Genomic DNA, 110,784 nt, shown 5'->3' with positions numbered 1-110,784 from the left:
TTACGGCAGCTGTTGAAACCAGTTCACCTCAGTAGTGCGTTGCGAAAAAAACAATGGAAAAAAATATTGAACAAAGAGTTTGCATCAAATTTTGTTTTTCGAACGAAATTTCGTGTGCAGAATCGTTGCGAATGCTACAAAAGGCTTATGGGGAATCAGTTTTATCGAAAACTCAAGTTTATGAGTGGTACAAAGCCTTTCAGGACTGTCGTACGACCGTCGAAGACATGCCGCGTTCTGGACGACCTTCGACCTCTACCACCGACGAAAACATTGAAAAGGCAAAGGAAATCGTGTTCAAAAATCCTCATGTGAGTGTTAGAGAGATAGCACGAGAGCTAGGCATCGGTCGTGAGATGGCTCGTTTGATTTTGGTGGACAATTTGTGTATGCGACGTGTCAACGCCCGGCTTGTTCCGATTCACCTCAATTTGTTCAACATTATCAACGATTTTAAGGCCAAACATTCAATAAATACCATCGAACAGCCACCGTATTCACCTGATCTTGCACCGTGTGACTTTTTCCTGTTTCCCAACCTCAAATTACCACTCAGAGGAACGCGTTTTGAATCCATAGAAGACGTAAAACAGAATTCGCAGAGGGAACTCAAAGCCATACCGGAAAGCGCCTATAAAATAATTTTGATGATTGGAAGAAACGTTGGCATTTGTGTATCGCTTCTAATGGAGCATATTTTGAAGGAGATAAAATAAATATTGATGAAGATTAAGAATTTTGCGTTTTATTTAAAATTTCCGGAAACTTTTCGGTCACAATGTATATCCAAAAAAATATTTTTGAAGATTGTCGATGATAGATATCTCGTAATATCCGAAAGAGCTATAATTCAACTAATTCAATTATTTGTATTTAAAATTTAGTTGTTATATATTGCCATGTACTCCTTTGCTATTTTAAATAGATTTTTTGTCATATATGTCCTTAAAAAAATTTAAAAAAGTATTTATTTTTTTTTTTGTGTATTAAATATTAAATAACAAATATGATAACACTTGTTTGCTATAACTATTATTGCTTCATACATGCAATTAGAAAGATATCGCAAAATTTATAAAATCGATTTTATATAGATATTATATTTTTTTTAATATATTTTTTATTTTTATTATTTATTTTTTATTTTTATTTTTGTTTTTTATTCTTATTTTTATTTTATATATTTTATTTTTATTTTAATTTGTATCGAAATTTTATTATTTCATTATTCAGTTTTAACAAATCCACAGTGAAGTAAGTATATTAAAATTACTCTAAGCAATGCCTGTTGTGCTTCTATCATTAAGCACCCTGTTAAGTCCTTTTTAAAGCAGTTTTATCGGCCCGCATTTTATTACCTAAATAAGGCCGCAAATAATTCCCAAAAGTGTAACCGACAATGTTTGATTACTGGCGCGTCAGTCGTAGTCGTTCGCAATATTAAACCGTAGCAGTTAAGGATGTTTACACACCCACACGCTTCCAAATTAAGGAAAAAGGTTAGTTGAAACTGTGCTTATATGTCGGAATGTGAAATGTTCACCTATCTTATATCCTTCCCGAATTCTTTACCTTAAAGTTACAATGAAATTATTGACTTTAACTTTTTGACCTTTTTTGCCAATTGAATTTTTTTCATGTCATTACAAAGGATATACACAATAATGTTGATTTAAATGCAAAATTTTACAATTTTCTCTTGCGTACTTGAAACTACTAGGAAAAAAATTGTATAGTGAACTTATAAAAAATTGGTTCCATTGATCTCTTTATGTAAGAGTAAAGAATGCTGCAAAAGACCGAGGACAGCTTCAAGAGTCAATGAAAAAAGTAACTCTTATTTAAAGTTAACGAAAGAATACCTTTGCATTTGCTTCTTTGAAAGGTCATACGTTTGCAAAAAGATTCCAAAAATAAATTCAAAAATAAAAAAAGAGTACTTTTTTTTTAAGGAATTCTCTTATTTTACTTCAATTTATTTTCTGCATTTTTTGCATGCAATTACAGCGTTTTTTTCGCCTCAAACAAAAAATAAAGAATCTTTTTCGATCTCGTTTCCATTTTATTTATTTTAACTTTTATTTTATTAAATTTATTTTATTTTACGGATGTATAAGGACACCAATTTTAAAACACTTGCGGTACTTTTAAAAAGGTCAGCAATTTATTTTTTCAGAATAGCACAAGATCTTCGGAAACAAACTTGGGTTACATCAAATAAAACAGGATATTAGTTTTCAGTTAAAATGAAAATGTATAGTATTTCTACTTATTTGATATATAATATTGTGTTTTATTGAATTTTTTAAATACTTTGATATGCATAGTAAATTAATTTAACCCTTAAACCCAAGATAATATTACTCATATACATAAATCGTATCATGACAATAGCATGATTTCGTTGGTTGGTTGCATTGGCAGGCCATTAGATAGCTGCCATGTACCTCAATTAGCAATTTTGCGCCATTTTGCCACCACATTCCTTGCAAAAACCCTTAGTATTTAAGAGTAGAGACTAAATCCATCTCGTCAAATTTAGAAAATGTAATAGGTCTCTCGTCTTCACCGATGAACAGTTTGATAAACTGTTCAAGAAGTATCTTCCTAAAAATCTATTTCTTCTGAACGCCGAAGCTGAACTCCGTTCACATTGAAAATGTATAATGGTTTCTTTTTCCAGCGGGTTTCCACAACTTCTTCAGTGAGGATAGATAAAGAATATGCAGTTTCTCTGCGTAGGTTACTAAACACCCATGACCAGAGAGAACTGCAGTAAACCTTGTAATGTAGACGGGTCTCTTTTGATGAGTTCAGAGTATCTAATTTCATTATAGGTAGGCCATGTTAACTTTAAAGTTGCACATGACTGACCAGAGACATGACCAATATACACCAATGACCAGAGACAACTGCAGCAAGCCTTGCTGTGTTTACGCGGTCTCTTTTGATGAGTTCAGAGGATCTAATTCATTATAGGTGGGTCATGTTAACCTGGAAGTTGCAAATGTCTGACCAGAGACATGATCAATGATCAGACATTGCTGCAGTAAGCCTTGCAGTGTTCACGCGGTCTCTCTTGATGAGTTCATACAATATCTCAGAGGATCTAATTTCATTATAGGTGGGCCATGTTAACCTGGAAGTTGCACATGACTTAAGTGTTTTCCATCTATTATTGGCAAGTTGAAGTAAGTAGAGATAAATACTTCTCTAAATGGCCTGTAGCGTAATATACACCGGTACCATCAGAAACACATCCAAGGAAGCACCACAGCGGACTAAACTTCCTATGTCCAGAAACCCAGATAAGGGTGAAGGGATAGCATTATTTAATAAATATAGTTAATAATCTTAGTAAATCATAAAATAAATTAAGCAATTTATTTCCAATAAAATGCATAGTCAAAACTGCTGAGTTGTTATTTGTTGATAATAATCCAGAGAAAAAGAAAATAAAATCCTGTTTCATCAAAAAAATCGTGTTCAATCAAAAAATTCCTGTTTCATGTAAGAACCAGCATAGCACATAACACCCAATTCAGGAGGATGATCAAAATATTTTTTCATATCATTGTTTTGTAAATTGGAACGAGATAGTATTAATTCAGTTTGCACATATTGCTATGTCAATTTCCCTGAAGGTTATTTGACTGTTATCCTGTCACTGCCACAAAGAGTAAAATAAATAACGTTTTTCAGAAAAATAAAAAAAATATTACAGAAAAACAAGAAGAAGCAGAAATTTTGTCGAAAAGAAGTGCTCAGAAAAAACTTAATTACATTTTTCTGTTTGCTTTTCCACAACATTTATAATTTTTTCATTTCATAACTCTCAGTTGCCACGAAAACCATCCACTTTAATTATTATCCTTTTGAATTTACCATACAATGCCAGACATTTTCATATTATTTTTCTTTACATACTTTTTTTTTGTTTTTTTTTTTGTATTATTTCAACTACAAGTGCTGACATCCTTGCGTACACACCGAACTGTACTCCTTGAGAGGAGTTCATAATTTTCTCATTTTACTTCTTACTTATAATTTTCTTACTTCATAAGAGTACTATTCTTCTGTTAATTTTAATTCATTTACCCAACATTCTTATATTAAATTATACGTATAAGTTTGTTGGTACCCCTTATCTGATCGAACTAACACAGCTGTTATCCTTGAAAACGTAGCTTTATTTATAGCGTTTTTAATTGACTGATCTGGATTCAATCTAGATTTCCTTTCGTTCTGTTAAATTTTATTACCCAATCGAACGTCTTTCGATGAAATCGCAATTTACCTGCCATGTATTTTAAAACTGGCAATAAGTATATCTAGAATGTTGTAAATTAATCTCAAGTTTAATACATTTCGCTACAAATTAACCAATGGAAAATGAAAATTACACTAATGCTGTTTTCGATTGGTAAATCTGGATTTAATCTAGATTTACTCTAAATCTATCAAATTCTGTTATCCAATCGAACATTTTTAGAGTTATCTTATATTTTTGTAGTAGTATTAGTAGACATTTGTATATTTCAGAAATACATATATCAAATCAAATCATAGCTCACCTGTCAAATCATCTAAAACATCTGTTAATTTCAGAGTCTAATCTCGAGTGTTATACATTAATCTCGAGTGTTATATAGACTTACCAAACGAAAATGAAAATTACACTAAAAGTGCATATTAATTAAAAAAGTTACTCTAAATTTACCAATCGCACACGATATTAGCTTATAGCTTTATTTGGTTGTTTCACTTGCACTTGAATGGACAAATCGTGCTTTACATAGTGCTTCGTACGTTGATCACTACGGTACTTTTTGGGATCCTTCTAGCCTACATCTAAAAAAGCACTTATTCGGGTTGCCAGAAGAATCCATAACCAAACATATACAATATATTGTATATATAATATATTATATTATTTTGTAACATTTAATTTTATTATATTTTTTTCTACTTGATTAATAATCAATTTTACATTTTCACAATTTTGTTTTTATTTACAGAATCGACTTGCCGTTATACTAAGAGCGCTTGGACTGAATGTGATGCCAAAACCAATATGCGTTCCCGGACACTTACATTGAAGAAGGGCGAAGCCAATTGTTTACCCACCCGAACTATGCAAAAGAAATGCAAGAAAAGTAAGCCAAATACAATAAAATTGTAAATTTTATTTATAATTATTTTTAAAAAACTATATATCAAGTTAACACCCGCGGTCTTAATTATTAAATCGCCTGATGGCTACTCAACGGGCTTGATTCTGTATTATTTCAAATCTATTATTAACATATATAAACAATATATAATAAACGCGCATATATAAGTAAAGTATATATACAAAAGTTATATATTAACTTAAATAGCGAGGTTTCGAAAGTATTGAACAACAAAAATTATTTTTATATTATTTTAATGAATTGAATTTTTGACTGACCATACGGCTATTTCGAGTATTGCCAAATACCCATCATAAGTCGTCTTGGAAATAAATTTTGTATTTCATTATTCGTAAATAATTTTTTGAGACTACAAGTACCAGGAATCTAGCTCGTGCCCTGTCAAATTTAAAGGTTAGAGTCAGCGCTCCTTAATCAACTGACCTAAAGCCGTACTTAAGCTTATGTTCGCACATTTTTCTAGAGTTTAGTTAGTTATCTGTGAAAGTATTATTAGCAAATATTTTTGTTAACAAATAATGAAATAATTATATTATTTAACTATTAAGTCATCACCGGCGACTATACAATCCATCTAGGACCTCAGCCTATTTAACAACAGTCTACCATTCTTCTCTGATTTTTACATTTTTTTTGCAATTTCTTATATTCTTTATTTCTAAGTCCTGCTGCACACTGTCTTTCCATCGTTTACTTGGTTGCACTCTTCTTCTGCTGGTTCCTACTTCGTTCTCATAAATCTTAAGTGGTGCTCTCATATCCGGCATTCTTATCACATATCTAACCCATCTTAATCGCTGGTTTTTCATCGATTTGTTGATTGTATCACCTTCAGTTAGGCGTTTGCGTCTGTGGTTGTGTCTTATGCAATACATCCTGTTTTCTTTCATGGGGCCAAACATTTTTCTAAATGTTTTCCTTTCCAACACTGCTATCTTGCCTGCTTCAGTTTCAGTTAATCTCTATGTCTCGCAGCCATATGTACCTTTTTGTACAATATGTACTGTTTTGTTTTCCGCAAAATATTATTAATTGTAATTAGTCGTTTTAATCCATAATTAAATATACATTAATCCATTTAATCCATTATTAAATAATAGAAATTAATAAATAACATATTTATTTATGTTAAGCATATGTTAAATGTATATAAAAATATTTTATCTTCATTTTTTTGTTTGTTGAGTCCTATAAAAATTCTTTATTTAATACTTGTCAATTCATGGCTATAACGCTTTATCATTTAGTTCATCTTAATTTAATATATTTTGAGAAAATAATCCTTAATAATTTCTCATTGAATAGTTTCAAAACAAACCTAACTCAACTCAAACAATTTATCTTCTGAACATTATTTCTCATCCACACTTTAATATCCTTGCAGTTTATCTATTCATCATAATCTTACTTTATCTACTTTGTCACTCTTGTGACTTTGTTCAAAAAAAAGGGATTTAATTACTGCTTCAAGGTAAAAATTATACAAGAAATTCACAGACACATGAAGTGTATTCAAGTCTACATGAATGTGTATACTCAGTTCATACCTTTTTTGGGATATATTATCCTTTGTTGTCAACGCAGTTAAATAGGATCTAATGATGAACAAATGCATAAAATACCAAGAATAAAAAGTGATATAAAGACAAGCATCGAACCATAAAGAAATGGTAAACATGAAAATATTAAAATTTATGATGGTATTTTCCTGATGAATGACTTGGCATAGTCTTCACTCATATAAATGTGAGTATGCATAGTCAGTTGCACATATACAATATGAAGGCATGATACTACATATATAGTATGAGTATATTTGATATTATACACACTTTTAAAATATCTAAGCAGCTTTTATAAACGAATTTTTAAAGGAAATTAAAAGTAGCCTCAAGGTAATAAATTTGGTTTTCAATAGAGAAATACGTCAACTAACGTTAAAACAAAATCTATCTACAGTTGGTATATATGTCATATGTGTGTACACACATGCTTGAGAATATTTGTATTGCGGTAGATATAAGAACTTTTAAAATGTACTCATATTTTTGAAACTTAAAAATATCTTAAAAAATAATAACATAAAATGTCATTTTATAAAAACTTATGAGATGCTTCCGTGAAGTAAAGAGAAAAGTTTTTAATAAAAGGCGTGTGCTGCACTTGCTTGCCATTCTTGTATCCTTCAACCTGTCATTGTTAGTATATGCTTTTGTGTTCCCTCAGATGTCATACTCGCATATGTGAAAATTAAATTGTATGAGTTTTTAATAATATATGAACATTTCCTAATTTTTACAAAAATAACACAAATAAAAATTTTTCTACATTTTGGCAAAAATTATTGCAAATTCATACATGAGAGAACACAGAATTTAATAGATTTTATTTCTGCAAAAATTCTTATGAAACTACTTTGGCAACTGTACCAAGTTCTATAGTTTTTTTTCGTAACTATTGTTAACTTTACGAATCTGTGATGACCTGCTCTATGTCATTTAATGGAGAATTTTCAGAAAAGTAAACCTGACTTGCTTGACAACAAACTCTTAAACTTAAATTTTGATAAAATCTAAATAAATTTAATATCATAGGAAATATTTTCTACTAAAACAAATATTTTTATCAATAAAAAATAAATTTATAAAATTTAATATATCTTTGCACCCTTACTTTTTTTACTGGCATAAAAATGATCACTCAAAGTAAGCAAATTATTTGATGGGTTTTCGAATAACAAAGAAAGAAATAAAGGACAAACACAAATAAAGCCTGGCACTTGCAGTCCAAACAAATTATATACGGACTATAAACTAATTAAATAAAATTCGATTATTCCCAAAGACCACTGATGAAGAGTACTTGGCAATACTCGAAACAGCGTTGTATGGTCAGCCAAATTTCAATAAAATTAAAAAAAATAAATTTTTGTGTTTGTCCTTTATTTCTTTCTTTGTTATTCGAAAACCCTTCTAAAAATTTAATAAAGCTTCTTTGTCACTATACAAAGTAAGTCTAGCTTAACAGCAACACTAATACTTTATTCAAATTATTTGATAGTATTCCAAGTGCTCCCAGGTGCACAATAGCTCAAGCTGATCGCAGTACATATAGGGCTTAGCCTAACCCATAAACCTTTACCAACTATTTCCACCATTCCAAGTGCTCAAAAAGTATATATGGTATATTTATTTATCATTAAAAATATCTTATTTAATTTAATCTACAAGAGTTGTAAAAGTCATTGTACAAGAGTTAAAGACAATTAAAATAATATTTAACTACACTTAACAGTCAGCCGCTGTAATCCAGAGTTTAAACTTGTTGTGCCACTTGATGCAATGCGACGTTGCATCTCAACTGAACCGTTCGGAACTATATTTTGCCTTCATTTCCGTTTGGATGCGCACACTAATTGCTGTCACCAACACTATTTTCGTTCAATCCTTGGTAAAAAAAAAAAATCCAACTTCCTTCAATACTTTTAAATTCTTCTATATCAACCAAGGAAAACTGTAGGCGTTTCCAACCCACACATCAAGAATAACTCGACTTTGTGGCAACGTTGGACTTGCACATAAAATTAAATATAGCTGTTTACACAGCATTGCATTTTTCACTGTACATACTCGTACAAACAGACAGACATGATTTTCTGCAAACGTATTACCGACAAGCCTGCATTTTTTCTCACACGCAAATACCAACACACAAGTGACTTTAAGCATTAAAGTGACTTTAAGCAAACTTTTACTTAGTTTATTTAATTCATTTAAATATGAAAGGAAATGCGCCATTTTGTGCGGATATTTACTGAATATGACATTGTTCTTGGCTTCTTTATAATAATTCTACTTTTTTTTATATAACTTTATCTCATTTTTATTTGACTGCACTACGAAACGGAAACGGAAAATATGTGGTTTAAAAGTGAGAGCAAAATAATTATTTAACGTGAACAATTAACTTTCAAAAATTAAAATAAAAAATATTTTTAAATCAAACTTGTTACATTTATATTTACATATATGCTATATAAATATATACCTTCATATGAATGTTGTACGTGCACTTATACTTCATCTATCTGCTTCAACAAGAGGCAAAAGTCAAGTGACTACAGTGTTGTGTACTACCCAGCATATTTAATCAAATTAATTAGAGCAAAAATTCGAGAAATTCGAAAATTAAACAGAAAAAATAAAAATTGTTTAAAAATGAGGTTATTTCCTTTAATGAAATTGATATTACTTTACCTTAATTAGCACAATTTCATTTGCGCAAAATGGTTCCACATGGCGTATGAGTGACGTAAAAAATAATTTTGTAAAATGCTACAAAGTTATATATTAAAGAAAAAAAATAATTACTTTAAATATGCTAATAAAAATCATTATTAGGATATTAAAGTATTTGAAAATAGTAATAAGGAGCTGCAGTTATTTTTTAAAAAATAGAAATAAGACCTCGTTTCCGAGAAACAAACGTTATAAGAATAACACTTTGAATAATTGTACGGGAGGAAAAATTTATTTTAAAAAAGAAATTTTATTTTATTTGAAAAATTATAAATAAATTTTATTTAATTTTAAAAATAAATTTTATTTATTACTAGCGAACCCGACAGACTTCGTTCTGTCAAAAAGATTTGGAATGTGGCAGTTTTTTGTTCCTGTCTATTTTATAGTCGGGGCAAAAAATATCCTGAACAGAACAGTCACTCTGGTGTATGGGGTTCAGCTCGGGTGACCAAAGTATCTTCTCTTCCAACAACTTTGGCCACCCTCGTAATTAGTAATAATTCGATTTTTTTTTCGCCGAAAAAACCATCCTTGTACTTCAACGAACATTTAAAAAACAGAATTGACCAAATTGGTCCAGGCGTTGTTGAGTTATGCGCTTACAAACACATTTTGCGATTCATTTTTATATATATGGTAAGATGTATTAAATTTCATTATATTTTAGAAGTAAATTAATCCTTCAAAGTTCAAACCTGAACACCCTTTTAAAGAAATTTACTTTTTATCGTTTTAAATTTTAATTTTTTAAGGGTGTTCACAGTTTAATACAACTAAGACGAATATGTTCAATAGAATTGAAATATATCAGACAATAATAAGAAGAAGGAGGATAAATAGGAAGATAAATTATCGTTTTTCTTCAAATCAATTTTTCGAATAATAGTGAACTAAACAACAAAAATTCATTTTATATTATTTTAATTAATTAAATTTTTGGCTGGCTGTACAGCTGTTTCGAGTACTGCTAAATACCCACCAACAGTGGTTTTGGAAACAATTCTTGTATTTAATTATTCGTAAATAATTTTTTTTGAGACTGCAAGTACCAGGAATCCAACTCATGCCCTGCCAAATTTGAAGCTTAGAGTCAACAGGCCTTAACCAACTAACCGAAAGCCATACTTGTCTTTTATGTTTGCGAATTTTTCTGTAGTTTTATTAATTTGCTGTGAAGGTTTTATTAACAAATTCACTTGCTGTGTTTATATTAGAACTAAATCATAAATCAGCTGTAGAATAATTATAAATATGAAAATGCAATAAAGCAATTTCATCTTCCACTTTATGGGTTTGAGACGAACAACTTAAGTTAAAATATATTTGTTGATTTCTCAGTATTGAGCTTCAATAATAGGACAATAAAAAACAACGATCTATAAAATCTGTTATACGTCTTTCAAGAAATACAGTGTTACGTTTTTATCAAGGTACCATTAAGTAACTCAAACATTGTACATTTAAGTCTCGAATCTCAGTCTAAATCACAATCCGTTAGCTTAAGCAAATATTATACTTCATTTTTTTTCATAATGAGTTATGGATATAATAATCAACTACCTTTGATCAAGTAAATAACTATAGATATATAATTGTGATAAAGTTTCATTAAGGTTCCAAAAGTATTCAAAATTTTCATTAAATTCCCATAGTATCATAATAAAAAGAGTCCATTTATAAAGAATTATTATAGCCTTAAATTTACACATTTTCTTGTCCTTTTTTTCTACAATTATTATTATTATTTTTATTATTATTATTACACTCTGTGATATGCAAATTTATTTCAATAGCAATTTTATTTCAATTCAGCGAAATTCCAGAGAACTCAATGAAACGAATATTGCTCATTACTGTGAGATATTCAAGTGAAATGTGATAAAAATTTAACTTCATTAATCTGCACAATTTGACGTATATTTTCGATACAACGTTCCCGCCTTTTTACATTTGTTCATTTAAAAGAAATTAAATTCTGTAAGAAATATTCATTTAAAGGCAATCTCTTGAGAAAATCCATTGTAGTAAATAATTTAATGGAAATTTAAAACTTTTGCTCATAGCAACAATGATTTCTCGCATATAAAGCACATTAAAAACGCATCGAAAAATATGAATAAGTCGAGATATTTTTTTAAGGGACATCACGATTCCGTACCATTAAGTTCGTAAACAGATTGAAGTTCTGCAAGAAATTTCGGTATATAAAATTACTGTTTAACACTACATGTATCCGGATGGCATTTCCAGTAACATAGAAAACCACTCTCTATTATAAATCATAATTAAAAAGTTAGTAATTATTTATTCCTTTTTGATTTCATATAGACAATTTTAAATATATTTCAACAATAATCAACAGGTTTAGGTTATTAACGTATCCTTTCACATTCTTTTTAGTATATATTTAATAAGTAAAATATTTTATTTTTCTTTGTGGTACAATGCTTTATGCTCCGTCAGACCTATCCTAAAGTTCCCTAATATATTTATATGTAGTATACAGACTAAAACACCTTTTCTTTGGCGAGAGGGGGCGAAACCGCTTTCGCAATATTTCGACGAGGCTGTCTTTTATGTTGGCATTTCAAGCCATGGTCTTTTGATTTTCGATTTGCATCAGAGCTCAACCACTCCAGAACTTATTTCTGATTTTCCTTTCTAGGTCTAATTTCTATCTTGGTTACCAGAGAAATGTAGATTAAGGGAGAGAGATGTAAAGTGTGGGAGACCGTTACAAAGTGTGGTAGAGAGATGCAGATTATGTGAGATGTATGTAGAGCGTAAGAAAAAGATGTAAAGTGTGGGAGAGAAACGCAGTTTCAGGGAGAGAGATGCAGAGGTATAGAGTGTGGGGGACAGATACAGATTGTGGTAGAGAAATCCAAATTGTGGGAGATGTAGAGTGTGGGAGAGAAATACAGAGTGTGGTAGAGAGATGCAGATTGAGGGAAAAAGATGTAGAATATAGGGTGTGGAAAACAGACACAGAGTGTGGTAGCGAGATGTGGAGTGTTACAAAGAGAAAAATAATATGAGAGATATAGAATTAGCAGGAGATAAAACTAGAAAAAGAGACGAATTTTATAAAAACAAAATAGTATTCAAATTTACTACCAAGACGATAAAGATATTTATTGAAACTTTATTGATCTATAAACTCCTCTAAGTACTTCTCTTTAACTTTAATACAATCAATATTTGTCGATGTATCTACAGTTTGTTCATTAGCTTCCATTGTTAAAAATTTTATTTGTTTTAAAAGTACATAATATGCCCGAACAATTCGAATCTATTATTCTAATCTATTCTACCTAAATACTTCTAAACTTGTAAGGTAGCACAGTACAATGTTACCACTTACAGAAAAAGAAAATAGTCTTAGAGGTTTTATGCGGAACCTTCAATTACAAATTCCAAGTATTTTTTCCAGAATATGTACCCATATTCTTATGCCGATGATTGAAGCTATACTTTTGTAGAGGCTGTGACTAATAAAAGACATGTTTATGAAATTTTAGAAAATCTGTAGATTTTATAGCTTAAAAAGATTTTCCAGTCCCTTTAGTTTGAATTATCATTGCTAAATTCAGACCAGTGATTCGCATAGAGCACACATAATTGGAAAGGAAACAAAATTGTATGGCAAAGCATCAAAGGTTATTTAAAATCTGTTTTTATTTTCTGAAATATAAAATAATATTTATGAATAGCATTTTTAAAATGCATAAAATCTACCAAATTTGGTAAATACATTTATTCAAATATTTCACTTATTAATTGAATATGTATACGCAAAAAAGGATATAAAAGGATACGTAAATAAACGTAAAATATGTGCATTCCCGTTTATGGCCAAATGAAATTTCACGCTTTTGCACTAATTTCCGCACCAGAAATTTTGAACTATTAAACGCATGCTGAGCGGTTGTGGGTCACCGGTTGTCGGGTTGTCGGATGGTCGGGTTGTCGGATGGTTGGATGGTCGGGTTGTGGATTGTGGGCATGTAAAATTATTTTATTAAATTTAAAAGTTACTCAAGTTTGCTCGTACATAAAATAATTAACTTTATTTAATTAAATGCAGAAATGTTTTTAATTTTTTTATTTAGAATTATTTTTTTTTTTTTCTGTTTTGTTTTGTTAATGCCATAACACATATTTTCATATTTTTTTCTCTGTAATTTAATTTTTATGAAATTTGTTTTGTCAGCGTGTCGTTATGAAAAAGGATCTTGGTCTGAGTGCAACAGCAACGGTCAAATGACACGACAGGATAAATTGAAATCAACAGGCAACGCTGCTGACTCCAGCTGTGTAGCTGTGCGGGACGTAAACAAGAAATGTAATCCTGGCGGTGCTAACAAACAGGCTGGCAAAGCCAATAAGGAACGCAAAAACAAGGATAAAGGTGAGTTCAACGAATTTGTATAACGAGTTTTAGAAAATTTTTGAAATATTACTTGTTGGCCTTTGACTTCAACCATTTAATTTAATTAATTTTGTTACAAATTAAGTTTATCCTGTTTTGGCTAATTAAAATTCCAAAAATGCTGAGTAGTTTTATTAAGGATTAAATATGATATAATCTAATATAATTTTGTATACGATGCAACATTTGTGGAATTTTTATTTAGAGATTCATTTACATATATACAAAGTAAGCTAATTTTTATCAAAAATTTTAGTAAATTTAATATCATAAGCCTTCTGCTTTAAAACTCAACAAACTAACCTTTCTTTTAGTTTCGATGATAAATATCATCAGTCGTTTATCATATATCAATTATGATCATTAAAAATTTCATGTTTGATTTTCACTACTAGTTATTAATGAAGATATGATGTTAATGATGATGTAAGTTTAATTATTTTCAGTTATTAGCTCTGAACTTTCACGTTTAATATCTTAAGTATTTGATTACTTTCAATTTTCTATTACAATTTTCTTTAATTATCTAAAAATGTTTGATATCATGTTTCCACAGCAGCTAAAACTATTTATGTTATAATACATTCACACTGTCTCATTTGCGCACTTGCTTATTTATATTAATGTGTGAACGTTCACATTATATTGAGCTCATTTATGCAGCTGATAAAACTTTTATAAACTGCACTTTATAATATATCACACAAAAAAATTAAATATATTATTATTATATTAAGTCATTTATAATTATTTTATATATCAATTCAATTAACACAATAATAATATTACATATTCAATTAATAAAAACAAAAATTTTATTAAATAATTTCTTCCTCAGTGCCTTTGTTTACAGCTCAGCTGTTGCTTGTTTACATTTTATATACAAAACATATGACAAAGATTTCAAATTTTGATAATTTCCCTTATGGGAAAGGTCTATATTCGACATCTCAAACGAGTTGTTTTATTTATATTTAGCTCATTTATATAAAGCCCCTTATATGGTAAATTATTCTCATAAGTGTCCTTAATGAACAAAACTGCCTAAATGAGACCAGTGGAAACGTGGCATGAGAGAAAAAGTGATGTGAGTTACTGAATATATAATTTCAAAAGCATAACTGATTTAGATTTCTTCAAATTTTTGGCATAACCATGATTATGGTAATAAGAGGTGTAACAAAAATTATTATAAACCAAAAAAGATTTTTTTTAAAATGTAAGCTAAAGAAATATAGGAAAAAAATGTTTTGAAATGTAATATATTAGTACAATAAGTCAAAAAGTGTAACAACAAGTTGAGCTAATTGATCCTTAGTCAACTTCATCATATTTTACTTAATGACAGCTTAAGAATATAAAATTGCATAGAATTTAACGTACCCACTTGCATCTCAGTTTTTTGAAAGATCTCATAGCGCTATATTTCTCTCAAGACGAATCTACCTTCTGACATTCTTCCTCCCCTATTCTCAATTTACAAAATATGCTACAAATTATCATAAAATATTATTAAAAAAAAAAAATTTTTTCTGTTTTTCAGCAAACCGTCGTACTCAAGCTTCTCCAGCCTAAACTATGTTCGTCGATTTAGGCGATCAATGGATGGTGTAGCAGTTATCAACGAATTAGTTATAAATAAAATGCATTAGATTAAGAAATTGAAATAATTTTTAATAAAGTTTACAAACTCAAAAAGATCAAATTATCAACAACATTTAAAACAAAATGAAAATATAAATTTTATGTAAGGAATTATTTGAATCACAAAAATTTTTACTACAACTTAATGAACTTAGTATTAAGCTTATAATGTAAATTTAAGAGAAAAACATTTTAAAATTTATAAAAACTTGATTTTATTTAAATAAATAATTTTTTTTTAAATCCTATTAATTTTCTATCCACAGGTCATTTACACAACGCATCATTTAATGCGACCAGATATGAGTAAATTAGTATTACCAACGAACTTAGGTTTGCTTAAAAATAGCTCAGCTAATCAAATAAATAACTAATTCTGGAATGATCTAAAGTATTATTAAATTAAAACTTTAATTTCTGTATTTTTTATGAACTTACTTTAAAGTGTGTGTCCTATAACTTCTAAAACTCTTGTATTTTTTTGAGAGACACTATATATCACTAACGATGCAGTTCAATATATCTCTAATCTGGGTTCCCGATTATCGGTGGTTTTGGTGGTAAAAATTTATATTCAATATCCTGTTTCAGTCAAAAAAGATTATTAAAATTATTTTTGCATTTGACTTAACTGAAAGTGCTATTATGGTTGTAGTGGTTTTTTATGTTGGGGTTTATTTCGAATTGAACACTCCGTATTGGTAATGGATAAGTTAATTTAACACTCCGTATTGGTAATGGATAAGTTTATTTATTTCTTATACTTAGTTATTATAAAATATTCTTAAAGTTAAGATTTGTGTTTTTACGTTTTATTCACGTGCTGCTTTGTCTTTATCCAAACTACTACTGGCGGGAACTGCGGCTATTGTTGTCTCCTTTGTGCCTTGTTGACAGTTCTTTTTATTATATTTTTTGGTGCTGCCACAGTACTCCCCCCTAAGTGATGGAGTCACTGAATTTGGTTGGAAAGCGAACGTTGCGTCCTGATTTTGTCAGGTTAGCTGTTGTATTTGGTCGCACAGACTGGTCGCCATTAACGTTGTTTGGAGTGTGGTATACCATTGATTTGTTGTGGATGTCAATGTCTGTATCGGGACATATGAAAGCAGCTTTAAGACGATCTATGCTAACTGTTTGTTCTTTGTTTTCGATCAGTATTCTAAACGTCTTGTCATTTCGCTCTAGTATTTGGTAAGGACCATCGTAAGGTTGCGTCAATGGTGGTTTTACCTTGTCATTTCGTATAAATACATGCGTGGCTGAGCTTAGAGCCGGTTGGATGTGGTAGCCTCGGTCTATATGATGCGATACCAACGTTGCCTTGACGCTCTGCATTTGTTCTCTTAGCTTGGTTATGAAATCGTGTTGATTTATATTTCTGTGGCTAGGGTTGCTTACTATTTCGCCCGGTAAACGTAGAGTTTGGCCATATAGCATTTCAGCAGCAGAAGCTCCAATGTCTGGTTTAAAAGTCGTGCGTAGACCTAACAATACTATTGGTAAAACTTCTGTCCAAGAAGTTGTTTGGTGGCACATTAAGGCTGCTTTTAATGTGCGGTGAAATCGTTCCACCATTCCGTTACTTTGAGGATGGTAACTCGTAGTTCGTAAGTGTTTGCAACCGATAACTTCAGCTAGTTGGTTGAACAATGAAGATTCAAATTGTCTTCCTTGGTCTGTTGTGATACGTAAGGGTACGCCAAAACGTGCGATCCATTGAGTAATCAGTGCGTTTGCGATGGTTTCCGCTGTTTGATCTGGGATCGGAATTGCTTCTGGCCATCGGCTGAAACGGTCGATGATGGTTAATATATATGTGCAGTTGTTTGATGGTGGTAGCGGGCCGACGATATCTATGTTTATATGTTCGAATCTGTGTTCAGCGAGTTCATATTGACAAATAGGTGAACGGTTGTGACGTTGCACTTTAGAACGTTGGCATGGGATACATTGTCGGGTCCAGTTTCTGATATCAGCATTTATAGAAGGCCAGAAAAATTTTTCAGCTATCATTTTTGTTGTGCCCCGAATGCTGGGATGAGACAACCCATGCGTAGCTTTAAAGATATGTAGCCGGTATTTCTCCGGAATGTAAGGACGAATTCGCCCAGTTGAAACTTCGCAATAAATTTTATCCGATATTGTTGGTAAAGATAAAAGTTTGATTTCGATGGAATTGTTGTTTTTGATATCTTGTAGTTGTGGGCAACATCGTTGTAATCCAATTATACAATCGTAGTCGATTTTTGGGATGCTAATACTATCTATCCGCGAGAGAAAATCTGCTGGGATGTTGTCTTTTCCGCTGACATGAACGATATTCGTTGTAAATTGACCTATATAATCAAGCTGACGGACTTGACGTGGTGAAGCCTTGTCGGACTTTTGCTGGAATGCGAACGTGATTGGCTTGTGGTCAGTTATTAATACGAATTCACGACCTTCTAACATATGTCGAAAATGTTTTATGCCCTGATATGCGGCTAACAACTCACGATCGTATGTGCTGTATCGTTTTTGTGTATCTGTTAATCGTTTAGAGAAAAAACCGAGTGGTTGGAACGTGCTGTCTGTCACTTGATGAAGAACTGCGCCGAGAGCTTTATCCGAGGCGTCTACTTGTAATGCAAGCGTAGCAGTTTTTGACGGATGAACAAGTAGTGTCGAGTTTGTTAGTTCATCTTTACATTTTTGGAAGATTGTTTTGTTCACTTCGGTCCAGCATAACGGTGTGTTGTCGTTCTTCTTGTTTCCTTTTATCATTTGTTGAAGTGCAGTTTGAGAATCTACAGCGTTTGGTACGAACCTGCGATAAAAGTTAAGTAATGCTAGAAATCTTCTTAATTCTTTTGTTTTTGTTGGAAGCGGGTACTCGCTGATGCTCTTCACTCGATCTGGTAGAGGTTGAATGCCCTTTTCACTGATGAGATAACCAAGAAATTTTACTGTGTTTTGAGCAAAAACGCATTTTGATACGTTTATTATTAAACCATGTTTTCTGAATCGTTCGAATACTTGTTGCAAGTGTTGCCTGTGCTCTTCCTCGTTTGCTGATGCAATAATGACGTCGTCAATATAGGCAAAGGCGAATTCGAGATCTCGTAATACTTCGTGAATGAAGCGTTGAAATGTTTGACCTGCATTGCAAAGTCCGAATGTCATGTTAGTAAATTCAAATAATCCAAATGGAGTTATGATCGCCGTTTTTGGAATATCCCCCGGTTCAACTGGTATCTGGTGATATGCCTTAATCAGGTCGATGGTTGAAAAAACTTTTTGGTTATATAACATGTGTGCAAAATCATGTATGTGAGGAACTGGGTAACGATCTGGGATGGTGATTGCATTTAAGCGACGGTAATCTCCGCAAGGTCTCCAACTACCGTCTGGTTTTTTTACCATATGTAAGGGGCTAGCCCAATTGCTGCTTGATGGACGGCATATTCCGGCTGTGACTAAGTTTTGGAATTCTTCTTTTGCTGCTGCTAGCTTGTCTGGAGGTAACCTACGTGGTCTCTCACATATTGGTGGACCTTTTGTTAATATGTGGTGAGTGACTTTGGTCACCTGGCGATTTGTCGGTGTTGGTTTAGTGATGTCGATGTATTCTTTTAGTAGATCTGCAATTTTGCAAGATGTGTTCACAGTTGATATTTTTTGCGCATTTACCTTACGTTCACTTGCGGCTGAGAAAATCTTTGTTGATGTGTCGATCAATCGTTTCATTTTTATGTCTACTATTAATCCGAAATGATTTAAAAAATCTGCACCGATGATTGAAGTGTTTACATCTGCGATAATAAATGGCCATGTGAAATTTCTTCGTAAGCCAAGAGCTAGAGTTATCTCTATTTCTCCAAATGTTTTGATCATAGAACCATTTGCTGCGTAGAGTATTCTTTCGTTCTTATTGTTTGTATTTGAATTTTTTTGTTTGGCGGCAATAAGTGAAACATCTGCACCCGTGTCTATTAGGAATGATTTTTTTGTCTTATTGTCATAGACGAACAGTCTTGTAGATGTTTCGTTTACAACTTCCTCTGCCGCCGTAGACGAAGTCGGTTTTAGTTTTTTGTGCCATATGTGCATGGCTGCTTGCAATTTTTTGCATTTGACCCATATGTTCTATGATACCAACAATTTGTACTGGTCTTTTCTTCACTATCGTCATGACATTGCCGGTTTCTGGATGTTGAACGTGAACGTTGATTTGTTCTTGAGCGGTGTTCGGTTGATAATTTCGAGACCATTTTCGTCAGTCTGGTCACTTCTCGTTGAAGTTGTTCGATTTGTGCATCACGTTGAATATGAGCTGCTGCAGGGACGTTAGCTGCATTGACGTAAGTTCCTTGCATTGTTGAGTTTATACTTATTGTTTCGGTTATGTTGTCTGCCAATTCCGCCATCTTAGGTAGTTCCACTTGAATTGTGGCTAGACATGTCTGTACTTCTACAGGAAGACGTTGTAACCATAACCCTTTCAGTAATTGTTCGTCTTGTTTGCTTCCACTAATACGTTGCAATTCGCTTAAAAGATGGGATGGCTTTTTATCCCCAAGCTGTAGACCACTAACTAATTTTTGTATGCGTTTTTGTTCACTATCCGCAAAGTTTTTTATTATTGCTTGCTTGATAGCTTCGTACTTCTGAGTTGCTGGTGGATTCTGTATTGTGTTATAAATTTGTTCTAACAGCGATGCATCCAATGCTGCGATAACTGTGCCAAACTTTTGAGTATCGCCCTTTATGTTGTTGACTTGGAACCAGTAGTCCAACTGAATAAACCAAAGGTCAATGTTGTTTTTTATTAATGTTGGCATCGGCAGCTTTATTGCAGTGATTGTTGCGTTTTCATTGATTGGGTTAGTGTCTTCGGTTATCTTTTGCTCTTGAGTAGCCATTTTTTATATTCGGCGTCGGCTTGGTCACCAATGTAGTGGTTTTTTATGTTGGGGTTTATTTCGAATTGAACACTCCGTATTGGTAATGGATAAGTTAATTTAACACTCCGTATTGGTAATGGATAAGTTTATTTATTTCTTATACTTAGTTATTATAAAATATTCTTAAAGTTAAGATTTGTGTTTTTACGTTTTATTCACGTGCTGCTTTGTCTTTATCCAAACTACTACTGGCGGGAACTGCGGCTATTGTTGTCTCCTTTGTGCCTTGTTGACAGTTCTTTTTATTATATTTTTTGGTGCTGCCACATGGTCTTAGGGCTTCAGGAAACTTTGTTTAAGTCGATTCAAACTATTTCAATAAATCTTTGTCCTTTTAAGATAATTGTGGTTCTTTACTTGTTAAGCTGTACTTCTTCAAGGTGTAGGCTTCTGCTGTCATAACTAAGGTAATACAGTTTTTACTTTTAAAATCATTCTAGCTACTGTAAATCAACTTTTAAACTATTTAAACTATTTGAAAGTTTAAATATATATTTTAAATCACACATTTTGTGGTTGATCTGTCACAATTGAGCACTAATACAAGACAGCAACATAGAGATCAACATATACTGAATGCTCCTATTAATACTTCATATAAAGAAAATTTATATACATTTTTTAAACAATTCCAAAGAAATTCTGTTTTTACCGTTGGGTCACTGATACAGAATAGTCTTAATTGATTCTTCTTGAAAGAAAATTTCTAAACACTCTCAAAGTAATATATTTAAGCAGTTTTTCCGTTGGGTTATTTAAGCAATACATATTTGTCTGCTTAAGTTGTCTTTGAAGAAGGAAAATTTATAAATAATTTAAAAGTAAAATTTTAATCATTTATTTCCGTTGGGTTACTTAAACAAATTATTTTGTCCACGTAATTTATTCCTTTTTAATAAACTTTAGTGACCACTTCCAAAACTAAAACTTTCATGGAATTTTTCTGCTAAATCACTTTAACAGAATTGAAATCAGAATTATCAAAAAACAAAAATAAAGAAAAATTATCAATGCGATATTTTTAAGCAGTTTTTGCTGTTGGGTTATCTAAATACTATAGATGTATCTTTTTAATTGATTTATCGTTAAAAAAATTGATTATCACTTTCACAGCAAAACTTTGAATTAGTTTTTTCCACAAGATTTAAGAAACAGATTATCTTGTCTACTTAATTGATATTTGTAGAAAATATAGTAAACACTGCAAAAATAAAATATTATGCAGTTTTTCCCGTTGGGCCACTCAATCGCTTATTTATGTGCTGCCAAAGGAAACTTGTTGACAATATTCCCATTACTTTAACAGAATATTTTTGTGTATAAAAAATATTTCCAAAGTTACATCAAAGGAGTTTAAAGATAAATTAACATTGTATATTTGTATATATAATTGAGTCTTCAGAAAAAAATGGTAAATATATCCAAAGTACAATTTTTATGCAGCTTTTCCCGTTGGGGTACCTTGGCTAAATAGTTTAAAAAAGAACTATTTACTTAATTATTTATATGTAGGTACATAAAACTCTTTCGAATCAGCTTCTTTGAAGGGAAAACGGAAAAAATAGGAAATTACAATATTGGACTTAATGAACACACACGGCAAACCTATTTCTAATATAAAAACCAGTATAGTTCATTTTATCTACATATGTATGTACATATATTAAAATTAAATAAAAGTTTGTTATGGTGTTATAAGGTGATCCCGAAGTGCACGCGTGAATTTAGATGCTTTAACTGGAAACCTTCCTATGTATGAAACTGAAGAGACTAGATGTTTATCCAATGCTGAATAACGATTGGTTCTTTTAAAACAAATAAAAGTTTTAACAATGAAACTTAATAAAGAAACTGAAAATATATCGACAAATCTTGATTGTATTAAAGTTAAAGACGAGTACTTAGAGGAGTTTATAGATCAATAAAGTTTTAATAAATGTTTTTCTTTTCTTGAAAACAAATTTGAATACTATTTTTTTTTTTTTTGGATTTTTATAAAAATGGTTTCTTTTTCTTTAGCTTTACCTCCTGCTGAGTTTGTATTTCTGACACTATTTTTCTCTCTGTTACACTCCACATCTCTACCGCACTCTATATCTCTCTCCCACATCCTATATTACTCTTCCACATCTTTGCATCTCTTTATCACACTGCATTTCTCCCCCATACTCTAGATTTCTCTTTTACATTCTATATATATTTCCTTTAATCTGCATCTCTGTACCACACTCTGCATATCTCTCCCATATTCTACATCTCTCTCACACTCTACATCTCTCCTACATTCTATATATAACTCCATAATCTGCATATCTCTAACACACTATGCTTTTCTCTCCCATACTCTACATCTCCCTTTCAAACTCTACACCTCTCTCCCATACCTTACATTTATCTCCCATATTCCACATCTCTCTCTTTCTCACTTTATTTTTTTTTCTCACTTTACATTTTTTCCTATCTCTTTCGCCCTTTATATATCTCTCTCCAGTTCAATTTAAATACTATCGTTTACATCGCTACCATTTTAATTATGAATTTTTTATTCCACTCAATCGTTTAATGTGGTTAAATAGGTTTATATATAACTCTACTTACGATTCAGATTTAAAAAAAGGCAAATTGTTGAGTCGTAGGATGTGAACCTTCACTAGTCCACGAGAAGACTTTCCGAATAAATTGTGATATTCTGTCTGGGACAGTGAATAATATTTGATCGTCTGCTCATATCCTTTTAATAATTTTATAATAAATTATTTTTATCCAATACTATTAGCTTTGTTTAAAATAATGGCCCGCCTTAAATACAGCATCTCAGGCAAACTAAAGTGTCCGATTTAAGTCTGTGATTGATGACTTTGAACCCGACAAATTTTAATTCGCCAATAGATTGAGCTATTAACTAAGTTGTAGAAAAAAAAAAAGAAAATGCTTAATAAGTTCCACCACAAAATATCCCAAAGAACCAGTTAACTCATTCATGTTCATGTTGAGTCTTTTCCGAGTTAGTACATCTGGACACTTTACTCTTTGATAGCTGGGATGGTTTCTGCAGAGTCATACCCTTTTCACTGACTAATTTATGTATTCCTTAAAAGCTTCGTGATTCGTGATGAATGATCTAAGATCTGCGTACCGCTCTGTGGGGCTAGAGATTATTCTGAGATTAGATAGTGCTAAGAGGGGGCAGCCTGTCGGTTTTTGCGAATAACTTCGAGGCTCCGTCCCTTATGTATTTTTTGACCTGGTCTATTCTAAGGTCTCTTAGCATGTCATTTGTGCGGATGTATCAAGGCACTTTGAATAGTCTTCGGAGAGCCAGAATTTGAGCAACTTGCAGCTTCTGGATAGTAGAGTTGGCAGCTTTACTATATGCGACACACTCGTAGAGTAGTGCTGCTCTGATTATCTGGCTGTAGATCAGTTTTCTGTTCTTCGCACTAAGGTTATTGTGTTGAAAATTGGTTGTGAGCAGTGCAGTGTTTCTGCGCCACAACTTCTCGTTGGACTGTATTGTTTTAAAAAGTGAATTATGAATTTTTCTTAAGCGCTATTTGCCATCCTTGTTTTTAATATAAAAGACAAAAAACTTTTCTTTTTAATTTATTCTGTATTCTATTCTATACAGTTTATAGTTATTTTAAATAAAGATTTAAAAAAAAAATACGTTTCAAATTTAAAATTAAATTAAAAAATTTGTTAACAAAAGTAAAAATTCAATGAATATCTTTGGGTTATAATTATAAATATAGGCGTAAAACTTAATTAAATTCAAAATTAGCCCTGTAATTCTAATATTTCTAGAAATGTTTATCTTAAATTAGGAGAATATAAATTTACATAAAAAATTATGTAGACAAATTCTTACTTAAAGCAAAAAATTAATTATACTTTTTTATTTCCGAAATCGGAAAATGTGTTTGGCTAACCTATTTGCCAGATTGCAAATTTCAAACTAATGTCTGCAGCTAATGTCTTGAGTTGAAATTACGAGATCGTAGTGCTGCAGCATCAAAGCCACTACCATTTGAGTAGTTGTTAGCACCATGGATATTACCACCATAATTAACACCAGAATAGCTATGACCAGCATAACTATCACCGCCAAAATTACTGCTATCGAAGTTGCCGCCGTAGTTTCCATTGTTGCTAGATTGTTGATAATTATTTCCACCACGACCAGACATACCAGACGATGATAGGAAGTCATTGCCACTCCGACCAGACATACTCATCGATGATGGGTAGTTACTGCCACCACGAACAGACATACTCATCGATGATTGGTAATCACTACCACCACGACCAGACATTCCCGACATTGGCTGAAAATCATCGTCACCACGTCCAGACATACCAATAGATGATTGATAATTATTTCCACCACGACCGGACATACCAAACGGTAATGGATAATCGCCACCGTCGCGACCAGACATTCCCATGGATGATGGGTAGTCATTACCACCGCGACCAGAATTCATACGAGTGGATGATTGGTAATCACCATTACTGTGACCCGATATACGAGTAGATGAGGGGTAATCACCATTGCTATGACTGGGCATACGAATGGATGAGGGGTAATCACTATTACTGCGACTCGGCATACCAATAGATGATATGAAGTCATTACGACCGCGTCTGGGCATATCAAACGATGGTGAATAATTGTTCTCACCACGACTAGCCACTATACCACCATTATATGCATTATTTGAGTTTCCCTTGATATTATTTGCACTCATAATTTTTTCAAATATATCATTACCAAGTCCAATCCGTTCACCACGGTTGCCACGATCAGCACGATTTCGAGACTTGCCGCCCTTGCCACCATCACCAGCATCTTCACCATGAAGAGCCAAGTGTTCCAAATCTGGATTCACCGGTTGATTGGCTTCACGCAATACATCGATCAAACCACTTGCACATTTCGCATTCTTACGGGTAAAAAATGCATACGACGTACCAGTGCAGTGTTTTCGACCAGTTCGACCAATGCGATGTATATAGTCCTCTGCCGATTGCGGAAAATCAAAATTTATAACATGATTAATGCCATCAACATCCAAACCCCGTGCAGCTACATCTGTTGCAACTAATATATTTGATCGGCCGCAACGAAAATCACCTAATACCTTATCGCGGTCCACTTGGGATTTATCGCCATGTATGGCGCCAACATGAACCCCAAAACCGTTAATAAAACGTGCTAATTCGTCCACCTTTTTCTTGGTTGAAACAAAGATAATTATTTTACCAGGAGCGTGTGCTTGATCATATATATGTGAGAGCAGTTCTTTTAACTTAACACCCTTATCCGATTCATCACACACGTCTACTAACTGGCGAATATTGTGATTAGCAGCGAGCTCAAGCGAACCAATATTTATCTGTAAATAATATTTTTTATAATAAAATATTTAATTACATACTATAATTAATAATTACTCACTTGGATATAGTCGCCAAGAAAATCTTCAGCAAGTTGGCGCACTTCTTTTGGCCAAGTAGCACTCCACATCAAAATTTGACGATCTGGGCGTATTTGACCCAAAATTTTACGAATTTGTGGCTCAAAACCCATATCTAACATACGATCAGCTTCATCTAATACCAAATAAGTGCAGCGACGCAAATTTGTGTTACCGCTGGCAAGAAAATCAATAAGGCGACCAGGTGTGGCAATGACTATTTGAACACCTCGTTCCAAATCATTTGCCTGTTTTCCTTTCGGTGCGCCACCAAAAATACATGTGTTGCGAACAAATGAATTGGAGCCAAAATCAGTAGCTACCGTTTGAATTTGCTGCGCCAGTTCGCGAGTTGGTGCCAAGACCAAGGCTATTGGTCCTTCACCGGGCTGTAACGGTGTTTGATTATTGATATGAACAATAGCCGGTAATATAAAAGCCAATGTTTTCCCCGAACCAGTCATAGCGATTCCAACTAAATTGGAACCACTCATAGCAATCGGCCACGCTTGTGCTTGTATAGGAGTAGGTTCGGTATATCTTTGCCGACGAATTTCATTCATACAGTAATCTGGAAAACAAGCTTCATCGAAGAACGGTATTGGATTAGGAGCTAAACCACGTACAGTTATTTGGTTGGCGGCGCGATATTCTTCAACGGCGTTAGCTGAACGACTACGCGTACGAGGGTGCTCCTCATAAAAGTTTTTCTCGAACGGTGGAAGCTTCATGTCTAACCAATTTATTGTACGCAAATCTAAGTAAATAAATACAATGTTAAAATCAATTAAATCTGACTGATAAATGCATGTAATTTTTAATTCTTAAATTCCACTATTATTTAGAATATAAATTCAGCAAATAAAAATAAATTATTTGATCCAATAATTCAATACAAATTAAAATGGAATTTAGCTTCATCTAAATTTTGTTAGGACTTACTTGAGAAACTTCCTTTAGTGCGGTTCTTTTTGCCACCTTTACTTATACGACCAAGACGAACGCTTTCGCGCGCCTTTCCTTTAGACTTTCGTGGAGACATATTATTCATAAGATGTCTGCAAATTAACAAAAAAATTTATTTTTGGTAAACGCACAAAAAAATTATACAGCGAAATATAGTTGACATTAACACTTATGCGTTATTGACATATTTTCTATTTATATGTTGCACAATATATTAGTTTTACTAACCTGTACTACGGTACGTATTAACTTATTGTTTTTTTGGATTAATAACATAAATATTAAAACATTAAGCGGTTTTAAAAATTTGTATACAAATCCTTATCGAAGCCGAAATACATCAGAAATTTTTATATGTTTGACATACGGTAGAAAATGTTTCGGAAATAGGGAAATTTTTAGAGTTGCCATTTCGATTTGTTTAAAAAATATGATATGTAATCAACTTATAACTGTTATCATTCGCGTTTTAAAATCAAACTTTAAACATAATAATTACGGACGTGTGCTATTTAGGTTAAGTTGAGTTCTAAATGAGGGAAATTCTAAGTTGTGCCGATAATGTAGTGATGTGTCGATAGGTGCTGATAAATGGCAAAATGTGTGCAGTGCAAAAAATCTCAAGAAAAGTCCCATTTGGTTTAGCATCAACTTAGCTAACTCGCACACGTCCTAAATTTGCTTTATATTATATTCATCAAATATAACACTTATATTTTGCTTTTTATTATAAAACGCACAAATAACTATTATTTTTGCCTTAAAAATATAAAAATCAGGAATAACTTATTCTTGAAAATAATATATAATTCACACCGCCCTCCCGAATATTTTTTAAAACGAAGCTAAAAAATACATTTTTCATTCAATGTTCTTGTTTTGTAATGTCATACAAAATGTATTTTTAATACATGTACACTGAATATCAATAAATCAACTCATTTAAAGCGAAAAATATCGAATGCAACCCTTAAAAATAAACATTTCGCAAGTGAAACTACCAAAATTGGAAATGTATGTTGTGTTTTATATGTAAAATATATGTAAACAAACAGGTAAGCTGTAAACAAAGGCACTGAGGAAATAAGTGTTTAATGAAATATTTAATATATCATATATACTTTTAATTTTTTTGTGTGATATATTATTAAATTTAACCACGGTAATGTTCAGTAATGTTTAAGCATTGAATGAGTACCTAAATGAAATTCTGTGAACATGCTTTAATGAAGTAAATCAATTATAATAAAATATAAAATTTAAATATATAATATATATATAAAAAATATTGAGGATAAAGCATTTTATGTCGAGTAATGTCGACTCATTTTTACTCGAGTAATTGTCCAATGTTTTGTTGTTTATCTTCCTAATTTGAACTCATCATCCATAAACTTTTACAAGGCTCTACTAACAAAAATAATAAAAAGCTAAATTAGATGAGAGAAATGAAATAAAGAAAAAACATTGTAGCACACAATAATATGGCGTTTACATTGGCCAAAAATGGCTCATTTTGAATGAGCCATTTGAAAGTGTTTACATTTGTTCTATTTCATTTGATCTCATTTCAACAGCTGATTTTTCAACTTGCATGTTGATTTGATTTTTGGCCTGTGCCAAAAAAATGTTGCATGAAGGTTAAATATGCCATCAAACCTTACATTAGAAACTTAAAACATATTTTTAACTTCGATTAATTACTTTTTGGGAAGTAAAAGTTCTAAAAAGCAGTGCATCGTTTTCAAGAAAATGCAACCACCAAACATTTGTTTACCTTTTTTTGTAAATATGTTAAAAACAGCTTTTTCAAACTGTCAAAATGCCATGAAGAGCTTTCATTTAGGGTATGTTCAATGGATTCCTTTGCATTTGGAACGTATGTGGAATGCATTCGAACGTCATACAGAATGTGAGAAAATTGCTCATTTTTGTGCTTGAAATTTTATATGCAAGAATGAGCCATTCGATACTCATTTTCGATTTTTGACCAAAATGAGCCATTTTCGGCCAATGTAAACGCCGTATAAGTTTGATAAATTCTTTAGTATTCGGTGGAAAACAGCTGTTTCACAAAATTAAAATTGAACTTGAAATGCTCAAAAAGAATCACAAATTATATCATGTAAACAGAAATTAAAAACTTAATGTATATAAAATATAATATGTAATATATATTATTTTTATTTCTTATTTGTATTTATATATTTTTTTATTTAGCACAAAGCAAATAAGAGATTTCATATTATATATATGTTCTTATGTATCTTCACGGCCGTGTGCGTGTAAACTGAGGTAAATAGTAAATTATGTCGGTATGGCAGCGACTGTTGGTATTTACAAGAATTTCGAGTAATGTAAATTAGATAAAAATTAGGTAAATTGTTACCATTGTGAAAATTTTATAAGATGTTTAGTAAATAAATTTGAAAACTTTTAACCAAAAATAATAAATAAGTGCAATAACTAATTATTTACATAAATGCAGTGCAAAAAATCCCTAGGAATCTTCTATTTATTTTACATAAATTTACTCGAACTCGAACACGGCCTATAAATTAAAATTTTCTTCATAGAAAAACTTTGCATGCTATGTATAAATCCAATTTCTAATAAAAATTTTACATGGCAACACTGTTTTCAAACTCATATGTGTTTGGCAGAAGCGAAACGTCAAAATTTAGTCGGCACGATTTTATTTGTTGATTTATTTTGACTTCAGTTATTTTTTCTGTTAATTATTGCTATAAATTATTTTAGTAAATCATTAAAAATTTTATAGATCTTATAATTTGTTACTTTATATTTACCTAAAATCGTTACAACAAGATGTCTATAGAAGAATTGGATAGCTCTGAACTGGGTACAATGGAATATTGGGAAACCAGCTATAGTCGCGAAATCTATAATTACAACAGAAATGGAGATGTTGGTGAAATATGGTTTGATGAGGACTCACAAAATCGTATAATTACTTGGATATTAAAGCAAGATTCAATAGAAGAAGACGATCGCATAATTGATTTGGGTTGTGGCAACGGCATGCTACTTATAGAACTAGCACAAGAAGGTTATAACAACTTATTGGGAGTAGATTACTCCCCAAAAGCTGTTCAATTAGCCAATAGTATAAAAAATGACAGAAAATTAAATATACAATATGCAGTAGCCGATCTGACAAATCTAGAAGAAATGAAAAAACTTGGTATATTTAAAATTGTCCATGATAAAGGTACTTACGATGCGATAAGTTTGTGTCCTGATAACTCAAAGCAGAAACGAGATTTATATATAAATTCTGTGCTAAATATTATGGATGAGAAGAGTTTATTTATAATTACATCGTGTAATTGGACTGAAGACGAATTAATTTTAAGTTTTGTTGATAAATTTCTCAAAAAATGTACAATACCAACACCGTCATTTAAATTTGGCGGGAAAGTTGGCAACGTTGTTACATCAATGGTTTTTACAAAAAAATAAATAATATATTTTATATAAAACTGCATTCTGTTTTAAATGTGTGTTCATTCTTTGGTATTGTACTAAAGGTTGAAGGTTATGTATTTTTTTAAAGCATATGTTGTAAAATAGAAAATTCACCAAACCCTTTTTTTAATGATATCAGTGCCACAGTTATAAACATTAATCTTAAAATGGGTTTTTTATATATTTTTATCTGGCTGTAAGTCCCTTCTTGTTAAATAATTAAACGTTTAATATTTTTTATCATACTCTATATTTCGACTCTCCTTGAGAGTCATCACCAGGATTACGATACGTCATCCTCTTTGTTCTAAAAAAAAATATTAAACGTTTAATTATTAACAAAAAGAGATCTATAGCCAGATTAAAAATATAAAAAATCCTTGTAATAAACAGGTAGAAAAATAAATTTAAAACATTTTGTATTAATCTTAAGGACTATAATATCGTGTTAGCGCAGTGCGACAGATAGATTTGCTAGTGGAAGTTAGTTTGGTTGGAAAAGGTTACTGGACGCGGTAAAAGACGATACACACATATTAAAATCAATTAAATAATTACAAACAAAATTTAATAATATATAGCCATATTTTTGAGAGTCCTTATAACATGTGTAGATATAAGAATTACAGATCTAAATAAGTCTTGTGACTATATATTATAGTCGTTCACCAAAATAGAAACTTTGAAATGGTCTTAATATTAGTTACTTTTAATGGAGCGCTATTTATAAAAAAAAAAGTCTCAACTGTATAATTAAATAAAAAGTATTAAGTTCTTGCTTTAAAACTACTGTAAAAATTTCTTTACGTTAAAATATATTTATTTAATATGATAATAATTTGTTACCGGGTTAATTGGTCAAATTTTAATATAAATAAAAAGACACTAATTTATTATTTATACTTTTTCAAAAAATGCGGTTTCATATATTTATTTCGATTTATTTGCGAACTATCTTCGATAGTCATCTTCAGGGGAACCTTACACAAAATATAGGATGTTCACATCTTTTATAGGGCGGATTAATGACAAGAAATCATACATATATAGCAATAATAAGATGACTGACACAAAGAAAAAACAACAATAATTGTTTTTTTGTTGTTTTTCCTCTGTTGTCATCCTTATTAGTTGTATTTCTGTATGATTTTTCTTTCCAATCCGCTAAATAAATCGAGAACGATCCTGATGATGTTGTTTTTAGTTTTCCCGTTGACAGATGACTATCGAAGATAGCTCGAAATAATCCGGAAATGAAATATAAACGTATTTTTAATAATTAAATATAAATAGTTGTACTTCTATTCTAGTGATTAAAATTTGACCAATTAGCCCGGTAACAAATTATTATAATAATAATTTTTGGTCATAAATATAAGTATTTATTTAATATGTATTTAATTCTCTAGCACATAATTTCAGTGATAATAAAAGTTTTTATCTTATATATGTGTATAATATATAATACATGCACTACTATATTTGAATCGAACGCATTTCGGCAAGACTCAAGTTCCTCTTACGGCTATTTGTCAGTCATTTTTGCTTATATATGATTCAAAATATACTTACTTTGAATTATTATCAGTTCGCACTACAACGTTTAAGAAGTATTTTTGCAATCGAACTCAAATATTATAATGGCTTTCAATGTGTTTAAACTTCGTTATCAATTTTTTTCAATGTAACTTTAAATTTGAAGATTTATTTTTTTCCTGACACAAGTAATTGTTTTATGATTTTAAATCAATAATTCAGCATATAAAATTTTTATTTACTTGACATTAATTTCATATGATACACAAATTGTAATTCCAACAATCATATATAATTTATCTGTACTAAAAGGAAAATATTTTCCACAAATATTTTAAAAATTTATCAAAAATTGTAAAATATTTGGAAAATTTGGTAGCACTGTTTTTAATGACATTTAAAGATAATTTTTTCTTTGAATTTTGTCATCGTGGCTACTTTCTTTGTTGTTGCTTCATTACAAGCTGCTTATGTTGACAGCTGCGCATTTAAAAATATATTGTACTCTTTCTAACGAATTAACATTAAACGAAGATAGCAACTTTCAATGCATAGTTGAGATACCATTGACAAGGTTTCAAGTTGATATTCAAATTTAATGCTGTCAAACCGATTATAAAGTTCGCGACGGGCGGAGGTGCGTTTAGGTTAAAACAAGAAAATAGTTTCTTGGGGAAAAAAATCATATTTTTCTTTGAAAAATAATAAAAATTTGCAAGTGCAAATTGATTAAGTGATTCCAAACAAATTTCTAAAATACTGAGGATACACCCGCTTTATTAAAAAAAAATATGAGTGCAGCAAATGTAGCAACTGTTCCGGGTACTGGTTCTGTGCCGAGCAATAAGGAAGGTGCGCCAGCGGCGATTCCAGCACCGATACGTAAAGGCATCGTTAAACAAGTAAGTGCAAAAATGAATACCAGTTTAATTAATTGAATTAAATATAATTGATTTAAATACCCTAAAATTCCAACACATTTTTCATTGAAGTACAAAAGAAACGCGTGCACCTAAATTCGTTGATGTGCGAGCGGGACAAAATAATTGCGTTTAAAGTACGTATGACACGTCAAGAAACACGAACAGGCAAAATGAAAGTTGCACGAAGGTGCCAACTTGGCAGATTAAAAGTCATTCGTTTTCGTCTTGCCGGAGCCGCAACAAAAATAAGTACATAATTAAATAGGAAAGAAGTTTTTAACAAATGTAAATTAAATTATTTGCATAATGTCAAAGAATTCAAGTGCGATGCCATATTGATTTGAACATATATCAAATATGTGCTTTAATGAATATATTTTGATACATAAAGAGAGAGTAGAATTCATATATGTCAATAGTAAATGCAATGTATGGTTCCACTAAAATTTGTATGTAGTATGCGGCATTTGCATGGCCATTCTGAATAGCATGCCTATTGGATAGTAACGTATTATTTGACTTAATAGGCTGGTCTAATAGGTGGTCTGGTTCTTACCTAAATACAGTTTTGTACCTGTTTTTTTCACAGGTAAATTTTGCGTCTTTAGTTGTGAAACGAACTGCTATAAACTCTTATTTTTATAGAATTATGTATGAAAAATACTATATACCATTGCAGTTAATGCTTAAAAGTATTTAATATATTTTAAAATGTTAAATACTTTTAATATATGATAATGAATGTGCATAAGGGGCGACAACATCTTTAACTGAAACTATATGGCGCGAAGAATTTATTTTTAAACAACTTTGCTTATTACTACAACTTTTTTTTATTGTTTATATTTAAAAACAACATTTTTCTTATACTTTTATATAAAACTATAATAGTTTTTTTTTTTTATTATAATCGTCTATCTTATACTTGTCCCATGCCCTTTACTATACAAAAAATAAATCCGATATGTATTTAAATATTTTAAATAAAAATATAAATTTTTATGAAAATAAATTTTTAACTAATATTAAATTTAGTAATGAACAAAAAAATACACTTTCACTGCATTTCGCATTATGCCAAGAATGAATAAGTAAGTTTCTTGCCGTTGTTGACCACTGTGGCAAATGCTTCAATCAAAAGGCATAAGTTCCACAATACTGTTGATATCTTTGCGATTTACTCTTATGTTTTGAATGCCAATGGGCAAACCTCTTCACTTTCACCTTTCATTAAATTTTAACTTACAAATATTAAATACGAAAATCAGGTTTTGTATATAAACTTCACATATAACGCCAGCTAAAGTGAAGGTATTACATTTTGCTTTTCAATAAGTACAGAGTATAAAATATAAACGATTTTAAAATAGTATAAAATCACTATTTGTAATGTTTTCGGTTGTAATAAATAAAAATAAAAATTATTATTTATTAAATTTACTCATTTAGATGGTAAATTGTACTATATTTTACGTGCCAATTAAATTTGAACTATGTACTCTTCAGATATGCTTCCATCAATAATGCTGATCATAGATTCGTTACCGCACAAATATTTTTATTAGACTAGCGCATAAAAAAATTAATTTTTTTATATTAAAAATGTTTAAAGAAATGCTTTCGCTAGAAATTTTTTAAACATAACAATTTTGTTGCGTTTGTATTAACTGTATTTGCAGTTTCCATTAGGGTAGAGTATATTCATTCAATGGTATCAGAACTGCTCATTATTTAAGCTCTAGTGGATTTTGATGCAGTCGCACAACTTAGACTAACCTATAGCATTCTTCATGGATATATCGACACCTATTACATTGGCGCTAATATCAGTGAGATCGAATGTAAATATGAACTTACAATTATTCAAAAGAATGTAAATTCATGAAGATCTGTGTAAAAAGAACTGTCCTACCTCCTGTTCTCATTGAGCTTAGGATATAGCAGTATATGCTCAACAGTTATTGGTCACGCATAAATTATCAATTTCCAATGTGTACTATAACTGCAGCTTAACCTTCATAATGTCAACCATCTGTTTTTTTTTTTTTTTTGCCCAAACGCACACAAATCTGAGTTCAAGCTTCCTTGGAAACTGCTCCATAGGAGTGACTATGTTTCTATAACTCAATCTTGGTTGACTTCAATTTAATTGCCACCAATCCCCCGATTCATTCCCACTTCTACATGATCCCCTTCACTCTCACACAAGCAATAACCATCTACATCTTAACCTATGTATTCTAATTACTTTCATGTTACCCTAGTCTGCGGGTTACAATAGCCTACCCTAAAGTGAGTAGGCGGCGATTGTTTGTCTATACAAACAATTAGTGCTCTTATTAGTGCTCTTAGCTATCATTTCAAGTCTTGCCTTTTTTTAGTATGTATATATGAGCATTAACAGATTGCATAAAAGAAGTGTGGAATTTACTTAGTTATTTGCTTTGGGCACATTGGATTGGTTTTTTAAGAAAAAAAAAAAAAAGAATGTGAATGCATCTATGGGTTTTATGAGACTTCAAAGCATGTACACTGTTTTATAAAGCAAAAAAATATTTAGGTGAGCATCTTATATCGGATTAAGTAATTAGACTCTGTAAACTATGTTCAATACTAAAATTGATCGAGAAAATCAAGTGGAACTAATATCCTTTCTTTAAAAGGAGGAACCATTACACAACTTAATAATTGGGTTAATCATCATAAAATTGCCATAAAAGTAGTCGAACATATCAATTTTAAAAATTAACAAAACTGTATGGAACGTGTCATGAATACTAATTTTAAACTCGGGAATTGGTATAGCGTGACCAAGAACATGTGAATGTAATAACACTTTTAGTATTTGAATTTACGAAGTAATTTGTACATGAATTTTTTATTCTAGAAAAATAGAGATTTTGGTAGAGACTTAACACTTTGGTTTAATGGATAGCTTTCGTTCTCTCTGGAGAAATGACCTTCTTTAAAATAATATGCTATCAAATATTTTTTCATTAACCATTGATACAGTTTCAATACACCTTATTTATTTATTTAATACAGTTACTTTTCCAGTCAGTAATTCAAATAGCGCGCATATATACGACGTTTTTATAACATAAAAATGATAGTTTTTAGTGTTATTGATGTTATTGAACAATCTCTCATTATTTGGACATTTCGGTAATCTAGAGTATTCCTAAAACATGATTTATCAATATATTCAGAGTATACTGTAGCTTAAATTTTCATTAAAAATATTGGTTCTTACTGTAAAAACTGTTCCAAACTGTCAAAAAGTTCCAAACTATAAAATCAAAATGAACTATCTCATGACAAATCAGAGCTTTATTTGCTAAAGAGTTGGGATTTTTTTTTGCATTTTCATACATAATTTTAAATCTATATCAAAAGTAAATTTCGTCTGAAGTTATTATTTGATAAAATCCGGATATGAACTGTACTTCACGTATATATATGACAATGTATAGATGTAGTTTATGTAGAAAAATATTTGTTATCTGTTTAGTAGTTGATAAGGTACTTAATGTAGTTCAGAACGAAATATATCTTATCAGTTTAATGTAATAAATATAGAAAAGATTTACTTAACAAATAGAAAGAAATTTCATTTCAATGATTTGAGTTAATGTAATTTCACACAAAACAATTTTTCTACCTCAAATTATAATCCTTATTTCTCAGTTCCTAAACATTTCCCGCCAACAAACTGGAAGTGATATTTACTATATACTATCTAAATTTTTCAGAAATGTAATAAAAGACCGATAACCAATAAAATGTCAGCAAAACACTAAGTACTGAAGCATCTTCCAATCAAATAATAAAAAAAAAAAATAATAAATGGGTATTGAATTACATAGCATACATATCTACATTATTTATATTAAGCACTCTAGCTTTATGTAAAGTTTCTTTATTATTTTCATAAAAAAATCTTTATTCCTAATTAGTTCTTTATTCTATATGTTAGGTTAGGTTGAATTGGTGGTGTTGAACACCAAAGTCCAGTTTGAACCAACCAAAATAGTTTTTCATTTGATCTATTTTCATATTTAATGCAATCAAACAGTTCCTGACGTCTCAAATAGTTCTGAAAAGGTTCACTATTCTTTATCTCGTATTACTTTCAATCATTCGTCATTCATGGACATACCTTCTTTGGATCTATAACAAAAACTGCGTTCTTTTTTTTTGCCACTTAATTTGAAACGTATTTAATAAATTATCTATTAGTGTGCAAACACCTCTTAATTTCAACATATTAGGTAAATAAATTATATATAATTAACTTAATTGCATGTTTAGATTTATTGAGTTATATATTACATGCCATTTTTTTTTAACCATACGAGCAAAATAGATCACTTATATATTCATATCTAATAAATATTCTTGGAAGCAAAATTGATCTTTAAACGCTAGCTGTGTGCTGTCCACTAAGACCTTCTACTTTTTTTCGTTGGTACTTTAGATTTACGAAATATGATCAATATTTTTCAGTGGTATCATAAGTGACCATTATTTATTTATTTGTTTTTTTTTTTTTGGTTCACAAGGTCGCCACTTCAACCTAAACCTTGATCAGACAGGTCCAGAACTCACATATTAGTTGATTACACTGATTTAATGGAAAAATAAATAAATCAGAAAAAAATATATGTAAGAAAAAGTAATAAATAAAAAAATATAAAAAAAAAATATTTAAATAAAAAAAATAAATAAATAAGAAATATAAGCAAATAAAAAAAAATATATAAATAATAAAAGAAATGAATAGATAAAATAAATGATTAAGAAATATAAATAAATATGAAAAATAAATAAATAAAATGAAGAAAACAAATAGAATAAATAAATATAATAAAATGAAGAAAACAAATAGAAAAATAAATAAAATAAATGAAGAACAAACAAATAGAAAAATAAATAAATAGAAAAATAAATAAATAAGCAAAAAAAATAAGAAAAATAAATAATAAGCAAAAAAAATAAATAGAAATAAATAAATAAGAAAATTAAATGAATAAGAAAAATAAATAAGTAAGAAAAATATATAAATAAGAAAAATATATAAAAAAATAAGAAAAGTATATAAGTAAATAAGAAAAAGATATAAATAATAAAAAAAAAATAAATAAATAAAATAAATAGAAATAAATAAATAAGATAATTAAATGAATAAGAAAAATAAATAAATAAGAAAAATATATAAATAAGAAAAATATATAAAAAAAATAAGAAAAGTAAATAAGAAAAAGATATAAATAATAAAAAAAATAAATAGATGAAATAAATAATAAAAAAATGTAAGTAAGAAATATAAATTAATAGGAAAAATAAATAAAAATAAACAAGTAGAATAAAATAAATGAATAAGAAAAATAAATACATAGAAATATATAAATAAGAAAATAGAATAAGAAAGAGATATAAATAAGAAAAATAAATAAATAGGTAAAATAAATAAATAGGTAAAATAAATAAATAAGAAATATAAATAAATTAGAAAAATAAATAAATAAAACAAACAAATAGAAAAAAAAAAATAAATAATTAAATAAAACAAACAAATAGAAAAAAAATAAATAAATAAAACGACCAAATAGAAAAAAAAATAAATAAATAACAAATAAATTAACAAATAGAAAAAATGAATAAATAAAAAATATATACATTTAAGAAAAATAAATAAATAAGACAAAATAAATGCGTATGAAAAATAAATAAGGAAGAATAATAAATAATACTAAAGAAAATAATAACAAAGAAAAAATAAAAAAGATTTTACATAACATAGTGCCAAAAAAAATGTTTATATGCCCTATCCCAAAACATTAAACAATACTTATAAATATATAAAATTGGGAACCCCAATTTTGGATAAATAAAAAATAGAAAAATTTTTATTTTTTGCCATCTAAACTTTTTGTATTAAAATAGACTTCAACATCAATTAAAAAATAATGATAATTTTTTCAGTATTTTATGGGCGTCTTATCACATTAAAAGTCGAAAAAGTTAAAACAATAGAAAAAAATCGTTTACATCTGTAGATTTTTGCATTATAACATAGCACCTAAATTAATAAAGTCACCTCGACGCCTTGTACCTTAAAACATTCGTACTAGTTTCAGCTTTTATCTGATATAGAAAAAATCATAGAAAATGTAGGTCTAGCTTTGAGAAATTTTTGGCTGTAAGCTAATGTTATTAATTTTTGTTAATATGTAACAAACGTTTTTGTTTTACACTTTTAAGCTATTACATTTTAAAGAACTTTAATTTTTTATAACTATTTATTATTTGATTTAAAATTATACTGATAAAATAATTTGTTATTTTATTTTGTCATATATTCTTCATATATGTAATCCTTCGTACACTATCTGTATTCTATTACAATTATTTCAAAAATACCTATAAAGTTTAGTTTAACTAACCTCTCAGAAAAGAACAAAATATAGTATTTTTTAATATCATAAGCAATTTAGAAGAGTTAAGAAAAAATAGGGTTCTGTACTCCGCCTATATTTTATGCAAATAACTAACTCTAACTAAACGTTTTACGAATGAAGGGGTTTGTAGGTATATCTCTCGTTAAGGATTTGCTAATATCTAACGTGGGCAGAAACTCTCAGCTTTATAAAAAGTTTTATAATATTTTTCTTCTTCTCTATTTAACTATATATACAATTACTCTAATTAACTATATATACATTAGTGTTGTACATATTAATATTATTTTCTGATATATAATTTTTTAATTTAATTTTAATAAATTTTTTGTCCTTATTTTTTAAAAGTTCTTGTTTTTTTAATCTAGTACTTTACCAAAGGTATTTTAACCTTCATTTGACAAGTTAACATACATTAGGTTTCCATCAGTTGTCACCTTAAATAATGATTGCAGTGTTTTAAATCACTGGGAGTCTAGAACTCTGTTATCTTCTATTCTATTATTTTTAAAGATTACTTAATTTTAAATAATTTTTTCTTTGAATTTATAAAACATACTTCCGTTTTAATTAAAATATAATCTTTAGTTTTCTTATATTAAAAAGATTAATGCATTTCAAGTTACCACCGGGCAATCAAGAAAAATATTTGCACATGTATTTCTATTTTAAAAAACCATAAAACACTGATATCTGCACAAAATATCAATAAATTTATTCAATTCATAGATAATTTTAACGAATTTTTTACTTTTTTAGTTCATATTTTTCGAGCTCTCATAGATTGAAGAACGTCAGCATATCTATCTGCAGTCTAAAATTAATTCTATTGCTGATAAAAATTATCAGTAGAAATGTTTTTATATAAAAAAAATCAAAAAAAAACACCAACAGCCAGCCACATGCTGTACAAATTGATTTCTATGCGTCCCCCTCTCTCTTCCCCACTTATTAACTACCGACATTTTTAAATGCAACTTGTTGATATGTATTTTATTTCGAAAAGAAGAAAACAGAAAGAAGTTGAAACGTGTCAACGACTTCTCGAACCTGTTGATTGTGGCTGATATCAAAAAATAGGTTACAGTTCGGTTCAGATATTTATGGTAAAAAAAAAAAAAATTAATAACATTTAAATAAATTTGGAATTTTAAAATTTTTTTAAATATTATTAAATAATTATATGTCCTCCCAACTACACTAATTTCCCTTAAAAATGTAATAGATCTGTACAGTTTTATTTATTTGTGTAGTAGGTGTGTGTGTGTGCCCTTTTGTCATGGCTTTTATTCAGGAAATTTATTTATGCCCAAAATAAGGCAATTTTACAGTGAAAACTGGTTTTAAAAATTATTGTGGGCTTACACACTACACTACACTGCATTCTCATTTTCTTTAGAATTTAATTTATTAAAGAAATCTATTGTTGTTGTTGTTGTTGTTGTTGTGACATAGGAAAACATTTTGTATATTGAATTTATTTTATTTTATTTTATTTATCCAACAATTACCCGACCGTCGCTCCCAAATTGTTGTTGCAGTGCAGTAGTGTGTGCTTGCATGTGCTCGTATGCATGTATTTAAATCGTGTTTTCTTAGGTACACTGAGAAAACACTGCTGAGTTGCGTGCTTGAGCCCAAAGCCTCACTATTCTCCGTGTTTTCTTCAATGTAATTTGTGCTGTGTGTGCAACTGATTATATTTCGCTTCCATCAATTAACCGTTTATTGTTGTTATTTTGCTAGTTTATCATTTATCATTTGGCACTTACTCGTACATTTATTTTTGGGTAATTATTTTCTTGAATGTACCTTTTTAACCTTTTTGTCTGTAATTATTTTTTTTTGTGTTTTTATTTTACACTTGCATAATTTTGGTAAAAGCCACGTTAACGTTAACTTCACGCTTTCATTGGATAATTTTTTTCAAGCTGCTTGAGTTTTATTGGTCTTTCTTCCATGGCGATTATGTAAAATTGTTAGCAGCTATAATAACTCATAAAAAATTTTAATATTATTGCAGTTTGTAATTTACAAGATTTGTTATATAGTATTTACAATTAATCAAGACTTGAAAAATTTGGAAACTAAAGCTAAATTAATGAGTGTGAAAAATTGTTTAATAGAAATATGTTATGTTGTATTGTTATCCCTAATCATCTGTTCACCATCCATGAGAAAGTGAAAATTACAACTAAAGTAGTGAATACCACAAGTAGAGTAGTGAATACCACAACTAGAGTAGTGAATACCACAAGTAGAGTAGTGAATACCACAAGTAGAGTAGTGAATACCACAATTAGAGTAGTGAATACCACAAAATCACTATTGGGAGAAAAGACTTAAACCATCATATATTGATGTGTTAAACCAGAATTGTCCAAAGTACGGCCGTGGGCCGTATATTAATGTTTTTGCGGCCCACGACATATTTTTAATCTACTATAATTACTCAAAATTTCTTTTGGTGTGCTGGTAAAACTACATTATTTTATTTGTATGGTAGACCAAATAAATGAATTTAAATTTATAAATTATTAAAACTAAATTAAATATTATAACCGTATTTATAATGTTATAATGTATTTATAACAAATATGAATGTATATATTTGTTTCTGCGACCCTCTAATCTGTAAAGTGATTTGTATTGGCCCGCCATCGCATCTGGTCTGGACCGCAATGTGCTAAACAATTACTTGTCAAATATACTACCTGAACAGATACCAGCTTCGCATTGTGTTCTAATGCTATATCTAAACTCACTACAATTTTCAAAATTCTTAATATATTCTAACTTTTTCACTAACTAACTAACAAATTTTTATTCTTGTCTACGAATAAGAAAATAATACATATTCGATGTCAAACATAAAAATCATACCAAAGTTAAGTCAGTGTATAGGGGTAAATTCTTCCGCCTTGACCAAGGTTGCGTTCAATTAAAATCACACTCATTCTTAATCCACACTTGTTCCCAAAAAAACCCAACCTCTTTCACACTACCTTTATCTAACCATATGTATACTTAGTAGTAAAATCTTACATATTATCTATCTGCCATACATAGATCTGAACAGGTTTACGCTATATTTTAGTATCTACGCTTTGTACAATTAAGTAAGGTTATTATGTTCAAAAGTAATTACATACATATTGTTTATAAATTTTTCCTACTTACAAATATATATATATGTGTTAGTGAAAAAGGTATACCAAAAACTTTTGCAAATTCTAGTTAGTTTAGACGCACTTTCCTAAAAAAAAGACGCACGTCATTCAAATCTACCATGTTTCCATCAGTCTCACTTAGGCAGTTTAACTCATTACGGCCGCTAATGAGGCTAATATACCATACAAAGAGCTTTCATATAAATGCGTTCATTATAAATAAATCAACTAATTTAAGGCGAAAAGTGTGGAATGCAAGCTTTAAAAATAAATTCCTCACAGGGAAACTTACCAAGATTTGAAATATTTATCATTTGTTTTATTTGTGAAATATAAATAAACAAGCTATTTCACATGCATAAATCAACTTATGCCAATGGAAACGAAACTTTAATAAGTCGCAATGTATCTAATATCGTAAAATTATACCATTTGTATAAGAAAATATATATTTTCTCAAAATAATTTCCGATATAAAAATGTAATTATTGATGTTATATTTTATCTCATCCTTTGTCCTTTTTAAATCGTGATCCGGACAGACGGACGCAAGTAGAATATGTAATGTAACCATGTTAAGAAAGGAAATTATCCTCAAAATATCCTTATCAAAGGAAAGATCACCTGTTGACTTAAAATTAATTTCAAAGTAAATTTTTTTTTTCACATTGATGTAAATTGTAAATTATTTTAAACTTAATTTAATATTGTTTAAGTTTATTATTTAAAATTTAACGATTTATAAAATTACTTTATTAAATAAATAAATTAAAAACAAAATATTTCACAATTTAACTAAATTTTTTATAAAGACACTGCCGCCCTCTAGTGTACACAAATTGCTTTTAAAAGTTTTAAATTGTCGAACAGCTGTTCTCGCTCACAGTCGTTCACCATATTGGCTGTCAAACTAGACGGGCACGTGTTCGTTCGTTCTGTCTATTTTGATATTACTTAATTAACCTTATTGTACTTTTGACTATCGTCTGCTCAACGTGTTGGTCTTTTAGTGCATTTAGGAGGAAAACGTATATAAATTTTAATAATATTATTTTCAATAGGTGTTATCCGGTGATACTGTCGTTATCCGCGCTTCTAAAGGTGCACCACCACCAGAAAAGCAAATAACATTTTCTTACGTGGTTGCACCAAAATTGGCACGTCGTCCAGGTTCTGGCGGTGAAGAGTCAAAGGATGAACCATGGGCTTGGGATTCGAGGGAGGCCCTACGTAAAAAGTTAATCGGTGCCGAAGTGACTTTTAGCTATGAAAAACCCCAGAACTCAAATCGAGAATATGGATTTGTTTGGCTTGGAGATAAAGAAACCGGCGAGAATGTCGTTGAGACTATGGTGAAAGAAGGCTTAGTGACTGTACGTCGCGAAGGCCGTCAAACTCCTGAATCACTAAGTCTTATCGAATTAGAAGATCAAGCAAAGAGCGCCGGTCGTGGTAAGTGGTCATTTGCGGCACCAGTTGAAAAAATACGTCACATTAAGTGGACACAAGAGAATCCTGCGCATATGGTCGAAATCTATAATGGCAATCCTGTTAAAGCAATTATCGAACATGTACGTGATGGTTCCACAGTGCGTGCATTTCTACTGCCTGATTTCTATTACATTACCTTAATGATTTCGGGTATACGTTGCCCTGGTGTGAAGTTGGATGCTGAGGGCAAACCCGATCTAAGCGTGAAAATTCCATATGCCGATGAAGCACGTTTCTTTGTAGAATCACGTTTATTGCAAAGAGATGTAGAAATTCGTTTGGAATCCGTCAACAATGCTAACTTTATTGGCACAATTATACATCCCAAAGGAAACATTGCCGAAGCCCTCCTACGTGAAGGTTTAGCCAAATGCGTTGATTGGTCAATGGCAGTCATGAAAGGCGGTGAGTAAGATTTTTATTTTCCCTTCCACAATAATTGCATCACACAATTGAATTAAAGTAAAAATTTTTTTTGTGCTTTTATTCATTTCAAAACGATGCAAGAGTAAGCTGGACAGATTCAAGGTGTTGTTGCATCTTTTAACTTTGCATTAACATTAGTTATCATGTCCACAGTTACTCTCGAATACAAATTTGTTAAATATTTCGTATGCATTCCATTTGGAACATGAGTACCTTTTTGGGAAAACCTTATGTTTGTACTCTTGCTTTTCCAAATGTTGTGCTAAAACAAAGACGGACACCAAGATTTTGGGGTTATCAATTGGCAACAAAATCATTTCACCCCGTCAACATGTATTAGATGATAAATGAAATAAGACATTTTATAGTATGTTTTTATATATATAATAAATTTTTTTGTTTATATAGATATTTTGTTTTTATATATATATTATGTTTCTATATATATTATGTTTTTATATATAGATGTTTTTATATTACATGTTAATATATATATTTTATGTTAATATATATATAATATATTTTATTTTAATATATATATATAATATATTTTATTTTAATATATATATAATATAATTTATGTTAATATATATATAATATATTTTGTTTTAATATATATATATAATATAATTTATGTTAATATATATGTAATATATTTTATATATATAATATATTTTATATACATAATATATTTTATATACATAATATATTTTATATATATAATATAATTTATATATTATGTTTATATATATATATATTATCTGAATATATAGATAATATGTTCATATATATATAATTGTTGTACTTAACTAATATATTCTTTTGTTTTCTTCGTTAGGTGCTGATAAGCTACGTGCTGCTGAACGCATCGCTAAGGAGAAACGCCTACGTTTATGGCATGACTATCAATCAAGGGCTCCAACTTTCAAAGAGAAAGACTTTACTGGAAACGTTGTTGAAGTGTTTAACGGCGATGCCATTAACGTAAAACTGCCAAACGGTCAAATCAAGAAAGTTTTCTTCTCTTCCATAAGGCCACCACGCGATAACCGATCAGTTGTCGGAGCCGATGGTGAAGAAATTGTAAAAGCTCCACCACGTGGCAAAAATTATCGTCCCCTATATGAAATTCCTTCCATGTTCGAAGCACGTGAATTTCTTCGGAAAAAATTAATTGGCAAAAAGGTACAATGTAATCTGGATTATATTGCACCCGCACGCGATAATTTCCCCGAGAAATATTGTTACACTGTACTAATCGGTGGACAAAATGTAGCCGAAGCGCTCATATCTAAAGGTCTGGCCACCTGTGTGCGTTACCGTCAAGATGATGATCAACGTTCCTCTGCTTACGATCAATTGTTGGCTGCAGAAAGTCAAGCTATCAAGGGTTTGAAGGGTATGCATTGCAAGAAGGAGAGTGCGCCATTACGTATCAATGATCTAACTGTAGACCATTCCCGCATCAAAGTTCAATACCTGCCATCGTGGCAACGTGCTTTACGCACTGAGGGCATTGTCGAGTTTGTTGCCAGCGGTTCTCGTTTACGTCTATATGTGCCCAAGGATAGTTGCTTAGTAACATTCCTACTGGCTGGCATATCATGCCCACGTTCGTCACGTCCTGCATTAAATGGTATTCCCGCACAAGAAGGCGAACCCTTCGGTGACGAAGCTTTGGCTTTTACGAGGGATCGTGTGCTACAGCGAGATGTATCCGTGCATATTGATACCACTGATAAGGCCGGCTCCTCTGTCATTGGTTGGTTATGGACAGACACTAACGTTAACCTGTCGGTCGCTTTGGTTGAAGAAGGTCTAGCCGAGGTACACTTTAGCGCTGAAAAATCCGAATATTACCGACAGCTTAAAAACGCAGAAGATCGTGCGAAATCTGCAAAGAAAAACATTTGGGCTAACTATGTTGAACAGGTTGTCGAGGAGAAACCTATAGTTGCGGAAGAAGAAAAAGAGGACAAAGCACCTGTCGAGCGTAAAGTTAATTATGAAAATGTTATTGTTACCGAAATAACTGCAGACTTAACATTCTTTGTGCAAGGAGTTGACAACGGTGGAAAATTGGAAGCTCTAATGGCAAAATTGCATGCAGATCTACAGTCGAACCCGCCAATCACCGGTGCGTACACACCTAAGCGCGGTGATTTGTGTGCTGCTCAATTTTCTGCCGACAAGCAATGGTATCGCGCAAAGGTAGAACGTGTGCAAGGCCAGAGTGCTACCGTTTTGTACGTTGATTATGGCAACAAGGAGGTAAGTGTAGAAAAATGTTGCGTTGCATTTACTAGGCAAGTTCCTTAGATCCGTTTCCGTTTAAAAGCGAAGCGTTTGAGTCATAAACTTGCTAAAGAAATATTGCTTAAAAACTCTTATTAGCGGCGTTATCCATTGTTCAACGTTTGTTATGAACGTAAACTCAGTGGTCATGACACTTTCCACAATAAGTGGCGAATGCAATTGAAGCAATAGGAAGCGTTGAAACAATATTTTTTTGTTTCGCTGCGCTGATGGTTGTGGAGATGTAGGAGTTACAATAGTTGGACGGTAGACTGCTGAGGTTCAAACTGGTTACGTCGTTTCAGTTTTAAAGCAACAAAATTTCCTAATAATTAAAATTGTTTTTTTTCTGTTAACAAAAATATATTAATTCCATTTTATGCTTGCAGGTTGTACCGTTTAACAGGCTTGCTTCGCTACCACCCTCCTTTACAAGTGAAAAACCCTACGCAACCGAATACGCCCTTGCACTCGTTCAATTGCCCTCTGATAACGAAGACAAAGAAGAAGCTTTACGCGCCTTTGCAGAGGATGTTCTCAATCGTAAAGTACAGCTTAATATTGAGCTGAGGCCTGCTACCGGACCAGCACTAGTAACTGTACATGACCCAGCTACTAATGTTGATATTGGTAAACAATTGGTTGCTGATGGCCTGGTACTCGCTGAGAAACGTCGCGAACGCAAACTCAAGGAACTTGTTGAGCAATACAGGAATGCACAACAGGCAGCATTAACCGCCCATTTGGCCATTTGGAAGTACGGCGATATAACTCAAGATGACGCGCCTGAATTTAGCCGCTAAAATGAATTCGCCGTATGTAACAGCGAATTGGTTGTTTGTCTGCCACGTACCCGCCCTTCAGAAAATTTTAAACGTAATAAGTAAAATTTTTATTTACAAAAAAAAATCGTTCAAAAAAGTAAAACAAAACAAAAAAAGGAAAAAACTGCTCATAATTTAAATAAAATCTGCAAAAACAACAAACACAGCGCTACACAAACATATGGACACAAACACTCATCGTCGTTGTTAACCAATTTCTCAAAAAGCTTCCATTACGAAAACACAAAAGAAATAACGTAATATATATATATACATTAATATATATATTTTATAATAACTATATTCTTTTTCAAAATTAAATTTAATAACAAATATTAACTAAACGATTTGATGGAACATAATTTTTGCTGTATTTACAATTTTTTTTCTTCTAATTTTATGGTTTCATAGTGTTCAATTTTTTAACTTTGATTTAGTAAACTATTTGATATATATGTAGTAATATATACATTTCCCAATTTTATATATGTATTTTCTTTTGAATTGAAAACGTTTTTTTTTTTTTTTATATAAAAACAATTCATTTCGCAATGAATTATATGTTTAATATCGATTTATTATATAAAAATAAATGAATTAGAAATTATGTACGGGTAATTTTACAATATATATTATTGTTATTATTAGATAATGTTAGTATAATAACAGAGGTTAAATAATCTGCCCAAATAATAAATTGGTGCATGAGAACAATAAGGCCATTATAATGTTAGCAATAAATGTAGTATAAATTAGTATAGTATAGCACACATTGCATTTAGCTGGCAACCATCTTTATACAGATTCTGAAATGTAATCTTGTAAAATATCATAATCAACTGCTGTTCAAGCAATATCTCAGCACGCCACACAGATGGACATCATTATGTTTAGTAGAACAGTCTCTTCAAACTCAATAAATCCTACAAATAATGGGGAATCAAATTAAATTAAAAAAAAAGAGTAGACGTGAAAATTGCCCAGCAGTCGGTACTGCGGCCAGAAGAGACCTATTGTACCAGTTTCACTATTGATTAAACAAAGCCCCTTAAAGCTTTGTGAATAAAGTCTAGAACTAAATCTGGAGAAGAGTTCTTAATCTGTTCTGGTGACAGAAATTCTTTATGAAACAGGTTTCTTCTGTGCGTTATTAAAGCTGAACAGTCACAAAGAATGTGCATGGTCGTTTCCTCGTCTTCGAGGCATAATCTGCATTCCGAGTTAGCAGATAATTGTAGTTTATGAAGGTGATATTTCAGACCATAATGACCTGTAATGAAAGCTGTTATCAACCTTAAATTGGGGAAATGGGAAATCAAAGTAATTGTCATTAAATGAATAATGCAATACATTAAGAAGTTTTTTAATTTCAATAAAAATAAACTTATATAGGTTAGATTGTATTGAAGTGATGGCCTTGCGTACCAAAGCCAGTTTGAGTACAAGTAACGGGTGATTGTTATATCGCAAATTAAGGTTTTTCTATTTATATGCCAGATTAGAATGATTACGAAGAAAAGTTATAAAGATAAGCACTGTGATCTTTAAAAGATATAACTCACGCGTTCATTTAAAAGAGAACTAACCTGACAAGTCTATAAACTTGGTAATGTCACTAATTTGAAAAGAACACACATAGATTTATAAGTATTAGTCTTATTTAACTCTTGTTTTTCGCAAGAAAACTCAGAATCTAAACAAGAATACTTTTAAAGTAACTTTAACCCACAATATTTACGACTATTTTTAGCTTTGAATTTGAATATGGAATAATAATGGAGAAAATCCAATTAGGAAACTATCTATTGCTTTCTTTACACATAAGTTGGCTTTTAGCAGTAAATAGGGACTCCATTTCCAGCATTTCTTTTGTGCTATTTATTCTACAAGTCCGTATTGTCTTATTAAATGAAGGACGGATATTAAATGGGTAAACGGTATTTAAGGTACGCCAATTAAAAACCATATTATAAGAATCTAAAAAAGTGAACTACATACTACTTTTTTGAAAAAAAACGAATACCAATCCTACCTTAAGAAAAGATTTTAAGAATGGTCATATTTAGATTCTAGAATGAAATCTATCAACATGTTATGATACTTCTAAACATCGCACATATTTACTCATTACCTTTGACCAAAAATACGAAGTCGTGATACAATATACGTATTTATGCATCGCTGAAAAATAAATGTCCAACTTTGGAGTAGTATTTATCATAAAAATATATATATTATTATATATAATAATGCGTATACCGTATAATAGCTTTAAATAAATTTATTTCATAATAGAATGTGGAATAAATATTTTAAATAATATCGATTCCAACAATTAAAAGGCTATCAAAACGCTTGAATAGAATAGTATTAAACCAAAAACTCTAAATTTTGAAGATATTAGGACATTATTCTACAGATGGTTTAAAGAAGACATGAATTGCCATAGAAAGTGTAAGGTATTGTTGTAAATTACATGAATCTACTGATGTGGTTTCTTAAGGGTGTGGCAAACGGTACTTTGTCGTCGAATTTGACGAATGGCTCCCTGACATACTTTCCGCCATTCCTGGACGAAAGTAAAACTTGCTCTGCCAGTTGGTTATCAAATTCGTTGGTATATGCTTCCCTGAAGTAATAAATGATACAATTATTTCTTGAAGACCAAATCATTTAAAGCGCATAATGTTTATTAATATTAATAGTCTAATAAAAGCAAAAATAAAAAACAAAAACAATATTAACTATTTTTTTTTATCCTTCATTTTTTTCTGTTTGGAGTTATAAAGTTCTAGCATATTTATGTCATCAATTAATTCATCAATATTTAGATCTTTCGGTAAAGGAACTTTGTTCTGAAAATTTAATATATTAGTTTTATTTATAAAAAGGAAAATAAATATGACTTACATGGCGTTGTTTTAAGTTAGCAATTTGTTTTTCTACGTCGATTATGTTTTGTTTAATTTGTTCTTCAGACTTCAAACTCGTATCAACATTTGTAATGAATCTATATTAACACAACAAATATTTTAGAATACATAAAATATATTATAGAATTTGTTTTAAAAATATGAAGTTTACTTTTTTAATGTGGCAATTTCTGCATTCTGTTTAGCAATTTCAGCTTCTAGCTCCTTGATTTCACGGTTCCACATAGACACCAACATACCATTTTCGATTTGTTCCTTTTTCTTACAGTGATAATATTCCTTTAAGTGGGTCGGACTAATGTCGTTCAGGTTAGTAACTCTCTGCAGTTCAACGCATTCGTCAATCGATTCTAAAAGACTTTCGGGCAGATCACATATTTCCAAACCAAATTTTTTTAATTCGTTTTCATATTGTTGACCTGAAATACACATAAAACAAAAAAAAAACATAATTTTGTTGATTTTATGAATATTCCAAATAAACTTAAATATGAAACTTACGAAGTTTTGTTAATTCCTGCACCTCCTCCCTCAACTCCAAATCATCTGAAATTACAGAACAAATTCAAATATAACATTTTATTCCACACCCAATAATACAAAAAATCCAATTGCACACACCCATTTCTTTAAAATCACGAAAAAAAATCTAAAAATGTTTAAAATTTGTTTTTGTTTGCGGCCGACAATTATGTTTTGTACTGCAGCGCCTCTGTCGACAAAAAAGACTACTTAAATTAGTGCTACCAATGCACAAAATTTTAAATTATCTAGATTGCAAAGCTAATTGAACTTCGAACTTCTTCGAATTTATAAAACTTCCTAAAGAATGAGTTTTATACTATCAGGATTTCTGCTATCGTTTATAATCAAATACTTTTTAGACTTGGCCAACGTGAGCATGTTAAAGAGGGAGAGTAGTAAAAATGTATTTTCACAAACAACGATTATCGTGCAGCATACTGTGTATATATAGCTTATAACTGATATCCAATTCACGTGAAGAATTGACATTTAACTCCATTGTGTAAAATTATTCTATAGGGAGATGTATGTCAATTTTTCGTTGTAATGTAAGTATTTAATATTAATTCTGAAATTATCGGCGACTGTTATATAAAAATAAATTATTATATTAGAGCAAATTAAAAGTGTAAAAAATAAATACATACATATATTATATAGAATAGAATAGAGTATAGTCCTTTCTAGGAAACATTGATTTATTGTAATAAATATGTGTTATAATTAACACCAATACTGGCTGTTATAAATAATTGCAACTTATATGGCGTTTACACTGGCTCATTTCGACTGAGTAATTTGAAAGTGTTTACATTCATTGTAATTCATTTGTTCTCATTTCAAACAGCTGATTTTTCAAAATCAAAAAAATGTTAGTAATCGTTAAATATAACTTTAAACTACAATATAAACTGAAAACTTATTTTTAGTTTCGTTTGATTTATTTTTGGGAAGTAGAAGTTTCTAAAAGAGGTGCATCGTTTTCAAGGAAATGCAACCGTCAAACATTTGTTTACCTTTTTTTGTAAATATGTCAAAAACAGCTTTCTCAAACAGTCAAAATGCCATGGTTAACATTTATTTAGGGTATGTTCAATGTATTTATTTGCATTTGGAATATATTTGGAGCTCATTCTAATCTCTTTGGAACGCATTTATACAGAATGAGATACAATGGATCTCATTTGCGCTTGAGATTTTGTAAGTAAAAATGAGTCGAAACATTATATTTGCTTATTTCATTTATATGCTTAAAATTGTACATAAAGAAAGTAGAAAATGAATAAGAAAGCAGAAATAATTGTTTTTATGAATAAATCTAAAGTTTATGATGAATTAATTAAGAAATCATGTAGATTATATTACTTACATGAAACCAGGCAGCGATTGGTTGAACTGAAAAGGAAAATAATTCGTTGACAAGTATAACAAATGTCAAAAAGAACTTTTGATGTAAAGAAGGTTTGTTTAGTACTTACATCGTGTATATTTAGTATATATAGTTTTTAATATATTCAAATAGTATGCTTCGTTTTAATGACAGAAGATTTGGTATTGAAATAAATAGTGAAAATATGATCACGCGTTCGTATATATTCATTAACGTTGACTGAATAATGAATAAAAGTTTCAATAGCTTTTATTGTTTACTAATTTATAAAAATTTCTTAAAGGAATATTTAACAATAGGCATCACGTTTTTGAAAGGTATTGGTAGCACTGTTTTTATATCATTTTTTTTTCTTTTTTGTTGTGCTATGCACATTCTAACACATATTATGGAAGAGTTCATTATTTTTATCAATGTAATTAGATAATAAAAGCTTATCAATAAGACAGGTTAACGATGCGACGAGCGGCAGTGATTTTGCAAAATATATCTAAACCAAAAAATGTGAATGAACTGTGCCATAAAGTTTTATGTGCCAATGTACGCAGGGAATTCTCTACCAACTATAGTCACAGGTGGCCCAACGTGCAGGTGGAATGGGCAGCTAAAGAAACTCAGTCTAAAAATAGTGCCCATCAAGTACGAAACTATGTGCCATCAATTGGAGAAGCAGTAGGCTGTTGGAATTGCAAAAAAACAGGCGAAAGGAAACATTATATGCTCTGCGAGGAATGCGGCTTCTTGCAAGATGTTGACATGGAAATTGTAAATAACATGAAATATTATTAGAACTATTCAATTTTAATATTTGAATTATTTTTATAGAATTATTTCGATTTACTTAACTTCCCTAAGAGTTTTGAAATTGAACGACAGAAGCTAACACAACAATTTCGGAAGTTGCAAACTCTAGTGCATCCAGATAAATTCAGCAATAAGTAAGTGGGCGTTAAGTGTGCATAAAAGTTTTTTATTGGTTTTCAAAGTAAAGAAGTTACATTCAATTAAAGTTATATAAATATATTGCGGTAACTTTTAAGAAAGTATTGCTTTAAATCGGTTGTGACATAAAACAAAAGTAGGTGAGTTTATACCGGGGTTTTGAAGGCTTTACTTAAGCCTATTGGCCAATTGCGTTACCATATAATAACTCAAAGCAAATGTGATAGATCCAAAAAATATAAATTAAATTTGTCTAAAGCTATATTAAATTTAAACGAATTGATTAATTAAGTGTAACCGAACCCTTAACACATTCATACTCCCTAAATATTCGAGTTAGATAAAACAGTAAAATAATTAACTTTGATCATGAGAGTAATGACAAACATGCTCTAAAATATTCGCATGTAATTATTGTAGATAAACCTTATTTCAACTTTTCAAAAGTTTTTTTGGGAACTTTGTTAAAAATGGCGATCATAGCAGAGAATTTGAATAATCATAAAATCATAAAAATCTGCAGGTGTTAACGTTCTTTATTTTTCACTTTAAAAGATTTCAATTAACAGCACCAGATCGATCCTTGATTTAAATAATTCAGTAGGTATACAGAATTTTAATTTAACTAAAGTTGACACATATCGTTTTGAGTGACGCTTAAGGTAGCTTTCCACTGGACCAGTTAATATACTTGAGATTCAAGTAATTCAAGCAGTCTCAAGTAAGTTAACTGGTTTAATGATGTTAGTGGAAACATATTATGCAAATATCTATTATTTTAAACTATTATGGTTTAATATTGAATTTGATTTTTAAAGTCAATTATATGAAAACAACCATGCTTCTTAATAGAAGCTATCGTTATAAAGAGGTAATAGAGAGGTGTTTTGAGCAGTAGTTAATTATAACGGCAAAATTTTATTATTTAATAATTAATCGAATTTTTGGTTGACCAAACAGCTGTATCGTATATTGCCAAATACCCATCAGCAGTGGTGTTTTATAAATATTCCTTGTATTTAATAATTCATATATAATTTTTAGCGACCATTAAGTATCAAGAGTTGAACTTGTGCCCTACCAAATTTGAAGCTCAAAGTCAGTGTTAATTATCCAACTGAACCAAAGCCTTACTTGACTTGTATGTTCTAACTTGAAGTTATGTTAATTTTATGTAAAAGTATTATAGTTTTATTTAAGTATACAAAGAAAAATATTTATATTTAAATAATCTATTTAATTCGATGCTTCTTTAAATAAGTATTTATTTTATTTAATTTGTTTTCCATTATATTAATACATTTGAAATGTTCCTTTTATTATGTTGAAGCTATTTGAGCCAGTGCACTTGAGCACTTTTATTCTTTATTAACTCGAGGTATCTTCAAAACCCCTCTTTTAATTAATTTAATTAATTTTCATTTCTTTCTAGAACAACGCGAGAGCAAAACAATTCAGCCGATTGGAGTTCACTTATCAATAAAGCTTATAAGACACTACTAACACCTATTGATCGTGGTCAATATCTACTTAAAATGCAAGGACACGAGATTCCACAAGACAATAGTTCTATCAATAAAGAATTTCTAATGATTATGATGGAAAGAAATGAGGATGTAGAAGCTGCTAACTCTAAACAAGATTTGCAAAAATTATATAAAGAAATTGAAGTTGATCTACAAAATGAAATCACTAAATTGGAAAAATGTTTTGGTTTAGATGATATTAATGGTGCCAAGTCTGTGTTAGTGGAAATGAAATATCTATTAAGTATACAAAACAGTATAAAAAACAAATTGCAAACGTTAGTAGACGAATAATTATCAAACATAAGATATATGTAATTAATATATTTTAATATATTCAATACTAAAAATAACTTCAAATAAGTCATGTAAATTAGGTTATATATTCTTCTAAAAGTAATTTTTGTTTTTTGGCACTGAATGAAAGAATATTTATTATATGAATAAAATAAATTATATTATTTAAACTAAATTAATGTTCATTAAATTTATCTATAGTATTTGTCGTTACTATTTCAATGGCAATTTAACACGATAATGAAGTCATTTTTGTTATGTGATTTAAAGAAAAAGTGCAAATAAATGACGGAAATAAACAAATTGCAATGCCAGCGAGTTGGAAAAACAATAACAACACCACAGCATTTTAGTCGACACATCAGCTGCTCGGCAGTTTGACATAATGCGCGAAATAGAGCGCTTTTTATAGTCGGTTTGTAAATAAGTGAAATTAAAATGTTTATATATCGTGTTTATATATTGAAGTAATTTTATTAATTAATAAGTGAATAAAAATAAGCAAAAAATTAATTAAAATATTTTAGCAATACAAAAAAATTAATTGTGGATAATGATTGTGTTTTGATGTATTGAAGCATATTTTTTGCACTGGAAAATACAGAGGCAGGGTTGTTAATACTACCCCTTGTGGAATTTTATGGTAAGTATATGGAAATATATACAGTTATAAATTATAACAAAGTAAATATATACTTTATAATATATTTATATATGCAATTTTTAATAAAACATTTTTTTTTAAAAATAATTTATTTACTTTGAAATAAATAAACTAAAACAGTTTTGCAAAAACATATTTATAAACGGTTTTAGTTATAACTTTCTTAAAATATTAATAAAATAATAATTAAAATAATCAGCAGTAGGATTCTATATTCCTAACGAATAAAATGTACTCAACTTTTCATCAAATAAAAAAGAATTTATTTGCATTGAATACTTACATCTCAATATTGGGATTTTTTAATCCCTCTTCAACAGCTTAACTCAATTGTCTGGTATATTAGAGTCCCAAATTTAAATTAAATTTTAATTTTAGAAAATCACTAAAATTATTAACATTAAAACAATTATCAAATCACCCAAATTCACTAGCACACGAACTGTTATCAGATGTAAACCATTTACGTCGACTACGAAGATTTTCTACGTCGGATTTGCATACTAGGGACGTGTGCGAATTAGGCTAAGTTGATGCTAAATCAAATGGGAGATTTTTTGGGATTTTTTGCAATGCACACATTTAGCCATTTATCAACACCTATCGAAACATCACTACATTATCGGCACAACTTAGAATTTCCCTCATTTAGAACGCAACTTAGCCTAACTCGCATACGACCTAGAACCCATAATACGTGAATCGTATTGTAAATTCACTGATATTGAATATTTATAGCCAACTACTTATTCATTATTAAGTTAATTTTTAGCGGTGTTTACTACTAAATGTCTCGCATATGTCTTTATATCATTTTTTTAACCATATACATAAGTAATACTGATTGCACTTTTAAAGGTGATACTTACAAATAAAAAATTTGAAAAAAAAAATTGACGCAAATTAAAATCACAGTAAGGTGAAGTTGTTATACCGGTGATCCTAAGGATCCGCTTACACCTATTAGCCCATTGTGCATATAGAAGTCGAGCGTTTGAAAATCACATTCAACTATTCGCAAATCCTAAAATGCTTTCTGATCCTTTTTTTAATTTTATTTGTTATTGCATTGTATTTTTAATCTAAATAATTTCTCTGTTCCTTAAGCATTCTAAGAAGGCACAGGGCATCCTCTACCACATCTTCTATTTATCTACTCAGTTTTTACTAATTTCGTCGTGATTTTATTTTTATAAAATTTATTTAAATTGTATATTTTTGCGACAATATGTCATATTCTTTAATTATATGTGTAAAATTAATTAGATATACATATCAAAGCAATAAATTTATTAAAATGTGTACTGTACATAAACTGAACAAACTCAGCGTTCACATAAGCAGGCAGATAATGAGATGAATAGATTTCTCATTAGTGCCAAATACTCATTAAAATTATATTCTCCTTCTTTTTTTATTTAATTCATTATCGACAGAAAGTAGTACACTAACTTGTAAGCTCATTCGCTATGCGATCGTTAGTTATATACAACTAGCGACTAATATTAGACAACTAATATTAGATAAGTACTGAAAAACTAGGTTATTTTATTGTTAAATCTACTACACAAAATAAAGATCTTAAATTTAATAGTACTCGACTTATGGGCTTGAGGAACTGTTTGGTTATTGGTATAAATACAAAGTTTTAAGCTCGTTTTTTATGTTTTTATTTGTATTAGCTCTAATTGGTTGTAGAAACGGGATGGTCTATATTCTAGAACCACTTGTGTACACAGATCCCAATTAGCGACCATCCCTCCTTATCTAATCGGGTACAACAATAGTAATAGACAACAGAGTTCCTACATGAAGAAACATTTGTAAATCATCAGTGAATCGTCTTTTGTTTATAGTGTGTTATTGATATTGGGGCATCTGTATTCTGACGTCAGAGCGTTTAGTTCCACCTAGAAATTAAAGTTGGCATTTATACAGAGATATTATTTAAGATTGTATTAGTTTAAGACATTGTATTTAAGTTTTTATTTAAGATTGTAGTAGTAGGATATGAACCCAAAAAATTTCATTCTCTTAGTCCATAAGGAAATTGCCAATCCAATATATGTGTGCGTTGTTAAAATGAAAATAAATATAATAGTAAAATTATACATAAACTAACAGTTGTCAGTTATCAATTTATAGATAAACCATCCACAATAATGCGATCAGTTGTCCGTTGAGGTCTATCTGTCTATCCTTTTGTGACATACCTAGAGACATAGACATAAAGTATAGTAGGGCGTCCAGATTTTTTTTACCATTGCATGTGCTTTTAGAGATTTTACGGTGTCTAAACATTTTCCTTTCGAGTGTCACATTTATAATAAACCTTAGTGGACTAAGGGGAATTTAAACATAGATATCTAATACCTAATTTTTTTTTATTAGTATAGTCTTATATGTAGTAGAGATTTCAGACAGCAATGGTTGCGATTTATCTAAATTCTATAATCATAAGTTTAATATCACAGCTAACTTATGGGTACATTAAAATTAATTTTTGTATATTTGTTAAATGATAACACAAATAGTATTAAATATTGTTTATATATATTATAACAGACCTTCTCTATAATACCTTGGATTAGAGGGTGTTATACTGTCTTTTCGTTTTTGATTAAAATATGACACTTTGTAAAATAGTTTAATTAATGTTTGCTAAATGTATTTTCTCACACTATTTCAACGTGCTTTTTATTATCCATTAAAGTGCTTCCCAATAAATATTATTGTTTACATTTGCCGAGAGAAAATTAGTATTAGTTTGTTCATTGCAATAATATTTATATTCTCATTTTCTCAAAAATAAATATCAAAATTAATTGTTTAAATTATACTCATTATCAGGTGTGAAAACAATATTACGCTACATATGGCAATTCCAACTGGAGATCTATTTTGGTTAGATCGGGCTTTGATATTAAATACTATTAGTATATTTGTATTTCAAATAAAGTAAGTTTTAGATACATTTATATATGTTGTATTTAATTAAAATTTGAATATATTTCTGGTATATTAAAAATGAATTTTGGTTGGCGAAACTAATTTTTTAATATATTTTTTTGTTTGAATTAATTAGGTTAGATAGGGATTCCAAAATATCCTGCAAAATATCCGTAGTTTTAGATACATTTATATATGTTGTATTTAATTAAAATTTGAATATATTTCTGGTATATTAAAAATGAATTTTGGTTGGCGAAACTAATTCATCAAATTTAAGATCAAGCAAAGGTCAGGTTAGGTTAATCTAGTTGACTGTAAATCACTCATAGGGCATTCGGTCCCCTTCGAAACCAGATAGAACCTCTATGTATTATAAAGTTTTTTTTGCGATTTTAAGGAGTGGTTGAGTTTTATACCTGCTACTGAGGTACTAGGTATTTTTTAAAGACTTTTTTGAAATATGTTTTAGGCTTAATTTTAGTATGATTCGAACCTAGATCCTGACAGAGTAATTAAATTAAAACAAAAGATATTTGTGGTTTCAGAAGTAGCCGAGTCTGAGTTCTAAAACTACTCGTCTGTATAGGCGATCAAGTACCGCGTAATAGTCACACTCTAGGTATATATAAAATACAAGCTGCCACAAAAACAATAATAGAAATAGTAGCAACAGAAATCGACTGTAGGAGGACTTCGGAATTGTAATGAGTCAATGGACTCAGTGGGACTTTTTTCGCAACTACCGAATTTGCACACAGGGTAAATAGACAGCATTTGATACAGCTACAACTTTGTTAATCCTATCTTTAACAGCATCGCTAGGGATTCGGGGTTAGCACCGGTGCCACCTAACCTAGTACGTTAGTAACCTAAACTTGTAGTAGTTTTACAACTTACAAGTAAAACGAATTATGCCACGTTAGTATATGTATATATATTGATATAATAACTGTAGGACGCAATCAGTATAGAAAATTCAATCCAATCAATCACATATAGTATTTGATTAAAAGTAATATCCATTGATAATCTTTAATAATGTTAAATAAATCAATTAATTGCAAAAGGACATTAGTTAAAAACTTAGAATCCTTTTACCCGCTAATTCCTAGAATGATTTTACTATAATTTCCGACTTTAATACCAACATACAAAGGTTTAATATGAAATCATAAATGTTAGACTTTTACTAATGTCAATTAGTAACTAAAATTGATAAATGACGATAATCAAAGAGTGATAACATCTTAATTGTAGCATTTACGTTAAGTCGTAATGACTGTGTCATTTTTAAGTGTTCATAAAGTTGTAAATATTGTGTATTGCGCTCAGCTCATTCTAGTTTGTTTGGATTTTTGATTAAATGATTTTATTTATAAGAACGAAACTGAATTGTTTAAAAATTTGTTTTTCTTCTGCAATATTCGCTTAGCTTGTTAATAATATATTTCTTTTTAGTAGTTTGCTGACTGTTAACACGGCAAAACGTGCTCCGCGGAATTGGCACAAGCATTGGACAAAAAATTTTAAATAAAAAATATTAACCATAAAAAAAATTATTACATAAATAAAAACAAAAGCTAATTAAATAAAGAGATAATGTGCAAAAAAATAATTTTAACAATTTTATTAATAAATTTTCTGACAGTCTGCAATGTAAGTGCTTTCCCGAATAATTTATCGAAAGGTAAGGCGCGTGATATCAATGATGATTTGGAAGTTAATCCTGATGGAGAGAATCCAATGCCCATCATTGGCATATTGACACAAGAAGTGAGCAACTTAATTCTACGTAAATATCCGGGTCAAAATTATTCGAGTTACATTGCAGCTTCTTATGTGAAATTTGTGGAAGGTGCCGGAGGCCGCGTTGTGCCGATTTGGTGAGTATCTGGTTTCGCAGATAAAATGCGATTGCTAATTAGTAGAATATTTATTATAAATGAATTTTTTATAATTAATTTTGTTTATTAATAAATTTAAAATCGAAATTTTTAATGTTTAACATGTCATTAATAATCAATAAAAATTATATTGGAAAGTTCTTGAGTATATGAGTGGAATGTATTTTTACAAAACAAAATTTATTAATAAATTTTTTAATAGGAAAATAATAAAAAATAAATAATGTTTATTTTTAACATTTTTATTAAAAAAAAGTACATATTGTAATATACTCTTATGGACTAAAAACTAGTATAAGGTTTGAAGTTTTCGATTGAAACGCTTTTGAGATATGTTATTGACTTAATTTTTTTTTTATTGGAGTTGCCTTAACAGTCTAGTTGTATCTTTAAATTCTTTTTTTTTATTAGAAATATTTTTTGACGGAAAATTATGTTCATTACGATAATTTAAATTATATATCTTAAAAGAATATTTATATGTACAACACTTGTATTATGTTAAGTAAGTCATCCTAAATATGGAATAAAAACGATTAATATAAAACGTTTTATTAAGCAGAAGTTTTGTGGCCTATAAGATATAGCAAATTCTTAACGAGAGACATACTAACCTTCATTCCTTTAAATAAGAAGTTTCGTACGATTTTAACCATTTGCTAAAAATATGTTATTCAATCTCCACTGTACTAGGAGTGCAGAGCCCTAAAAGGAGTGAAATTTAACGATTAAAAATATAAAAAATTATTAATTAATTTAATTATTCTACAGCTGATTTATGATTTCATACTAATATAACAAGTGAATTTATTAATGAGCAAGTGAACTTAATTAATTAAAACTAATAAAAAATTTTGTTGTTGTAATTTCACTTCTATTCTATTAAATCTCTCTATTGAAAACAGTAGTTTATATTAAGAGTTTAAGTTTTTTTTTTGAAAATGAATTAAAATTATTTTATAACTTTTTCGGAAATTTTAAATTCAAACCCTACAGACTGATTGTTTGAACAAATCATTTAATATAAATATTTTCAAAAAAGATAATTGCTGATAGATGTTTGAAAGTATTTAGATAGAATAGAACAATGAATGGAATAGAACAAAATGAATATGAATAGAACAAAATTGTGTTTACATATAATAAATGCTGTTAAGTAGCTGTCATGAATCCTTTCCTAAAATTTTGCAGTTCTATCCATTATCTTCAGATTTGAATCGAGGCATGAAATACAAACCCCCTAAGTTTCTTATCCTATATATTAATAATACTTCTCCTATTGCATTCTACAATGGTTATCCATAATATCAATAATTTAGTCATAATATTTTTATTATGTCTATCATAATAGGAATTTATGTTCATAAAAAATTGTGGAATCGTAAAAATAGTTTTTATGTGAGCTAACATTTCTTATAATACTTAACCTTCAACTTTCACACTTGTCATTGCTCAATGCATATAATTGATTTATTATCATTTATTATTTCAAACTGATTGTAACGTTCAATTAAATTAAAATATATTACATACCCAATAGATAATAGTTCGTTTTTTTTCTTTGAAAAATATAGAATCATTGTTTCTTTTTAATAATTTTATCAGTTACTATTGGAAGCCTTTGTTATAAAAAAAACACATAAATATTATCAATCCTAATAAAAAGTGCAAAATTAATCGTATTCATTCAATATATTTTAAATAATTACTTTAGTGTTATAATTTTTTTTAATTCTATGTTGTTAGAAATATTGTTAGTTATTCTCTACATATAGATTTTTAGTTCTTTAGACTGATTTATTTTCACAATTTTTTTCAAAACAAAATTTAATAGACTTTGTGTAATATAAGCCTTGCCTAATGCTAGTAGAGTAGTTGATACTAGAGATAGATGAGATGGCTTCCTCCATTTTAGACTTATCTTCCACTTGCTTCGATCAGTAAGGTTGAAGTTTTGACGCTATATAGGCTTTTCAAGTTAGACTTTGGAGATTTCTATATTTAAGCGAAAACTGATTTAATACTGACTCAATATCAATACTTCAATCAGTAAGTTTCAATATTCACATATAGATTATATGTGACCCAATATATAATCGGTTTGTATATATTGACAGAGGCCCTATGCTCCACTGGGAGATGAGAATGACAGAAGAAGATATTAAAGGATATAATACCATCTAGTGACAAAAATCGAAAAGATTTTTTTCAGTTTCATTTAATACTTTCCCAATTCTAATTAAAATTTTTCTTTTTTTTCTTTGATGTGTATAATCTATTTGAGTTTAGTATTTAAAGTTTAGAAGTTTAGTCCTAGTAGTTTATAATAAATCCCAACAAACATTTATTATCATTTAAATATCATCAGTTTTGATTTCTTAACCATTTGTGGAGCATCATTTGTATTTGACAAAGATCGTTTCCATATAATATTATCATAGGTGATCCATTTCTGTTCTCCTATTTTTATACGATTACAAAAAAGTTTGATTTCATTAGGTTTTTACATATACTTGTTAATGGATATTCGACTGATTTCTCTTTGTTTATTAAAAATTAAAATGATGAAAGAAAGAATGGTGGTTGATCTTTTAAGAATCAACCATGCTTCTACTAAAAAACAGTGATGCCTGTGAGGTTTACATATCTGTTTATAATGAGTTTCTCCAAAGGTTATGTAGCAATACGACAGCTGAATAAAAATTGGACTACTTGTGGACTAATATTCGTGCTTATATACTATTTAAATTATTCGAATAGTTCGAACTGTTCCGGTCTTAAATTTATATTTATAACATATAAACTAATGATCATAGTTGAAGACTATTAAATATTCAAAACCAATTTTAATTAATATATAGTGTTAAATCAAGTTTTTTTAAAGAAAAATTTTATTTAATTGAACTTCGTGTTATAATAATTTCCGCATAGTACCTACACGTGCTGTGCATTAAACATATTTATATATATATTCGTACATGTAATACCTATATTCTCAATTGATATACGAGGGTAGTTTAATCATTTAGTTACTTTTTATATAAAACATATTTTTTTCACAATAACCTGTTTTATTTTTCAACATAGTCTCCTCTTAGCTGAGTATATCACAACAAGATAAGCTATATATATCAGTCCAGCGTTTTCAAATAGTTTTATTTCTGTCAAAAAATAGGTTTCTTCGTGGTCCAGTTTTTATACAATATAATAAGTGATTCATTTCTGATCACGTGTTTCTTAAAGATTGCAAAATAGGTTGATTTGGTTTCATTTTTATACTTTATTTGACTCAAGTCTTTGATTTCTATTGTCGGTGAATATAAACTACTACATATGACGCAACTTACTTAATTTTTTACAATGGTTGAATAATATATAGTAATTGAGCACTTTTGTCTTTACTAAATGCAATGAAGTTCAAAAAGTCACTGAATTATCATACTTTCCCAGTTCTATATTCTATATATATTACCCGAGCTTATATAGCTATGTCATCTACAGAATTTTTTGATAATAAAATAGTGGAAGTTAATTACTGAAAAAAGATTTGAAAAAGTTTTGCTTACAGTTTCAATTTTATAGAAAACTTTATAATGCACTGCTATCATAATTAACGTTAAAGTGAATATTTTACTTAATATGAATTATTGTATAGAGAGGGGTTTTGAATAGAGATAGATAGATACAATAGAGGTTCAACCCAAGGTACCTGCAGTCTGAAAAAATTATTTACGAATGATTAAATACAAGCATTATCTCAAAGACCACTAATGATGGATATTAGGCAATACTTGAAACAGCTGTATGGCCAGACAAAAATTCAGTTAATTAAAATAATTAAAAAAATTTTTGTTGTCGTAGTTCACAAGTGTTCGAAACCTCTCTAGTAAACTTCATAGTAATAGCTTGTAGTAGAAATGGCAAGCCTCCATTCTTAAGTTAGTTTCAAACTATTCATTCATGCTATTTCCGTGTCATGTAAAAAATATCAGATATTATCAGTTGAAATTATTGTCTCCTATACTTTATACAATATTTAAAAAAATCCCCTGCAATATTAGTTAATATATTTTTATATATATGTATATTTTTTTATAGTTGATAAGTTAAAACTGCATTCCTAATCGCGAGTTAATCACTGTCATTTTTCATTTATCGACAGCATAAATAAAATATTTAAATTATTATTCAGAAAACTGTTAAATATTGAAGAAAGGTTTTTTACATCTAAAGAAATACCTTTTCTTAATTACAGATCAACTACATTTATGGTGACTCATTCAGTATTATAATTAATCTTAGGGTTTACGCTAGGTCAACGATCTCAGTAAGTTGGGATTTACTTACGTCGAATAGTCTACTGTGATAATATTAGTATTAATGACATATTAATAAATAACAATATTTAAAAATTTATATTCAGATATCAACAAATCTAAATAGCACACATTGAATGTCTGTAATGTTAATCTGTAATTGTGGTGTTCGGAAATAGTTTATAGATGCAAAAACTATTTATAAATATTATTTGTAATGTATTCACCTACAAATGCGCAAAACGTGTGCATGGGTGAGAGTTGGATAACCGAGCTAACCCATAGACCTGATAGATCCGTAGCGATACCAGATTACAGTTCTTCAAGAAAATGGCGATACAGATTATTTGTATCATTAATGAATTTTAAGAGATAGTTCAAGCCAATACAGAGACGAAGTTCCACCCTTCAAAATTAGTTGCATAAACCAAATTTAATCGAGTTCTTGTGAGAGTTAGACAGAAAAACAGAGACGATGTTTAAAATCACCTTCCTTGTATGTCTACATTCCTCACTGCTGGTGATGTTTAGTACAGGCGGAAGACAATGCCACATAACGCTCAGTTAAGAATTCTAAGAATAAATAAGAAATATATTAATATAAAGGTCAAATTTATAACTTATTTTTAAATTGGTACAATGGATATATCTATAAAAACTTGATTTATATAAATAAGTCAATTAAAAGAATAGCACTACCGCTCTTAGCGTTATTCAGACAGTCTATTTAAAATAGACTGCCTATTTTTAGTTTTTTTAAATATTAAATATTTAAGTCAATTAAAAGAATAGCACTACCGCTTTTAGCGTTGTGGTACCTAATATAACGCCATGCGTATTTAGATAGTCTATTTAAAATGGACTACCTATTTTTAGTTTTTTTAAATATTAAATATTTAAGTCAATTAAAAGAATAGCACTACCGCTCTTAGCGTTGTGGTACCTAATATAACGCCATGCTTATTTAGATAGTCTATTTAAAATAGACTGCTTATTTTTAGTTTTTTTAATTATTAAATATTTAACTTAAACATTAAAACTTGGTTTTAAAATTTTTTGCCAAAACATCCAAGCATTTAATAGGAATATATTTATAGAAATAATTCAGATGTAACCTTTTAATTAATAGTTCACAAAAGATCAAATTAGTTCAGATCATGCAACAACTTTTTCTTAATTTGCGGTTAGGTGTAATTTTATCACCTTTTAGATCAAAGTTAATGATAAATGTACGTATTTCCTATAATGAAAAGTTAGGTACTTAGTGATTAATCCATACTAAACTTAATATAAAGCAATTATTTTAATTGAGTATAATTATTTCACTATTTCGCTCGAAAAGATCTGTTACCAAACAATTTTAGTCAAATTATTCTGACTTATCATGGAAGTGTATGGCACGAGACTGGAGCAGTTTCAATTCCATCAAATACTCAACATAACTTTGCAGTGAATCCAGGCTTGAAAGTTGTTTGTGTATTGTCACTGACCTTTGACCATAATATATATACACCAGAAGATGATCGTGACTTTTCTGTCTGTGCATTTGTAATAACACGAATGATCATTCCAATATAATACCTACCATAAAGAAAATGATTTTTCTTTGAAAGTCTTATATTTAGTTTGTTTATGTGGTAACTTGAGTTTAATTAGCGGATTTGTATTATCTTCGTATGAACTGTTCATCTCGTTGTCTAAATTGATATTAATAACATGATATTAATAACAGCTATCTTCTCATAATTAATGACAAGTAGTTTACCAAGAGTAGGTACCCTTGCCTCCAAAGAGCAGACATATGCAGAGAAAATGAGAGTTTCTATTTTCTCGTTTTGTTGCAACTGTGATAATAAATATTGTGACTCATTCCTATTCTACCCAACCGATCTCCAATAAGTCAGATGCCAGCAAGTACTGCTGTCTGTCTAGAGAATTCTCTTATTTTCTATTTATCACTGTTTGCTTGAGGTTGAAATTTAGCTGCTGTTCAAATCAATCTGGTTTAAACAGTTCGTTTAACCACATTAATAGGAGTAAGCATTAGTTCTGCGGAGTTTTTTGCATGATAGATTTTTTCCTAGAGAATTCATCACCTACTTAGTATCTTTCTATATTTTCAATTTGAAGATTTTAATAGCTCGCTTAACCACATTAATGGGAGTGAGCGTCAGTTCTGTAAGTCTTTTTTTGTATGACAGATTTCTTCCTAAAGAAATCATTACCTATATTGTATCCTTCTAAGTTACGATAACTCGGGACTCAGATCGGAGAAATGTTATGTTGCTAACCTAAAATTCTATAATACCAACTGTGTTTCAGAACTGCTTTTGTAATTTTTCGCTTATAATCTAATATATTTCTTTTCTTTTAAAACTTTTTTTCTTTTCATTTTTAGAATTTATTTTTAACAGATGAGTAGCTGATGATTTCGTATTTAGTTCGTTGAATACTGAAAAGAATATTCGTAAAAGCAAATATATTCGCAAATACTAATAAAGGAAAGAGCTTGTCAAATTTTTGTAAGAAATTAATAAAAGAATTCTAGCATAAAGAATCCTATTGATCTGATTCTGTCAATATTTTTTATTCTTTTCTTTTATGATTGCTGTACATATATGAATATATTCAATGAGCGGCTCAGTTCCTTTATTGAACTTAGAGTTAATATTCCTGCTCCGAAAGTTCAAACACTTTCTACTATATTTCAGATCTATTTACATTACATATAATAAATTTATTTAATTCAATGTTTTCATATGAATATTGAATTAGTTTTAAAATCCTCCTTAAATGGATCTAATTATACGTCGGGTTGTTGCTGTATTAAACTTACTATTCTTGCTGACTACTGACTTCAAAGATTTCCATCAAATATCTTAAATTTTTTTTGTTAAAAAAGGTTATAAAAATTCATCATCAACAATATATTGCTTCTTAATATTTATTAATTAAAATGCTATAATTTTTTTAAATATCACTTAATTTAAAATTTATAATCTTTAAATTATTTGTTTAAGGTGAACTTTGTGATTCCCCCTGTTAAGATTTTGTATTCATGATTTTTATAAATTTTTACAAACTAATTGTTTACTTATTTTTTACATATTTAAATAAAAAATAAAAAAATATAAGATAAACCGAGACAAGAACTGTATTTATCTAATCTTTTTTATAAATATGACGATTTGTTGCTATCTAAATTATCAGGTGTCAGTACTTGACCAGTTTAACAAATTCTTAATATGAATTTACGTATTTCTTGAAATATAGTGTATTTAAGTTTAAAATATTTCCATTAGTACAGGTTTAAAAATTTATTTATGTATTTTAAAAATTATGCTGACTCATGAAAACAGTATTTTGTACATGTTTTATAGCAAATATTTTATAGCAAAAAGTACTATATAGAGTGTAGTATGGAAAAAATGTAAAATAAAAATTACACTGCAATATATGACTGCTTATGCTTTTCTAACTTGCATGTGATAAATTAGTATATTTGATATCTTATAGTACTGGTTCATGTACTGTCGACTGAACACAGATATCAATATTATTATCATATAAGAGCTAATATAAATGTGCCTAGATTTTTATATATAATCGATTGTACCAGTAGTGTTTGTCATTAGATTTTTTCATTTAGATTTTTTCTTTATTAATAATCACAAGTAATTAATTTCTAACTAAACTTTTATTAATTATCTGTTTTAAAAAAACAAATTTTAGATGTTCTATTTAGTCAGCTGTAGATATATAATATGTCTTGGTAATGCAGATGAAAAATGAAAATTTTTTTTGCGTTCTTTTCAAACGCCATCAACATTTTATTTCGTCAGCATTATTTCATTTTAACCATCAAGAAATCACTTTAACCGCAACAAAAAAAAAACTGGAAAAATCGAAAAAAAATATTCAAATGTCGATAAAAATGGGTTAAATTCAAAAAATTTTCAAAATCAAATATTGAAAATGTCATCCTTGCTAAGTAGACTTTCTTTGATTTTCTTTTTAGTCTACTTTTATCGTCATAGATAGCCTAAACCAGGCTCTCACGTATATAAAGTTTTTGTCTATGCAGATAGATTAGTAATAGTGGTTACAGATAAAGATGATCAAGTTGTGTGCACCTTACATAGACCGCATAATTAAAGTTTTAAAACTGTTGTATCAGATAGGGATTGTTACTAAGATTGGTTTTCTAAGGTTGGTTTTTTTCGCATAGTTCAAAAAACCATTAGCTTTTTGGCTATGAAAACGAGTTTGTAGAGTTTGTGGGCTTTGTTATATACGGTTGAGCAGATATACCTCCAGACGATTGTACCGACAATACCATTATTGATTGTACCGACAATAAAGAACAAAAACTTTAAAAACAATCACTATTATTCATTTAGAAAAGTTGTATTAGGTATATTGCCACTAAGTTTTATGTTGCAGGTATTTGCATCCATCAGCATATATAGCCTTTATCATATTTGTCTACTGGACAAAAAGACATAAAGTGTTAGACACCTATTCATATTGGTTAAATTAAAACAATTCTAATACTTTGATATGTCTGTATATTATATGAACCAAAAAACACATGACCAACAGAAAGCGTAGTTCTATTATACCAGACAACACAATCAACGATATTGTCTGGTTTACAGATAGCTCCAATATTGAACAGAGGTCGAGCTAGAAAACCCACAGTTCCAATGTCCTTTTTTTTATAATGTAGATAAAATATTTTCCACAAAGAATTGATTCACGAAACGGAGTGTCAAACATTGATGTGGTTTAATGATTAATATCTATCTGAGGTGAAAGAAATTCCTTCATAAGTGTAGATACGAGAACTTACAATAATTCATCAATAGACGCCTTATCGCGTCTACCACATACTACACAATGCTTTTTTATAGGTAGCAGTTACCAATAGCAATTTGACTAAGAATGTCAAGGTGCATTTGATTCTTATGAAACACTTGCACTTTTTTGTGTCTTAAAACATTTATGGATTTATTTATACTATATTAAGTGATATCACTAATTTTTAATCGGATTCTAATTTAATCATGTATATCAGTGATTGAAAACTGATGTCACATCACACAAATGCATTTTCTTCTATAACTTTTGACTCGCAGTTTGGACAGTAATCATTAGACGAAGTTATATCTAGTTTCTATAATAAATATAACACCACTCAAAAAGCTACTAATTAATCTGTTAAATAACATCAAATTTTTATTAACTAATTTTTGGCAAATCACCACCCGAATACCCCTGCGTCTGTGCACGTGATGTTTATGGGATTTTTATTCTTATCCTTAAATCCTTTAAATTTTACTATTCGATATTGTTGGTGGACTGATGGACTTCTGATATGATTATAATATCAGAGTGTCTACTCTAATGACACTCGGAATAGTCTCATAATTAATGATTTATTTGACTGAGACTGTTCCACATGTAACATTGTTAGATAAGATACAAGTTGTTAAAACAACTTTCTTGTTTTTCTTAATTGGGTGATTTACCGACGGTGGATTCCTTTTTGTGAAAGTATTTTAAATTATTCGTACCAGTTAATAATAATAACAGTGTTATAAGCAACCTTGAGATTCGGGCTTACATATTCAAAAAAAATTGTGTTGAATTGGGGTTTTAGTATGGAATACCTAGGCCGTTTAGTGAAGGTCAACTGACCGACTATGGTATTTAGTCATTAATGTCAATAAATTATCTATAAATTAAAAAAGTATTTGATTTATTTGCTATAATTGTGTAAGTTTTTTTTTCAGTTCTACATTACTTAAAAGAACACCTTAAAAATATTTATTTAGAATATTTTATTTTAGAATATCATTTTAGAACATTATTATTGTAGAGGTTAATTAAAAAAAATGTGACAGAATTAATTCCATTATTCTAACCTTAATCTAAATCTAAATTCTTTCTGGTCATTGGTGTACAGAAACAAACGCAGAGAAACTGCGCATTCCCCATAATCCTCACTGCAGAAGTTGTGCAAACCCGCAGAAAAAAGAAACCATAATACATTTACTTTGTCAATGCTCGTCTTTGGTGTCCAGAAGATATAGGTTCTTAGGATGATACTTCTTAGATAGTTTATCAGTCTGTTTATTGGTGAACACGAAAGGTCTATTAAATTATCTAAATTCGGCGGGATGGATTTAGTCTCTACTCTTCTATACTAGGGTTCTTGCGAGCAATGTGGTAGCAAAACGGCGCAAAATCGCTAAAGTTATCTAATGAAAGTTATCTAATGGTCTGACACTGCAACCAACCAACCAACCATTCTAAAACTATACTAGTATAAATGTATGGCATATATGAATAATATATTTAATTAAATATATTTTTATATATGACTTCTTAATTAGTGCATTCTATAAATAATTGCTTCTATTGATAAAATATAGTGTTAATATTTTCAGACCAGTAATCGTCAATGAATTATTGCTTGGAATGGCATAGTTCCTTATCAAAAATTTGATGACAAAAATAGTGAAACAAGTTGAAGTGCACGTTAATAGTTAAGATCGTGACAGATATTATTGTCAAAATTATTTATAAATTTTGTCAAGTTAAGCTAGACGCTATAATATATAGATGGAGATACATAGGTAAAATTATTTCGGTACCGTGCGTAAACGATAAGAAATTCACGTCACTGAAAAAAAGATTTGATCACAAATTTTTAAAATACTTTATATTTAGATTTTTTTATGTAGTAAAATAGTTCTCCAGATAAATGTTATAAATAACTGATACATAGCATAACACCAATTAATAATTATTATTTTTAATTTGACAGGATTGGTAAAGAACGTGATTACTATGAAGATATTATGTCTAAAATTAATGGGTGAGTACTAATAAATTTATATATTCTTCAATTTTAATTATCTATTCTTTTTAATTTAAGGGTCCTATTGCCCGGAGGTGCTACATATTTTAATAATAGTGATGGTTACTATGATGCTGGTCAACATATCTATAACATAGCAATTGAAATGAATAATAATGGCACTTATATGCCAATTTGGGGTACATGTTTGGGTTATGAACTTTTAGTATACTTATCAGCTAATGGTACTGATCCCAGAACTGGCTGCTCATCACAATCGCAAGCTCTGCCATTAGAGTTTAAGGATGGTAAGATTAAAATCTATACGTTGATATGAGTTTTATTTTTTTTTAAATTATTAGGAATAATAACTTCTTATTGGCTTTTATCAAAAATTTTATTCGTATTAACATATATCTCTCTCAAGAAACAGTTTAGATTTAATGACTTTTTTTGTAACCAAAATAGTCTCTTTATTTAATGTCTGATGCCATATATAACACGATTTTGATATGTTTTTCAAACTATTACTGTTGCTATATATGAGACCATTAATGATAGGTATTTGGCAATACTCGAAACAGCTGTATGGTCAGACAAAAATTCAAAGAATTAATAAACAAAAAATTTTGTTGTTGTAATTCACTATTGTTCAAAACACCTCACTATTAAAAAAATAGTTTGTATTAATAAATACGATTTCTTTCGTTAGAATTGGCTTTGAAAATAAAAGTTAATAAAAATTATAGTATTGTATTCGTCTAGTTTTAAATGAATAATAATACTAATAAATATTACTTATTAAAATTATTATTTTCTGTGGGGATTATTTTCACCAAAGTGAAACGCATGGATTTGAATTGTACTACAGACTAAATTTATTATAAACTTACAAAAGCTTACAAAGTAAATATTTTGTGTGATATAACTTACTTTGTGTAATATACACTATAAATTACAATAGTATAAACATATATATTAATTATATATATATATACAAAATTTTGTGTTCTTCCTTTTCGTTAAATCTCTCTTTCTTACTGTGACAAATTTATATAATGTCTATAAACGTCTACCGTCTCTTCCTAGCTTATTCCTAATACAACTTAAATAATCTTTTTACTATTCTTTATCTATTCGGTTTAATTAATTTTTTAATTTCAGCGTTTTTGCAAGTATATGTCTGGAGCTTTCCACTGCTATTTCTACTACTTTATTCATACCATGAGTACGTTCTAGGCACTTAGCCATGAACTTGAAGCATATTTCACCTGTCAATTTCACTTTTCATAACAAGCTTTAGTGCTTTTGACAGTCTTTGTTGCCATCTCTTTAGTTAACAACTTCATTGTTTATTCCCTCATGTTGTTTTTATTGTACCCGCTGGGACCTGCTTGTGAAGTCTGTTTAAGAGGTGTTTAACGTTAGCGACGAATGGCTCCTCCGCGACATAGACCCGACCGTTCTTGGAACCCTTATTCCCTCATTGAAGTGTTCAGTTATTTCTTTTGTCTCTTTCTCTTTAAATTCTCTGCATATCTAGTTGAAGGGGTTAGGTAATTTTTTTGGCATGTGTGATCAGTTATAAGTGTCCTGTTACTACCACCACAAGTTTTGTTACTTCGATCTTGACTGTGCCCAGTAGGATTTTTTTTTTGCTGCCCGTCGTAAGTTTCCAAAATAATAAGATATTTAATAAAACATTTATTTTTTTATAATTTTAATTTAAAAAAACTTTATATTAATATTTTATTCTATAAAAATTTATTCTATTTCGCTTTAAGGTTACCAAAATAGCCGCCTATTTAAGGAAGCAAGCACTGAAGTGATAAATATTTTTGAAAATTATCCCGTAACTGCTAATTTCCATATCTATTGCTTTACGCAGAAGGTAAGCATTATCTGTTATACCGTAATTCTAAATTTACTACAAATTTTAATTTGCGTGGGTTAAAAACTGTTTTATTTCATCAACAAACATAGACTTATCTAAGCAAAAGCATAATAAATGCGTTTTTATGCAATGATAATAATGTGATGACTGCAATCACATTTAGCAAATATATTTTGTAAGAAATTTTAATTGGTTACGTTGCGAGAAGTAGTCCCGACTTCATGATTAAATAATTGCATATTCACATGCAAGTCCCATGTGTGCCATAAAACCCTAAAATATGGGCCTTTCGGCCATTTTGTTGATGCCACCAAACCACTTGAATAATTTAATTTTGTACAACTTTTCAGACTTTTGCTGACATGAACCTGTTGGATGATTGGAATATTTTGAGTATAAATCATGATTGGAATGGAAGTGAATTCATCTCAACTGTGGAGCACAAAAAGTAAGTAAAACTATGCAGAATTTCACATTCCCCTGTGTAAGTCACTAAATTATTAAAATTTAATTTTTCTTTTGTGCAGATATCCTTTTTATGGTGTACAGTTTCATCCGGAGAAAAATCTTTACGAGTTTGTGCTGAATCGCAACATTACACACATCTCAAAGGCCATCACAACCTCGCAATATTTTGCTGATTTCTTTGTGATGGAGACGCGCAAAAATCACAACAGCTTCGCCAATAAAACCGAAGAAGCTAATGTACTCATCTACAATTACAGTCCGGAGTATACGGGAATGGTGGGCTCTGCATTTATCCAGCAGTATTTGTTCGCTGAGAGAAACGCTGCAGGATTTGGATTGCATTTATCCTTCAGTTTAATTTTACTAAATGTTCTTCTGTTCGTGAGGTTTTAAATTTTTTATGTTGTAAGGATTTTTAGCAAATTTGTTTTTATTCTAAACTTAAGACAGTGAAAGTTTTGCATTATTTTTTCACTTTTGCGTTATTGAATTTTTAATGCAGAAAATAAGTTCCTAAACTGAGATTTCATTTTGTATTTCATTATTTATTATTATAGTAATTTATTTATTATTCTGTTTGCTACTTTACTTAATTTATGTTAAAAATAAAAACTTAATTATATGTTCTTGCCCGTAATGAAAAAAAAGATGTGTAAAAGAAAACCAAAAATAATTTATTGTTCGACTGTTTAGAAATAAACTTATTTTATTTTTTGACATTAAAAATGTTTAGTCTAAATTTATCTAAAGAAATTTTTCCTCACATCATTTTAGTGCAGTTAGTTAGCACTTTTCCTTTATACTCTATTTTTAAGTTTTCCATTTTTCGTTGCTGTTAGCTTGATGTAAGACTAAATGCTAGTATATATATTCTAAGTTGAGCATTGTGTACTTGCTATATTGAAGTTAATATGTTTGCTACGTAATTGATATTCCTTTTTCTAAGTTATATGCAGTAGATAGTTGTAATGTATGACTAAATATATTCAGTAGACTGCCCTGATGGTTCGATGAATGTGTACTAGTCCCACACATACTACCAAGTTCAAATTTCACTGAGAATTAAACTAAAAGCAGACTTTATGCAAAAGAGAAGGATTTTGGGTTGCAGTGTTCATTTCTGAACTCCTTTTTTTTACTGACTTGATAGAACTATCATCAGACCAGTAGTCAGAAAGTAAATTATTTTAAAAAGTTGGACTTTAGAATAAAATCGGTAATTAAACTAATTTGTATCCCATTAAATAATTATGACGCATAAATTATGAATGAACGTATGTAAGAGCGTAGTCCTTAATTCCCCCTCATCCTTAGTTTTATTTTCAAATCTATAGATTTATTATTTTGATTTGCATTCAGCTAAATGGAGATATTGTTATTTTGATTTGCATTTATCTAAATTGAGATATTATGTCCTAAATGGAGGTAGTCATCTGGTAGGGAATAACTTTAGAATAACTTTCATCCATAGTATTATAACAAATCATTTTTTGTTTTGTAGCGGACTTTGAAGTGTACGGGTGCTACTCCAATCTAACCTAACCTTTTACCAAATTCAATCGAAACTGACTTGTGATTAATATATCGATGAAGAAATGGAGTATATGGAGTATACAAAACACTATATAATATTTTAATTGAGATTGCCAGTAAGAAAATTATACCGCAATATTTGATGATAAATTTTCAACATTATGAATCTATTGTGATCTGTAGGAAATTCTATATTAACAATTTGAAAGGCAAAGATGTCAAATAGTCTTAGAATGAAAGAAATATTTATTTATTCAGAAATATTGAAATTACTATACAGAAATATAGTAATTTATATTAATATATATTTTTTATTACTATATAAAATTATACATATATTTTATGTATAATTTTTCGATTTGTAGAACCTTATCAATAAAATCGTATAAACCAGATTAAACCGAAAATACAAATATACATAATTTAACTCTTATAAAGTATTGTAATTTTAAAAGAATTTTAAAACGAGTGTTTAAATGACACTATTAGAAATGAAGAAATAATTCGATGAAGTCGATATTTAGAGAAGTCATTTAGAATTCCTATGTGTTGCAAAGTGCTCTACTATTGATTTGCGACAATGATGTCATACTGAAAGTATCGATTGTTGTTCTACGTCATCAAAAATCATTTAGAATTTTTACGTCATAAAGTGTTACTATTGATTTACGACAATGACATCATACTGAAAGTATCGATTGTTGTTCTACGTCATCAAAGAACAGTTACTTCCCTTAATTAATTAATTACTTTTTAATACAATTTTTTCTATTTATTTTTATTTACTGTCTTCTAAAAAACAAATATAAAATAAACGAAAATGGTGTGATTTATGTTACAGACACATTTTCTACATATTGCATATCTGTAATAAAACTGAAAAAATTGAAAAGGAAAATCAGAAAATTACATAGAGAAGTTCTTAATAATGCTGAGATATTATTAAGTCATATATTGAAAATGTTTTCATTCCAAAATGGTCTTACTTAGTTCTGGATAATTTTTGTGTTTCACTGATATACAACTGAAAAAAAGCACTTCCAACGCAAAGTAATGTAAATCACATGAGTTATGAAGTAGGCCACTTCACTTCATGCACACATACAGTCAACTTAACTCAAAAATATACATTAAACTAGATAAAAATCAAAGTGCCAAGTCAACAGTTCTGAAAATAAATAATTACTAAATAATAAAGTTCATGGTGGCCCAGAGAATATTTAATATTGATCTATGAACTCGAATAGGTCAAACTAGACCAACAGAAGAAATTCAGAAACACAAATTTGATTGGATGGAGCACATTCCCAATAAAGCAAATAACAATATTGCTCGATAGGTACTGAGATGAAGTCGGTAATGTGCTACACACCCCGATGTACCAATCATGATTTTGAAGAGAACGGGGGAACGCAAATTCAAAATTATTCATTAAAACAACAGCGCTACCTATTCCCAATACGGAGTTAGTTAGATTTAATTTGATAATGGTGACGTGATTCTCACTAGGAAGATTTAATTACATATTGTAACTAACAACAAATCTATGTTTATGGTTTTTGTTTTGACATATCGCAGACGATGATTATTTTCTTTGTTCCCTTTCTTCGGTTGTATAATAATACTTGAGGTATTGTTTTCAGTACTGAATTAAGGACTACAGAACATAAGTGTTACGATTTCAAGACGTGTTTATTAAGAGAGGTTGCTCTTACTTAAGCAATCATCTTCATCATTTTATAGGTGCATAGGTACATGCATCTTGAAGAATGGTTATTGCTAATGCGTGTATTCATTTGAATTGATTGATTGAACACTTTAATCATTTTGAAAATATCTTTATTTTTTATTGCAAACAATCAAGTGAGAGGATAATAATAAAAAAAATTTTTAAATTTTAAAAATATAGTTTGTTAGTCACGTTCATTTTTGACCTGAACATGTATACATTTCAAATCCTATTGAATATCTGTCCATTAATTTAAAAATCTATTGATTTAGTAGTCTATATACAGTTTTTTGATTGCGAGTATCAAGTTTTGAAACTTTTGAAACTTGAACTGTGGACTCGTGTATAACACATAAAGCCGGAAATACGCTTAATTTAAGATTTATCAATTTTTTAGATTTAAAGTTTTGAAAGACTTTAAAAGTTTTTATAGACCTACCCTAGTTTTTTTGAAAAATTTGTCAATTTTTTTTGTTTATTCGTTAACGATAATTGCACTTGTGTGTTACTTTAAGTAGGAAAGCATAAATCGCAGCTATATAATCATAATTAACTGTTATAAATTGAAATTTTTATTAATTTAAAGTTCAATAAGATTGAAGTGAGATTCGTTGATATGTATTCAAATGTGAGTAAGTTTGTTTGATGAGTAAACAAATTTTATGTGAATTTTTTAATAATTGAAATGAGTATATCATCATCCGTGACTATACAGTCCATATAGGTTCTAAGCCCGTTTAACAACAGTCTTCCATTCCTCCCTTTTTTCTTTTGTTTTCCAATTTCTTATGTTAATTTCTTTAAAGTCTTACTGTACTGTCTTTTCATTGCTTTCTTGGTCGCCTCTTCTTTTGCTGGTTCCTACTTCGTTCTCATAAATCTTAATCGGTATTCTCATATCCAACATTAAATGGTTGTCAACAACTGTATTGCCCTCCAAAAATTCAATTAATTAAAATAATAGAAAAATAATTTTTGTTGTTGTAGTTTACTACTATTCGACAGCTCTCAGTTTGTTATTAATACTATAAACTTTATTTTTTGAAACCTCTCAATTTATTATTAATACTATAAACTTTATTTTTTGAAAACTCCCAATTTATTATTAATACTATAAACTTTTTATTAATACTATAAACTTTATTTTTTGAAACCTCTCAATTTATTATTAATACTATATACTCTATTTTTTAAAACCTCTCAATTCATTATTAATACTATATACTCTTTTGAGTGTATTATCTATATTTAGTGTTTCTTTTAAGAAGTTTAATATTTTAACTGAATATTGTATGGTTGTCTTCATATCATGCCGCTCTGATACGCGTACAATAAACTAGACAATTGAAACGGCACTGAGTCGAGATATTTTCTTCAATTTAAGAATGCAACCAATGTTTTATATTTCAGATAAAATATTTTGACACATAAAGGTTTATTGATTTCAATGATTACGAAAATTGTTTACATAAAAATTGTAAAATATTTTTTTATCAAATATTGCATTAAGAAAAATTTTTTTTTATATGAACAAAGAAAAAAGTTTAAAATACGAAAAGTTTTCATTCGCTCAGGCGATGTGCAAAAGTTTTTTGGTTGCACAGCCTTCTGAAATTCTAGCGAGTGCAGTTGTAAATGGCATCCACTTCATCGAACGACCTGCACATCGGAGTGCTCTGCATCGATGCAGCGCATATCTTAATAGACGCGTTCGGCGATAAAGTGAAAAGTTACATTCCCGCGTCGTATGTACAGTATTTGGAAGCCGCTGGTGCAAAAGTAGTGCCGATTTGGTAAAAATTATATAAAATAAAAATTCAAGAAAATATGTATATAAATACTTAACTTTATGCCAATGAAAAATAAAACGTTTCGGAATTTGTGCGCTTGCTTTAGAAAACTTGAAAGCTTTCTTAATTTGGACTTTTTGGAAGCTTTCATTTTTGTATAACAGTATTTTTAAAAATGATGTTAACATATGTATAATTTTGTATTAAAAAAATTCAGTTTTAAATTATTTATATATATAGTTTATTTTAAATTATATTTTATTAAAAATTATTGACAGATATATACTATAATAAATAATATTTATTAATAATTTAATATTTAATAATATTTAATAATATCTCTAACAATTATTTTTGTTATAATTTACGCGTATAACAGTTTTATATTGTGTTATAATTCTATTTAATATACTGTACACATAGTCGTTTGTGGTAATAAATTTTAAAATGTTCAGTTCAGTATTTTTGGCTTATTTTTATATTTAACTAATGAAGTGAATATTAAAAAAATATTTTAAATATAGTATATTATAAAGTCAAATTTAAAAAATTGTTTTTATGCAGAATTTTGAATAGTTTAAATTTTACAATTGTAGAAGTAGCTTTTAATAAAAGCAAAATCCCCAACTTTAAGTACTAATGAAAACATTCATATTTACGTGTGTTTGTTACATATGTCATATAATCGAATATACAATTTATTGGACTGTAAATGAAATCATTAGATATTTGAGCAGGCCTCATAGCTAGAAATTTATTTTGGTAGTGCTTTCAGACAAAGTAATTTTCTTTATTAATCTATCATGTCATGCAGAAATAATAATAGCTAAACATCCATATAAGTTCCATCGATTCCTTTTTTAGGTGCTTACGACAAACCGCCCACAGCTCTCCCTCACCTTCTTTTTTTTTTAACAATATAGAGTAGAAAGTATTTATCAATATTAATAGTATTCGAGACATAATATTCTAGTAAACTTTACACATAAAAAACCTTAACTTTTAAATCATTTATATATATATAAATATATATATATGTATTTGCGTAATTCGTGTGTGTTCTCTAATTTAAATATGGTTAAATGAATTAATCATTAATTTTACAAACAGTTTCTATTTAACAACACAGATTGTATGATACAATATAATACATTGTATATACATATGTAAATTTATTACTAATAACTTTCACAAGTGTAAAAAATATTCAGCACTTCGCGCTTAATCGAATATAAATTAAATAAAAATTATTATGTATTTGAAAATGTAATATAAATAAAATAAAAAATATAAAAATGCAATTATTCATTTGCTCATCACAAACAAAAACTAATCAGTTTACATAATTAAAACAGATATTTCTGTTGACTTTGTAGACTATCTCCAGTATTATAAAGTACACTACTATAACATAAAATAAGTATATAAAATAGACTATAATATCTGTTATACATAAACGAACTCTGTAATTTTTATTTGAAATTAACAAATGAAATAAGTATTTTTATTTATATATTTTATTTTTTATATATTTTATTTTTATTTTTTAATATCATATTAAACAATATTATATAAAAGATAAAATGTTCTATGGCAAAAAAAAACCTATACATTTTTTAGGTTAATAACAATGATTATAATGATTATGTTGTTGTGCCTTTCACACTCAAACGTAAACTAGACATAGGTCCCGTACGTTTAGGAAACACTAATATTTCTCTTTCCAGTGAAACAAAGTACCTAGGTGTTGTCCTAGATGGTAAACTCACTTGGAGTTCACACTTAAATAAAGTATATAACAAAGCATTAACGGCTTTATGGACAATACGGTCCTGTATAGGTAAAACTTGGGGCCTAAACCCAAAGATTATATTTTTGATATATCAGGCAGTAGTACGTCCTATCATGACATATGGTTGCCTGGTTTGGTGGCAAAAGGTCACACAGGCTGGATCTATTGCTGTTTGCATGAAGCTCCAGAGATTAGCGTGTCTCTTAATGACTGGTGCTATGAGGACAAGTCCAACTGCAGCACTTGAGGCTATACTTGGATTGACACCTCTGCACATACACATTCAATCTACGGCTGCGCTTAGTGCGCTTCGACTAAAACTCCACATGAACAAGAGTTGTCTTGACTGTGGTCATACAACAATATTAAAAATATTTGGAGCACATAAAATTCCTCAATGCGATGGAGACTATACAACAGAACTCCATCGTTTTGGCAAAAAATTTGAGGTACACCTACCATCACGTTCAACGTGGGAGAATGGAGGCCCACAGGTTGACCCAAAAAGTTTGGTTTGGTACACAGACGGATCAAAGATGGATGAAGGCACTGGCGCTGGTGTATTTGGACCCAACACCAGCATTTCGGAAGCAATGGGCACATGGCCGAGTGTCTTCCAAGCTGAAATCCACGCAATCAACTTATGCGTAAGATCCAATTTAATCAAAAAACCTTCTGGCTCGAAAATTGTTATTTACTCTGACAGCCAGGCTGCTCTTAAAGCTCTTTCTTCTTGGACTTTCAAATCAAAACAGGTCCTTGAGTGTTACGATCTTCTGCAATCACTTGCAGCTCGGAATAAGGTAAACCTTTACTGGGTTCCGGGCCACAGAGGAGTTTTGGGAAATGAAAAAGCTGATGAGCTTGCCAGAACTGCATCAAAAACTGCTTTTATAGGCCCTCAACCCTTTTGTGGAATAAACTGGGCTAGTACAAAACAGATTATCAAGGAAATGGAAAATCATATGCGGCTAGAGTACTGGGTAAACTTTCCAGGACTCAGGCAAAGCAAAGCACTGATAACACCTTACTCCTACAAAAACATTCTGAAATTCTCAAAATGTAATTTAAGGATGATAACGGGTTTCATTACAGGTCATTATGGTCTGAAATATCACCTTCATAAACTACAATTATCTGCTAACTCGGAATGCAGATTATGCCTCGAAGATGAGGAAACAACCATGCACATTCTTTGTGACTGTCCAGCTTTAATAACGCACAGAAGAAACCTGTTTCATAAGGAATTTCTGTCACCAGAACAGATTAAGAATTCTTCTCTAGATTTAGTTCTAGACTTTATTCACAAAGCTTTAAGGGGCTTTGTTTAATCAATAGTGAAACTGGTACAATAGGTCTCTTCTGGCCGCAGTACCGGCTGTTGGGCAATTTTCACGAATACCTTTTATTATTATTATGATTATAATAAAAAAAATATTTTAATTAATTTTTATATGTAAATTTTTATATATAAATTTTAGATGTTATATGTTAGTCATTTTTGATATCTTCAAAGCGATAATAGATGTCTAAAGCATACGAGTAGTTTTTTGGAAAAAGATTTAAAATTTTTATTTTAAAAGTACGAAAATAAAATAAAAATAAAATTATATAAATTAATAGAATAATATAAAATAAAATAAAAATAAAAACTGAAAATACCAGTATTATATACAGTACATATAAGACAGGGCAATCCGCTGTGAATTGAGCAGTCCAGAATATTTAAATTAAACGATATGTATGCTATATATGTAAGCATATTTCATATCAGTAACTCTGTTCATAGCTTACATAAAAACCTCAGTGCGATCTTTGAAGTAGTTAAATTATTGATATTATCCCTAAAAACAATTAGATAATAATAAGACCCCACTCTTTAAATGACTTTTCCCTATTGAATTAATAAATACTTCATCAAAAGCGCTTTATGGCTGATCTAATAATCCTCTAGGAATCACAGATAAGCTACACTAAAATTGTACATACACTTATATATTGCTTCTAATGGATATTATATTAAAAAATTTTAAATATAAAATCACTTTTCATTTATTTTTTCCGTCCTCTTTTTGATTGGAAAGTATTTCTATTATTAAAAGTAATGCACGCCATCGATATGGTCGAACCCATTTGTTTATATTTTATTACTTCAGCCATTTATAACGTCTTTTTATTGTCAATATAATACAATAATTTTTAAAGTATGTTTTTCTTTTTATTTAGGATAAACAAGGAACAATCATACTACATTGATATTATGTGTAAAATAAATGGGTAAGTATAATAATACAGAACTCAGGAAATAATCATAGGTTCTGTAAAAATGGATGCTTAATAGACACCTTTTTTTGAATCCGTCATACATTATTCTACTACGTCATTTTTTTGCTCTAGAATACTCTTACCTGGAGGTGCTGTACTTTTTGAGAAACATGAAAAATATAAAAACGATTGCATTGAGAGTGCAAAATTAATTTTTGAGATAGCACGGAAACAAATGGATCTTCCAATATTTTGTATTTGCTTAGGATTTCAATTAATGTTCCTACACTCAACCACTGGTGATGACACTAATACAAGACAGAATTGTGCTAAAGTAAATGGTTCCATGAATATTATTTTTGAAGAAGGTAAAATTAAACAAATTATATTATTTAAAATATATTCTCAAATATATATAATATTTAATTCATTCAAAAAAAAAATTATTGTCATAGGATATAAAATTTTTAATTTTAAATATGTACTATATATTTTATAAAGATTTTATTATTTTTATATTGCTATATAAATTAACTTGTTTTTTTAATTATATATAAATATATTATATATAACATATATAATTAAACTATGAAATAAATTCACTATAGTTTAGTTACTTGAGATATATGAGGCCAATTATTGTATACGTAATACTCGCTACTTATTGTTAGTCTAATCCAGGGCTGTCTAAAACACGGCCCACGGGCTTCATGCGAGCCGCGACATGTTTCTAGTCTAACAGGATTAGACAAATTTTTCTTTGTTATATTTTTGTAGCATCACATTAATTACTTTTTGTGGCATCCTAAATAAATGAATTAAAATTTTATTAAAATACTTTATTACATTACACGTTAATTAATTTAATTGGCAAAGATTTTAGTATATATTTCTTTGTATAACATCTAATATTAATACTGCTGATAGTGATAGAATTGTAAAAGATAATGAAGACTTAATAAAACTAAAATTTATCATTATCGTCTTATTTTTATTGTTCTCCGCAAATATTATGAACGTATGTATTTATTTCTGCGGGCTTCCAACCTATTTAGGGATTTCTATTGGCCCACGTTCTTATCTGGTCTGGACAGCCCTGGTCTATTCAATGTAAAATATTAATTGGCGCTAGATGGTACGCATAGCTTTGTTAATAAAAACTTCACAACTTTAAGCCTCGATATGTTGAAAATAAATAAAATAGATTTAGATCGTAGTGGAAATAGTTGACTTTATTCAAAACTCAAGGACAATTCGACGTGCTAGGGAAATCGGAAAAAGATCTGAAATATAGTTGAAAAATAATTAACAATCAATTATTTCTTCATCGCTTATTATTTAAAACTTTCTTAATTTTTTTCTAGATTTTCGTAACTCTAAATTATTTTCCAAATTGAGTCAGGAACTGGAGAGCCAAGTACAAAAAGAACGATGTGCACATCATCATCACCAGTTCTGTGTCACTAAAGAGGTAAAATAATTTTGTTGAAATTACTTAAATAATATTAAGTATTGTAACAAAATTTTAAGGAAAAAAATTAATAAATTATTAATAATATAATTTTATAAAGCATTTATTTAACTATTAGAACGAATATTGTGCTTATTGTAAATTTACAAATGAATAATTAAAATCCCTTATTTATAAATGAAAAAACATTAAGAGGTTTATGCAAAAGCGGAAGAAATACCTAGGAGGGTATTTCATGGATCATAAAGATCCAAGACTAGAAAAGAAAGGCTCTATACTGTCTTTCATTGAAGAAATCGGACTTGGAGAAACACTCTAATTCGGCTAAGGGGCATAATAGATCTTTTAGGTCGCAGTACACGACCTAGAAAAGAGGTTGAATAAAATGAATAAACGTTTAATTTAGTATAAAAAAAAAATAATTTGAGTTTTATATAATTTAATTTTTATTTAGTTTTAATTAAACATTTAGTTGATACCAGATTTATATTATATACTTCTGTCTTTTAAAATAAATTCATATTTATTTTATTTACATATTAAAGTCATATTTAAATCACTTTGTATATGTTTATTTTGTTTCTTGTTTTATTTTGTGTTTTTATTTTTGTTATATTATATTCAGATATTTTACTTTATTTTAAGTATATAATAATTGAGTTATATCTTTATTTACTTTGGATATGTAGTCGTCTGGTAGAGTACCAATATATCACATATATATTTTATTGGTTTAAATATTATATTTCAGATATATTTTATACTAAAATACATATTAGTTAATATATATATATTTAATTTATTAAAACTGTATATATTATTTAAGAATATTAAATTAGGCAATGTTTCTCCTATTATTCTTTTAATTTCTATAGATTTTAAAAACATATAATATAGATGATCAATGGAAAGTTTTAGCAACTCAACGAAATATAGATGAAACTGACTTTATAACAATTGCTGAGCATAAACAGTACGTAAATCATGTTTTAGATTATTTATATATAAATAAAATTAATAATTAGTTATTGATTTATATATCTTTTTTATATATTTTTTTAAGATAGTAACAAATTGTTTTTTTTTTTTCATTATTTTATTTACGTAACTCTTAAAGTTTTCCCTTTTTTGGCTGTCAATTTCATCCAGAACGTGCAGTTTTCGAAGATGTTTTCAAAGATGATTCTATGCATTCCGAAACATCTATAAAATTTGCTGAATATTTAATAAATTTTTTTATAACAGAGTGCGGAAAGAATAGTAATCGTTTTTTAAGTTCAAAAGAAAAGGAATTATGCTGTATTCAAAACTTCAAAGTGACTGACACAAAAGATTTGGGAGGACGCTGGAAGGAGTGTTATATATTTGAAGAAAATATAAATTACTCAAATTCGTGATAATTTTATTATTTTTAGCAGTTTTTTACCTTAGTTTTGTTAAAAATAATATATATTTGTTATCATATATACAATGTTTATAAGTTATTTAAATTATAATATATATGTGTTTTTATAACCACGAAAAATTTTCTTTTTATTGCCCCTATAAATATGCAAAAGAATTTGTTAATTGTTGATGTGTTCCTTAATATAAAGATATTTTTATGGAAGAGGCAATAAAACTGTGTAAAGTAGGTTCTATGCTATTTATTATTGACGGGCTTAGAAACTTACTCTAAGCCCAGAAGAAGCAGAAGAGACCCTTCGGTCGCAGTGCCACATTCCTTAACAATAATAATAATATAAAGATATGTACTGCAAAAATTATTACATGTGGAGGAGAAAGAGTAAGAAGATGATGGTGAAGAGGAGGAAGGGAATGAGGACAATAAGAAATTTTAATAAAATAAAGAGACAATATTACTAAGTTGTTCCAATTTGATGAGACTCTTAGTACTATATACAATAATAATTATCAATAATATAATAAAAGAAGTGTGACTTTAATTCACAGTCTTTCTTATATATATTTTACTAGAAAATAATCCCAATTTATACTTTTTATACTCATTTATACTCATCTTTAAATTTTTTTTTGGTTAAAGAAATAATTTTTATCAATTGCTAATTGTTCATATCATGATTACCTGTTGATTGCGATTCTTTATGATGTTACTGCCAATAAAATAAATTATCTTTAAGTTAAGTAAATTTCCGTCCATAACTCAGTTGAAACAATTGCAACATTAAGTCAACGAATAATTTAAGTTGCCCACAACAACAACAATTGTAACAACTGTAATGGCTGAAATATACAAATCAAGCGCTCATCATTTTAATCAAATATCTCTTATTTGTCAGATACATTTCTTTACCGTATCATATAAAAGTATTTTTCCACTGTTTCTTTGAGTTTTTGAATTAATTTGTATTTCATTTGAATGCGCTACAAAGAAAATTCTGACCTTTGGTTAGTGAGATGAGATACATCACATATTGTATATATTATTAACTATGATTTAAAACAAGAAAATACTTTTTCTACGTATCTAAATATGGTAGGAAGGGTTCTTGATAAATGACTATAGTTAATATAATATATTAATTCTAAAATTTATGTATTAAAATTTGTTTATTGATTTGTAAAAAAATAATGTGATGAAACTATAATGCGACATACTTTTAGCTTGATTCAAATTGTAATAATATATTTTTTATACATGAAGTTTTAAATAAAATTCAGAACTGTTAAACAAAATATTGGAGTACAGATCACATTGCCTTGGTAAGTAAGAGAGCTATAAATTTGCTTTTAAAAATTAGAAAAAAAAACGCATCTTACCCGCAAATAATCAGATAACTGTAAGGTATCTGCATGTAAGTGATTAATGTAAGTGATTAATAGCAAATCCCATATAGTTTTAGCAGTTGTTATTTCGTAGCTAAGAGTTTGTCTATATATATGGATATCTTTTTGATCACATTGAGTAAAATAAATTATATTAAATGATAAATTTTCTTCATACTAATGCATAAAAGAACTTGATCTTATTTATTAAAATCAAGTTCTCATATGAGTTCCGAAAATGACGTTTAGAGTTCATTTTCAAATGGACATTTACGTAATGTAGTGTGACTTTCTAGTCACTTCGCTTGCGACTTCCGTTTGCAGTTCTTTCCATCAAAGTCCATGCATTCCTTCTCCTTTTATGTTTCTATTTGATTGCTGCCGCTAAATCACACGCTGTGTAATAAAGTGAAATATCTTTTGGAAATTTTCCTCTATTGTCCAATTACAATACAAAGAATATTTTCATTAATTTCTGCTTTTTACTTAATTTGAATTTGCACAAATTTTATTATGACAACGAGTGGTTTTGAAAGAGTAAATATTATTCTTTCACTTAGAATAAACAATACATAAAAAAATAAAAATAAATATTAGTACTAAAAACAAAAACAAATAGTTATTTTTCTTAAATCATTTCATATTAAATCATTCTTATATAAAATATTTGTATTTATCTTTAAATGGATTCTACATTAATTAGAATAAGTTCAAAGGTTAACTCTTATACTGTAGAAAACGAAAAATTAACAAATTTGTTTATTAAATATTAATATTATCAAAGGTAGAGAAGTAAAAACTTTCACACCTCAGATATTCTTTCATAAAAAATAATTTATTTGAAGTAGAAAGTTCCTTCCTAGGAAACAATTTTGATTTGTAAATCATAAAGAACTGAGATACCAAAAAAAGAAAAGATTCTTAACCTAAAGAAAGTGAGTGAGTGGGTGTGGGAGGGGGGGAGAGGGAAGAGTGAGAAAGAGAGGAGATTTCTAAATCATAAAGCCTGAGAACCAAAAATAGAAAAAATTCCTAACCTAATGAGAGAGAGAGAGAGAGAGAGTGGGTGAGGAAAGAGTGACAAATAGAGAGAGAGAGAGAAAGAAAGAGATAGAGACAGAAAGGGAGACAGAAAGCGAAATAGAGAGATAAAGGAAGATGATAATGATACTTAAGATTGATAAATTCGATAGGGCTTAAAGAAGAAAAAATCACCAAAATTATTTAATATTAAATATTGCAAAAAAAAAAGAAAAAGTTTTACATGGTATCCTAACCAAAATGTCTTTAATTCTGGTACCGTTTCGTATGAAGTGTTTTTAATATTAAAAATTTTTAAGTTAATGGTATATAAAAGATAAGCATGATCTAGTTGTAATATTTGTTGTACAGTAATATTTGTAAGGTTTAGTGAAGCCAAGTATTTGAAATGAATTTTTAATTTCAAATATTTGGAAATATGTAATAATAATTTTAAATATTTAAAATAATTTTAAATAATTTATATAATTTTAAAATATTTAATAAGAAAATATTTGATCAAAAAAGTTTTAAAAGAACTCGGACACTTACCAATATCACCCAATACGTTGTCAATTTCTGTTAAACAAGTTGAGGTTGGAGAGATAACAATTATATGGTGTTCTTTTTGTTTAATGATATTTTCCATTTTCAGTACTTTCCCTAATAAATTTGTAAATTTAGGCATATATAATATAAATTTAAACTTATATGGAATTGTCTAACTGTTATTAACCATTACACCCGAATATTTTTTTATACAATTTTGTCGTCCTCTCTTCAATCAATTTGTGCCACCTTTAACCAAAAAAGTTTAGCTACTTTACTTTAATATTTCTTAAAAATTATTATTATTACATTTTTATAAGCAAAATTATATTGAAAATAAGATATTAAGAAGAAATGAAATTAATGAAAATAAATCGAGTTCATTTTAACAAATATGAGAATGAAGTGTGAATAAACTCATAACGATTATTATATTACGTTTAAATGGTTCATTGGATATAATATTCAATATTTACTTGTAATATTATATGATGCAGTTAAAGGCAAATAATAACAATCGCCATTGATATTGTAAATGACGTCACTGGAAGAAATTTTTTATGAAGTGACTAAAAATCTGAACTCAAAGCAAACATTAAACCTAATTTCTTTACACATCTGAGTTGCCAGCAAATGTACATTAAAATATTAAGAAACATACACGATACACATAAGAATAATAAAATAATAACAATAAACATATACGCCCACTTACCTCTGTAAGAAACTTAAGGATAATAATAATAATAAAAGGTATTCGTGAAAATTGCCCAACAGCCGGTACTGCGGCCAGAAGAGACCTATTGTACCAGTTTCACTATTGATTAAACAAAGCCCCTTAAAGCTTTGTGAATAAAGTCTAGAACTAAATCTAGAGAAGAGTTCTTAATCTGTTCTGGTGACAGAAATTCCTTATGAAACAGGTTTCTTCTGTGCGTTATTAAAGCTGGACAGTCACACAGAATGTGCATGGTTGTTTCCTCATCTTCGAGGCATAATCTGCATTCCGAGTTAGCAGATAATTGTAGTTTATGAAGGTGATATTTCAGACCATAATGACCTGTAATGAAACCCGTTATCATCCTTAAATTACATTTTGAGAATTTAAGAATGTTTTTGTAGGAGTAAGGTGTTATCAGTGCTTTGCTTTGTCTGAGTCCTGGAAAGTTTACCCAGTACTCCAGCCGCATATGATTTTCCATTTTCTTGATAATCTGTTTATTTCACAAAAGGGTTGAGGGCCTATAAAAGCAGTTTTTGATGCAGTTCTGGCTAGCTCATCAGCTTTTTCATTTCCCAAAACTCCTCTGTGGCCCGGAACCCAGTAAAGGTTTACCTTATTCCGAGCTGCAAGTGATTGCAGAAGATCGTAATACTCAAGGACCTGTTTTGATTTGAAAGTCCAAGAAGAAAGAGCTTTAAGAGCAGCCTGGCTGTCAGAGTAAATAACAATTTTCGAGCCAGAAGGTTTTTTGATTAAATTGGATCTTACGCATAAGTTGATTGCGTGGATTTCAGCTTGGAAGACACTCGGCCATGTGCCCATTGCTTCTTAAGGATACTTGCATGCATATATTGGGTGAAATCGTGAAATCAGGGTGTAGACACACCTTGGAACAGAAGTGCATACGCAAATGAATATTGGTGTTATTGGTGTCCATTGAGCGTAATAATACTTGGAATTACCTAAAAATAGCTCAAATGGCATTCATTGGCATCAAATGTTTGCTGGTGTTAATGGAAACGTCACTGAAGCCCTACATATGGTCGGCAGGGCTTGTTTTGTTTTGATTGCTTGGTAACCACATATCTTCGCATATGGCAAAGAAAAAGGTTAAAGTTCAATAAAATATTAATTTTTTATTTGCTACAAAAGATGAAATAGACCGATCACATTTATGAACTTATTAGTCTTTGAGTGCTAATTGTTCATAATAATTTTATACATAAACACCTACTACTAATTGAGTATGCAAATTAAGAAGCAAACATTTGTTGACTTGTATGAATAACAAAAATATTTACAAAATAAATCATATTTATTAATCATATCAAGTATCTTCTTTGATGTGTTCAACTTGTCTTCCTCAAAAGCATTTTTAATATACCGGTGTCTATGGCAGAAATTCAGATACAGGAAGAAGTTGGAATGAAGAGCACACGTGTTGCTATTGCAATTCACATCATCACAGCATATTTCATTGCCCATTTCAGCGGCTCCTATGTATTTACATCGAATTGTAATTTGTCAAAATATTTTGCAAACTTATTATAACAAAATTTTTATTTCAATCCTCAGTGGAGCACTAAACAAAGCATTTGTTACTAAAATATTTTTTGATTTACAGTTAAAAATATATTTCACTTTCCCTTCAAAGTTTTACAAATTTTTAACGTTTCTGCATATTTCTTCCCGAGTAAGTAGGGTTGGCAGCACACATGTAGAACTTTAAAGGAACATGTGCCAAAAATTTGCGCTATAATACCTGCTAAAAGTTTTCTTATTATTTAAAAAACAGTGTCGTAGGCATTTTTACTTAAACAAAATACAGTTCCTTATAGGTTCGAAGAAGGGTGCGAATAGTAATGAAGAAACAACAACCAAAAATTTTTAATTAATTTATTGAAATTTATTTAAACAAATCATTTTTATAGAAAGGTTTTAAAAAGTAGTGACTACAACAATAAAAATTCTTTTATATTATTTTAATTAATTTAATTTTTGGCGGACCATACAGCAGTTTCGGGTATTGCCAAATACCCATCATCGAATATGCTAGCTTCTATTAAATATAATACTCACTTCCGTCATAACTGACGTTAAATTATAACTTATATTAAAAATAAATTTTTATAAAATTTTCAATAAAATTTTTGGTTGTTTTTTCATTACTGTTCGAATCCTTCTAACTTATAAATAGTTTTTCTTGGTCACAATCGACAAAAAAAATTTTTATTATATAATTACTTTAGTTCATGCTTCTTCAGTGGTATTATTCAGGAATTCCGTGCCCCGTTCTGAATCCGAATTGAGCTACTGCATGCTTGTTTATAACTGACATGAGTATATTGACAACAAATGTTAACGCAACAATATTTGCATCTATATTAAAAAGTTTGGAAGTATCTTATCAACTACAATCTGAGCTCACTCTGATTTAAAGGAATAAAAATCAATGCAAGTAATTTTTGTATTAAAGAGGAGAGATTGTCGCGAGGTTTTAATCTACCATTCTACAATTTTTCAAAGTAGTTTGGTAAAATATTCTGGTATGGGTCTAAATAGAAGATTGGTAAATAATTTAATACTGCAATAAATACACTAGTGGTTGGATTTAACAAATTCCAAATCAGTTTGGAAAACAAGATTCCACTTTTCAAAACCAAAAGCCTATGTCGATATGTGGCATACAACTATGGGAAACTGTATGTAGTTCTAATACTGAAATTCTTAATCGTTACTAGTCAAAAATATTATATTTAATATTCTGTTAATGTGCACAATAGTCACAATAGCTCAAAAATTCTAAACCCGTTTGGAAATACGGTTTGTCTCTATAAAACTATAACAAAGCCTAAGTAGATTTATGTTTTATAATTATGTGACACTGCAAGCGATTCGAACCTGAAATTATTCAGTGTTAGCAGGTAAAATAACTCTAATATATAATAAATAAGCCACTCAAATTTTATATTGCAACAATCCAGTCGAAGTAGTCTAAAATCAAGATTCGTCCTTGTCACACCAAAATAAAGGTCCTGTGAACATGTACTACATCCAGTCTACCATCTGCTAACAGTTAGAAAATACTGCAAACTACATTTAACATTACGTTTTATATTTCACACTGAACTATAATAATAACTTAGTTTCAAACTAAACAGATAAAGACTTAATCAAAATATGACTCAGAATTCCAACTCAAAATCTGTAGTATTGACAATCAAAACTATAGTGAATTAAAGATAATGTGTAATTTTATGATTGATAAAAGGAAGACTTAGAAGAACTCATATTGAATAAATCGGTTTTCTTATTTATTATTTTTTAATATTATGAATATAACAAAAATACCATATTTAAGTGATTAGAAACTACTGGTAACAGAAATTTTCTATCACGGGATTTGGAATATTCTTGATATGGGAAGAGGTGATAAAAACAAAATGACGTTGCCTGGAAATATTAGCGAAATAGAGATGGAAGTAAAACGGATATATAGAACCTTTATTTTGGAATCCTCTTATATCAGAATTCATTACTAAATTTATTTATTGCTTTAAAAGGGTAAAAAACAATAAATCGATAATATATCTCATCTTAATGATAAAAGCATGTATGAGTATTATAAAATTCAAAAAAACAAGAAAATATAATTTGAAATATCCCTTTTAAGAATAATTCTTCTAAGCCACTGTTTCATAAAATGTTTTAGCTTTTGCCCAACTAAGCATAACACTTCAGTACTTTCATTTTATTCTGATGGGCTTTGTTAAATTTACCTTTAAACATGTGTCTAATGTATTAAAAATTTTTAAAAAGTTACACTTCTGAGCAAATAAGAATGCTTATTTGAACCATAAAAACTATATTCCTTAAATGTAAGTTATTTTAAAATAATATGTAATTTACGACACTAAACACTGATATTCGTTGTTTCATACTTCTTCTCTTCATTAAAATAATTTTTTTATTTTATTTTATGGATTAAAAATTTAAATTGCCATTCGGATATGAATACTGGGTCTTATTAATTTCGTACTTAGCTCTTAGTTATCGTAACCATTGCATTCATTTGAAGGCGATTAAGATACTATAACAGAATTGTGCGTGATTGAAGCAAAGCTCTGTGGTAGAAAATGTTTATTCTGGAATGTAACTCGGCCGTAATGTCTTACTAATCTTACATGATGGAAGATTTTTCTGTGGACAAATCGTTAATTGGATATAGTTGGTGTTAGAGACACGTTTAACAACATTAATTGGTCTGAGCATCATTTATGCAAGAGTATGTTGCATGGCAGATCCTTTTTTCATCAATGCATCGGCAATTTGGTTTTCCTTTATGTTTCGATCACTGGGTACTCACGTCAGAGAGACAATATGTTGTTGGCTTAAGATCCTTAGTTTTGTTCTAGTAATTGGTGGATGGTGAAATTGATGTTATAAATTGTAGTTTGGTTATCCGATAGTACAACAACATCATACTGAGTATAAAAAAAATAAGGAAAAAATAATTATGAAACGAATTGGAGAATCAACTTAATTTTTAAAGTCATTTGAGTACGCAGATATTTCAGTTATCAATATAAAAATTGTTTAATGGACTAATAATTAGATTATATCTTAAAACATTATGATATATGCTTAATGAGTTATTTGGAGTTCATTGATTATTTTATTTTCAGAGAAATGTGCCCTTTACTTGTCAGTATAATCAACTATTTGATATCTATATTATATTTATATACATATGTTTAATTAATTAATTATCTTTTAGTAAATTATTTAAATTTATGTAAATCATATGAAGCTATAAATAATATATAATTATTATTTGCAATTATTTTACTCGTAACTGTTAGTAAATGCTTGACTTTAAGCGCGTGTGAACTTGTTTTTTTTCGCTGAGGAATTGTAAATTACAAAACACCGCCAAGGAATATGGAAAAACAATTTGTTATGAAAAGTATAGTATATGAGTAAGTCTCAAAGGAATCAAAGTTTCATCAGTTCATTAGTATATTGTAAACTATTTCACTTGATAGATGTATATTCTTAATTCAGATATTTAGATGAAGTTTTCATTTTTTTAAAAGGTTTTTACAGTCTCATAAAAAAAGTCATATCTATTTTTATTCTTTCAAGTAGCATTTTGCGAAGTTAAAAATAGGGTAAGAGGAAAGTAACCGGTGCTACGGTGCTTGGTTGATAATACTGGTGGAGTTTTTGGCCAAAAACTGCGACACAACCAACGCTGTGTGAACCGGTGCGTTATTGTGGTGCAAAAAACATGAGTTTTCCTATTTGCAGATGGCCTCACGCAAACGATGCAAAACGTCCAAATAATACTCCTTATTGACCGTATGACCGTCTGGAAGGAATTCATAGTGTACCACATCACGAATGTCGAAGAAAACAGTCAGCATAACCGACTTTGGCGTTCTCTTTTTGGATTCGGCTCATCTTTGAAGCACCATTCGGTCGTTTGTTGTTTGGTGGGCATGTCAAATTCATAGACCGACGTCTCATCACCAGTTATGATGCGTTCGATGAATGTGGGGTCACTATCTGCGTTGGAAATCATTTCTTTGGCCACGACTTCTTTGTATAGACGCTAAATAAAAACTTATCGTACGATATGCATTAAACTTTGAAAGAATGTGTATAATAGCGTTCCCAGCGTGAAAATAAAAAATATTTACCGATTGGATAAGCGCGGGAATTCAAAAAAAGAACGAATAAGTTCTTTTTTGATCATAAGGTATATATTCGATATATGTATTCATCAAAAGTATTAATGTCTACTAATACTTTTTCCAAAAGGCTTAATTACTCCAAAAATGTTAGACTAGGCAACAAAATTTGACAGATCGAGAGCAAATCTGGATTGAATCCAGTTTTATCATCGAACACCCCATTACATTTATTGGTAAATCTTAAAAAAACAATAAATATTTTTATATAAAATACGATATACTATTTCCCATCAACTAAAACACTCTGAACTTTTTATTATTCAAACAAATATTAAAAAAAAAAATTATAGATTCATTTCCTTTGTGTTTTTCCTTAGTCCTTTGTACTTTCCCATAGTCCTTTGTGTTTTAGTTAATAATAGCCAAAAATAAAATATTTAAAAGAATTATTTTGAGTGACACTTAAAAGGATTCCGACATACAAAACGGAATATTAAATGCATAAAAGCATAAATCCAAAAAATAGCACATGGGAGTATGTGGAAATTTGAGAGTCTTCAAGTAAATATCCATTTTTGAATATAAATAAAGCATAATTTATGGTAAACTAGCAAATGAAGCGCAAGCGTTCATAATAAAATAAACATTAAAAAAATATTATTACAAAAATAAAACATCAAATAAAACAGGACCGAAAATTTCACATGAAATGCCCTTGTGCCGATTTTACACCAAATACCAAATGAAATTTCCGTTAATGTGGCATTATATTGCGGTATTTTTATGACGTCATAAAACTCTCATATAAAATGTGACAGTAAGTGAATAGAAAGAATGAGGGGCAAACAGATTCAATATGTTAACCTAGTTTGCGTACATTGCACTTTAATACCAACACTCATTGTACTCTCATCGTATTCCGCTAGTGATTGAGAAAGTGTACTCTATGCACACGACTGCATGAAGAAGACATTTGCAGCTGGGGGAACTGCAAAACTGCAATTCACACTGCAGCATCCATTGTGTGCAGCCAGGAGCAGGAAATGCCAACGAACTCTAAGTTGGCTGCAAGGTCTTCGATACACATAACTGAATTGTGTTCATTAAGTGAAAGGACTAAGTTTATTTTGTGGTAGTGGCTGGTGTGGGCCTGTATGTGTGGTAAGGATAGTTGCTATTGACATTTTTAAAACCGGCAAAAGCGGTGAGATAAAAATAGTTCAACTCGAGCATATACTCGTATCCATGCTTTATTAGTTGAAGGGCGCAGAGCTTAACCTTTTGTATATAATTTAATTACACAGAATTGCGAAAAGTTCAGCAGTGAAAATATTTGTGCATAAATTTTACTCTCAAAAAAGGGTTACATTTTAAGTAGGACATCCGATTTTACATAACAAATATAGAATAATAATATATTCATAAGTGTTTCCATACGTGACACTTAACTTAACATTTTGATTATGCAAGATACACTGAAGAAATTCAGAAGTTATTTTGAAGAGGAAGTAGATTTTGTGGGTATTTTATGTATAATAAATATAAGACAAGTGCAAAATTTAATAAAATTACAAGGTTAACTCTTAGGACTTGTAGACTCAAAAAAAATTTTTTTTCAAATAAATTACAATACAAGAAAAATAAAATTCTTGTATTAAATACAAGAAAAACTTACAATAGACTTACAATAAACTAACATTAGACAATAGATCACTGGTGATGAGTAATTGGCAACATTCGAAACAACTGTGTCTCCAGCCAATAATTTAATGAATTAAAAATAATAAAATTTTGTTGTTGCAATTATCTACTGTCTAAAAACAATAAAACAATATTAAAAACAATAGTTTCTGTAATCCTTCGTCATAATTGACGTTAAATCAATTTAAATATAGAAATAGTAATAAAATACTATATTATTTACATCAATTTTTTTCTAATTTTTTTATGATAGTTTCATATACATACATTAGCTTGACAAATATTGAAATAATGCTATCTACGGATAAACTATAGTACACTATTCAATCAACTTTACTTACTTGCCTTTTTGTAAATATATTTGTAAGTAAAACTGCTTTAACTTCTAAATATCCTTAGTATAAGCTGAGAATGGCTTTATTTTCTTGGCCGAAGATAGGAGAATCTTTCCATAGAAAGCCAACGTTTATATAAAACTGGAATGAAGAGACTTTTATGAGAGGTCAAGCACATTCTTGTGAAACTTATGGTCAATATAACCATCAAGTATTATTTAAGAAATATATATATTTTGTTGCAATTTTTAAATATAATACAAAAGTATTATACTTAATTAATTTTACTTTCTATGCTTCTATATATATGCAGGACATATTTATGTCATATTTAGGATAATATCAAATTAACATAATTTATGTTTTACACTATGTTATCTAACAGTATTATTTGTCGGTGCGCTTATATATTATTAGATTGTTCGAGAAGTAATTTAGGTGTTCATATAAATGAAAGCTAATTTTTTTATATGGAATAAATATTTTGTTAAATCATATATTGTCCATTCTGTTGCAATATCTTTTATTATCATTCTGATCGTAGCTTAATTTTACGCGCATATTACTTTTGTTTTTCACTGGCAAAGAACTGATTTAGTTCTTATTTGAAATAAAGGTTTTACTGTCTATGATCTGATCTAGAGAATACCTTCTGCTCAAAAAGTACTCGGATTTTGTAAATAAAATATACAAATTTAAATTTTATTCCAAATTTATTTTATCTCCTTCGATATATGCTCTTCTGAAGCGATATACATATGCCAACGCATAACCCAATCTTCCATACACTTTTCGTAGGCCCGTGAAGGTATGGCTTTTAGTTCCTTCAGCGAATTCTCTTTTACCGATTCAATCGACACAAACCGCTTACCACGAAGGGGCACTTTGAGTTTCGGGAACATGAAAAAGTCACACGGATCCAGATCTGACGAATATGGTGCCTGAGCGATGACAGTGGTGTCGTGTTTGGTCAAAAAACTTGCGTACAACAAGAATTTTCCATAGTAAAAATAGCTAAATGCACTTGAGATAGTCTCACATTAACAGCTGCTGTAAACAAACTAATTGACAGATTTACTAAATTTGTACTAATGATATCAATATGGATATAAATGAGTAAGTAATAAGATCTGTGAGCAGTGTTAAGCTAATTACTGCATATTGACTTGACAGTGGTGAAGTGATACTATGTCATAATCTACGTTAAATAAAGATTAGCTGACTTGTAGTGCTTGTGTATACTTTTGTAAAACTCTTTTAAAACTCTACTAATGTGCTCTCTTATATTAAACACTTTTAAAAGTAATTTTGTACCTTTAGTTTGTTCTATATCTTTATAGAGTTCTTTCATTTTACTAATACGTTCTGTCATATCAAAAACACTTCTAAAAGTATTTTGTAAAATATTTTTTAATTTTCAAGAAGCATTTCAACCTTCCATTAATCCACTCAAAGTCTTAAGTATGGTTAATAATGGATGATTACTTTATTTTAAAACTTTTTATGAACAAAATGCATCAACTCCTTTACATACTTTGAGGAACTCAATACGTAAAATGAAATAATATGAAAACTTTATTTAGAAACCAAAAGCCATAACCAAAGCAAAAATGAATTATTAATCCAGAATGCAGGCTTTATTATCCTAGAAACAAATGCCAAATGAAATTAAATATTTGCCAAAATGCAACACGTGCTAGAAAGTATTTGGGAACACAATTTTCTTAATAAAATTGACTAAAAATACAAAATCGATTCAATTTTACTGTAGAATTTGTGTGCTTGGATACACAGAAGTCGTGTCACTTTGGGACAATTTTATTTTTAATGCTGTCATTCAAAAAACTTTTCCTACAACCGACTTCAGTTTGCCTACTGCCATAAATTTTGAGAAATCCAATACCGGTATGGAAATAGACAAACCCAAGCCTCAAGCCCAACAGTACCGTATGCCTGTACGCACACAGACGTACGTCTGCCAGGACTGAGAGATACCTCCACACGCACTTTTCAGAAATTTTCTGGTAAGCCAAATTAATTAAAAACGATTAACTGTGCAATATTTAAAGAAGGCAAAAAGCAAATTTGGTAACCAAAGTTATTTTTATAATTTTGTTGCCATCTTTTGTTAGCAACAGCATGCGACAATGCGGGTCGAATGTAAGACCCGCTAAAATGTGGATTGGGATAGAGTGTGAAGGAGTGTGAGGGGTGTGGTATGCGAATTTAATAAATTTTTGTAAAATGTCAAGTTTGGTGAGCAACTTTTCTCCCCTCCATACGTTTGCTGATTTTGGTATGTGAGAGGTCAGCGGTTAGGTTTGATATGCCTGTGGTACATTGTTGCTTGCGTCATTATGAAACTAATATAAACTCAATTAAAAGTTTTAGTACATGAAAATATTTATATGTAAAAATCACTTAAATATGCAGTGCTTTTTTCAAAGTTAATTACGCTTAAGGTTAAGTAATTGCAGTGTCACAGTGTCACTTACGTTAATACAATGGGCATTGAGTAAATTTACATTGGGCTAAACGCACTCAACTGAGGGTGAATACTTAGTGAAACAAATGATCTATTAGCAAATTGTGTAAGGATTTTGTGCTGTTTTTGGGTCAAGTGTTAAAGGCCTTTATGCTAAGTTAACCAGCTACTTAAAAATTTTTGACTACAAATCTGTTTCTTTTCACTTTCACTTTTTCAACATTTTTGTCGTATGTTACTTTTGACCTCTGTTAACATCCTTCTAAGTGTTTTGCTTTCACACAAAGGTTTTACTTTCATTTTGCCAACAATTTTAGGTTGCCATTAGGACAAGTTGCCATGCTGTAGTATACACCTTTGCTTTATGCAAAATTGAAATACTATAAGTCTTGGCCTAAATTCACAAATTGTTTCGAGATTAGCTGCTTGCATAGTTTTAATACTTTCATTCAACTGCTACTTAAAATGAAATAAACATAGCAAAAAAAAAAAAAGAAAACATATATGAAAAACTGTAATCACTTGTTTCCTTTATATGAGCACAGTATTTCAGTGGAATTTATGATTATTTGGAGCAAGGATATCTATTATTTCTCTATAACGCTTAGATATATTACAATAAGCTGCACAGAAAACATAGTTTCCAGCTGGTTAAAAATAATCACTCTTGTTATCTCATGTTATTTTCAAACAAATGCTTTTTTGTTATAATTTTTTTCTTTTATTTCTATTTATGTGCTATTATTAAACTACTTTAAACATAGTCATCTATACTTCATCCCACTACAACTGCTTGTACATATATACAATCAATCTAGTGCATATAAAATTTATAACGCTAGCGTAATATTCTATTTGACTGCACTTCAGTGAATTCTCTAATATTCAATTAATTTTATCTATCATCATTTTATTGCTTATCCTTACAATCCTTACAGTCCTCACATGCAATCCTTACGCTACATACGAACTGTTGCTAAGCGCTATTTTTAAGCATTTTCATAGTTGCAGTAGTTTTCGATTGAAGCAGATAAGCTGTTGCCACTGATAAATTTCCGATTTAAGTATGAAATATCAGTTTTATTGCTTTATTTTATATTTGACATACACACATAGACGGGCAATAAAAAATCTATTTTTTGTATGCAAAAGCAACAACTGAGTCCTTGATGGCTCTGCATGTTTTATGAGTAATATTTTCTGTACGATAAAGCGTTGTTCGTGATGGCACTCAATTATAAAATTTGTTATTTGTATAAGGAAATAATTTTTCGAAAACTTTAAGTTTCTCAGTAATAGCTGTAAAGTTTTAGATAGAATTTATTATTGTAAGATTATGCTTATACACTTGGTTATCTATTTTGTGATTTTGTGGTAAATAAAACGTACTTGTTATTGTGTTTATGAACAAATTTTTGTTTTAGTATATTGTTCAAGTCTAGTAATTAGATGTGACATCTTCTGTTTCTTTTTATTTTTTCTTATATGGCACTACAGTCCAGTATGAACCTTGGCCTCTCTCATGATCTGCCTCTATCTCTCCCAATCTTCTGCTACTCTCATCCAGTTCAGTACTTCAATCGTATTTGCATCATCATACACGTTCCCATCCCATGTTGTTCTTGGTCTATCTTTGTGCCTGGTTGCGGTCGCCTTTGCGTTGTATATGCTGGTTGGCTTTCTCCCCGGACCCATTCATACTACATGAGCAGTCCATTGTAGTCTTCGTGACTTAATGTATCTGACTATGTTTTCGTTTTTTATTAGTTCTTCAATTGAAAATTAAAAAGGTTCTGCATCAATTTGGATTGGCACGCGGATTTAGTCAACTATTTTTCTTTCAAAAATTTTTAAAGCTTCTTCGTCGGCCTTCGTGATTGTCTATGTTTCTGACCCATATGTAGCTACATATACATAACTCAAATGTTTTTTTCCAGAAAGTTCACAGTACTGTATTAATTTACAGTAATTTTCGATGACTTGTCGGCACATAGTTAACAATAGTTACGCATAACTTGATAGATATTTATCAAGAAGTTCAAACGAGAGTTTGGGAACTGTCCAATTAAATATGAACCTTTGCGTAGCCCCAGTATAAAATAATAAAAGGTTCAATGGTAACAAATCATTTGATTTTAGTGACAAATTCATATAAAGATTAAGAATATATCTATAGAATGATATATTTAAAGCTACACATCCAAGAAATTTGTCATACAACAAAGCCAAATAGGATATGTTATGTGACTTCTAGCAACGACCTGTAGAAACCACAAAACTTTAATGTTCTCATCTTTAATTTTATTTCAAACATATGATAATAACGTGACTGTACACTTAGAAAAATAATTTGGTTGATTTAACCAGATTTTAACTAAATCTTAGGTCAAACAATTCTTACTCTATACATCATGTTGGTTTTACCACATCACATGTTGGTTCTCATGAGCTCAAATTTCTCTAAAAAATTAATCAGTTCGATTTAACTAGTATGTGGGAAGAGCATATTTTTCTGAGTACAAGTGCAGTTAAATCGGTACCATGAAATGGATACTCCTTTAATTTAATAATTACAGACAAAAACAAGCCCTTAAAGGTCGTAATATTTCATTATCTCAGTCAAAATGTATAAAGGTTTAAAATAAGTGCATCAAGGAGAAGTTTTTAAGACTTTATGACCAAAATGAAATATTTGTGTGCTTGACATTATTATGGATATATCTCAGTAAAGCAAGTAATTTATTGGAATTTGAACGCATTTGGGGAATATTACGTCGTACTATGGAAAATATAGGATTATCAATATACTTCGAAATAAAAAGAATAACAGATGTATTACCTTCAATCACGATTATACGCAGTGTCAAAACTTAATGTTTATGATGATAAAATTAAAAAATAATTTTTCGGATTATTCAACTGGACAAGATATTATTCAGGTCAAACTGTAATATAGTGAAATTTGATAGGATGAAAAAAATTTGACTTGATTAATGAATCGATCACAAATTAGAGACCCAAATTGTAGATGATAAATTTAAGGTATTTTAAAAAGTATAAAACTGGGAATGTTATTCAAAAGATGATATATCTTCAGTAATATATATTAGAGTACAACATGCGAAAGAAACTTTCAAACACATAGAGCTTTTCAAATCCAAAATCGTGTCATATAGGTCTTCAAAGCTTTTTTTTAATTGTAGAATTAACAGAAGGGGACAAACAATCATGCAGTAAGTGCTTAAAAATCAATCACTTAAGTTCGGAGCCTATTGTCTCTTATGGAGTAAACTCCTGTTGAAGAAAAATCAATCAAATAAAAGTCTAAAAAATGTTGATTAAAGTGCAGAAACTAACATGTTAAAGCATTGTGTATGTAATTCAATTGTTATAAAGTTGGTACTGTAATTACCTCCTCTACACATCCCCATAGAGTGTTGAGGAATCAAAAGCGTTTTCCGACTGATATTCTAATATATATGTAGAACTTACAGCTCATTTTTTGGAAAGTTTTATACTTCCCAGATATTCTACATAAAGGTAAAAAACGAACGAAAGTATGAAATTATATATAATTTCTTATGCATGCGTTTTGGTTCACCGATAGATCAAACTTGAATGCAAAAAATAATGGGTAACAAAATATGACATAGGTTTTTATTTAAAAAAATTATTAATTCATTTTAGGAAATATATACACACAAAAATTATATGTTCGAATTTTTGCTGGGACACTCAGCATGGGTTTATTAACTGCCTTAAATTGTTCAGGTTAGCTTAGTATTCCTTCTCCAATAGGTCATTTTGGAATTTGTTGTTAGAAAAAATGGAATAAAGAAGCAAATGCCGAAACAAACATATAGTTTGAAGGTTTCAATAAATCGTTCAATAAAAAATATGTAAGAACCTTTAAGAAGCGTTAAAGTGATTGTATATAAAGTAGTAGGAAAGTTGAAGTAGTTTATATTGAAAATAAAGCCGAATCTTATCTAGAATACTATGATTTTTGTAAAAGAACATTTGATTTTTCTAAAATATATCCTAAAATAAAATTTCTCTGCATTGGTGTTATCTCAAATATTTAAGAGTTTTATTGTTATTGCTGTATCATATAATTATTTTTCATATCGTTTACAATTTCATAATTTTAGAGATGTTTACATTACCATATACCATTTGACAAGATTAAAGTATGAATAAAATAGCTTAAAATATTTCAAGAAAGCTTTATGTATTAACAATCCTTCATGTAAAACCAGTAAAAATAATTCTTATTAAAAAATAAAGTAAAAAAAATTTATATTTTGTCCTCAGCCAAATCAGCGTCATAGCTCAGATATGCCATAGTTTACCTCGAGTTGAAGGTTCATTGCAGCAAACTGTGATGCAATAAAATTGTGACAGAATTGCTGCTTTATTAACAATTAAACTTTCAATGGCTCTACAAAATGCTATTGCAGTATTTTTGCCATTTATTGCAGTATGCAGTATTAGCAAGCAACAAATGCACAATTTATCTTTCAATTCTAAAAAGATACATATGCTCTGATAAAGCCATAAAGAAATCCGAATATCTGCAAACAAACCGATTTTATGACGTTAGTATTTTATTATTGATATGAAACTGAATGAAAATCTACTGCAGCTGAAGTATGTAAATAACAACAACAATAACAGCAACGGCAACAGCAACGGCAATGTACATTCACGCCGAGAAAATGGAAAAATCACACGCAGCACTTTTAGGGTGGAGCTAAGGCTCAAGGGCTTTGCTTGGTGTAGAATAAGCCAAAATTAGCTTTATAAGGCGATAACCGGCAGTAAAGCCGCACGGGTAAGCTTTCTTCAGATACAAAAATACGCTGTTTACGGTTATATAGGGACACGGTCGATTGTAAGCACTTCTGATGTTAAACAGCTTAAAATAGCGTACCTTGTTTTATGTGGAAACACATTTAAATGCTGCATTTACGGTATTTGTTATATTGGCAACAATGCTTTGTAAAATGGCGTAAGTAATTTAAGGTCAACAATTTCAAGCCATGACCTAAATACCAAGTGAAAAACCCAACAACACTAACACCAACACAACACCAACAACAATAGCAAGAGCAACACTAAACAGCAATGACGTCATTGTGAAAAATTAGTCGAATATATGACCGACCGGTTAGAAGTTGTTATTTCAAACATGCATGTAAGCATACCAAAATGGACTTGTGCCCTTGTGTGTATATTACTTCAGATAGTGGCTCGGTTAACTTTAATATTGAACGCCATTGAAGTTTATAAAAAAAGGGAAAGGGTAGTGATATATATTTATTGTGTTAATATATTTTTCTCTCTTTCCTCTGGCACAGAAAATTCAGCACTTTTTTAGTTATGTTTGCTAAACTTTGTATCATCCTTGTTATTTTATTCTTCCCCTTGTGTATATTAATCAGGTTCATATCCAGAAGTTTGATGGGTAGACATATGACGTCATTATTAATAAATAATTTTAATGAAATTTTAGTAAGGTAAAAACTATAAAGAAAAATTTTAGTACCAAATGCTGATTAATGACAAATATATATATTGAAAACAAGCTAATAATTATATTAGATTTTATTATGAATATACTAAGTTCGATTAAAAAATGGAGATTTTTGATTCTTAATATAGTTTATCGTTTAGTTTCTTAACAAAAAAATTAAAAATATTAATTTAATTTATTAATAGCTTTAATTTTATATTAATAGTCTTAATTTTATATTTATTTTTAGTAACGATATATCGTTCATAGTTTTTAACTTCACATAATACTGGTAGCAGAGTGTCTCGCAACAAAATCTGTTCCTTACGTGTTAGGTGTAGGTATGTTGTGATCTATATATGGAGTATCTATATATGCTTCCATTTTGGAACGGGAAAACACAATTCTTTAATCTAAAGAGCGATTCACTTAATAGGTAAATGTGTTTTATGTGTTAACTCGGACAGACACTGGAAGTAGGATGATCTTCAAGCAATATTTTCTTTCGTATGTCGTACGACCCAGAAGTGACACTTGAAGAAGAATGAACTTAAAGCAATAGTTCAGAGTCTTTAAGTCGGACTTTTGTTTAAATTGATATTATTCTCTTGGAATTTACAGCGTGGTAAGATTAATAATAATATTAATAATTTGAAATTAATACTTCAGGAAAAACGAATGGCCCAAACAAATAAAACACTTGACAATAGTAACAAATAAAGGACATGACGTATTGTAAGTTTCATAAAATATTTTATTAACCTCTCAATAGCATCTCGAGCATCAATAATATGTGATGATAATGATTTTTAACTGTAATATAGTATTCTATCTAAGAAAGGCAGATGATAGATAAAATTTTACTAATTTTATTTAGTGTAAGGTGAACTAGAATTATAGTAATTTTTCCAGGTAATATCTAACTAAATGTAAGCAATTTCTTAAATATTTGTATATGTATAAAATTAGGTTAATGTTAGCTTTAGGAAACTTCATTCAACTAATTAATTTTTTTTAAATTAAATTTCATATTTACAAAACAGTGGAAGTTTTCGCAGTTAAGTCCAAACTACTAAGCAAGGTCTGATTTTAACGTTTAAGTAATTGAACAGTTTTTACTAGCTTCAATGTGAGACACTTTAGAAAACAGTGGTAATAGGTAAGCATACGCATATAGCAGTCGTTTAAAGTCTAAATATAATATATACAGTATCTTAATGAAAATGCTTCTAGTTTATTGCTTTAATTACACGATTATTTTAATATAGTTGAAATGCTTCACATACGTCTCTACTAAATTGACCATAAAAGAACTATAAACTGCTTTGAAGCTCTGTGATCCACCACTTAATAACCATAGCATCAGATAGTTTTTAATGAAAAAAATAGTGGCCTCTAGAAAGATATAATGATCAAAAAAATATTTCTTACAAAATAGAATGAGTTTCTTTTATAAAAGATTTTAGGTGTTGCTTTAAATCAATTTTTTATTGCTTAAAGTATTTATATTTTAAGTATTATCCATTTATTGATGACTTGACTGTAATGTTTAAAAAATACATATTTCAAATACTACTATTTATTTTCAATATTTTCATTATTAAAACAAGTCTTTTTGGTGCACAACAGATTTATTCTGAAAAGTTAAATCATTTAATAGCAAAATATAAATTTCTCATAATTTTTAGCAATTCCAATTTGAGATACTTTATTATTGCACTATTATAAAATATTTTATTTTTATAATAATTCAATAAAAAAGTATTTCATATTGTTATTTTAAGAAATTCGATACATGCATTGTGCATACATTTTTGTTAAATTATTCAAAAATAAAATTAAAATTTGAAATGATTAAAAAATTAATTTAATTATTGTATTTTGCAAAAATTTTCGTTATACGCTGTTGAACTTCGGTAATATATTTCTCCGGTAATTTGGCATCTTTCATAGCAGCTAACTTAGCATTAATAATAGTGCGTATATTTTGTTCACGTTTGCGTTCATCCTTACGCCAAGTAGAGACTTGATTCTTCTCGAGATCTAATAAGCGACGACGTTCCGCTTCTTTGTCATTGATTTGGCGTATTATATCGTTGCGATAGTTCTCGCGCAGTTTCTTGTGCAGTGCATCCATTTTCTTCTGTTCCTCCTCTTCAGATTTTATGCTTACAATAAGATCATTAAATTCTTGTTCAGCATGTGCGATATACAAAGCATGACGATTCTTGGAATCCAATAATTGTTGTTTGCGTGCATCACATAATTCTTTTTCGACCCTCTTCTTGCGCAATGCCGCCTCCATTTCCTTGCGCCTATATTCACTTTCAAGTCTTTCTTGTTCTCGCATGTAACTCATTTCATCACGACGAGATCTGGACTCCAAAGCCTTCTGACCCAACACAAATAATTTATCTTGCTTACGATCGAATTCTTTTTTAGCAATTCTCTTCTCTTCGTCAAATTTACGTTGTCGAATTTCCTGCTCACGTTTAAAAGCCAACACTCGCATATCAGCATCAAGGTCTTGTTCACACAACATCTTTTTAAAAACCATAGACATTTCAGCTACTTTATCTAGTTCACGACGAAATTGAAGTTTACGTTCTAATATTAATTTTGCTTGAAGCTCCTCGTCCCTTTTTAGTTCTTCCATAGCTTCACGCATTTTGAGTGCTTCTTTCTCTATACGTTGTCCTTCAAGTAAACGTATACGTTCACGCTCATTTAATTGCTGTCGTATGTCTGCGGCATACAAAATTCTATTAAGCCGTTTCTCTTCCTCTTTTTTGTCCTCTTCAGCTAGCGATTTCGCTGCAATATTCATTTGAATTTGAACCATATGTGCGTCTGCTTGCTTTGCAAGACGTTCAATTTCTTTTTTTTCCAAAATCTGTTCATCACGTACCGCCTGACACTTTAAGTTTATGATGACACGATTTGCAAGTTGAACCTCTTCTTCCTGTTCATGTTTTTCTACAAAGCTGCGCTCCAATACATTAAGCTTTTGTGCAGTATCACTGAATTTATCTCGACCGTCGAGAGCATCTCTCATATTTCTACGCTCATCATCAATTCTTTTGTAGCGAAGCCTTAACTCATCTGCCATATCATTCAGACGTTGTGCTTCTTTTTCTTGCAGCTCTACAATAGCAGCTCTTTCTTCCATAGTTATTATCTTTGCATTGGCTTTGATACGTTCAATGTCTTCTTTGCGTAATGTAGCTTCTTTGGTCGGATCAATGGGATATTTCAACTTCTTTCCTCTTTGATTGTACAGATAACAAGTCCTTGCCCGCGTTATTTTTTCGCTTTGTCTTGGTAGTGCCTCCTGACTTGGCGTTAGGCGTACATTGATACATGGTGTTGTCTCGGTTTTTCCTGCTGTACTAAGGCGATTCTTACCAATATCGGTATCGCTACGCGGGTTATCAAAGCGCACTTTAGTGCTGGTGTAGCAAGGCATCTTTGAAATTTATTTGCAGACAATAAATCAAAAATTAAGTATCCAATATTAATTTGAAATTTTTGTTGTTGACTCGCTGGTTATTTTTATTGAACTAAAAACTTGAGTTTAATATTTAATTTAAAACTAAAATTATTGACATGGAAACGAGGAAATTTATTTTAAAAATTAACAAGTTGCTATGGTAAAAAATAAATTTTTTTTCCCTAGACAGGCGTTATTTAATGACATTGTTTGAAGGGAAGGTGGAATTTTTGGTGAGAAATTAACGTAATATTTTTTAAATACAAAACTGAGGGGTAAATACATTTTATTTTGTAAAATATATGCTTCTATATATGAGTGTGGGTTAAACTATATAAGAATGAATTAATTGAAGTAAAGTATTTTCAACCCTGCAAGACATTAATAAATTTGCTAATATAATTCATAAGCCTTTATTTTTTTTCACTTCAGCCTTTTTATCAATTATAACAAATGAAAAAAATTGACTAACTACTCCAAAACATTTAATGTAATGGTTTATGGGTTAGGCTAAGGCTGTTCGGCACTGCAACTAGCTTGATTTATTGTCCACATACTCCATAACATATAATTATTAGTTCTTTATATTGCTTTGTTATTCCATTTCTTCACTTTATTATAATCAATATAAGGAATTAATATGGTTAAGGCGAATTGGGTTCTAAAGTTGAAACAATGGAACCTTCATGTAAAGTTGGTTAATAATTACTACAGTTGACCATTACTTTCGTATTCATTTTTTGTAAATTCTTCATTAAGATGTTCCAAACCATAACAAGAACAATCGATGGTCTTACAATGCGTTATATGGTAATAATAATTAAATAATTAACACATAAACTACAGCTATATATATATGTAATTAAATATTATAATTGTTTTTGTTCGACTTTTAATATTATTTTTGCAGAATATTGTTATCGTACATGGTACATGGTTGGGTTGTTACACTGGCGATCCTAAGACTACAGAACCAATGCCCGATTATGCTACTGTTAAATCCAAATGTTTGAAATTATAATCTGCTAGCTGGCTAAGATTCTTTAAATAGTAAAGTTGTGCATGCTCTACCTGTGGTCCGCGGAGGAAATTTAACAGGTATGGATACATAGCATTCAGTTTATCCACTAAAATCTTATTTGTTAGATCATAAGCACAAAAAATTAACAAATAATTATATACCTATATTATAGCCTATATAATGTACCTATGCACTTATACAATTTTTTATGCATTATACCAGTGATGCATAAAGTATATTAAAATATTCTATTATGTTTATTATTGTTTAACTTTGTGGTCCCTACTAAAAACAAATGTATCATAGTGGTTCTTGGTCGAAAAAAGGTAGGAAACCATATTCTGAGGTGTTTCATTAACGGTTGTGCCCCGTCAACATACCTATCACAAGACTGATATTTTTGTGGGGCATATTAATAGGATTGCTATATTTTTTTTGTTTTGAATAAAACATGGCTAACTTACATATTGTTGAATCTTTCCATATTGTATTAAATTGCTCAATATAGGAAGATTTCAACAAATCTTCAAGATTTCAAACGCCAATGTTAGCTTGGCATAAGTGTGTGACCAGATGTTGTGGATATTTAAAATGAGTACCTGAAGAACTCCGTCTAGACAAGTCATTCA

The 110,784-nt window shown here is 29.4% G+C and overlaps 8 protein-coding genes across 11 annotated transcripts; 5 read left to right on the top strand and 3 right to left on the bottom strand.

The window, feature by feature from the left end:
* Window positions 1-5,018: 5,018 nt before the first annotated feature.
* LOC119670481 (probable serine/threonine-protein kinase DDB_G0271682) lies at window positions 5,019-15,811 on the top strand (the record flags this gene model as incomplete). The annotated part of the gene is given in 3 exon segments (XM_038080754.1): window positions 5,019-5,156; window positions 13,710-13,907; window positions 15,472-15,811. Coding segments are annotated over 3 exon segments (368 nt in total), but the record flags the coding sequence as incomplete, so codon positions are not given.
* An 8,444-nt stretch (window positions 15,812-24,255) lies between these two features.
* LOC119674752 (ATP-dependent RNA helicase p62-like) lies at window positions 24,256-32,144 on the bottom strand. 2 transcript variants are annotated; one of them, XM_038085911.1, is made up of 4 exons: window positions 32,023-32,144; window positions 26,938-27,053; window positions 25,977-26,752; window positions 24,256-25,914 (listed from the first exon to the last, which is right to left on the bottom strand). In XM_038085911.1, the coding sequence occupies exons 2-4, from the start codon at window positions 27,044-27,046 to the stop codon at window positions 24,487-24,489; spliced, it is 2,313 nt and encodes a 770-aa protein (XP_037941839.1). In that variant the 5' UTR covers window positions 27,047-27,053; window positions 32,023-32,144; the 3' UTR covers window positions 24,256-24,486. The 2 variants fall into 2 exon arrangements, with proteins under 2 accessions (XP_037941839.1, XP_037941846.1); XM_038085918.1 differs by lacking the exon at window positions 32,023-32,144 and adding an exon at window positions 27,190-27,285.
* On the top strand, window positions 29,690-30,449 carry LOC119674768 (EEF1A lysine methyltransferase 2). Its single transcript, XM_038085928.1, has one exon. It carries the CDS (start codon window positions 29,791-29,793, stop codon window positions 30,442-30,444), a length of 654 nt encoding a protein of 217 aa, XP_037941856.1. The 5' UTR covers window positions 29,690-29,790; the 3' UTR covers window positions 30,445-30,449.
* Window positions 32,145-32,405: 261 nt separating the features above from the next.
* Window positions 32,406-47,809, top strand: LOC119669706 (staphylococcal nuclease domain-containing protein 1). The gene is made up of 4 exons (XM_038079708.1): window positions 32,406-32,888; window positions 43,602-44,436; window positions 45,296-46,728; window positions 47,142-47,809. Exons 1-4 carry the CDS (start codon window positions 32,778-32,780, stop codon window positions 47,553-47,555), a joined length of 2,793 nt encoding a protein of 930 aa, XP_037935636.1. The 5' UTR covers window positions 32,406-32,777; the 3' UTR covers window positions 47,556-47,809.
* A 2,449-nt stretch (window positions 47,810-50,258) lies between these two features.
* On the bottom strand, window positions 50,259-51,342 carry LOC119669708 (augmin complex subunit wac). Its single transcript, XM_038079712.1, has 5 exons — window positions 51,131-51,342; window positions 51,011-51,055; window positions 50,661-50,928; window positions 50,487-50,586; window positions 50,259-50,431 (listed from the first exon to the last, which is right to left on the bottom strand). Exons 1-5 carry the CDS (start codon window positions 51,132-51,134, stop codon window positions 50,321-50,323), a joined length of 528 nt encoding a protein of 175 aa, XP_037935640.1. The 5' UTR covers window positions 51,135-51,342; the 3' UTR covers window positions 50,259-50,320.
* A 1,258-nt stretch (window positions 51,343-52,600) lies between these two features.
* LOC119669707 (iron-sulfur cluster co-chaperone protein HscB-like) lies at window positions 52,601-55,303 on the top strand. Of its 3 annotated transcripts, none has more exons than XM_038079711.1 (4): window positions 52,601-52,741; window positions 52,874-53,189; window positions 53,250-53,362; window positions 54,799-55,303. In XM_038079711.1, the coding sequence occupies exons 2-4, from the start codon at window positions 52,881-52,883 to the stop codon at window positions 55,184-55,186; spliced, it is 810 nt and encodes a 269-aa protein (XP_037935639.1). In that variant the 5' UTR covers window positions 52,601-52,741; window positions 52,874-52,880; the 3' UTR covers window positions 55,187-55,303. The 3 variants fall into 3 exon arrangements, with proteins under 3 accessions (XP_037935639.1, XP_037935637.1, XP_037935638.1); XM_038079709.1 differs by having other exon boundaries at window positions 52,870-53,189; XM_038079710.1 differs by lacking the exon at window positions 52,601-52,741 and having other exon boundaries at window positions 52,784-53,189.
* A 386-nt stretch (window positions 55,304-55,689) lies between these two features.
* On the top strand, window positions 55,690-86,239 carry LOC119677763. Its single transcript, XM_038089259.1, has 13 exons — window positions 55,690-55,832; window positions 60,267-60,688; window positions 71,858-71,908; window positions 71,969-72,198; window positions 73,675-73,781; window positions 74,135-74,232; window positions 74,312-74,638; window positions 79,149-79,307; window positions 83,323-83,373; window positions 83,494-83,729; window positions 84,726-84,832; window positions 85,708-85,805; window positions 85,950-86,239. The coding sequence occupies exons 2-13, from the start codon at window positions 60,405-60,407 to the stop codon at window positions 86,227-86,229; spliced, it is 2,028 nt and encodes a 675-aa protein (XP_037945187.1). The 5' UTR covers window positions 55,690-55,832; window positions 60,267-60,404; the 3' UTR covers window positions 86,230-86,239.
* A 21,254-nt stretch (window positions 86,240-107,493) lies between these two features.
* Window positions 107,494-109,184, bottom strand: LOC119673076 (cilia- and flagella-associated protein 45-like). Its single transcript, XM_038084296.1, has one exon. It carries the CDS (start codon window positions 109,108-109,110, stop codon window positions 107,512-107,514), a length of 1,599 nt encoding a protein of 532 aa, XP_037940224.1. The 5' UTR covers window positions 109,111-109,184; the 3' UTR covers window positions 107,494-107,511.
* Between the last annotated feature and the right edge of the window lie 1,600 nt (window positions 109,185-110,784).

This window comes from Teleopsis dalmanni, chromosome 1 (assembly GCF_002237135.1).
Source record: "Teleopsis dalmanni isolate 2A chromosome 1, ASM223713v2, whole genome shotgun sequence".
Classification (NCBI taxonomy): Eukaryota; Metazoa; Arthropoda; class Insecta; order Diptera; family Diopsidae; genus Teleopsis; species Teleopsis dalmanni.
Note: the sequence above shows the minus strand (reverse complement) of the source record. Positions and strands in the feature narration are given on the sequence as shown.

What these genes read in the sequence shown, in the direction of transcription:
- LOC119674752 (XM_038085911.1), bottom strand. Translation starts at nt 27,046, where the DNA reads ATGAATAATATGTCTCCACGAAAGTCTAAAGGAAAGGCGCGCGAAAGC. An exon ending in CACTAAAGGAAGTTTCTCAA is followed by an intron (nt 26,753 to 26,937) that starts GTAAGTCCTAAC and finishes TTATTTACTTAG; the next exon opens with ATTTGCGTACAATAAATTGG. An exon ending in TTCTTGGCGACTATATCCAA is followed by an intron (nt 25,915 to 25,976) that starts GTGAGTAATTAT and finishes TATTATTTACAG; the next exon opens with ATAAATATTGGTTCGCTTGA.
- LOC119674768 (XM_038085928.1), top strand. Translation starts at nt 29,791, where the DNA reads ATGTCTATAGAAGAATTGGATAGCTCTGAACTGGGTACAATGGAATAT.
- LOC119669706 (XM_038079708.1), top strand. Translation starts at nt 32,778, where the DNA reads ATGAGTGCAGCAAATGTAGCAACTGTTCCGGGTACTGGTTCTGTGCCG. An exon ending in GTAAAGGCATCGTTAAACAA is followed by an intron (nt 32,889 to 43,601) that starts GTAAGTGCAAAA and finishes TATTTTCAATAG; the next exon opens with GTGTTATCCGGTGATACTGT. An exon ending in AATGGCAGTCATGAAAGGCG is followed by an intron (nt 44,437 to 45,295) that starts GTGAGTAAGATT and finishes TTTCTTCGTTAG; the next exon opens with GTGCTGATAAGCTACGTGCT.
- LOC119669708 (XM_038079712.1), bottom strand. An exon ending in GAAATTGCCACATTAAAAAA is followed by an intron (nt 50,587 to 50,660) that starts GTAAACTTCATA and finishes GTGTTAATATAG; the next exon opens with ATTCATTACAAATGTTGATA. An exon ending in CTAACTTAAAACAACGCCAT is followed by an intron (nt 50,432 to 50,486) that starts GTAAGTCATATT and finishes TTAAATTTTCAG; the next exon opens with AACAAAGTTCCTTTACCGAA.
- LOC119669707 (XM_038079709.1), top strand. Translation starts at nt 52,651, where the DNA reads ATGAATAAAAGTTTCAATAGCTTTTATTGTTTACTAATTTATAAAAAT. An exon ending in AGGCATCACGTTTTTGAAAG is followed by an intron (nt 52,742 to 52,869) that starts GTATTGGTAGCA and finishes CTTATCAATAAG; the next exon opens with ACAGGTTAACGATGCGACGA. An exon ending in CCAGATAAATTCAGCAATAA is followed by an intron (nt 53,363 to 54,798) that starts GTAAGTGGGCGT and finishes ATTTCTTTCTAG; the next exon opens with AACAACGCGAGAGCAAAACA.
- LOC119677763 (XM_038089259.1), top strand. Translation starts at nt 60,405, where the DNA reads ATGTGCAAAAAAATAATTTTAACAATTTTATTAATAAATTTTCTGACA. An exon ending in GGCCGCGTTGTGCCGATTTG is followed by an intron (nt 60,689 to 71,857) that starts GTGAGTATCTGG and finishes TTAATTTGACAG; the next exon opens with GATTGGTAAAGAACGTGATT. An exon ending in ATTATGTGTAAAATAAATGG is followed by an intron (nt 83,374 to 83,493) that starts GTAAGTATAATA and finishes TTTTTGCTCTAG; the next exon opens with AATACTCTTACCTGGAGGTG.
- LOC119673076 (XM_038084296.1), bottom strand. Translation starts at nt 109,110, where the DNA reads ATGCCTTGCTACACCAGCACTAAAGTGCGCTTTGATAACCCGCGTAGC.